The 144179-nt window shown below is 39.9% G+C and overlaps 1 protein-coding gene and 2 long non-coding RNA genes across 4 annotated transcripts; 2 read left to right on the plus strand and 1 right to left on the minus strand.

Annotated features, from left to right (window-relative positions):
• Nucleotides 1-5915: 5915 nt before the first annotated feature.
• Nucleotides 5916-25676, plus strand: LOC121957850 (uncharacterized). Its single transcript, XR_006106795.2, has 5 exons — nucleotides 5916-6038; nucleotides 12138-12256; nucleotides 13280-13472; nucleotides 15389-15466; nucleotides 25320-25676. It is a non-coding gene; the product is annotated as an uncharacterized LOC121957850 (long non-coding RNA).
• Nucleotides 13466-54701, minus strand: fndc5b (fibronectin type III domain containing 5b). Its single transcript, XM_042506637.2, has 6 exons — nucleotides 53342-54701; nucleotides 44203-44321; nucleotides 41412-41610; nucleotides 27956-28045; nucleotides 23360-23552; nucleotides 13466-21464 (listed from the first exon to the last, which is right to left on the minus strand). The coding sequence occupies exons 1-5, from the start codon at nucleotides 53415-53417 to the stop codon at nucleotides 23413-23415; spliced, it is 624 nt and encodes a 207-aa protein (XP_042362571.1). The 5' UTR covers nucleotides 53418-54701; the 3' UTR covers nucleotides 13466-21464; nucleotides 23360-23412.
• Nucleotides 47643-80960, plus strand: LOC148186583 (uncharacterized). Of its 2 annotated transcripts, XR_015779382.1 has the most exons (6): nucleotides 47643-47770; nucleotides 75216-75246; nucleotides 78233-78295; nucleotides 78436-78510; nucleotides 78632-78722; nucleotides 80289-80960. It is a non-coding gene; the product is annotated as an uncharacterized LOC148186583 (long non-coding RNA). The 2 variants fall into 2 exon arrangements; XR_015779381.1 differs by lacking the exons at nucleotides 47643-47770; nucleotides 75216-75246 and adding an exon at nucleotides 76664-76796.
• The last annotated feature ends 63219 nt before the right edge of the window (nucleotides 80961-144179 follow it).

Genomic DNA, 144179 nt, shown 5'->3' on the forward strand with positions numbered 1-144179 from the left:
CATTTAATGCTGTAGGTTTTAATGACTGAAGGCAGCAGCTGTTAATACAGAGGGAGAGACAGTCCACTAAATATGGAAGTGCTTTACCATTCAGAGCCTTGTGAACTAGCAATGAAATGTCCATTCTAAAAGAGAGATGCAAAGGTGCTCAAATATCATAGAAGAGTTTCTTCACTTTTGTTGGAATGGTTACTTTGATTTCTAAGAATTCAGGATATCCAGAGCCAAAAGTTGAGACAGTTATTATAATACATATAGTAAGAGGCAACACCCAATATTCTTAGCAAATAGTCAATTTCACATCTAATACTACCTTTATTATAAAAGGCTAGATTGGGTGTTTAGTGGAATTTTTAAACAAATATTTACCCTTATTAGATTTTTTAATTAAAAAGTACTTAAGTTATAGAAATCTGTACATTAAGTCCTCTGAAACTATAATATGTCGTATAAATATGCCTATGTATGAAAATCCCACCACGCAGAGCCCTCATGATTGATTTTTCCTGTTACTGACTTCCAATAGGAGGCGAAATAAAGAGGCTATATCTATATCTAAAGAGTGTTACATAGGGTTTATCACTCTGTAACTCTTATAATTTTATAAAGGGTTAGTATGTCAGACAAAAATGTCATTAAAAATTTCATTTATAAAATGAATGGGTTGCACTGCTCTTGTCTGGCCCTCAGTCATATGCTGGCTCACAAAAATGGCAAAAAAGGAGGGAGAGGTTAGACTTGTTATGTCTTTTGTCCAGTCAAAACCAAAAAATTCCAAGACACGCTGACAAGCCTTCAATAAATGGGCTTGATGCGTGTTTCAGCTTCCAGTTTTCATCAGGGCTGTAAAAACAAGTGGCAGCTCACAGATACACTGAGGCTGATGTCAGGTGCGATCAGACGAGTGCTGCATAATTGTCACAGGTGTAATCAGTGAAGTGATTGTGCACTCACCCAGGTCGACTCCAACAAAACACCTGTGTGCTCAAGACCAGAAAATTCATCCCAGCATCAACAACATCAGATACAGGTCTGTAATTACAAAAACACTGATATTTAAATAAAAATATGCAAAAATATGCAAAAGCTTTAGTTTGAGAATGGTCCCCTGCAATGTTACACAGGCGATTACAGCCCTGATCAAAGTGACTCAATTTTTTTGTTGTTGCAAGTATCCTCCCAAATGACTCATAGAGACAGAGCACCTGCTGTTTGATGCATGTGTCAGGATCTCTGTGTCAGTTTCTCAGTGTCATCTCCACCCTGCAGTCACACTCACAAGGTTACTGTAGACTCTCAGTTTGTTCATTAGCCACATGACTTTCATGTGTCTGAGAGGGCTTATGTCAATGTCTGTTTAGATAGTTTGTTTGGTCCTTTTAAAATGACACATTGTATTCATACTGACTAACTCTTAGGGACTGTTTGGCACATTTTATGCACTTTTCAGTCTTATTTTCTGATAATTTAGGCTGTGTTCATGCATATGGCATACATTTTGGGAAGATTATGTATTTTTTTGTAATCTTCCAGCTTCCAGCTCAGCTTCTACAATAAGTCTAAAATACACTGTAAACAAAATGTTGCATTCAGACTTTTAAGTGCAAAAAATGCACCATTGGAACCCATTCAAACTGCAATTTTTGATCCCATAGCCATCAAAGCATAAAGACATGCATTGTAATATTTCTAGGAGTCATTCTGGGCTTTTGGTTTGGAATTTGTCATTTTTTCTATTTTCCACCTGGTGACAAATACATGCTATTCTGCTTGGTGCACTGTCATCAGTGTTGCTGCTTATCACTGACATACCCCAAACTGTGATAATCCAAAAAAAAAAGAAAAAAGAAAAAAAAAGGAAAGAAATCTACTGTGCTTGTAGTTTATTATTTTTTTTTAATCTAATAATATAATGGCATCATAACAAAAAGATGGCATGTGTAAATATTTTATAATTATGAGTAGGACGTGTTGTTAGTTAAGAAAATAAAATAAAATAAAAGTAGAAAATCATATTAATGTGTTATTTTTTATAGCCTGATTTTAGAAAACACATTTTGAGTGCAGATAAGTATGAGTTAGTATTTGGCAATCCACAAAAAATAATAATTTAGAAAAAACAGTGTTGCTGCTAATCACTGAAATACCCTACCCTGTGATAATCAAATAAATAAATAAATAATCTACAAAGCATGTAGTAAATCAAAAACAATCCCTTTTTGTGTCTTTTTTCCCTCTTAAAACATAGTGACATCATAACAAAATCCTGGCATTTAAAGGATTAAAATTATTAATTAAAATGAATGGATATTTGATATTTATTACTAGGACTGATGATGGTGTAAAAAATAATGTGAAAGAGGAAAATCATATTAATGTATATTATTTATTAAGGCTTGATTTTGAAACGTGCATTTTGTGCGCAGAGCGATACGAGTGTATGGTACTAAAGCAGGCCCCTAAGGGTTAATTCTACTGTAATCCCTGGGACATCAGGGTGCAGTTTGTTATTACAATCAGCAGGGGGCAGCCCTGCACTGTCCAATCAAGTGAAAGCTACACACTCCAGTTAGGATGACTACTATCAGAGTGTGTAGCAGCAACCTATGTGATGCTGGTCACATCTTCAGCTCTGGACCAAGTCAGTCATTTGTTCTCTCCACTGGCAGACGATGATGTTAGAACGCCATCCTCTTCCTGCTCCTACATCCAGAGTGACAGTGTCGCTTAATAAAGATGTCAAATGGAGGAAAAGCTTTGTGTTGGACTGATCTGTAAACCAGCAGTGAGAGGACATGATTGGAGCGGTCTTAAGCTTCCTCATCACAGCTGCAACACACACACACACATGTGCCCTGCCACATTCTGTGTTCGACCCATGTGTCTGTGAACAGGACTCTGGAGGGCTGAAAGTCACGCAGTTTCTCCCCTTCCTCTCCCTAACAGGCTCCGAGTCAGTGAAGCGGGGGTTTTTTTAAAATTCGTCCCGACAAGCTTACTTAACCACCTGCATTATTTAACAGTCTTTCCTCAAAGGGAGCTCCAACTCTCTGTCTCACTCTTTGTACGTGTGATGAAAGCATGCACGCTGAGATACAGCCAGGCACAAGCCTCGGCTCAGTCACAGAGGGGACAGATACTGTGGGCACACACACACACACACACACACACACACACACACACACACACACACACACACACACACACACACACACACACACACACACACACACACACACACACACACACACACACACAAACACATGTGCACACATACACACACACACACACACACACACAAACACATGTGCGCACACACACACACACACACACACACACACACACACACACACACACACACACACACACACACACACACACACACACACACACACACACAGACACACACACACACACACACTCACTTAGATGGCAAAACAGGCTAAAGACTCAAAGTGAGTTTTTGGCATCAAGGTCAAGTGATTCAGGAGGCAGAAAATATGAGGTATACTTGCAGCAGAGTTTGGCAGCTGGTCTTCCTTTTTTGTTGCTATATTTTTATTGGCACAATAAAGTGTATTATATTTGGGACCAACACCATGGCAGTGTAAACCTGAAGTTTAGGCTCTTTCTGCACAGAAAAAAACCTAAAAAATCTCTGACTGAATATATTTCTATTTGAGTTATTCTGATAGCCAAAAACATCCCACCAGACTTGTTTCTCATGTTGCAGAGTCTAAAGCAGACTGAAAGGAAATGTGAATTTCAAATCTGTGTGATCAATAGCCTGGAAAAAAATTAAAGGTTGTTTGTAGGGTGTGGGGGGATATATTGGCAGAAATGGAACATTATTCGTTTTTATTAGTGTATTATCATGTTTTCTTTTCCTTAGAATAAGCCATTCGTGTTTTCGCATTGGTCACTGTTGTTCTCCTACATCAGTGACACTGAACTTATGGCCTGCGCGCCAAATCTTGCTGCCTATAGGGTGCAGGGTGGCCCCCCAACAATGAAAATAAAATGACTCATACTGGGAATTATTTTTGTACTTTTAGTATACATAAGTGCATAAAACAGCACCAAACTAGAGGTTGTTTGTCAAAGAAAGCGCAAGTGGACGATCCCCTGCATCCCCCAGCAGAGGTCCTGGCTAAACCTCCGATATCCTAAAATCTCAAAATGTCATTAAATCCTAGAAATTTGCTAAAATCTTTAAAATTTCCTAAAAGCCTAGAAATATGCTACAATCCTAAAAACATGGTAGAATTTTTGACAGTTCCGAAAATCATATAAACTTCTAGGTTTCTAGAAACATCTTAAAATCCTAGACAAGTCCTAAAATGACATGTCCTTAAATTGTAGAAACGTCCTAAAACCCCATGCCCCATGTTGTATCCTCGCCACAGCAGCTGTGGTTTCGATTCCGGCCTTGGCCCTTTACTGCATGCCCCCCCCACTCAAACTGTCCTGTCCATTAAAGGCAATAAAAGACCCCAAAAGAATCTTTAAAAAAATTGCTAAAATCTTAGAAACATCCTGAAGTCCTAAAAACATCTGAAAATACTTGAAACATTGTAGAATTCCAGAAACATCCTAAAATTGTTGAAACGTCCTACAATCCTACAAATGTCCTTACATCTTAGAAACATCCTACAATTCAACACATGCTTTAAAATCCTAGAAACACCCAAAAATCTTAGAAATGTCCTAAAATCTTAAATCCTCCAAAATCTTGAAACGATCTAAAATCCTAGAAACATATAGCCTATGGAGCTGCTGGGACTGGTCCCTGGCCTCCTGCCACCACTAGATGTCACTAAACCCCACACACCAGACCTTTAATAGTTTGACAATATGGGAGACACACTAATTTACTTCCCCGCTGAGCGTTATGTGACAAAATTGAAACCACTCTCATTTGTATCCATCAATTTTCATTTTCATTTTCATGAAAATCTGACCAGTCAGACAGTTTGTGCAGCCCATATTTATTTGCCATAAACTGCCAATTGGCTGTAGCAGCTGTAAGGGTGTTAGCCATGAGCTAGTTAGCAGCAGCAGTGTCTGTGGGAGTGTGGCTGCGGAAACATTTTCAGCTTGAGTCAGGGTTGTCCTGACTATCTTGGCAGGGGCCAGTGACTTCCTGGAGTCTCTGCTGGTTGTTTGGCAGCCTCACCAAGGCAGGAAGTTGCTGTACATGGTCAGCAAACAGTCTGGCACATAACTCCCTTTCAAACAACTGTCCACTACAACTTATTATCGTTATCTTTAGAGGGTTAAAGGACATAATGCAAATATTATTTGCAGGGTTTCGGGGGGTTACCTTGAAATGTATTCTGATACAATTATTAAATCGGCCTACCTGTTAAAAAGTGTGGTCAGTGACCTATCACAACAATAAAATAACACTTCTTGATTACTTTCTGATTACCTCAATGTAGACAAGACCAAACTCCATTAATTAAATCCATTTAAACTTGCGTATTTTGTGAGATGATAGAATGGTGTAACTTTGCAAAGAAAATGGGAAAACCAAAAACTTTAGCATTGCACATGTCCTTTAGTGTCTTTTTTTAAAGAAAAACTTTGTCTGCTTTTCATTTAACAAATTCTTGTGCAGACAGGTGATTGTCATAGAACACCTGAGAATGTGTCAGGCGGGATCAGCATGTGTGCAGCTAGGGTCTCTGGCTGAACCTCCACTCTGCTGCTCCACCTTTAATTTGATTACCTAAATATATTTTATTTTTGTTGTGGCCTTTTGTAATGGCTCATAACAAATGGAGGCTTGTCAACCTGAGTTAGTTTGATAAGGTTTGCTTAGTGCCACAGTTGCAGGAGCACAGTGTTGATTGTGTAGCAGCTGATGAGTTAATATGGTCCAGCTGTGTGCTGACTTTTGGGCTCCGTGCTTTGTCACCAGAGCTGTTCTGGTCTTTGTTTTTGCTCTATTTTCTGGATTTAGGAAATGCACCATGACTTGCTCTCTGTGAACATTTCCGTGACCACCTGTTGGATTGTGATGTGCTGTTCATAAGGTAAGTGTTACTGTCTGGATATACTTTTTGTAGAAGTTTTTCCCTGTTAGGCTGTGGGGCAATTCCCCTTTGGGTTGTGTCGTGTTTGATTTTGTCATGCTATGAGGAGAGGTTTTTGTTAGATGTTTTTAGACAACTATCTAGGACAGAGACACTCAACCTTATGGTCCGTGGGTCAAATCTGACCCCTGATAGGGTGCCTGATGGTTCCCCAACCATTTTGTAATTCCCCCTAAAAATAAAGTGATTCACATTGGGAATTTTTTTGGTGTTGCAATTTTAATTTACATAAGGTGCTAGAGTGCATAAAACAGCATCAAAATAGAGCTTGCCGGTTGAGGACACCCCCCACAACAGAGGTCAGAGGTAAGGCCCTAATGTCTTAAAATCCTACAAATGTTAGAAAATCTTTGAAACATGCATGGGGCTGCTGTGGCTGGCCCCTGCCCCCCTGAAATTTTGCAAACATGGCTCCCAAGCACAGCAAGCTGAGTATCCCTGATCTAGGGAGCACTTCCGTGTGATATTGTGGGGTTGCCTGCTTGCAGGTCGCTTCACAAACCTGCCGGTTTCATGCTTAATACACCCACAGCAGAACTACATTAAGACTAGGACTGAGTTTTTTGGTAGCTTTGGTTAAGCATTTGCGGGAATTTTCTCTGGCTGTTATCGTTTACCCTGATTGTTCTCTGGCAGGAAACACATCACTGTCTGGATTGGTGTTTGTGTATCACCTTTTTATTGTAGCCTTTTGAGCTTTTCATAACAGTGGTTTTAACAGTTCTGTTTAAAAAAATAAAAGAGGTACAGCAGTTTTTGAAACTTTGGACAGGGACAGGCTAACTATTTCCCACCAGCAACTTCTACTTCATGCTAAGGTATGCTAACTGTCTTCTGGCTCCTGATTCATATACTGTACAAACATGAAAGTGGTACTCTCTACTAACTAATGCCAGATACCAGGGATACTAAACATGCTTTGCTTGGGGGGCACTTTTGTAAAATGACAGGAGGCCAGGGGCCAGTCACAGCAGCCCCATACATGTTCCTAAGATTTAGGACATTTTTGTAATTTAGAACATTTCTTGGATTTACGACATTTCTAGAATTTTAGAAAGTTTTTAGAATTTCAGGACATTTCTAAGATTATAGAATGTTTCTGGACCCACCCTACTGAGGGCCAGATTTGGCCTGTGGGCCATAAGTTGAGTAACACTGCAGTAACACTGCATTAGATACTCCCACCTTGGCCTTTTACTATAGCTAACATATGTTAAGACAAACATGTAAAGGGCAGATAAGATGTCAGAGCTAACACTCAAATGAACATAAAGGAAACCCTGTTCACCGTGAGCTCACAGCGCACAGGCAGACAGTGACATAGAGGGGAGTTTCTAGCTCTCACTCAACAGCACAGTCTCAAGGGTAAACAGACTTTTCAGCGGTCAAAGAGGGCATAGAGTGGTTATGTCATGCACACAAACAGCTTCACTGCTGTGTGCTCACAGTTATTGTTTAGCTGAGACAAGCACTGCGGTAAAACTGCCTCAGCATCGAGTAAACATTTAAGCAAACTAATCCATAGCTTTAGCCTCCACCAAGATTAATCTACAGTGACTGCGATCGATGCCAATTTTAATTCACATATCTCATAAATTGTGCACATAATGTGGCCTGCCTCTGGTAATGTATTGGAGCAGTTGGATGGTGAAATGGTGATATTAATTTTGAGATATTCAGAGAACAGCAGTGAGCGCAGGGTGAGAGAGAGGCAGAGATCAAGGGGACTTTAAAGACTTGGAGTTTAGAAGTGTGTGTGTGTGTATGTGTGTGTGTGTGCTCAGCGGGTGTGTCTGCGCACCCTTGTCTTTATTTTTGACATCAACATCATATCAGACAGACACCAGCACTCCCTGCCATCCAAGGCTAGACCCAAGAACAGTGTTTGCATCATTAGGCTCCATCAGCCGCCTCTGACAATCTACTGAGTCATCATCTGCCTCTGCTGTTTACCCCATTCATTATGAAGCAAATATCACCATTTTACTTGACAAAACACCATTAGCTGGTGTGTGTACGGGGGACTGAGTGTGAACACCTGCAGTTGAACACTCTCCAGAGCCATGGTCTAATTTATGTATTCGGTTCCACAGGATGGTTGAAAGTGTGTGTGTCCTTGTGTGTGTGTGTGTGTGTGTGTGTGTGTGTGTGTGTGTGTGTGTGTGTGTTGGGGATGTGATATTGATGCTCGGCGGCTGCTGATCCAGCCTCATAAAGCAGTCTTGAGTTTGAAGGCCTGGGCCACATCCATCGCAATCTAACCTTGTCACGCCCCATATGCTGGAGGCCAACTTTGGCCACCTACACACCCTTCATTAGCATTCCCAGAGGAAAACACTCAAGTGATCTGATCTTTCAGGCTGATACTGGTCTTTGATTAGGATCAGATCCAGACCAGCGTCAAGTGTCATCTGCCTCCTGTTTGATGTTGTTGTTCTTGCAGCCTTGAAGCAGTGTGATGGAAAGGGATTGATCTGGATATTCTGATGTTTGATTTAATTATATACAATTATGTATATTTTCGTGGTCAATTACTCATCCATTAAATTTGACACAGTTTTCCCCAGAGGTGTTTGGGTCCTGGGCAAATCAGGCCCCGGCCTTCTTTGACCATACTGATGTCATTAAGGGCTAATTTGTAAATAAGCAGAGCTAAGTGACAAATGCAACCCTGTTAAGTCGAGGGGCCCTGTGTGAAAACAGTTTAAAACCTTTATTATTGCAGTTGATATTTCATTTCTTAACCCTTTGAAATCTGGAGCGACATCACTTTCCTTTTTATGCTTTCAAGCGCCTTTATTGAAACCTTCGAACGCAAATTGGTGCGATTTCTTTCAGAGACATGCAAAATAAAAAGGTATTGCGCAACTTGGTAAGAAATGTTCTACAAATTTCAAGAAATTAGCAGATTTAGAATTTAAAAAATAGGGAAAATGTCTTGAGTAAAAAAATAAACTAGGGGAAAAGATATTTATAATTATCTTAATTACATATTTAGAATTATGTTTCAGAATTATTACCTTTTCCGAGTCTTATTTGCGGCACGGTGGCATTGTGGTTAGCACTGTTGCCTCACAGCAAGAGGGTCCCTGGGTCGAAACCCGGTTGGAACGGGGTTCAGTCAGGGATGGGGGCCCTTCTGTGCGGAGTTTGCATGTTCTCCCCGTGTCTGCGTGGGTTCTCTCCGGGGTCTCCGGCTTCCTCCCACAGTCCAAAGACATGCAGCTCAGGTTGATTGGTGACTCTAAATTGCCCTTAGGTGTGACTGTGAGCGTGAAAGGTTCTAAATGTGTCAGCCATGCGATGGTCTGGCGACCTGTCCAGGATGTACCCCGCCTTCTGCCCGATGACAGCTGGGATAGACTCCAGCACCCCTGCAACCCTTACAAGGACAAGCGGTTACGGATGGATGAATGAATGAATGAAGTCTTATTTGCCTTAGTTTTTTTTGGTCTTTTTTTAACAATGTCAAACAACTAAAAAAAGTGTTTTTTTCAGGTAATTGTTTTGTATTCCCTTTCTAATTTCTTGCAAATTTATGGTGATTCCTTAACGATGTTTTATTTAAAAAAACCCCATTGAAATAAGCATTCAGATCCTAAATTCAGTTGTTGAAGCACATTTGGCAGCGATTCCAGCCTTAAGTTTTCTATAACGTGACACGTTTTGCACACCTGGATTTCCTCGAAAGTTTAGTCCTGTTGGGGTAGAGAGACATGTATAAAGAGACCTGGGTAAGGCGTTGGAGGTGGGTCCTCATTCATTCCTGAAAGTTGCTGAGTTGTGCATGAAGCCAAAAATGTAAAACTGCAGTGTAAAGAATTACCCAGATGATCAGCCCTGCTTCTCAAAGTGGTTAAAAAGAGAAGAGGTCACGGTGTCACATTGCACTGTATCATTCACAACACATGCGCGGTAAAATCTTGTCTGCACTTTGCGAGAGGCTCAATAGCTGGCGCACTATCACAGAGCATGGGGATGATTGATTTGTTTCACTATGTGGGTGTCCTTTAACCTTAAAACTGCAAAAACTGAAATTGAGAATATACATTATGCCTAATGGAAACACGCCAACTTCGAAAAAAAGTCTTTTTTTAATGCTCGCATCAGGTGGTATTTCAGGCAATTTGAAAAAAACATGTTTTGCAAAACTGCAATGGAAACACTTTGTTTTTATAGGTCACATGATGCTGTGGCTATGTGCTTGTCTGTAGGAACTGGCTCCCTCGGGCATGATGCAGTAGGTTTTAAATCCACAATTCTTCTGTGAAATCGTGGCCTATCAACTCCCAGAAATCCCTTAAACTCCCACGTATAAGGGGCTTGCCTTTCCATTACATGGCTACGTTGCCTTCTGTTAGAAATAATGATGCGGTGGCTGCAAAAGAAGTAAACCTGCTAATGTTTTGAACATCCATCGCCATGCTTCTTGGAATGTTATTGCCAGAGGAGAAGTGGCTTAATATCACTCAATGGAAACTCAGTCATCTCGCAATTGTGTTTTATCAACATTTCAAAAATATTGCTTAAGTTTTGCACAAATCTATAATGTAACCTGCTTACGTCACTCCTATACTGTGTTTTGTCCTGTTGGGAGGTGAACCATTGAACCATAGTCTGAGTTCCTGAGCACTCTGGAGCAGGTTTCATTAAGGATCTCTTCAGATTTCCTTCAACCCTGACCAGAGCCCAAGTCCCTGCTGCTAAAGAATAACCCCAAACTCCAAATGAGCTTTCATGTCTTTCACAAAGGAGAGGCTTCTGTCTGATCTGAGCTTTGCAAGCATGGCTTGGTTTTTTCCCTGATGTTCTTTGTCAGACCTTATACTAGCATGCGGGTACCTTTTAATCATGTTCAATTGACTGAATTTACCGCAGGTGGACACTAATCAGGGTGTACAAACATCTCAAACACTATCAAGAGAAACTGAGGGCACCTGTGCTAAAATTCAACTGTCATAGCAGAGTGTCTGAATTCATATGGGATTTTAATATTTTTAATTTGTAAAAGAAATCTAAAAATGTCACTGAAGTTATTCAGTGTAAGTGATGAGATCAACAAAGCACAAGGCTACAACATAACAAAATGTAAAAGAAGTGAAGAGGTTTGAATACTGTCTGAATGGTCTGTATTTACTGAGTACTTGAGTAGAGTTTTGAGGTACTTATACTTGAGTTTTTCCATTTTATACTACGTTACACATCTACTCAGCTTCATTTCATAGGCAACTAGAGTGCTTTTTCTTGTACTATATTTATCTGACAGCTACTTGTTTATTAAGATTACACAAACCAAATATTTGTGATGGCCATCAGTCCAAAATGCAACCCAAAACATTTTGGGAGAACAACAGTTAAGAAAACAGATAAAAAAAGTGTTTTTCAGTTTTTCATCGTATTACATGATCTTCATTAGCAGACGAAGTTTTCCCAATTTTAATTGATTAAAATTTATTCAAATTTTAATATTTCCAAGGTTGTCTTAAAGCTGATGAAGATCATGTGATATGGTCAAAGTTTCAGAAGAGCTAATACGTGAACCTTGAGGTAAGATTATTTATTCAGCTGCTGTTTTGTCTCATTTTTAAGCCTTTATGGTTCATCTTATCATTTTAGCACTAACATAAATACATTTTTTTTATGTACCTTTTCATATTTTTACATGCCATATTTTTACAGGTGTTTTCTATCATGACAAAAACAAATGGCATTTCTTTAACTGGTGGTAAACATTAAGGCACATCAATGATGCATTGAAAATATTTTATTTCTTTCCTGTGTTAATACATAATTAGACATTTATATTTTCATAGAAATAGCATATATACCATGGGTGTGAACGATAGCAGAGTCATGCTAGCCCTCATGAACAGGTTTTATCCCATGAACATCGAAATGGTTCAAACACAGACATCATGATTGTACATAAAACACTGACTCCATTATTCTGCTGTAAATCCATGCTTCTTGGTTATTTGCTTCGACATCAAGTACAAATATATGCCATAGGTAAACTGCCCTATTCTTTACTATGTGCAGGACCTTAGGGGGATTATTCAAGGTCCTCAACAGTCACTCAACCACTCATCTACAGTGCAGGCAAACCAGGGTGGATGGAAGGACATGTTGGTAGTCTTCAGTTGGCACATGACGATAAGGTAAGCAGGAGTTCGTTTTAAGGCTGGGGTTAATGGGAAGCTCATAGTGTTATAGTGGGACAAAATGCATTGCTGGATTAATAAGATAACATTTCTTAAGTCTTACAGTTTTATAAATACTGAATAAGGGCCTAAAACATCCATACAAGTGAAATGAATTCTTAATTTAACACCAGAACCATGTTATGTGAGGTCACAGTGAACTTTAACCACCAAAATCTAATCATTTCATCACTGAGTCCAAGTGGATGTTTGTGCCCAATTTGAAGAAATTCCCTCAAGGTGTCACGTTCACAAGATTGACATGGACACAAGATCGCAGTAACCTTGACCTTTGACCAAAAAACTCTAATAACTTCATCCTTGAATCCAAGTGGATGTTTGTGCAAAATTTAAGAAAATTTCCTCAACGCTTTTTTAAGGGAATCACATTTTAAAGAATGAGAAGGACGAGGTCACAGTGACCTTTGACCACCAAAGTCTATTCACTTCATGTTGTTTCCAAGTGAACATTTCTGCCAAATGTAAAGATTTCTAAATTTGAACAATCTTAAGATATTGCCACCATGGAGGCATAAAAATCCAGGGATGTTAATTCACTAAAACCTATAAATGATGGTAAAATTGCCTGCAGCAAGTATGATTTTTTCTCAGAACCTGCATGGGTAAAACTTAAATCAGTGATTGATATATATTATTTGGCCACTGTGATTAATTTAAGGTCTTGTAGGTGCATTTTTTCCATACGATTTCCAAATATGTCATTTTTACTTTCATATTTGCTTCAATGATAAACCCTAACATTGACATTTGGCCTCACTTTTTGTCCATATTTTTCCACAACTCACTAACACCTCTTTTAAAACTCATATGTCTCATCATACTGGACTGAACTTTGACACTCCAAATCCCACTGGGTGTAATGATCTTCTCTCTGTGTGTGTCTGTCACTTCCACTGTTATTCCCTCTGATTCACTGACTCATCTTCCCTTCTCTCTGTCTCTCTCTCTGTCTGTCTTCAGGTCTCTCTCCCAATCTCAGGCTCCATATTCGCACATGCCTCATTGGATGTTCACCTTGAGCAGCTGTCGAGTTGCCTCCCGCAGCCTTTAGATAGACAGAGACAGAGCTGTCTGGGCCAGGACTGCCTTCTGCTGCTTCATCCAATGTGTCAGTTTGGACTGCAGCCAGCCGGAGAATGGACTTGGTGCATGAGTGAGTGTTTAAGTGTGTGTGTGTATGTGTGCTTGGATTAGACGATACAGCAAAATTACCACTTCAGGTTCAATAGTATTACAGTTATTAAGCACGTTTTTATCACCCGCTTTATCGGATTAGTGTTCAATGATCCAGACAGATTTTTCTATTGTATATTTATGTTTCTTGTCTATGCACCAAAACACCAATGCAATGTAGTGACAAATTTAGGAAATGTAAATGTTATGGTGGTTACATCTATTACTTATTCAGTCTCGCTTTCAAACTCGGTGCAGATGAATTTGGAACAATGTTTGAATGCTGCTTGTGTGGAGATGGGCTGTATGCTGTGGAGGTGCATTGTTCTCTCCCTACTTTGATTTGCAACAACTTGTACATCTGCAACAATCTCATCAAAACTTGCTGGCATTTCTCAGCTAAGTAGCTACCTAGCTATGTAAAATGATGCCCCATTTTTAATTGTACTAAGAAGTTCTAAGTTGTCAGCTCCAAATCCAACCAAAGGGGTTGCAACAACAAAATCAAATCAGAGATGTGTACAGTGATTCAGAGATCAGCAACCATGCTAGCTAGCCCAAACAACAGAGGTCAAGGGAAACTGCAAGACTCATTCACATCTGACTCCATTATCAAACAAGGACACTTCCCACATTTGTGTACAATGAAACCAGTGACTTCTTTATGTATTCTACACAGTTCATGTTGACTTGTTTCACAATCAAAGTTGAAGTTTGCCACTACTGTTGGAGCAGCTGATAACTGTGCAGGTTCTTCCTATGTTGTTAAAAGTAACCTCACATAGAGTATGAAGGTAAAAGTAAAAAATAATACATTTCTCTGGACAGCTGGCATTCAAACATTTGTTTATTGTAGGGAGATGCCACTGCAGTAATGATGACCTGTTTACCTCAAGGACTTTCCCAGATTCATTTATACTCAATCAAACTAGTTCATACTATGTATTGTCTGATGTCATCAAAAATTGTTTAGAGATGTTCCTCATGGCTACAGCTGAAGGCTGAGTCTCTCTTGGAAGACGTTTAAAGTGTTGCACTTGGTTATTGATATGAGAAGTGACAGAAATAGCTGTGTCAAGAATGAAAAAGAGAGAGCTAAAGAGAGAAGGTCAAACCCAGGCTCGTTTATCACCTCCATGCACAGCTGGCCAATCACAGCTGGCCACTCACAGCATGACATGGATGCAGAGATGGTTTCGGAAAGTTACAGAAACAGTTACATGCACCCCCCCCCCCCAAATTCTGATGCAAGAAAGATGTGTGGGGAGCTTCTCAAAACTACTGATTGTCCAACAAGCTGTTCTGACTGAAAAGAGAAACAAAATACTTTAACATAATCAAGGTAAAGAACAAAGAGGAGAATTTATGTCTAGTAGGCCCTAGGCTTTTACTTGAGGAAAGTGCAACATCTGCACAATGAGAATCTGGTCCTCATTCTGTCTTCATGATAGAAAGAGACAAAACACATGACAGCGAGGAGAAAACAGATTTGCTGACTGGAGTCTTTCCAGCTTTCACCTAGTCCATCTGTGCAGATGAAACAACAACCACCACTCTGACTCCAGCTTCCAGTTCGCTCCCTCAGTCACTAAAGCTACACTCCCTTTGAAAATCCCTTGACATTCAAATCCCCCAGTGTCCACTTTATTACACATGCTTGTTCCTTAAATCTACAGCCCCACTTCTGCTATCACTCCAAGTATCAAATGCTGCAAAAAAGTCTCCTTCTCTATGTGTGTGCAGGTACTTTCTGTATTTATGTCAGATGGTCTCTCTATGGCCGGCTTCAGTTAAGAGACCGCCTCTGGAGTCTCTTATTCATCAACACAGTCATTTTTCTTAATCCCCTCTCCCTCTTGGTGAATTTGTTTTACACCTATTCTTATGGTTTGACAGATTGGTGGATAAATGAAGAAGGAAGAAGAAAGAAAACCTTCACACCAAACTGAAAAGCAGTGCTTCACTTCTAACCAGGTATGGTCACTCAATGTGCGTTGATGCGATTAGACAAGACCCAAAGTGAAATGGTTCTCTCGAGGACACCTGCATATCACAGTGTTTCTCACAGAATTATGTGTCCCCTCTTTAAATGTGGAGGTTTTTGTGGGTCCATTAACACAGAGCAGACTGGACTCTTGATTTCTTTTTTTCCTCAGTAGTAGTTTTAACTCTTGGCATGAATAATTGATCTGTCACCTGATCAAATTGATGGATGAAAGAAGCAGTTGCTGCGAGTGAATGCAAACTTTTAGATCCAGCAGAATGAGCGGTTTACTTTGACTGTCACTGCGCTTGATGTTTTACTGCTCCGTCTGTGCCCAGAGTACACTCTGTGCTCTGGTTACAATGAATAACTGAGCAGTATATATTCCAATGGCACTCCTCATAAACAGTCCAGCTACAAAAATAGAAAATATATTTGTGGCGGCAGATGTTTTGATCGTGGTGGGCCACCACAAATGGTCAGAAGTTAAATCACTGAGGGTCAGAAAAAAACTTTTTTTTTTCAAGTTGTGTTTGGTAACTCTTCAATTATTTTTTTCTGTAATGCAATTTCATTCATAAGGTTTAATTTTTTATTTTAAACTATATTTAAATGTTTTTCAAAGCAAATCACAGTTAACAATTAAAAATTATGGCATATAATTATCCACTTAAAACTCTTTGTAATTTTTAAACCAATGTGTACTTGATTTCAGACAGAGGCAGCCAAAAGCAGGCTTCTAATTTTTATCATTTTGAGTCAGCAACTGTTGATTTTGCTGGCTAAAGTTATCACTGGCAGATCCTTTAAGTTGTGGCTAGCTAGCTAACTAAGCTAACATTAGATCCAGCTGACCTGTTTTAAAATATAAATATGCACAATAGCTCCATACATGATATTGTGTGAAAGCCACATGTAGCAGGCGAAAAGTCTGCTTCCTCATTATTTGAGGATTCATGTAGAAGGTAAATCAATAATAACACCCTCCAAACTCTTTGTATGCTGAATCCTTTGGGGTTGTAAATTAAAGCCAACGTGGAGTGCCATAAATTGCAGTTCCTATAATGGCCACTTGAGACTGTCTCCAAGGACAAGTCAATCCCTATAACTTTACAGCAGAAATAAACATGTTTACAGCCTGGCACAAAAGACGTTTTGGTCTTTATAGCTAATTTGAACATTCATGACAATTGTATCGGGGGGGAGGTTCTATAATTCACCTGTTTAAATTTATTAAGGTTTAAAGTTACGCATGAATAAAAGCGTGGCTGATGGAGTGACAAGTTGTCTGCAAGGCATCATCACAGTCAATGAGTCAGATCCTCCCCTTGCACCCCCACAGCTCCACCCTCTCATCCAAATCTGGTCACTTCTGGCTCCAAAAACCAAGATGCCGATGGCCAATATACCATACTAAGAGTCCTCAAACCAGTTGGTGATGTCATAGTTGGTTACATCCATTATGTTTATACAGTCTCTTGTCCAAAGGTAACGAATATGAATGCTTTTCTAACAAAACAGAATGTGGCGATGTACTGGGAGTAAACAAGTCGCCAATACTGCGATGGTGCCTCCCAACAATATGTGCATTTTTGAATGCCAGCTGTCTCAAGAAGTGCACAATTTTCTGCTTTTACTTTTACTTTCTATGTATGTTATACATACCAGTATGAGGAGATATCCACACAAACTGTCACTGTTCAGGGGTGGACTTTCCTATGTCCTTCTTATATCTGTCAGATCCTGCTCCTTTTTAAAAGCTCTTGTAAAACTTAAGACTTTAGGTATGTGCTTATTAATAATGTCAAAAAGAAGTGCTTCTTTTTCCTTACCTATCTCATCTCTACCTTTCCTGTCAGGTCTTTTTCACTTTCATCCTTCCTCTAGTGTATCTCACCTTATGTGTTTACCAGGTTAAGTGTCCATCCAGGCCGGCCTGAGATGAAAGGGTGATAAATGAGCAGAGGAGCGAGGGATAGGCAGTGGGCCGAAGGAGAAGAGCTGTGAGGAGAGAGAGAAAGGGAGGCTAACAGGAGTCTGAGAGTGGATATAATGAGAAACAGGGGAGAAGGAAGCTGGGGGAGGGTGAGGACAAGACTGTTGAAGGGGAGAAACCCAGGAAGGGTAGAGTGATATATGAGAAAGAGAGCATTGCGACAGAGGGATAGAGAGTGAGAGAAAAGTCATAAATAGGAGAATGAAGGCGGATGAGGGTGGCTGGAGATAGAGGAGTAAAGAGGGAGGCTGATAAAGGAGGGAGAGGGTGAAAAATAGACAGCGGGGTGAGGGTTTGATGTGCTGCTAGATCTGATGAATGAGATGAGAAAGTAATGGCTGTCTCTCTCAGCACAGGGCGGTATTTAAAAACGCAAGACAGTATATAAAATCTAGCATATGTATGTGAGTATGTGTGTGTGTACGTGGGGCTGATTAGCAGTCATCTCAACCAGTGAGGCATTCAGACATTCACTCATTATCTCTAATATGGCTGCAAGTCTGCTGAGTTCAGCTTTGCAGAGTTTTTCTGTCTGACTTTTTAGTGAACTCAGTGGGTGAGCGTCAGTATTCAGGGGTTAGGGTCCAACATATTTGCAATTATGTGGATAACACATTATAATTGAACAGGAAGCACCAAAGAAGATAATGAAGCTTTATCTGTAGCTGGATAATTCTGATGAAGTCCTTCGGTTTTCACATAAAACTCTGGATGACATTGTAACTAAACAAATGGGAAGGCTATGATTATGCAGTTTCTCCTCTAAAAATAGAAGTCTGAGTTTGCTTAGGAACAAGGGCTGCAAACACGTACTAATGATTCTTATCATTGATTAATCTGTCCATTTGTTTCTGCTTTTAAGGATTAGGCTGCTGTTATTCTATATATTTCAGTTTGCCCACAAATCTCATGAAAAGACCATAACCAAAAACTCATAAGTCTGTTTCTCAGTAATCTCTGACTTCCCTTGCCTGCCTGTGGCTCTTAGCCCTAATGGCCCTGACACACCAAGCTGCCGGTCAGCGGACTGTCATTGTCCAGCCATCAGTGAGCACCTGTCCCCTTAGTTTTTGCTGTGTTAGCTGCACTGTTGGCACTAGTCGGCCCTTGCTGGCGTTTTTTTTGGACGATTCAGCATGCTGAGTCAGTGTCAGACCCCTCTGTGAAAGAAATCTTACAGTTCAGCTCAATGCACAAGAAGAGAAACGGAAGTAAGAAAAGCATACAAATGGCTAAAGTCAAGAAAGCATAGGACAGAAACACACCTGTGAAAGACGGTATAACCATTTTTTTAAACCATTCATCTCCTCAGAAAAAAATGTTTGTAATTGGGTTATTGTTCACAAGCTCATGGTAAATAGAATTTGTTCTATCAACACCGGGTTGTGCTGTTGATGTGCTAATAGGCTAAGTAGCATCTTACTATCGTCCACAATGATCCAGTTTTTCTTTTTGAATGACGAATATAGTCTACTGCCATCTGCTGATATAGAGATATTTCCTCTCATGCAAACTGTACATGCTAGTTGACTGTTGGCTGCTGTTTTTGCGGTGTATTCGAGTGCAACTTTCTGGCTGGGACACAGGCAATGTAAGATTATTTTGGTGTATCTGGGCCTTAAGCCCATTTGTTCCTACTAAAGGAGTGAATCTTAAAAATGGCTCAGAAACATCTCATTTCATTTTTTAAATACAGCTCCATAATTTCCTCAAACAGCAGGGTACTGTATTTTACCAAATGTTACTTTAATGGGTGTTAAAGGTGGTGGTGCATTTGAGTAAAAGTAATGCACCAAAATTTGCATATATCTCATGTTATCATGAGCCAGTAATTTGTGTATTATTCACATATTTTGAAAACCTGCGACCAATGACATGACCAATGGGTTGTTGGGAGTAGAGAAGGACGTAGTCCACGGGGTAAGGTGGTAGATGGGTCAAAAGAACTGGAATCTCTGTCAGGACTGGAAGACTGGTGGTCGGAACTGTGCAAACTTTGGGTAAACTTTGACTCATTGTGCCGTTGTGTTTCTTTTCCAACTTAAGTTGCCTAAACCTAACCTGCGTAACTGTTTGCAAAGTACTTTGCCGTACTTAAATAATGCAATGTCATTCGTAGGGCCCTGATTTGTTAGCTATCACACGATCCGTTGTACCAGCATACGTTCTTGTTCAAGTTCTTGTAATAAAGGAACGTGTCACCGAGTAGTGTGACTCACATATGTGTTAATAATAGTTTCTACTCTACGATGGAGCTCCATTTCACAGATGAATATAATATATCAGGCTAGGTAGTGGGATCAATTCCTTGTTGATTCTGGTCTTTTCATTAAAGATTTCTTTGACAAGAAGTTGGGTATAGAATATCAAACTTAAATTGATTAAATTGATTTCCCCCAGGAGATGTAAAAACAAAGGTAAAATTCCACCAAAATTATGCAAACTCAATGTCAATGGAAACAAAAGATAAGAGTCACATCTTTTGGGATGTAGATTACATATTTATGCAAGTTCTAATTGTATTGCCAGTCTCTAAAAGTTTCAGTTAGTGCTGGCAGTTTGAGCGATCAAAACTGCAGTGCATCTTTGGTGAATTTACACCTGGACTTTATGCATTTTTTTAATATCCCATCTCAGCCTTGCATGGTAATGACAGTTTCAGAAGGGGTCTGAGAGGAAATGGTTTACATTTCAAAACAGCCACACAGCCGAGTGGATTATCTGTGCGCTTCTGCAGCCTAACATCCCTGTTGGTCTCCAGCCAAACCAGAGCGGAAACACTGCCAAACTTTGCCCAGTGTATACATTTCATTAAGAATGATGTCCTGCATGTCTCCATCTTTATTCCCTGCACATCCTGTTGCAGACTGCAGATAGCATATGGTGCTGAATATGCAGTGATGGGCAATAAACCTCAATTTGAACCGAAATCAGTCATTTTCAAGCCCTGCCAGTCCTTTTAGAAGTTGGACACTGGAGTTAACTTTTAAATTTCAAACCTGGTAGTTGTAATAAAACTTTGATTTGGAGTGAGATACCACTTTGATGCTAAATGCCTGGTCAGTCCTTGAACTATGTGTGAATCATGGCTGCATTAAGACATTTAACTCATATAAGAAAAATATGGTACGCTGAAAGAAGTGTCATATTTCATCCCCGAACTGACAAGGGCGTTAAGGTTGCAGCTCAGGGAGGAGAGAAAAACAGACGCATCATTTAACTGATGACACAGAGAGAGAAAGGCAGGAGACAAGACTCAACGTGCAATATTTCTGACCCAATAACAAAATGATATCGTAATCAAGACCGGGATTGTGAGGGCTCAAACAATCACAATAGGAGGAGCACCAAACGTCAATGTGCTTATTAGAGAGACACCGACACAGAGAGACGGGGAGAGAGATGATCTGCTACACAACTGGCTGTAATAAAGACACAAAGGAGGGAATGTGGATGGAGAGATAGAAAAAGAGACAGTCCTTGGTTTGAAACAAAGCTTAGCTTGTTTAGTTGTGTGCTGACTGATACCTGGACCTGAAGGACCAGCTATTCCTGCAAGTCCTCTCCGACCAGTGATACAGACCTGAATTTGGAGAAAAAAAATACTCAGACATTCATGTTTGATGATCTGCTCCTGGGTCTCAATGCCACTGATGAGGAGTAGCCAGAACGTATGAATCAAGCAGTTCTTGTCAAGAGGAAAAGACGTCCCCTTCCATGCTTTGACTGACGGCCATTTTATGTCTTGTGTCTATGCGTTGGCTATCGGCTCAAAGTCGGCTACAGTCCAGTTTTGGTCACAACAAAGATCAGTGTAACGTTGTCCTCTTCTGTTTCCTGTTTTGCTGTTTGCAGTCTTTGATTCTGCAAGGTCACGTTCGTGTCCATTATTTTTGAGGAGTTCCTCACTGTGAAGAGAAGACTTTCTGTAATGGTCTATCAGCTCTTCAGTACGATGGTGTCTGAGAATGGCTTTCTGTTGGTCTCAGGGTCTGGAAAACAAATTAGCTGAACTTGATTAGACACAAAGGACAGGACAAGCTCAGATATTGTAAGGACATGCAAACATATTGTCAAAATTTTGCACAATAACACAAAATCTCTCTTTCTGTGGTCTCACTTTCTCATTTCATTTCTATTTTTATCTTATTCCTAATCAGCCATTAGCTAACCTTACCCCCCATAGCTACTGTTGCTACACATGTTAAGCTTTCAATTTTAGCACCGCAGAAACTGCAGTGATGACAAAAGAAGTAGATTTACAACAACGGGTTTTTGGTGAAGACAAAAGCAGGCTCCAGTTTCCCAGACAAGAACCTGGAAATTGTTATTAGCAGATTGTACCAGCTGTGGCATGCCAGGTAATTAACTTAAAATCCCTGAGTTACTCTTTCTCTAGCTTAGTTATTGTCTCCAGCAAAAACATTTCAGCTTGATCAGCTTAAATGGGTAAGCTGGTTGACAAGCTTGTTTCACCAGCTCAAGGTATGTTTTTGCATCAGTTTTGATGGTTTAGCTGGTCATATCAGCTTGTGATGGTCACTGTAGCTGGTTTATCCATTGAAGTTACTGTAAAACTGAAACCAAATCAATGTCCCTGAGTATGAAGAAATAGCGGTAACATGAGGGGAAAGTATGAAAAGCAAAGGGCATAAATCAGTTTAATCTGCTGTCAACGAATACGCATAAAGATAAATGTGCTCAGCTTGAATGCTGGTCACGCTAGAATGTCTGCCCCACCCAGATAAACCATCAGAACTGGGTCAGGACCATCTAAGACCAACTTCGACCAGCTAAAACCAACTAAAACCAGCTACCAGCATCAGCTGGTTTTTAGCTGTTTTTTTCAGCAGGGTCTGAAGGGATTTAAATATACACTCCATGGCTGATTTAATGCTAGAATACTGATGCTAAGGCTTAATATTACCCGAAACTCTAACCATCTTGGCTCCAACGTCGTGGATGTATCAGTCCTGAACATAACATGTAACCCCACAAAATAATATAATTATATGGTCATTTGCATTAAGTAACATTAGGTTACTCCTGTGGGTATAAGATAAGGTGCTTTTGGACAAGAGAAACCTTTTCATAGTTTTAGAACCTAGTGCTAGGAACCCTCCTTTTTTATTGTGCCCACAACAACTAGAAATAGTGCTAATAATGAAAATTTGAATAAAACATGGACAAATGGACTGACAGTGAAGTCCAGGCTTTTCCGGGCCATGGTATATATGCCATGGCGGAAAAACAATGCAATTTTAAATGATCAAAGCAAAAGTGATGGTGTTATATCAACTGCCAGCCTGCTTAAAGTAAGTCATATCAGTGTTTCTATTGGCAGCATGAATGCAAACAGAAAAAAAGTATTTTTATCTATGCAGTTTTGGGGGGAGCTCCCCAGTATGTAGCTCCTCTCTTGGGAGTCCGCAGAACTGTTAAGTCTGAGAACGCCCATAGTTAGTCAGGCATGCTAACATTTGCAGGTTATGTTACAGCCGGTAAAAACTGTCTTTAATCCACTACTTCCTCTTGTGTATTGGTTTAGATTATGAATATTGCACAGTCCCATGTGACAATTCAGCTTGTTGAGGAATCCAGAGGTTGACAAAGATGCTGATCCTAGTTATGGTTGCTATGGTTACATTTTATGGGCCGAGTTTAGCAAATGATCAGTTAGGGAAAAAATTTAACAAACAAATGAAACTACTTTAAACCCATTAAAAGCACGGTGAGCTGTCAAAATATATGGGAACAGAAATAAAACCTGATGTAGAAGCATAATAACAACATGCAGCAGAGAAAAAATATCTATATACAGAAAAATAAGAAGTATTTATGAGATTTTACATATGATGGCAGTGAAGACAGAGTTCCTGTTCCTCACCTGTCCTGAGGTTCAAGGAGTTGGTTATTGCACAAGGCTATGCAGGGCTGGTCTCAGACATTACTGCGCAGTAGCCCCCCCTGTGGGTGCTCTGGAGTACTGCACTCAGAGGAGTTCTTGGCTTTGTCCTTGTTGTTGTTGGGCTCGTTGTCTTTGATGATGTCATACTGACGACAAAACAGGGCGATCACCCCTTGGAGACAAATTGACATAACAATTATTTATCAGAATGAGTATGGTCGTGAAAATCCCTTTTTTCTTTTGGTTTATTTGCTCTCCTGCATGCTGAGGTCAGCTAGCTTAGCATACAAACTGGAAACAAGATTTGAAGCCATTATACATTTTCCAAACCATAACTAAGTAGGGTTTTTTTTTTTACATAAACCTAACCACATGTTACCTACAGCGTTGTTGAGACATAAAGTTTCAATGTATCTGTTGCATAATCACAAATGTAACAAATCTGTGGTTTGCAGAAATGCACAACATCATTTATATTGACAATTGGGTTACTATCCTGTCTGCATGAAACACAGATTTTCAAATTCAATCTAAGATTTTAACATGGACAAGAAATACTAAAATTGCTGAGAATGTCAAGTTTGAACATCTACAGTTCAATGAAAATCAAACTCTGTCAGCTGATATGACCAAAAGCCCCAGAACATGCAAGTATGTGGGCATTTAGTTAATAGATTTTAGCTCCATTTTTAAAATTAGAAACACTGTAAGGAAGCAGATAATGCTACTACGCTGTAGGCTTGAGCAGTATCACAGTATTACGGTATACCAGAGTATGTACAAAACCTTGAGGGTCATACCTACAGGCGCCCCTTTTTCTATTAAATCCATTATATGCAGTGCATAGCACGCACCACCAGAGCAACCATCTCTGGTCTCTACTGGTGACGCAGGCAGTTGAGCTGAAAGACACCTAATGGTGGAGGGAGAAGTTAAAGGACCGGCGGCCAGCAGGCGGAGAGAGACCATGGGGAGTAACGGCATGTTTTTTTTCTTTTATACCTAACTTGGTGAATTAGTGATTTATTTTGACCAAACCAGAGCAGGTGATTGTAGGAACAGTGAATTTACAAACTAAATTAATGGCAAGAGTAACCAAGATGGTTTGGATGAGTGAGTTTTGTTTTGTTTCTGTTGAGTTTGAGTGTGTTTTATGATAAGTTAACAATGCAAATAAGCCTTATCAGTCTTCTGTGACTGAGAGAAAGCTGAATTCAAAAGGCGTGCAGTCATATTTTTCAGTTTACTAAGGGGAATAGGTGTGAGAACAATAGTTTTCTTAAAATGTTTTTATTTCTAATGATGACTGCCTAAGCCTAGTATGCTGCTGTTGGTTCTTCATACTCTTCGTTCTTCACCTCCATTTACAGCTGTGCCACAACTGCTGTATTTCCCTGTTTTTTTCCCTGTGTTCCCCTGTTTGTCTCACTCTCTCTGTTTTGTGTATGTGCTGGGGTGGGTGTGGTCTCCCTCCCTCATTCATCTGGCTCCGCTCATCACACTTACCTGTCAGCTATCAGCTCATCCACACACCCTATATTTACTCCCAACCATTGACTGACAGATTGTTATTGAACCTCTGTGGCAGCTCCATGTGAGGCTGACTCAGTTCATTACTAGTGTTTGCTTCCTCGTATTTTTGTGTCACTTGTGTTTTCCTGTGCCTTGGGACAAGCATTCACCTGTCTGCCAGCTATGTCTGCTCTCCACACATCCCCTTGTTGTTTGCCCATGCTATCCCATCCTCTTTCCTCACCATCAGTCCTAAAGCCATATCCTTTGTGGCAATAAAACCTCTTTAATGTCATTATTTAGTCCTCTACACCTTGAGTTATTGATACACGGCAAAACGTGTCTTTCAATAACAGACGGAGAGGCTGATCATATGTGCTAGTAATTAATCTCTATTCATTCATCTGTCTTTGTGTCAATAATGCAGATCAAACTGAAGTGAGAGACATGAAAACGCTGTAACGCACAGGCGGAGATATGAACTTGATGACAAGATAGCCATTTGAGGCCTTCCTTCAGTCAGAAAGATTAAAAACATGGCAGAGGAGGGAGAGATGCCGAGCGAGAGAGAGAACAAGCACAGAAAAAAAAGAAGAGAGAGAATAATTCATGACGGCGGAGGAGCGTGTGGATGCAGGGCCCGAACAGGCTTCAGTCTCTGCTGTTCTGCTTATGTCAGCCACTGCTCATCTGATCACTGCAAAACCAAAGGGCAACATGGGATATCTCACTGTGTTATCCCCCAGCATGCCCCAAAGGCCCAATTAAACGCTGAAGAACACAATTCACCTTCTTCACTTTCAGTTTTTTTCACCGTCCTGCCCTCCTTTATCCTCTTCTCCGGTCTCGATAGCTTTGTTTTTCCACTCTTTTCCTTCCCTCTCTAACCCTCTTGAATATCAGCGTCTTGTCCTCTCAGGGGTAATTGGCAGGGGAGATCCAGGCCGCTTGCTGTTACTGTATATGCCATATGCACTATTTGGGCCGTATTTGTATCTCATTACACTTGGTGAAGTGGGTTAGGAAGGATTATTTATAGCTGTATGCATCTTTAAAACTGTGCTGTGATTCACAAAAGGATCACAACACAGAGCTAATGACGCTAGTGATGCTTAAATAAAAAGCAGCCACAGTCTTAGAGTTTAGAAAAAAACTGCTGTACAGATGGAACAAACAGTTTTGTTGTGATGATGGAAATGTGACTCTGCAAGTGGCCACGCACCTAATTTGAATCTTATTTATTGTCAAATATCAACAAACCACTTAACAGACTTTTTCTTTTTATCTATTTTATTGCCCACTGGCAAAAAAGTAAACTTTTGTATAATTGTAAGTTTGAACAGACAGCTAAGCTATCCCTCTCTGACTGACAGCAATAATGTTCTTGTTATAATGAGTGACTCAGTTTTTGCAGCTGAAAAGAAGTTGAAAGAAGAAGCAAAAGTTTATGCTGTCTGATGTTCTTAAGTTTATGGGAGTAAAGCAGGCATTTTATAAGTTTACTGGCAGACTGAACATTTGCAGTTCATTCTAACTAAGCTAGCTTAGTCTCCGGTCTCTACTGGTGGAGCAGGCAGCTGAGCTGAAGGACACAGTGACACCTCGTGGTGGAGGGAAAAGTTACAGGACTGTAAACAGTAGGCAAAGAAAGACTGTTTGGAATAGTGTCATGTTTTTTTTACATCTAACTTGATGTAAAAAGGATTTATTTGGACCAAACCGTAGCTGGTGATTGTTGAAATAGTGAACTTATGAACTAGATTACTAACAAGAGTAACCAAGATGGTTTGGGTGAATTTTATTTTGTTTCTGTCTAATTTGAATGAAGTGTGTTTTGAGTTAACGAGGCATTTTAACCCTGTCAGTCTTCTGTGACCGAGAGAAAGTTTATTTCAAAGGTGTGCAGTTCTATTTCTCTGTTTAATAAGCAAAATAGGTATTAGTTTTCTTAACATTTTGTGGTTTCTATTGTGTATTTATTAGTCTGAAAAGCTGAAATTAAGTAACACACTGGCAGTTGGGGGTGGGAGGATGGGTGGGGTGTTCGTGCCGCACCCTTATCATATCAGGTACACTGAGGTGAAATTTCAGGAAGGTATGAAGTCTGTGTACAACACTTGGGTTCTACTCTTTGGTTTCTACACCTTGAGATATTGATGGACAGTAACACATATCTTGCAATATCAGATGGAGAGGTTGATAACATGTGCTAGTCCTGTCTTGTCAAACTGAAGTGAGAGTCATGAAAACATAACGCACAGGCAGAGATATGAACCTGATAACAAGGCAATGTAAGTTTGAGCAGACAGCTAAGTTCTCCCTCTCTAAATCACACCAATCATGTTCTTGTTATAATGAGTGACTCAGAGTTTCTGCTGCTAAAATGAGTAAAAGTATATGTTGTTGGATGTTTCTTAAGTTTATGGGAGTAAAGCAGGCATTTTAACTGAGTTTAATGATGGACTGAAAATTTCCAGTTCATTCTAACTAAGCCAGCACATTTAGGCTACTCAATGTAAATGAAAGAAACTTAAAAAGGAATACTCTGTGCCTATAGTTTCCATGTCTGCAGTGGCTTTAGATTGTTTTGAGCTATGTAGGCATGGTTTAAGGTCTACAGCTTTGCTACAGGCTTAAATGAAGCAATATTACAGTTCAGGGTGTGCTTTAATGTCAACTGTTGATGCAGTAAGGGCCGAGGTGCTTGACTTTAATATAACTTTAATATAACACTTTAATATAGTGAAAGTGCAGTCAGATCCTAAATCTCAAATCAAAATTTTCTTTTACTTCGCTATAACACGTATCCCTCTGTTTTGATGAGCATATCTGGACGATTGACCAGAATTTAAACCTGGAGTTGATGTATGTAGACCACCAAAAAAATGTTTTCAACATCCCAAAAGCACTGCAGAGCATGAAATAGTCGTCAGAGCGAGAGAGGATGCCACTACCAGTGTGTCTCTTAATAGAGTCTCAGTCAGAGAGCTTATTTGCCCCAAACACAGTGGACTCCTATAAGGTCTGAAGTGATAAATGCGTGCTGCTGAAGAGGAATATTACCTGCCCACATGATGAGCACCACTACAATGATGATGAGTTCTCCAGCCCTCAGCTGAGCAGCCTGCCCAACCTCCTCCATCGTCACCTCGTCTGGAGAGACAAACACACACAAACACACACACAGAGTCAACAAAGTACCACTGAGGACGCTGCGATTCATTGTCCCAGAGAGAAAATGTGAAATTGCCATCACTCTGAGACTCTGCAGGGAAAGATAAAAGAATAAAGCAGGGCTACAGGAGAGCAGAGAGGCTGCCTGGTGTAAATTTTCCACTCTGGTCAGTGTAATTAAAGCTAAGTGAGAGCAGAGGTCTGGAGAGACAGAGAGAGCTGGATCCCAACCCCATCATTCACTGGGTTTCTCTTGCTGACAGGACTCTGGCAGCCACAGCATTACACCAATAACAGGTTAAAGGTTTGAACGCAGTCTGGACTACAACTTCGCACTCTGTTGCCAGCAGCAGGCCACATTTCCCTAACTCCAACTGCTGTTTTACCAGCATAGCACCGTATCATGCTGCATGAATGGCATCAAGACATCACACTTACATAGTTGTCTTTACTTGCATTTTAAGGGTTATGTTTGTACTTGCATTTTAAGGTTTTTTTTGTCTGTACTTGCATTTTAAGGGGTTTAGTTGAAGGAGGTTGGCCTTGAAACTAGAACTCAGTGAATACAGCATTATTTTACTGTAACAGCTTACTGCTGCAGTTTATTGTATTGCCACAGCCAATAAAATTTCAATGCAATAAAATATCCACTTACCTAAAAAAACAGGAAAAAACACAATGAGCAACTTGGCAAGAAATGTTCTGCAAGTTACTTAAAAAAAATCAGAATCAGAAACAAATTAGAACAGACAGGAAATCTGAAATTTAGCTGGGGGCACTATTAGATATGATCAAAAATCAGGAAAAATGTCCATAAAACTATATTCATACAATATATACAAATATATATATATATACACACACACACACACACACACACACACACACACACACATATACATATATATATATACATATACATATATACACACACACACACACACATATATATATATATATACATATACATATATATACACACACACACACACACACACACACACACACACACACACATATGTATATATATACATATATATATATATATATATATATATATATATATATATATATATATATATATATATATACATATATATATATTAAGCCCTTTCTTGGGGTCATTTTCTTGTCCTTCTTTTTAAAAACCTTTTTTTTTGTATTTTTCTACTAATTTCTTGCTAATTTATGGGCCATTTATTGTTAAATTACTTGTTGCCCTTTCCTCATGTTTTTTTTTTTTTAAAGAAATCAAGCTGATTTGCTTAGGTTTCAAAGGGTTAAAGATCTGACTTTTTTTCACACTCAGGAGATATATTTCTTGCAAATTTTTGTCCCAAGATTGTTTAGCATGATCATTTTCTGATTCTAAACATGTTAAATGTGAAAGGGGTTTTAATGCTGATGGTGGGAGAAATACCTAAAGTAATATAAGATAATCCTTTGTTTTTTTATAATCGTTTATCACATATCTTTCATTTGCGCAAGGAAGACAATTGTACTTCCATGTGCTATTGGTGTAAATATTTATTAAACTGAGCTTGGCACCTTGTTTTTTGTTTTTTTTTTTGCTATTTGGCACCTTGTTTTTACTATTTTTACTATTTATATAGTTCTTTTTGCCTTCTCATCTTGTCCACAATTGAAAGTAATGGTATCACATTCCATGTTGTAATCAGCAGTATAATAACTTTTTCAATGAGTAATGAGTAATTGAAGACATTTGTCAAGTAACTTGTCCAACTTGCCCTTGTTTGGCAAACACACGCTTTCAGTTAAAACGGTGACCTTTTACCCCTCAATGCAGAAAGAAAATAATGTGTGTTCAAAAAAAGAAAGCACCTTGGAAAACAGCCAGGTAAAGCAGCTCAGTAAATCATGTTAAACCTTAATTAAAGTCAGATAATCCGGTTAGAGTGTTTACTGTGGCGGATACAATAATCGAAAGTGCTTTAATCAGCTGATAATCGCATTATTATATCACTGCCGACTCGTGTTAAACCTCAGGCTAACAACAAACTCCAATACAGGAGGTCTGCTACTCTGATTAGAGCATGTTCATAATCGGAACTGACTGTAGAACCCAAGCTTCTGCTCTTTGTAAAAGAAAACATAATTTAGCAGGTTAGTCTGGCCTGTCTCTTCCACACAGACCCACATGCTCCCACCACTCCTGAGTAGCGCTGTGTATCGGTACTTAATAAGCCAGTACAAAGTAGTATCATAACAGCTCTGGTATAATGAATTGATACTTGCATTCGATCCTTATTGTACCCACATCGAAAAAAAAAAAACTTGTTTCATTGTTTGGTTTTAGGTGGGGCTATACCTATTTTGAATGTTTTATAAGCCCTGTTAAAGAGCAGTGGTGGTCAAAATTAATGTAATGTAATTTAATGTAATCCCTCCTGGTTTTTCACATTTTTCACATTTTTGGAGTGCCTGGATTTCCTTCCTGTTTATCCTTTTAATTTCTGTTTTCAATGAGTGCCCAGTTTTTGTACTACATTTCATTATTGCCAACAGAACAACCAGTCATCTCCCTCTTTTTCTAAGTTTTATTGTTTTGTTCACAGCAAATCACTGCAAACATTGTTAGATTTAATGTGACATGTGATTGGCCCTCAGCTGCAGCAGCCATATAGTCTGTGGTGTGGAGGAGTCAAGCAGTGTGTATTTAACAGGGTTGGCAGTTCAGCATGCTGAAATGCAACCAACCTTTGTAAATATAGTAATTAAAGTAGGTGCTGTTTGTAACTCTGGAGAAAGATGGTTAATTGTTGAGTCTAATTACCATGCCGTCAAATACAAATGCTTTGGGTTGGTAGTCGGACTGACCCAATAACCTAAAGCATTAACTACCAATGCTTTAGGTTAGTGCTTCAGTTAATGAGAGTATTCATTTGCATACAGCACTTTTACCTAAATGCTTTCTTTCACCCTATGGGGACTTTCTAGCACAGTATGCTGACAGCTTTGCAAACCACTGCTAAAGATAAGATAAAGAGGAATTTGACGGGTTGAGAGAGAGAACAGGCTGCCTTGATGCAAATCTGTGAATCCCCGGACAGCAAAAGACAATGACCTGTCTTTCTTTCCCTATTAGCTAGTACTTTTGCCTTAATTGGCTGGATAGGTTAGGTTTAGGCAAGAATGGGATTGGTTAGGTTTGACTGGTATGTAATCTTTATGTAATATTTCATACCTTCCTGAAACTTCACTAGCGCATATGGCTTATGATGTTAGTGTGTTATGGAAGGCTGATGCAACTTATTACCTTGTTAACTCATCATAAAACACACTTCAAACTCGACAGAAACAAAATAAAATTCACCCAGACCATCTTGCTTACTCTTACTAGTAATCTAGTTTGTAAATCCACTGTCCCAACAATCACCAGCCTCAGGTTGGTTGATACAAATCCTTAATTCACCAAGTTAGATGTCAAAAACATGCAGTTATTCCCCACAGTCTCTCTCTGCCTACTGGCCACCTGCTGTTTACAACGCTCTAACTTCTCCCTCCACCACTAGGTGTTGCGGAGTCTTTGAGCTGAGCTGCCTGTTCCACCAGTAGAGATTGAGCTATGATAGTACTTGCTGTGCACTACATACAATGAGTTAAATAGAAAGAGGGCCGCTTGCATTTATGATGATATTTTTTAAAAAACAAAAAAATACCATTGGGATTTCTAAATCCTCTGGTACACTGTGATACCATTCAAGTTTAATTAGGGTTAGGTAAGAATGTCAGGGTAAGCCAATCAGATTCAGAGTAACGCAGAGTAACGTGGACCATTCCATTCACCATCATAGGATTTGTAAATTTGCTTCTGGACCCCTGGTTGAGACCCACTGGTTTAGAAGAATAAGGCTGCTGCAGCTGTACTGGGAAGAACAAAACAATGTGGTTGTACCGGGAATTTTCCATACAGTGCAGTATGTGAGTACTGGAGGCAGGCTGCTGCTGCACCGCTGTCAGAGATAAATGAAAGGTTGAAACAGTCTCAACAGCAAGGAGTCTGTAATGTTTTACTGCTGTTGGAGATAGATTTACACAACTGCAGGTTCTGCAGCTCCTTGTATAACATAATAGCCAACATCACCTCAACAGTTCCCATCAAATATTTTACTATATTATGAAAACTTCAGTGATTTAAACATTTTTGCAATGTTTGGCTGTTATTGGATAAGAGCTCCAGACAGATATAAAGGGAGATAAACAGACAGAAACACAGACAGGTTGTGTGTTGTGTTGTGTTGCATTGCGCCTGCAGATACTAAACGGTGTCAGGCTGATTAATACCCGCTTAGAAGGGGAGGAGAGCCGTAATGGCTGGGAGATTTAATCAGGACAGCTAATGAATGCTTCCATAAACACACATACACACACACAGTGTGCACACAGGGATCTTCCATCAACGTCGGAGCAAACAAAACGAGTCAGCCCCTCAACATCAAGACAAATTGTTCTGCTAAACAGCAACGTCACATGACCTCACATACACTGCAAATTATAGCTATGGTAACAAATATTTCTGTCTGGTATCGACTCTTGAAATCATATTGTTCTTGGCACAATCAAAGACAGCAGCCACATGAGAAATGTTTTATTTTTGCCTCTAGTAAATTATTTGTTTCAAGAATTAGTCAGATGGTAGACACTAAAGTTTTATGTTCTGCTTACACATTGTTCCACAGTTGTGTTGGCTATAACAATTAGCAGCTGACCGGTCACTTAACCCAGAAAAACAACTATCCAATCATAGTAAAGCAACCGTTAAAGACACTGCAGGCCTGGAAAGCTTTAGATTTCTCTTCACGCTGAAGCAGCATGCATGAGGCTATAGGAAGAGATTGGAGGGTTAAAGATGATTTCTTAACTTAAACTTAACTTGACTCATGAATGGCTTGATCAGCAGTCTATGTGTAGAAGTCATATGGAAGAATTAAATCCACTTATTATGAAAAACAAAATATTTGTTTAAAGGGAGATATTCACACATCCAAATATCTCAGATGCAGGTGCGTTGAAAAGTATCACTTGAGAGACATCAGAGATTCCAGACTGGTCCTGCTCAGCATAAAAATTCATTGGTTGCACTTAAAGTTACAATCCCTATGGACCTTCATCAAGTGTACCTGAGTCTTAACAATGGTCGACAGTGGGCTCATGGGCAAAGACATGCAGAAGGCCCTACTTTCCTATCATAGGAGCAAAACATGCAGACTTATATATATTATATATATATTATAGTGCTCGTCCCATGCAGTTTTGGGCAAAAATCATACCGTTTTTTGAATGCAATATAAATGTGATTTCACCCGTTGTATTTAAATATTTCTGCATATTGGGGTCCCTAAACAGTCTTGAAATTGCTCTCCCGTAGAACCTGAGCGCACAGATGCAGCTAATCAGACTAATGTCAGTGGGCAACTGCATCATTAAAGATGGCAAAACACTCTTTACAAGCATGAATCTCCACAGACCTGTGGATGAAACTACATCAAGGACATTAACTACAGCGCTGCTAAACTGGTGCGAACTGACTGCAGACCAGCCAACATCAGTCAACATATGCTGTCATTCAATCCCCACTACAATCTAGTAAGACCTGCATTCCCTGGTTAATATGGACTAAAAAACTATTTTGAAATGCTAAAAAAACACGGAATTGTAAACATGCGATAAAAAATGCAATTAATCCTGACTTGACTATTTAAGTCAACAATTAATCGTGATTTTAAAAAGTAATCATTTGACCGCCCTAGTTGTTTTGCATCTCTTTTTTAAACATCCTGCTCTTGTTTTCTGCCTCTTTCTAGTAATTTTGTATCCCTTTGTGATTGTTTTGCTTTTTGGATGCCCTGTTATTGTGTCTCTTAGCAGCTTTTTTGAGTCTGCTCCCTGTTGGTATATGCCTCTTGGTGACATTTTGTAGTTAAGGACCAAAAGGGGACCATGAGGCTTTGGGCCCCTGGTCTGTGTGGGTTAGGTCGCTTCATTAATCTATCATGTTTATAGCCTAACATTAGCTTTTTACTTGTGGCGATTGCATTTACGCTTCAGAAATCCTAAAAGTGGTGGTTACTTGTGAGGATTATCTTCCTGAACAAAATATGTTAGTATCATAAACCTTAACCCATAAACAGAGCTTATTTTCTGCAGTAATATCCTATAAGCTTTTTGACGAGGGAACCAGGGGGACGCTAACTCCTGTGTCCGCCTACAGAAAAACTCCCTGCAACACTCTATACCAGAATGATAATGCGTGTTTCCAGACCATTCTCTAGCACTGACACGTCACTGTGGAGATAGATTATAGATTTGTCTACATGAGACTAAAAGAGACAAAATGACTTGTCCATGTGTTAACAGTCCCCCCACCCCCACCCTCGACAGGCCCCCACACAGGGGTGCCTCTATGGAATACACTGCCCTAATGTCCCCTGTTTTCTTATCACCTTGCTGCTGATGAGCCTTTAGCATTTTTCTGTGTCCCTCTGAAGCTGCTGCTCTCGGCGCTGTAACTGGGTCGGACGCGATAAAATTGGAAGTACTGCAAGCCGCTCCAGATAACAGCAGCCTCTGCATTGAGGAATTAGAACAATATATTGTATGGGAGGTGGGGTGGGGGCTCTCACAAAGACAGCAATTTCTGCTTTTTATTTGTAATAAATTGTCAAATAACCGTATTCTTTGCCGTGATGAAGTATAAAAAACATGAATAAAACAGTTCTGAGCTGTAACTGCCTCTAGCTAAAAGCTGCTATTAAAATCTGTGTATGCCTGTACCTGTATGTGTAGGTGTGAATGTGTGTGTGTAAATTTGTGTGTGTCAATGAGGAAAAACTGGGAAGCAGAATGTTTGTTTACTCTGAGTGCTCCTGTGTTAATGCATGATTGCTGCTGTTTCTGTGTGCTTTTCAATACAAATGTTTTTGTGCTACTGCATGTATTGAATTGTAATCATCTTCCTGCCTGTGCCTGTTTGTAACATGTGCAGTGTAGGAATGAAGGCTCACACTGGCTAGTCAGGTTATTTTTCATTTTTAGGGTTTAACCATTTCCACCAAAAATGCATGCATTTTTTGCAAAGACGTTTATCACTTTAAGGGTTTTTGCACAGATTTCATGTCCCTATGGAACAGAGTCTCTCTTGCAACAATGACGGCTTAGGAAAAGCCTCCAATAAAGTGAAGATAGAATTTGGGGACAACTGAGCAGCTTATTAAGTGCCAGTGTTCCTCACAGAAACAAAACAAAACAAACCAATGACTTTTTGTGCTATAAATTGTGTTTTAAAATCCATTTTACGCCTAGATGTGTGTAGATTTTGAGTAAATCATTTTAATGATCAAAGAGAAACACGGCCACGTGGTTGTTTGCCTCCACACATCAGTGAAGTTGCATTCACAGTTTACATCCATGTCTGTGAAAACATGGATGCTTCATGTACAACCTCCCTCCATAAGCACAGACTATCTACACAATCAGCACAGTTATAAGGTGGACACCCAAAATTAGTGTCACCAATCCAGTATCTGACCAAACGTCCTGCAGAACATTATTATGTTACAGTTGGCCTTTATAATAAATAATAACTTTATTTATAAAGCACCTTTAAAAACAGAGTTTACGATGTGCTTTGACAAACAAGGCAAAGAAGAAGTGAAAGGAGTTTCACGCATAAGTAACATGACAAAAAAGCATATAAAGTAATACCAAACTAAAGCCAGACAAACGAGAGAAACAATTACAAAACAGAAATAACAACAGCAACCCATCCCGGTATGAATTAATGCTGTTTGAAGAGTGTAAACACAGAATTAATAGTACTTATAATAGACTTATACATTGCCAGGGCAGAATAAAAATAAATGAAATAAATGATAAAAATAAATAGATAAATAAATTAAATAAATTAATTAAATAAATAAATAAATAAATAAATAGATGCATTAAATAAACCAATTTAAAAAGAATTAAGTTAAGATAAAACAGAATTAAGATAACATTAAAATAGATGACATCACATAAAAGCAATTCTATAAAAATGTGTTTTAAGAAGTGATTTAAAAGAAGTCCCTGAATCTGCAAATGTTATCTCCTCGGGCAGGTTGTTCCAAAGCCAAGGGGCCCTGATGGCAAAAGCATGGTCACCCTTAGTTTTAAGCCTCGACTTTGTAATGACCAGAAGGGCCCAACCCAAGGATCTAAGGCTGCAAACTGGCTCATAAGGATACATAAATTGGTGCCAGGCCCAAATGAGCTTTAAAAACAATCAGTAAAATCTTAAAATCAATTCTAAAACATACAGGAAGCCATTGGAGGGAAGCAAGGATTGAAGTGATATGATGTCGTCTGTTAAAACCTGTGAGAAGCCTAGCTGCTGCATTCTGAACTAGTTGGAGGCGGAAGAGTGATTTGTGATTAATACCTGAGAAAAGGGAGTTACAATAATCAAGTCTGGAAAAGATGAATGTATGAATAACTTTTTCTAAGTTTGACTGTGAAAGTGGTGGTTTGATTCTGGAGCTCAATCGTAACTGGAGGAAGCAGGACTGAACAATGTTTCTGACATGTGGCTGAAAGGTCAGGTGTGAGTCAAATGTTACTCCGAGGTTTCTGGTGGTGGGCTTCAGATTTGTGGAAAGGGGACCAAGGGCATTTATAATGTGGTTGGAAGGGTTTGGGGGTGAGAACAATATGACTTCTGTCTTTCATTATTGAGTTGCAGGTTTGAGCCATTCAACAGTTGACATTGTTGAGGCAGTCTAAGACAGCAGGTAGGCTTCTTGGGTCATCGGGTCTCAGCAGGAGGTATATCTGTGTGTCGTCTGCGTAGCAATGAAAGGAAACATTGTGATTCTGGATTATTTTGCCAAGTGGGAGCATGTAAAATTTTGGGCCTAAAATCGAACCTTGCGGCACACCACAGGTAATGTGAGGAGAAGAGGAGGAGTGATTACCTATAGTGTCCAAGTAGGTTCTTGCTAAAAGATAAGAGTAAATCCAACCAAGTGCAGTATCTTTAATGCCAACCCAACTTTCTGGACGATTGATTAAAATACTGTGGTCTACCGTGTCGAAAGCTGCACTTAGATCTAAAAGAATTAAAATTGAGCCCTCCCCTATCATTTGTAACCTTGAGGAGGGCAGTTTCAGTGCTATGTAGAGCTCTAAAACCAGATGGAAACCTCTCAAATATGTTGTTGTGACACATAAAAGCTAAAAGCTGGGTAGAAACTACTTTTTCTAAAACTTTTGATGAAAACAGGAGTTCAGAAATTGGCCTAAAATTGCTAAAAACAGAGGGATCAAAGCTGGGTTTATGAGAGGTTGGACCACTGCATGCCTAAAAGAAGAAAGGAAAATGCCCTTCACTAGGGAACTATTAATAATCGATAAAATACTGGGCCTGTCTGTGTTAAAAACCTCTTTAAGAAACTTAGTGGGAATAAAATCAAGGCTGCACGTGATTGATTTCATTTGGGAAATGATTTTGGATAAAATGGATAAAGAAACTAGTCTACAATTGTTAAAAGTATTAAAAACGTCCCTATTGGCATGTAAAATACGGTATGGGGGGTTGATTTGTTGCGTTATATCCAAAGCCCTGCTATTAAAAAACTTTCCGAAGAGGCATTCGGGGGGGTGACTGTTTCAATTACTTTAAATAAAATTCTGAGGTTGGAATGATTTGATAAAATTAAGTCAGAAAAGAATGAGGCTCTTGCATCTTTAACAGCCTTTTGATATTTTTTCATTGGATCTTTCAAGATATCATAAAATACAGTTAGACCTGTCTTTTTCCATTTTATCACCATTTTCCTAGAGTATCTCTTTAATTTTTGTGTGAATTCATTTAACCATGGTTGGGGAGTGGTATTTTTTTTTTCAAATTTATTTATATGGTGCAACAGCAACAGTCTGACGGGTGTGGTTAGAAAAGGAGACCACCTCCTCTGTGTTAAAAGCAGTTAAAGAGTCAGCACTAAAAATATCAAAAAATTTGTTAGCAGACATAGAGTTCAAAATACGACAGTGTATGGGTGAAGTAGGATTAAAATGACACTGGGTTAAAACCAAACTGAATAAAACCGCCTTGTGATCTGACACACAGATATCCTTAGTCATGAAATTGTTGGGGCTGAGACCAGTGTATAGAACTAGGACAAGGGTGTGACCTTTAGAATGAGTTGGTTCATGTATAGCTGAGTAAAATTAAGATTCCAGAATATCTATAAAATCAGTGACAAAGATCTGAGAAGGACAGCAGACATGTATGTTAAAATCACCTAAAATAAGAATTTTATCGTGCTTTGATAAAAAATAGGATAAAAAGTCAGCAAACTCTTGAATAAAAATACCATTTGCCCTGGGTGGTCGGTATATTATTCGAATTAAAATAGGGTCTTTAGAATTTATTATAAAACCAAGGTGTTTAAAAGACGTACAAGAACTCTGAAAAACTGGGGTGCATTTAAAAACGATGATTAAAAAGTCTAATTTATTAAAATTAATGTAATCATGACAAATAAAAGATTTATTGTTTAGGAACCTAATATTAAGAAGGGCAAAACTTACAGGGCTAGACAGAATGAGGAACAGGGGATGAAAGTTGTCGCAGACTTGGATTAGATTATTATGATTGACACCTGAGGGACGAGCTATTGAGCGAGTAAGAGTGGATTTACAGAGGGAGATGATGGTGGTTAAAGACGTTGGTGGACCAGATCTGTGTGGGACAGAAAGATGGGGTGCAGAGAGAATGGGAGGTGGTGGTGCTTCAACATCGCTGGGTTGATGAGAGTGTGGTCTGGTGTAGAATGACTAAGAGAGTCCTGCAGGGGGTGCTCTTGAAGGAACCAGAATAAAGAGATTGTTGTATAGAGGAGGAGGGCTGAACCGGGGTGTGTCCATGGGTGTGTGATTGATGGGTGAACAGTCATTCACATGGGATGAGTTGAACTGCAGATTCGCTGACAGCATCTAACTGCCGCGGTTGTTGGAGAGTATACCATCACTTTGAAAGAATGAGGGGCAATCCCAGAACAGGTCAAAATTATCAATAAAATACATGTTGTGCGATCTGGAGATATAAGAGAGCCATGCATTAAGATATATCAATCTGCTAAAACGTTCTGCACCGCAACCGAAGGTCGGGATGGGGCCAGATTAAAAATGGTTTTCCCACAGTTTTTAAAACATCAAGAGAAGGTTAAAATGTTTGTGTTTGGTGTGCTCAGACTCCTGGCGCGCTGTGTCATTTGTCCCCACATGGACAATGATTCTAAGAACGGAGGCTGGGAGAGTGGGCAGTAAGTGAGTTTATCCAGGATGGTGGGGACAGTGGCACTGGGGAAACAGTGAGTGATAGTGATGATGTTTCCTGGTTTCCTGTTTTCCTCATCGATGATCAGTGTGGTGGTGGTGGTGGGGGGGGTTGCTGGATGGGACAGCAAGTGGTCCGCAGCCCTCGCGTGCGAAGATGGTGGTTGTGGCTGGAGGGTCTGTGCAGATGTGCTCCATCGGCGAGGGGGCTCCTGCAGGATTCAACAACAGTTCCTCCTCAAGGTTGAATTGCGTCTAGCACTGACCTCAGGTGAGGGAGACACGGCAGTGACGGGAGGAGCCACAGAAGCCAGGGCTGCTGGGACATCACTCCAGGGCTTCATCTACCAGAGATGTGAAGCGGTTGGAGAGGTAAAGGCCATGGTGCACCACTTCGGTCCAGGACACAGACAGCTTTGATGTGGAGCTGCGAGCCGGGGCCGAGAGCCGAGCTGTCTTGCTGCTCTCCGGCGCTGGTAGTGAGGCAATCATGCCATACGGCATTGGTGGTGGCGGTGCCCGGTGCCCAGTGCCTGGGCACCAAGATCCTGTGCAGGAGGATAGCCACTCTCCTCGTCGGCTGGGTTCTCCAGTGCAGTGACGGCGTGCAAAGACGCCAGCCAGGGAAGTGTGGACGCAGAAGCGGACACCATCGGTGACACTGGGGACGGAGGCGATAGGGCAACGGGGACAGCCTGACAGAAGGAGCGAGTGTAGGTGCTTTGACTGAGCTACAGTGACAGAGACAAAGCTTTTAATCAGCTGATCCTTTTTTCAGGGCTCTATCTTCAGGCGCTGGATGTCTACTGTTAACTGTGAATATTTCACGGTACAGTCACAGTCCATACACACCAACATTATGGCTGATGTTAGCCGGGAAGTAGCTCATAAAACAGCCTGATCTTAAAACAACAAGTTTAAAGAATCCAGTGAACGATAAAAGAGCAATGTTACAACAAGTTTGCCGGGAAGTGTAGAATGGCACTCAGCGGCCTGTCCTTTCGCTCTTCCGTGAATTCACCAGCAGATGAAAAGTCCTTAGAATCAGTTAAAATCCACGTCTGAATCCATTTCCCAGTAAAAAGAAGTGGCTAAAACAGTCGATATCACTGCGAGTTTTAGAGAGATATTGCCGAAGGCTCGATAAAAACTGGGTATAAAGTCAAATCTTGAGACAGCCTCTGACAGGTAGAAACAAACGCTGACGCATGCGCAATTGTGAACAGTCAAAGGACTGATTGGGAGACCTTTGACCTCTTGTATGTAAAATGTCAGACTTCATCATAATATCCTATTAAACATTTGTGTGAAATTTGAGCGTATGAATTCTCAAATTATGGCCAAAAACATGTTGTATGAAGTCTCCGTGACCTTGACCAATAACCCTAGACCACGAGATTCTAATCAGTTCATTCTTGAGTCCAACTGGATGTTTGTGCCAAATTTGAGGAAATCCTCTCAAGGTTAACTTCAGATATTGCATTCACTAGAATGACCTTGACCTTTAAACACCAAATTCTAATCAGCTCATTATTTAGTCCAAGTGAATGTTTGTGTCAGTTTTGAAGGAATTTTCTCAAGGTGTTCTTGAGATGAATGCAAGGTCACAGTTACCTTGACCATCATAATCTAATCAGTTCATCTTTGAGTCCACTCAGATGTTTCTGCCAAATTTGAAAACATTTCCTCAAGGTATTAGATATCGCATTCACAAGAATGAGACAGACAAGGTCACACTGACCTTGACCTTTGACCTATGACCACCAATATCTAATTTGTTCATCCTTGAGTCCAGGTGGACATTTGTGATAAATTTGAAGAAATTCCCTCAAGGTGTTGTTGATTTATTGCTTTTACAAGAATGAGCTTGACAGGCGGATGTAAGGATTTACAGACGGAAAACAAAATGCCTTTGCCCTCAGCTATTGTCAGCACTGTGACATGAAAACACAGATACATACCCTGATAACCAAGTCAAAATGGAAAATAATGTGTCATCATTCCTCACCTGGGCTCTTGGATGCCATTTTCTCCGACTCTTTGGGCGTTCTGAAGAGGACTGGCTCGCTGGGTGGGCTGCTTCCTCCCATGCTGATGCTCTGAACGTGAACAATGTACTCCGTGTCCTCATCCAGATCCCACAATGCACAGGAGCGCGTGGTGGTGTTGACTTCCTGGATGAACCTCAGCATGCGTACATCCTTTTTCTGCAGAAAGGCGAGGAACAGAAGGGCAGAGGGAGAGAAATCAGGGGCAGAAGACTCGATGTAATGTGATACCTTATTGATCCCTGCAGGAAAAGTCTCTTTGCTTTGGCACCACCTCAGCAGAGGAGTCACAGGTCAGGGTTAAACTGATGCATCAGACCACCTTGTGATACTTAGTAACCACAGATTACCTCAGGTTTGATTATAAATGATTCAGAAGTTTTTCTGACATGCAAGGAACAGAATTCTGGGAGAACCAACTAATACCCTTGATTTCTTTGACATAAAAAATATATTATTGGCACAAAGCAATATCTGCAATCCAAAACCCTGGATCCCTTTAAATAGCAGGTTCAGCTTCACCTTACTCCTTCAAGACAACATAAAAAAAACACTCTTCCTTCAATGCATGTTGTATCGAATGCAAATTTCTAGTGGCAAAGTCAGATTTTCCCACTGACTATCCCTCTTAAGAAAATTCAGTGAGCTGCCCTCTGGTTAGGGCTGATATGTTGCAAATGCAAACACGTCTCTCTTGGTTAACAGTTGGGAAAAAGCAGAAATAAAGCCTCCAGGGGTTTGTCCTGCAATGTAATTAAGCTTAAAGAAACACAGTGCTTCTCTGGCCATGTACGCTCGACTTGAAATGTACATTATTATCCAGCTAGGACTGCTTGCTCAGGTCAATTGGTTCCTGCTAGATCAAGAGTAAATCTCCTTAGGGGATTTTTAATTTACCGGGCAATTAAAGAAGAGAATTTCTTAACCTTTCTTAACTGCATGGAGACAAAGTGTATATTTGAAAAGGATCTGAAAGTGTGTGTACATATATTTGGCTGCAAATATTTTACTTATCAAAACTTGAATTTCATGTGTCCTTTCCTCTTTGTGGAATAAGAGCATAGGGCCAACCCCCTACCCCTAATTTGATGGGGCATTCTTGGTAGGGATGGGCATTTTAAGTGACTTCCTTATTCAAGTACTACCTAATTATTATAGAATACTTACTTACTACAAAAAAGCCCAACAACTACATGAATGTAAATCTGCTGACAACAGAAAAAAAGTGAAATTTGAAATTAATTTATTGTCTTGAACAACCAGGTTTCAATTTACAAATTAAACCATAAATTCAAAGTTAACAGGAAAATCTAGGGAACTTTTGTTGCTGCCGTAACATTGGTTAGATGCAGCGCTGAAGGACTGTCTTCTAAGCCGCTCTCCTACCAGTCAGTTCAACATTTGCCCGGTTACTCAAGCTAACAGAACAGCTGCTGCAAACATCCTACAGAGCCGAACACTCCCAAAAAAGTCACATTGACACAGAAACAGGTCCACTCTGTCGTTAAGCCTGATAGGACATATTAGGTAACATTAGCCGTGTGTTGCTTAGACTTAGCCCTGTCACTGTGTGTGCAGATGGATTCTCACCGGTGTGGATCTTACACACTCTGCAGCAGTATACTCAGAGTAAACAGAGAGAGGGCGGCAGCAGGGCAAAGAAGCACTAGGTGAAGCAAAAAACTGTGCGCAACTCTACAATTAAATACGGTTTGGGAACCCCAGTACCCTTAACGCTTTGGGGAATGTAAGCAGAAATATAATGTTGCCATGGACTCAGTGCGTTATATTCTTCTTATACTTAAGCCCTGATTCTTCAGTCAATATATGTATACATTTTGGAGCATAGGCAGAACTCTAAGCATGTTGAATTAACTATTGCCAGATCCTCTTTGCAGTGCACTCATGAATGTATATCCAACTGTCAGGAAGCTGATTTATGGACATATATTTGCAATGGATGTAAAAAACAATGGTATTGTAGAAGTGAAAGTGTAAGTCCCACTAAATTGATAAGCTATGCCTCCTTTTTGTGTTTTCAGATTTCATGAAATTATGAAAAAGGAAAGGAGTGATATAATTAACCCTGTGAAATCTGGATCAACAACACTTTTTTTAAACTGCGTTCATACAACTTCTATAAGTATTTAAACCTTTGAACCATAAGCCATTGGTTTAATTTCTTAAAAAGATATGGGGAAAAAGGCAATGAGCACCTTGGCAAGAAACGTCCCCCAGATTGCAAGAAAATTATTTTTAAAAGGCAAGGGAGAATGTTCAGAGGACTATATTTATAAAAAATATATTTAAAAATATTTTACAGAATTTTTATAATCTTTAATTAGTTTTTTTCTAGGTCATTGTCTCTTCTCTTTTAATGTTTTTTTTTGTGTTTGTCTGTGCCAATTTTTAGGTGATTTTTGTGTACTCTTTTTTCCCAATTTCCTGCTAATTTTGGGTCATTTCTTCCTATGTTTGTTATTGCCTTTTTCCCATATTTTTTACAGAAACCATATCAATTTGCCCAGGTTTAAAAGGGTTATGATAATTGCTGCAATGATTCGCTAGAGGTCTTAAAGTATCTTACCAAACTGCAACTAACTTACTGTTGCTTTTATATTGTCTGGCAGATTGGCCTCTTGCAGTTTCTGTGCTTCTTGTCTCTCTGAAAACCCTCAGATCCACATATTGTCCAGAGTTGCACTTTTACTCCTCACACACTCACATGAGGGATGACACACACAGAGATACCTGTTGGGTGATGGCGAATCCAATGACAGGGTCCCCCTCCAAGATCTCCCATGTGACCACAGCAGAGTTTACCTCAATGTCTCTGATGGTCACATTGAGTGGAGCTGACAGCAGAGTGTCTGACAAACACACACACACACACACACACACACACACACACACACACACACACACACACACACACACACACAAACAGAGAGACAGGTCATTAATATGCTGCTGCTACATGTTTAAACACATACAATAGATGCAACAATGGGCCTCATACAACAAATGATATACAAACAAATCTTCTCTTATTTTTGCTTGTATCCAGAATTTGTTCTTATTTTGTTGGTACCCATTGATTTTGGGGATTCACCAATGTTTCTTTTTTTTTTTTTTTTTTGCTATATGATATTATTTTGTTTTACTAATATTTCTAAGGAAAATAATGAACTTTTAAACTCACAGCGCAAAACTGATAGCATTAAAAAAGGGATTGTTTACAATATTATTGTTATGCAGACTGACTAAAGCCAAATATAAGTTACATTTTTTGAGTAAACATTAAAAAAACATGAACACAGAATTCCTAAATGCAAGTCAGTCTTTTATGAGCTAACCATAACGTATCAAAACAGTATTTAAAACAAATTGTGTGTGCACTCACCTTGACCTCAGCCCCAGATGGTCTGGGCTTAGACTCAGACTGAGGCTACCTTTAATTTTTAACAGTTGTTTTGACCAGTGTAATTTCAGTGGTCAATTCAACAGAGATTTCTCTGGCTGAATCCAAATGTCCAGACTTCACCGCACTTTCAGACATGTAGACTTTGCAGATGCGTTCTGAGGAAGTCTGGGACCGCCAAATCCACAATTCATTCACTCCACAAGGGGCCTAAAGCAGATTTTCTGCAGACTTCCAGAGAGTCCACTAAGAATGCAGACTTCACATGACTTCACCGATTACCCACAATTCATTGTAATATAGATGCAACAGTTTTTTTATCACCAAATAAAAAACAAGCCACAACAAACTTAATATAAATGTGTAAAGCAATTATTTTATTAAATGTTACTTGAATCATGTAGGCCAGAGATAAAGTATAGTTAGTTGTTAAGGTTGTTAAAATGCATTTTATTATCTTATTAATACAACGCCTTTATTATCCCAGAGCTGTGCAGTGTAATATACTGGCTAAGAAAAACAATAAAAAAGTAAAACCTTCCTGTGTGTAGCCTCTACGTGATATCGAATTGTGTAAATAATATAAATTTCAGTCACAATAAAAGCCTGGATCCTATGTGGGATTTAGATAAACTATTTTTCAATCAACCAATCCTTACGGTCCAGACCAGCCTTATTATTCACAACCTTCGTCATTTAAAAAGTCACATCAGCATTAATCTCTAAACACAGATATCTGTATATCTGCAGAATCTATAGACGAATCCAGCAACCAATTTATGTGTTCTGCCATCTAGCGGTGCCGCCGTTACTGCGGTGACAATTGACTGCCGCCTGCTGACAGTGACAGCAGTAGATACAGTATTAAACAATAGTGTTACAATGTTATGATGATGCAGAAATTAACACTTCTCAGTAAAGCTTGCATTCAAACACGCGCATGAGAGAGGGAGATACCACTGCAGTAATGGCGACTTGTTTACTTCCGGTACTTTCTCAGACAGTCAACAAAACAAGAATTTAGTATCCGAAGTGTTCTGGTTTCCATTCAAAGACTGTTTGTAGTCAAACTAGTATTGACAAGGGCAGTGTCATATGACAAAATATATCATCCGGCTAAGTACATTTACTCAAGTACTGTATTAAAGTACACATCTGAGGTTACTTTTACATTACTTGTGTATTTTAATCTCATGCCAATTTCTTCTTCTTCTCCACTATACTTTAGAGGGAAATAATGTATTTTTTACTCCACCACTATTATTAGAAAACTACTTTACAATTTTTTTTTTTTTCACACAAACCAAAAATATGAAATTATACAAGTGTAACTGAAACCATTTGCTGATTAATTGTCAATGCTTTCTTTTATGGCAGAAGTCATTTCTCATGCAAAAAAACATTTCATGGTTCCAGCTTCTCATATTAACTGCAAATATGAGGACTTGCTGCTTTTCCTTTAATTATTTTAATTATTTTGATTTATTAAATTTATGAAAACGTTTTTACTTTTAATACTTAATTATATTTCCCCATATAACATTGACTTTGTGTATTAAACAGTATGTCAACATCAGTTTCACTCAGCAGAAGTTCTTACGGCCTTTTGTGATTTCATTGCTCCAGTCTTGATCATGTGCCAGAGTCTTTGCACATGGCACAAAACCTGCTCTTATATCTGTTTAGGGGGCGTTACCTGAGCTAACAGGTGACTTATGATCAGTGAGATTAATCACTCAGCACACCTGTTCAGAGAAGATTTGGATGGTTAAGAACATTTGGTGCATCTGGAGTTGACTTCTCTTAGAAATTTAAGAGAAAATATGAGAGAAATTTCAGAGAATGTTGCTGCATGAAGCCTTTTATGTACACCTGAACACCCATCTTCACCCCTCCATCACTCTCTCTTTGAACTCTTGCTCCTCTCACTCTCTTGCCCCGCCCTCCCTAAAACCTCCTCTTCTCCTCCTACAGATTAATCTTTCGGCTTTCATTAATACCAGGCCTAATTAACCACACAAGTCTCTCTGTTTCACTTGAAAGGCTCTCTTCCTCATCTATCTCCGTCACGGTTTTTCTCACACACACACACACACACACACACACACACACACACACACACAGAATTTCCTATCTTTACCTTCTCTCTCCTCGCTCTTCTCTCTCCCACACACATCTCATTAAAGTGTGACTCATGAGGATGTTTTCCCTTGGTCGTACTGCCAATTGATTTTAATATTTAGGCTGAAAAAAACAAAAACAAAACTCACCTCCCAGAATTCAATGTTTGTTGATCAGGAGAATAACTATTATGGATTAAATTAAAGTCTTGCTTAACTGTCTTCCATCTTTAACTGTAAAAGGAGCACAGAGTGAAAAAAACACACTGTTAAGAGGTGTGTGTGTGTGAGAGTTTGTGTTGTTGTGTTTGAGCTTAACTCAAGGTCTTCTGAGATCAGAGCCAGGGCTGTATTTCCCATGAGCCTGACTTGTAAAGCAACGTCCAAGTAAGACCTTGACATTGTATTAGGACACACGTGCCTGCTCATGAGCACACACACATTCTCACAAGCAGGATTAGCACTGAAATGTGCACTTTATTCTGCGCTACTGTCACAGCACACTGTCTTTTTTGGCTGTCCTGCATGGCTGTCAGGTGAGGTGGCTTGGGCTTATCTTGGGGTAGACCCTGTGAGTGTGTAAGGGGGCGGGCAGAAGCAATTAAGAGAGACAATTTAGATCAGGTGTGGAGCCCTAGTTGAGATGAGATGTTTTCTTGGTGCTGTGAAGAGGACAGATGGCGGACTTTTGTTTTTTTCCCCATGAAGTTTTGTTTTCTGTTACTATCTGTGTGTTTTAATGTCTACAAATAAAAAGGCTGAGACAGCACGGCAAAAGGTAGGCCCACATCCCTCACCTTTAGTCACCTTTAGCCTGGCAGCCGAACGCTCACTCTCTGGTAATATATGTTCAGACAACCAAACACTGAAAGCCCTACATGAGTGTTCATAGAGATTAATAGCATAAAGTGACTGGGGTTTTGTTTTACTATGACACGACAAACACTCTGGAATTTACAAATTCCAGTTAAGTCAAAAAATCTGGGGAAAAAAAATGAACAATACGCATTTCATTCCAAAATGGCCTTTCTTTGTTATTGCTGGTTAACCCTTTGAAACCTAATTTCTTTCAAAAATATGAACAAGCGGTGCAAGAAGAAATGACCTAAAAATAAGCAAGAAATTAGTAAAAAGTACAAGAAAATGACCCGAAAATTATAAAAAATAAACCCAACAAAAAACAAAACAAGAAACAAGAAACAGAAAAAGAAATGGGAAAAAACCCAAGTAAATTACTTGGAAAAAGTGCTAAAAGATTTACAAAAATTCGGTAACAAAATCTGTAATTATGATAATTACAAATATAGTTTTTCCCTAGCTTTTTTAGTTTTTCCCAAGACATTTTTTTTTTCTTATTAAATAATCATAATTTCTTGTAATTCGTGGAACATTTCTTGCCAAGTTGCTCTTTGCCTTTTTTTTCCATGTTTTTGAATGAAATCACACCGATTTGTTCAGGGTTCAGCGTTTTAGATACCTGTGAAAGGCACAAGAAAAGTGGTCTGGCTCCAGGTTTCAAAGGGTTAAAGACCACATGCCTCTCCTAGTTTTAACCTTCCTCTCTAGGTGAGTCGCATGTCTGAAAAAAGCTCTTTATGACTTTCAGAGCATTAATTTAACAACTACTAGTTTTGTGAATATAAAGTGTAGTAATTATGTCCTGAGCAGACAATGAAGTTACTCTGTGTGTGTTTCTTTTGGCAGACAGTCTGGCCATGCGTGCATGTTAGTGCATGTGAGTCCCGTGTGTGTAGCTAATTGTTGCTGAGCAATGCAACTATCCTTCAGTTTCCCCACAGTTAAACCTTATGGACTGTTTGGTGTGTTTTGCGTGCCTTTCATTCTTCATTTTTGATAATTATTAATTAATATAATTAATAAATTTTGTGTTCATGCATATGGCATGAATTTTGGCAAGATATCATATTTATATTTCATCTTGGATATTTTCAGCTCAGCTACTACAATAAGTCTAAATTAAATTGTGTCAACAAAATTGTTACATTCATACTGTTAAGTGCAAAAAATGTGCCATGGAAACCCTTTCAAAGTGGTGGGTTTAGTATTGTAGGTATCTGCTCATTGTGGCTCTCTACATTCCTTCTGTGGTAACGGAGAGTACAACGATCTCCTTTTATACAATATATTTATTTTGTTTTTCCCCTTATTCTAGTTATAGTTTCAATTTTAAATCAAAAGGGACATTGATACCTCAGTAAACTTTGCTACGAGCCAGGTCCTTAAAATTAAAAGCACCATGGGTCCTGTTTTGAGTTATTTAATTAAAACAATACTTTTTAAAATTTCATTCTAAAAGTATTTTTTCAACTTCCTTATCGTGGTATTTTGTTAAATGTTATTATAACAGTAGTGTATTCAACTTTATTATTTGACAGTAGCTATTTTGTATATTTTATTGTTACTGCAGTTCATTCAATAATTTTGTATTTTAGTATTTAACATTAGTTGAAAGGACATTTAAAAATATTGAGAAATATAAATCGTGTATTGCAATATAGCCTTAAAATTTTGCAATATTATTTTAAAGCCATATCGCCTAGCCCTATTCAAACCAATGGGTGACGTCACTGTAGTTATATCCATTATTTTTTACAGGCTATTGTCCCAAATGTATTTCAGCCCTAAATTAAAATTAATGAGATTTAGTCAACCAATTAATTAACCAACTGAAAGAGAAGAAGACCATTGTCATTTCCAAATAGGTTGAGATAAGGGAATAGTTTTAGGGTCAGGTTAGATTATTTGTGTAATATTTTATCTGAAACGGGTCAAATTTGACCTGAACACAGTAGGAGGGTTAGTTTCTGGAGACAAAATATTACATTTTGGAACTTAGGACCCTGGGATCGTAGTTCTGCTTCCACTGTAAGAAACCAATACCTGACACAATACCTGAGTATGTTGAGTTGAGCAGAGTGAGTGTGAATGCTACCTTACATTTGCGAGGGGCTACTACATTGTAAGTTACACTCTTGTCTCAGTCCTTTGCTGCTCTGTATGCTCTCATGTCCAGGTGTTACCTTCTTCACTCCGTTTGAAAGTATGTTTGTTTGTGTGATCCTATGATGTAGCACTGCTTTTTCCTTCTCCCTGTTTACCCCTCAGATTCCAGGGAGTCTTGTCACTTTCTGCAAATTAGATTGTCGCGTCGTCACACCTCTGCAAATATTGGACATGTTGCTTTGTTCGCAGAGTCAAAACATGGCATTACAGAGAGGAGAATGTAATGCCATGTGTGTCTGTGTTTCTCTGGACGTTCAATGCTAACACAATCACCACAATGCAGCAGTGAAAACTGGAGCGCTGGTGAAATTAATTTTTCGGTGGGGGCCAAACCCTCTCATTGGCTCCCAGCGGCTCCGTGTGTGTTTGTTGATGCAGACTAGATGGTGTGTGCCCAAGTACGTGTGTGTGATACATTGCTAATACTCCCTGTTTGACTAGCTGTTTATCCACTGTTTATCTCCCAGCACTGACACTCACACACACCCACAGAAACAATACAATAGCAGAGAGGGATTCCCATCCATTCTTAAGCCGTTTGCTGCCAAAGAGCTAAAAGCTGGCTGCAGAATCACAAAACTCCCTCTTAAAACTACATTCATCTCCAGCCTCGGGAAGCCAAATATCAAATCTCTGGAGGCTGAGATAAATCCCACATGATCTTATCGCCAGGATTTCGGCTTTTCAAAGGACTATCTGTCATCTCTCAGCTTATCATCAGTACGCAATGTAACCAAGATCTTACGCTCTAGATGAATGTTCTTCTTGAACATAAGCCGCTGCAGGTTAGAAATATGCAACACCGTAAAAGATAGATGAGGCACTATATCCAACATGCATAATATACCATGATTAGATCTGTGCTTTACGTAGGGCTAAGAATAGAAATGTACCTCATCCTTATTTCATCTAATAATGTTTTATACATTGATGGATGTTGAGGCTGATGATTTTCCGGCAAAGCAACACACTTTAGGGTTGAAATTAACAACTATTTTCACTTTTGATCACAGTAATCTATTGATTATTATCTTTGATTGAGAAGGTAACATCTCTGAATGCCTTGTTCTGTCCAACCAGCAGTCCAAAAGCCAATAATATTCACTTAATTATCACATAGAAAAGAGCAAAACTTCATGTTCATGTGACTGGAACTAGAGCTGGGCAATATATTGATAATATATAGATATCATAATGTGTGACTAAATATATAGTCTTAAATTTTGGGTATTTTAATATTGTATGTGTTGTCTTTTAAAGGCTGCATTACAGTAAAACTCTGTAATTTTCTGGACTCACCAGATATTTCTAGGTGTTCCATTATTTGCATTTACCCACTTAGTCATTATATTTGCGTCATTACGGATGATTATTTCTAAAAAAAAAAAAATTATTTAATTATTTGTGTAATTTGAATAGTTAACCCCACAATATCGTCACATTTTGGCTCAAACGGTTAGTCAATGATCAACACTAGAGATTAATTTTCTAACAATCAGCTAATCCTCAAACGCCTTGCTATTCTTTGATGGTGTTTTAATGTAGTATTTCCTAAATTAAGAGCATATTTGCTATGATTTCAGCAAAAATATCAGAATCTCAGAAAAAATACTAATCAGCAACTCTATAATATCACCACAATGTTGATTTTTTTAAGGTATTTTGTCAAAAAAATTGGGATATTGAATTTTCTCCATACCACCCAGCTCTAGCTGGAACCGACAAATGTTTGGCATTTCTACATTAAAGATGCCATATGATTAATCAATTATCAAAATTAGTGCAAACAAATTTTCTGACAATCAACAATCAAATTGTTTCACCTCTAATACTTTTCTACTTTATGGTAGAGTTTTAACATCTTATTTTGTCAAATTAGGTGCATATTTGCCAGTTTTCGGCAAAAATCTCACATGTAAATATTGTGTAAAAAAAAAAAAAAAAAAAAAAGCACCAATAGGCAACTCTACAATACTACTGCAATATCGATATTGAGGTATTTTGTCGAAAATATCTTGATATGTCATTTTCTCCATGCTGGAATCAACAAATGTTTGGCATTTTTTTTCATAAAAATGGTTAAGACAATTAATCAGTGATCAATAGTATCACAGAATAATCATTTGACAATGACCTATTAAACTAATTGTTTCACTTGTGCAAGTGTACATTTGCCATTTTTCGCAAAAATCTCACTGCATTTTGTAAAAGCACCAATAGTAAAACCTGCAATATCATTGTAACAATATTGAGATATTTGGTTGAAAATATCTCACTATTTAATTTTCTCCATATTGCCCAGCTTTAGCTGGAACCAGCAAATGTTTGGCATTTTTTGCATTAAAAATGGCTCCTACGATTAATGGATTATCACAGTTAGTACAGACTTATTTTCTCACAATCAATGAATCAACTTATTGTCTCATCTTTAACTTATCAACTCATTTGGTAGAGTTTAACATCTCATTTTCTTAAATAAAGTGCATTTTTTACAGTTTTTATGAAAAATCTCATTGTGTAAATATTTTGTAAAAAACAAACAAACAAAAAAACACTAATGGTCAGTTCTACAATATCATTGCAATACTGATGTTGAGGTATTTTGTCAAAAATATTGTGATATTTTATTTTCTTCATATACCCTAAACCTATGAGCATATGTTTGGCATTTTTGCATGAAAAAAAAGGCTTTGATGATTAATTGCTAATCAAAATTAGTTCAGACTCATTTACTGACAATCAACTAATTGTATTCCCGCTAACGTTTATCTATTCTTTGGTGGAGTTAAAACACCTTATATTCTTAAATGAAGTGCATATTTGATTTTCTCCATATTGCCTGGCTTTATGAGACAAGCAGTTTGACATTTTTGCCTGCCAAAATAGGTTAGACGATTGAAGTGCACATTTGCCAGAGTATCTCTCTTAAAAATCTCCAACTTTCTTATACAACAAAGATAATCTAATCTTTTCAAAATGACACTTATTACTAGAAATATTCTCCAAACTGGGGAGGAAAACTTGCATATTCAGCATCATATTAGCCTCAGTCTTGATCCACTGTGAGACTAACTTGTATCAGTCATTTACCATCACAGAGCTTAGTGCTCCTGCCTAGCCGCTGCAAACGTGGATGCTGACACATCCATAACAATGTGTCATGTCAGATGCTTCTCCTGAACCGATGCACTGCACTACCATGTACTACATGCATCCCATCAGCCAGCTCGGGTCCAAACACACCAACACTACACAGCGGCATGTGCTGTTCGATCATTCCTTGTTTACCCATGATGCCCGCCCGTCAACCTGTGGTAAATCTCACCGGCTCGAACGGAGGACACCGAGAGGAAGCCCAGCAGGAGCAGCAGCACCGCCGCAGACAAGCCTGGTTTCGCCATCCTCCTGCTTCTTCTAGCGACGCTTCACATCCTGCGCGGCCCATTTAGAACATCCCATTTAACGGGAAGGTGCCAGCATCCCGCTCGGTTACCGGAGAGAGGACTTGTTGTGCCGGTGACGAGGCTCACCTGAACTTGGACGCTGCAGCAGCAAGAAGCGCAACAACAGCCAGAGGAGGAGGAGGGGAGGGGAGGGGAGGGGGTTGGTTTTCGATACCGTGTTCGTGTGTCTCGGTGCCGGTGTCGAGCCTCGCCGACGGCCCTCAGACTCACGGTCCGGCTGCTAGTGACGGAGTGGAGAGGCTTTACTACGCGGAGAGGTGAGCGGAGCGTAAAAGGCGTGCGCAAGTGCTGCAGAGTGCAACGTGCCGCCACAGCTAATGACTCTCTCTCTTTCAATCTCTCTCTCTCTCGCGCACACACACACACACACACACACACACACACCTGCAGCAGTCCCAGTTGCTTAAAGGTGTATTGGCCAAACCTCCAGAGAGCATCATCAGTCTTACAACAATATACTTGCATACAACCTAAATGATAATAATAGTGCTATTATGGTGATATGTCAATTATTTGAGTTAATTGATTGATTAGGGGAGAACGGGGTCGGTTGTCACACCTAAAAGATTCCCTTTTAATGTGCTATGAAAGCTCTAAGTGTGAATGGCATGACCATACTCTCCTTAACCCTTAAATGGGCAGGCACATATAATTATTTGGGAAAAATATTTATAAAAATATTTTTAAAATTTCTATTCCTAATTTCTAATGTATAGAGACCTTATGGGATTTTTGAGTGGGATTTTCGATTATTGCCAAAAATAAGCTCTGTGACAAACACAAGTTTATGAGACTTACATGTTTTGTTTAACATTATAATCTTCACACATGAACACCACTTTTTTGTGTTTTGAAGCGTAAATGAAATCACCAGAAGCAAAAAGCTATTTTTAGGCTATAAACCAAGTACATCGTAGTTGCACAACTTAAACGTCACAACTACAACCACAGTAAAACACATTAAAACACAATTGAAAAATATTATAAACAAGTTCGAGTGCAACTCTGTACAGCTGTAAGGGCGGACAAGTGGGTTAAACTAGTGTCTGTGTCCGGTGTAATGACATCCAACGTCCCCGAGAAACATTGTAGTCCGATTTAGCCACTTGTTAGCAACTGCTTTTTTTTAAGACGAGTAAAACCCTAAAGTTCAAAAATTGGGTTTTTATGGACGTATTTTATGTTGCAGAACAAAATGTCTAAATATCTTAAGCCTGTTTTAAACACAGACTTTATTTAAGGCATTTTACCGAAAACCCATTCAAAAAACCCATAGACTTTAAGACAAGGGAACTGGAAGAGCAAATATGCTAACGGACTTCCACGTTTTAGGACTCATTACTTCACAACTCTATTTAGGCTAAAATAACAAAATTTGATGATTTTTTTTTTTTTTCAAAATATGACCTTTAGTTTCCCAAATTATAGTTTGTATCTCATGAGATACGTTGCCTATTCAGAGAATACATTTAACACTTCCCCTTAATGAAATAACTGCCAATTTTTAAAATATTTTATAAACAATTATTTAGTTACTTTCTTTCATGTTTCGCAAACAAAAGTGAGAAAAAAACCTGAACAAATGTTACATACATACAGTATGCTATGAGGACAGCAGCGTGTAGATGCAGCAGCCTGTAGCTCCTCAAATTCTTGCTACTTATTTATTTATTTATTTATTTATATATTTATTATTTTTGACTCCATGGTCCCTTCTGTTGAAGTGCGACTTTTAATAGAGAAGCACTTATCAACATCGGAAAATGTTGTGTGGGGTTTGGACTGACATCAGCAGACTGCGAGTTGATCTCCACTAACAGCATACGTCGAGTCAGACCAGAGGGGAGAAACAAAACCAAAAGCACTTGATGAAGAGAGAGAGGAGAGCCGGCATGAGGGCGAGGCTGACCCGACTTGGACCAAAAGCTGCTCTTCTACCAAACCTTCTTCTGGCTAATGTCCGGTCACAGGAGAATAAAGTGGATGAGATGCGATTGAGGCTCACTCAGCAGCGGGAGATCAGAGACTGCTCTACGCACATCTTCACAGAGACATGGTTAACCCCTACATCCTGGTTCAAGCTGTTGCACTGGATGGGTGGACCTTGTTCAGAGCCGACAGGACACAGGACTCTAATGCAAATTCAAAAAATTCACTGTAGGAATTGTATGATGCCATCAGCAGCAACATGCCACAACTGGATGGAATTTTCCCTTTTTTTCATGTATCAGGATCAAGGACAAATTGTAATCTCATTGAATTCTACCTTGTACCTTGTATGTTTTGAATGCTTGAAAAAATTATTGAGTAAACAACGACCCATTAACATGTAGAAATGAAAACATGAAATTCCTGTTTTTATACTGTCGTCTTCACTGCGTGCCCCTACACTACAACTATCCTGTCGTGGATAGTTGCAGTTAGTGGATAGGAGAATTTACATGGTGAAGTGACACAAATTGATGCAGCAGCCACTAAATCTCAAAATCTGATGAACCAGTGAAGCTATATAGCAGAGTTTCAGGAGCAGGACCACACCTCTACCGCACCTCAACTGCGCCTCTTCCGGCTTAAATATCCTCCTAACCCGATCTCCCCCTTTCGTTCTCGTTATTCTGCACGAGCACGTACTGACACACCACGTAGCGTTTCGCTCTCGGCCGACTGCGGTTCGCTCACTCACCCCTATTATAGATTCTGTCTCTCTGTCCCCGTCGGATGACGACCTGTTCGGTCGAAGCCGTGATGATGGCCCTCACCGTCTCCATCTGGCCATGCAGGCATCCTCAGGGTCCGACGCTGACAACTTCTCTGTCGCGTCCGTGCCGGAAACCCCGACCTCGGCAGTGCAACCGGCCGCCGGCCCCTCAGTTCCCTTCTTGGTCCGTGTTCCACCTGGCTCCTCTCTGCTCACCATCCAGATGTACGGCTCGGCCGATGGTTCCTCTGCATCTCCTGGTCCGCCACCCTCAACGGAAAGAAGAGGACGCGGTCGCCCCCGTGCAGCCCTGCGCCGCCGTGGATCTCCTACTCCATCACCACGGAGGATGGTGGCGGCCTCCCGTCGTTGTCTCGACTCTTCCGGCTCGGCGGCTTGCCGTCGAGCGATGTGCGCTGGAGCGCGGCGTCACCATACTCCAGCGAGGTCTCCCGATTGCCGGCCGCCTTTGAAGATGGTGGAATACCGTTTCGCAGAACTGACAACAAAGCTTTTTGACATCCTGACATCTGAGTGCCGCTCTGTCAACATCGGCGCTCTTCCGGGTGACGTCATCGCGGCGGCTCCTGTTGTGCGCCATGACGTCAGCACCTCTGTTAAAGGGCCGGTTCGTCTTCAACCACTTCCGGCGGACCGTGCTGAATAGGAAGCGGGGACATGCTGCCTCTGACGTGTCAAGTCAAGTCTAGTCAAGTTGGTTTTATTTGTAGAGCCCATTATCACAAAACATGGTTTGCCTCAGTGGGCTGTACAGTTTACGACATCCCTCTGCCCTTAGACCCTCACATCACCCAAGGGAAAAAGGGAACTCCCAAAAAAGGAAAAAACCTCAGCAAGTGCGGGGCATTGGGACTGCGGCAGTCGCTTCACCTCAGACCCGCCGGCCGCGGAGGTCGGGTTTGCCTGAGGCGTCAGATGTGTCAGTGGCGCCCTCCCACTCCCACCAGCTCACCTCACCTGGGATTCTCGACAACGCGTTGCCTGCACCCTCGACTGTTCTCCCTCCTCAATTTGAGCAGCTCGCTCATGTTGGACCGCCTGGCACCAGGATGCCAGCGCCACATCGTGCTCTTCCTTGCCGTCCGCAGCAGCTCTGTCCCCCTGGGGCACCTGGCACCGGGCTGCCGGTGCCCTTTACTGCTCAACCTCAGCGACTGCAGCATTCGTTTCATGATGGGAATTCTGGCGCCGGGGTATCGGTGCCCCTGGCCGCGTATGTTCTACAATCGCACCACTTCGCTCTCGCTGGGGCACCCTGCACCGGGATGCCGTTGTCCCCAGTTGTACACCCACAGCTTCCTGGTCAGTTGGGTTGTCGGCGCCCCCGGCCGTGCAATCCCAGCCACTGCACCAGTTTGCTCTCGCTAGGGCATCTGGCACCGGGTTGTCAGTGCCCCTCACCATGCCTCCGCACGACCCGCAGCAGCTGGCCTTGGTTGAGACTCCCACCTACGCCTCCCAACCCGTCTGGGCCGGGGTCGTTGGCACCGGGCTGCCACCGAATTTTCCCGTCCCACGGTTCTGGTCTCCTTTCCAATTGTTTTCCGTCGCGGCGGCCTTTGCCTACTTTCACCCTGGCCACGGCCGATCCCCCCGTCCGCCCTCCTGGCGCTTTCGTCTCTTGTCCATCCCCGGTTCCCTCCAATCTTCGTACCCAGATTCTTGACTGCACCATGTCTCCGGCGGCCATTTCTCCCAGGTCCCGTTGGCCACGGTGGTCAGGTTGGCCCGGGGTGCCAGCGATGTTGGCGGCGCCCTCCCACTCCCACCAGCTTGCCTCACCCTGCAACCTCGGCACCAGGATGCCTGCGCCCTCGACCGTTCTCCCACCTCCATTTGAGTGGCCCGCTTGTGTTTGCTCATCTGGCACCGAGATGCTGGCCCCACTTACTGCCCAACCATTGCATCTGCTGCAGCTCACTCTCCTTGGGGCGTCCGGCACAAGGCCGCCAGTGCCCTCCACTGCTCAACCTCGCCGCCTGCGGCGGTTAGATTGTGGTGGGGCGTCACCCACAGCAACCTTGACGTTTCGCTCTCGTTGGGGCTTCTGGCACCAAGATGCCGGTGCCCCCGGCTGTACAACCTCGGCTACCGCACCGGTTCTCTCTTCTTGAGGCATCTGGCACCAGGCTGCCAGTGCCCTCTACTGCTTAGCATCGACGCCAGCAGCGGATCGCTTTGCTGGGGAGTCCGGCATTGGGATGCCATTGCCCCCGGCTGTACACGCTCGGCAACCGCACCGCTTCGCTCTCGCTGGGGCATCCGGCACCAGGATGCTGCTGCCCCCAGTTGTACATCCACAGTGACCTCGACACTCTCTCTGGGGCATCTGGCACCAAGATGTCGGGGCCCCCGCTGAACGGTATCGGCTACTGCACCGGATCACTCTCCTTGGGGCATCTGACGCCAGGCCACCAGTGCCCTCTATTGCTTGACCTCCACGCCTGCAGTGGATCGCTTTCGCTGGGGAGTCTGGCATTGGGATGCCATTGCCCCCAGTTGTACACCCGCAGCAACCTTGACAGTTCGCTCTAGTTGGGGCTTCTGGCACCGAGAGGCCGTGCCCCCGGCCGTACAACCTCGCCTACTGCGCCATTTCTCTCTTCCTGAGACATCTGGCACCGGGCTGCCAGTGTCTACTACTATTTAACATCAACGCCTGCAGCGGTTCGCTTTTGCTGGGGAGTCTGGCATTGGGATGACGTTGCCCCCAGCTGTGCACGCTCGGCAACCAAACCACTTTGCTCTCGCTGGGGCATCTGGCACCGGGGTGCCGCTGCCGCCAGTTGTACGTCCACAGTGACTTCGACAGTTCGCTCTCGTTGGAGCTTCTGGCACCGAGATGCCGTGCCCCCGGCCGTACGACCTCGGCTACTGCACCGGTTCTCTCTTCTTGGGGCCCTCTACTGCTTACCCTCGAAGCCTGCATCCGCATTGTTCCCCATGGGAGGGCTTTCCTTTCTCACCTGTTGCCCGTCGCTTCTTCCGTCCCGTCGCTCATGACCTCCGTCTCTCCCGTTGCGCCGTGCCGAGCTCTGGTTCTGGCTCTATCTGCTTGGCGATTGGAACGAATCTCCTTCTTTTATGACGATCACCTGTCTCATCCTCATGACATCAACCTTTTCGATGACACGGCTCCGTCTGCCAGTTTTGGGGTTTTTTTACGATGGAAGATGGTTCGTAGGCAAATGGCCCCAAGAGTTGGAAGGAGACTGGTCACTTTATCTGCTCTCTTTGAGATCTACCCCATCATCGTCGCCACCATGTTATGGGGCCATGAATGGAGTCGCCTATCTGTCCTCATCTACTCAGACAATCTTGCAGTAGTTTGACATCATATATAACGAAATTCAGAAGCTTGGCTCCTCATGTAGACGCACAGCAAACCCAGCTTTCATGGCCCTGATCTGGAATCTCAGAACACCATCATCAATAGCTTGTCCCCTGCAACTCTCTCTCCATATTGGTCTGCTTGGAATTGTTTCCACAACTTTCACGACATGCATAACATAACTTTTCCTTCATTTGATCTCATCACCTTAACCTGCTTCATCACCCACGCCCATCCTGTCTTGGGAATTTAAAACCCAGACAATCAAAGTCTACCTCAGCGACATTTCGTTCATCTCTAAACTCCTAACCGGTAGTCATGGCCAGCTCATGGTCATCCCCAGATCACCTCACTGCTCAGAGGCCTCTCACGCTAAGAACCAGCCCAAAATCGTCGTAGACTCCCATTAACCACGGATCTGCTGTCACGCTGTATCCACACCATCCGCTCCAGATATAGCATACCTCACGTCAACCAAACTCTAGAGGCAATGTTCATTCTCGCCTTCTTCGGTTTCCTCAGATGCTCAGAATTCACTGCTTTGACCCTTCGATACGATCCACGTCGGCACGCCTGCCTCTCAGACCTTTTTTCTCTAACAACACCATAGTTTATTATTTAAAAAGAACCAAAACCAACCAATCTAGCCAACCCACTCCCGTCTTCTACTTTAACATTCAATCAGTTCTAAACCCCTTCCTTATTCTCTCCAACTACTTACATTTCCGGACGTCACAAAGCAAATCCCAAGATGACCCTCCGTTTGCATCTGAATCCGGACAGGTGGTTACCCGCTTCTGGTTCCACCAACACTTACGTCAGGTCCTGTCATTGTCAGGCATCTCTCCCATGCATTACTCCGGACATTCTTTCAGAATCGGAGCTGCCACCTCAGCTTCCCGCAGCGGTATACCGGAACACTTCATTCAGATCATGGGCAGATGGTCCTCCCAAGCTTATCACCGTTACGTCCGTTCCGACCTAAGAGATCTCAAATTGGCTTTTTCCTCTCTCATATAATCAATCAATCAATCAAATATTTATTTGTATGGCACTTTTCATACAAAGAGTAACACAAAGTGCCTCACAGAGATTAAAAACAATAACAGAAATGACAAACATCAATGAAAATCAAGAAAAATACAGACAGCCTGACCCTCCCACCCCCACATAAACGTACGCAACAACACACACACAATCATGTACTATATGTACTACATGTAATATAATGCACGCTTTTGGGGGTCTGTCGTGCCCGGGAGCCACGGTGGATTCCCACCGAAGCTTCCCCACACCGCACTCAATCATCCATTCCAATAATTCAACATCAATGTTTATACCAAATCTACATTCACGTCAATAAATTGTTAAAATTAATTCCGATTGAGGTGTGGTCCTTGCTAGTGAATCAGGTATAAAAAAAAATAAATCAGAAGCAATGCTTCGCAACTTTATATTATTTATTATCTGTAGAAAATAGAAACAAACACAAATCTGTGAGTGATTATTGCTAATTTTATATCTTTATCTGGGCCACGTATCCTCCAGGATACAGACACTGAATAACTAATTATCAAAGATGTGATAATGTAAATTAATATTTTTCAACAGGAACATATAAAATCATCCTAAAAAAACATTTTAAAAAAATAATAAAATTGCTCTAGAAATATTATAAACATAAAAAGCAACATGTCCCTCAACGCCTTCGACTTTGTTCATCTACTATTACATTTTGAATTTGATACCAACGACGAGTTTTTTTTTTCCCTTTTATATGGCCGCTCCCATGTATAAGGGGCTTACCTTTCCACTATTGCTCACATAACACGTCTACATCACCTTGGATTGGAAATAATGATGGCTAGTTTGGTGGCTGTAACAGAAATAAACCTGTTAAGTTTTTGAACATCCATCACCGTGCCTTTTTGGAATGTAATCATGAAAGAAGCCACATAGCATCACTAATTGGAAATGCAGCCATCTCACAATTGTTTCATAAACATTTTGAAAAAAATGCTTAAGTTTTGTGCAAATCTGTAATGGAAACCTGCCTTGTGACAACCAACACATGTGATAACCAACCCTATCCTTCCCTGTTACTAAACTAATGTCAATCATCTAATAATAATTTATCGTGCTAATATGGCACACAATCCCGTGTTTCTTTTTAAATTAACTCATGTTGTACAAATACAATGAAAAATAACTGGATTACCCCTTAAGGAAACTGTGGTATTGATCTGACTTTGTTGTGTGGTAAAACCTCACAAGAATATGCATTAAACATCTTATTTGCAAAGTGGAATGATGGCACAGCCCCAAAGGAAAGCCCTGCAGCAGAATATAGTCCGCACATTAAATCATTCTCTAACTTTCATTCAGCACATTCTGCCTGGCCTTGACCAACATCATAAATCACATTTCCGAAGTTCCTAACATACGTGTATGAATTAGTTGCCTTATATCTGTTCCATAAAACATGAACTATCTGCTCTATAAAGAAAAAAAACAAACTTGTACCTAGTTTTAACAGGAAATCTGTCCTGAGTGTGGTCTATAAGGGTGTTAGAGGGTCGTATTTGGAATAGAAGGACCTATGGGTGCCATATCTGGTCGATCAAATGACACAGGTCCAAATAGGCTCCTGTATGGTCAATAAAAAGGAAATAGAGGCAATATACTCTGTCCAGTCAATAAACATGGTCCTACAGTATACGCACCTTATTAAGGGCAAAGCAGACTGCAATGTGAAAGAATGACGTTCAGTGCCCACACATATAGAGGCCCGGGGAGCGTAGATCGGATCGATACACATTAACATTCCTAACAGATGCCTCTTAATGTCTCTTTCATTTCAATGAGAAGCGGCTGAGGTGTCACTCTCTTCCTCTCCTTGTCTAAGCTCTTCACTGTCTTCAGCTGAAGGTTATGAGAACGATTTTAGGCGACTACACTCATATCTCTTTGCTCCTCTGCTGACAGTTTTATCACTTGACTCAGGTTCAGATGAGCTAAATCTCCTTCAGTGACCTCTGGTTTCAGCTCTGGAATGCAAAAATGACTTTCCACCTATTGTTGTTTGCATCTGTTATTCTCATAGGCCATGATGGATGTTGAGTTATATATTTTTGGGGAACTTCCTCCAGAGGTTAATGTGTTTGGTACAATGATAAAAAAAAGAATGTATGCAGATTTAATGTGGGTGTCAAGGAATGAGAAGAATAACTTATACTCTACTGAAGAGGTGAGGATGATTGTTGTTTGACCTTTATACAAGCTCACTCATTTCACATTATTCACTCACATTATTCCTGTACTGCATGTGGTATTCTGTTTGAAGTTTTAAAGGAATAGTTCTTCCTCCAAATAATTATTTGTATATTAGTTAATTGTTTTGTTGAATTAGTGAAAAAAAAGTTTGCCTTTCTTGCATGCCTTCATTGAACAAAGAATCCAAAAAATGGAGAAAAATTCTTGATTAATTGAAGTCATAGAAGTCCACCTTTAACAACAGCAAAAAGTTTCACACAACTTGTACAAAATTATCCAAGTCTCATTTATCCAGTTGTATACTTAGTACTTCCGAAACAGGCAGCCTTTTCTGACAGGGAATTGAGCTAAAAGTGACATGTACCTACACAGCTTCAAAGCCAAACCATATTGATAGAAACAGTAATTTTAGCTTGCTGAACCCTGGAGCTGCTGGTCCTCGATCATTGATACTGCTTTACACCTCGTGTGTGCATGCAACTTTTTCAAACACGGGTAAATCCGCTGCATTACCACTGCCACTGAACACTGCATCAGTCTGCCTTTCTGTCAGCTGTTGTGTGTGTGTTTGTTTGTGTTTGTATGTCTGACATTACCGCGTTCACCCGAGTGTTTTGTTCTCACCAATGCTGATCGGAGCCGGAGACAAAAAAAATTTGTGTCTACTGCAGAGTGTTTTGACCTGGGTGTGAATGCCGATCCTACGCATTCCCATTGAATTAAAAAGCCAGATGTTAGCAGATGTCGGCAGGTTCTTTGTGCAGTGGGAATGAAGCTTTGGTTAGTGTGTTATTGCACTGTAAAATCTTAAAATTTTATTTTACTTAAAAAAAAAAAAAAATTAACCTAAAAACAAGTTTAATTACATCATCTTTCTAAGTGAAAGCAACTTCAGTAAAACAATTATACTGTGCTACATATGTGTATTCTGATGGTTGCAAATTAGTCAATCACATGTCTTGAACATGTTAACAAAACAGAACTTATGGATCTCCTAAGTTGGCAAAATCCTCTTTGATGATCAAGTTAAGTCAAAACAGCTTGGTTTTCTGAAGCTGTTAACACTTTGAAAGAATGAGGTAATTCCACTTTTCCACTCGTTTAAGTTTTGTTAACTTTACAAAAAGTGAATCTTCAGATTTTACAGTGTGTGTGTGTGACTTTGGAGAATCTGAACAAATCCTTTGAAACACCAAAGTTACACAATAGCACAAACAAAATGATTGAAGCAGCTGTAGACCAACACTTCCAGTGTTCAGCGAGGTAAAATTACTGTTTTTGTCAGTGGAATCTGGCTTTGGAGAAAGTGGAACACAAGTACTTAAATTACAACCCATAGGCCAAATTTGACCCACGATAAGGTGCGGACCATATTCTAATTCACGGTGACATTAAAATTATTCAAACTGGCCATTTTTTTGACCGCAAATGTAAATAAGGTGCCAGAGCGCATAAAATAGCAAAACAGAGTTTGCTATTACAGTTTTTTTTTATTTTATTTTTTTATATTATAAGTGTCAAAGACTCACACTTATACAGCTCTGCACACAAAAAGCACTTTTCATAATCAGGCTATAAAAAATATTATACATTATTAAAATTTTCTACTTACATTGGGATTTTTTTTTCAAAAACAGCATCAGTCCTAATCATAAAAAGTGAAATATTCATTAATTCAGAACTTTATAATCCTTTAAATGCCAGGTTTTTGTCACAATGCCACAAGATTTTGGGGGGGGGGGGGTTCAAAGGGTTTGTTCAGATTCTCTAAGGACATTATTTTATTATCCCAGCCTGGAGTATGTCAATGATGAGAAGCAGCATTAACCCCTGTTTTTAACCTCAGACTGAATAAATTGATATATTTAAAAAAACAAAAACAAAAAAAATACATTATTGATATTATATTTTAAAAATGTAGCTTGTTACCTCATACTCAATAAATGAACGTATAAGAAAAAATGAAAAATATGTTACTGTCATTGTATTTAAAAATGGAGCTAGTAACCTCAAACTGGATAAATCAATACATTTGAGGGAAAAAAAATGGTACCAATATAATATTTAAAAAATATGGCTTGTAACCTTAACTGAATAAATTACAGAGCTATTCATTATTGCTAATTAAAGTGATTTTTCATTATTCAGTGTTACTGATAGTAACCACTGATGGGTTGTTTTCTATGAGAGTTTGGAGCGTCAGTGCAAACACTCGGCCCAGAGAGCCGTTCTGTGCTCATGTGGAACTGAAGGGGAGCTGATGGGGTACAAACAGGCCTCAAGTGGCCTTAATCCATCTGAAGCTGCAGGGGAACGAGCAAGTCTGCAGCAGCTTTGAAGTTGCATTATCGCTCACTCATTCCTTGCTTCCTCTCACTGCTCACCCTCAAACTGCCCCTGAAACAGTTTAATTACACTGTATGTTTGTGTGTGTGTGTGTGTGTGTGTGTGTGTGTGTGTGTGTGTGGTGGGCAGAAGAATATTTATGGTTGAGTCATGCAAATGAAGATGAAGGAGGATCAGGGTGAAATGAGTTGAGAAATTCTAGTAGAAATTGCACGGAAAAATATGAATAATAGAGCGGTGGAGACAGACAAAAGTTGAAGCACTCTCAGCTCTCTGCAGAGAATTGAAGTCCAGCAGAGGGAATCATGCTGGGAAAGGTGAAGAGGAGGGAAAGTGAAAGAAAGGTGTCAAGAATGTGATATAGAGATAATAAAATGAGTCTTAGGCCATTACCTCTCTGGAGTCCCCCGATGCCAAACCGACCCTGTTCAACTCAGCATAGTGGCACCTACGCAATGTCATGTACAATCACACGTGAACTCGCTCATAAGTGCTGGCATCAGAAAATAGTCCACCAAAGAGCTGCTGACATCATCAAATATCCTCTCATTCCTGGATATTTGGTCCTTTTGTCCTTGGCGACCCAGTTCGATTGTAAGGCCAATCTCATGGGACTAAAATGATTCATGCAGTCTGCAGTCCTGCCAGAAAACAAACAGATCAAAGGATTCTGGCTGTGTTTCAGTCAAAAAACATGCTCATCTGGATAATTATCCAGATCAGTATAAAATAAATCCAGTTAAACATGGAGTAGATTGGGCTGTGTTTTAGGTTTAAAAAAGTCCATCTTAATTACACAGATGAACATTTAATAATTCAATTCTGCACGAAATAGATTTGTAGGAGATTTTAGCCATGTTTTTGGTTAAAAAAATAACAATGTGTTTTAATTTGAAAATTGACCAGATGCACCACTGTTTGACTTCCTGCCTGGTATGATCTGATCTGTGCAACTTGATGCGGCTGCTGTCCATCACCAGCAATAATAGACTTGCCAGGGCACCAAGTAGCTCAGTTGATAGAGCAGGTGCCCATGTACAGAGGCTACGTCCTTGCTGCAGTGGCTGTGGGTTCGATTCCAGCCTTGGCCCTTAGCTGCATGTCGTCCTCTCTCTCCCCCTTTCACACTTAAGCTTTCCTATCTCAATTCTAGCAACTCCCAGAACTCCAGGAGCTATGAAAGCTCCAGGCTTAACATAAGTAAAAACTAGTTTGTGCCAGTTTCCTAAATTCATGAAAAAATGGACCTTCTCTCATGAGACCAAAGCTCTTGTCCTGTGTGAAACCAAAAATCTGTCACATTGTAAGAAGATGTGCAACAAAAACTTTGTCCATACCTGGGATACTTTATCTGAGACAAAGTCAATGAACAGGACCCTGTGCTAAAGGCTGGATCATCAACTGGCCAAAGGCAACATTTAGAGTCCAGAACAGTGACTATGAAAGCTCCAGGGTCACTGAGGGTAAAGTAGTTTGCTAAAACTAATGAAAACATGTTTGGGAATGACAAACTCTTAAGCTTTTATTAACTGACCTTGAAGACAAGTCCTTCGAATTATATGACAGAATACGCTGTTTGTCTATGCCACCTGAAATGACACATTTTCTGGTTAAGGTTTTAGGTTTCGGTAGAAAACAATTTTATTGGGGTTAGGGAGTCAGTAAAATCACATTTTGTTAGACTTTTGTCATGGTCACAATTATGTCCACTTTTGGTGAGGGAACAATCATGATTAAAAGAAACCAACATTGACTGTAAGTAGGCAACAGGAAATAAAGAGCAGTTTGCGGGTTAAAATTCGAAGTTTCTTTGACCCCATCCATCCAAATTATTACAAGTTGTCTTCCTAACTCTTGAGATCATGTAAGGTATCTACTATAACTCAACACATGATGTGCTTGGGTTTTTAATATGGATTACCATAATTTTGGTGCGTTCTTGTAACACAATGGAGATATGAAAGGATACTGTCATCTTTTATGGTGGATGTCCTCACACAGCAGCTCTGGACCTGTGTCAAGTCGGGCTCAGCATGTGATGGTGGCAGCAAAAAGAAGCAGAAAGATGGCAGCAGCTTATTTCCTTAAGTGGTCCCGATTGAAGTGTTGGCATCAGGTAGAAGGACTGTCCTAGGAGGGACATAAGGAGAGGAAAGACGGAGAGAGATACAGAAAGTGTGTGTGTGTGTGTGCACGTGTGCGTGTGTGTGTGCGTGCGTGTGTGTGTGTGTGTGCGTGCGTGTGTGTTTAAGAGAGAGCAGGAGAGAGGGAAAGGTAACGGGCCACTGTTCTGACGTCAGCGTCTTTTCTTAGCATCCCTCTCTTCTTACAAGGACATGTTGGTGCCCAGTGCTGAGGGTGCAAACCCCTCTCTTACCTAACAGGAAGGGGATGCTGTTGGCTTCGGTGCAGTGACATTTCAGGCATGTGTGTGTGACTACGTGAGCACGTGTCTCTATGTATGGCAGAGTCACTTTCATCCCGGCACAGTGTCAAATGATACTATTACTGAATGTGTGTCGCAGTTAAAATTAGATATGTTGCTCAGATTAGCCCCAATGGACTCATTTAATCAGATTAGTCCCTGAACCCCCTGCATTATATTGTTTTGGATGATCATTTAGTATTAAATTGTTGAGCTGTTTGGTATGTATGAGGGGAGATAATAGGGGTGATGGTGGTGCCTATTATTAAATCATCCTTCCTGATTCGTGCCCTATTGGGACAGATTCTCTTGAATCAAATTATTGTGAAATTAAACTCTCTCATTTTGCCAGGGAACCCCTTGAGCCTCCCCCCTCTTCCCCTCGGTGCTGGAATCCCTCTTTAGCATACACTGTTACACTCATCTCTGTGACTCTTCAATCCTGCAATCCTTCATTAAGCCTTTATTAGAGTCAACTGGGCACGGCAGGCCTGTCAAGCTTTGGATTTCTTTGGATTTTCTTAACGTTGAAGTGATGTGCATGAGCCTATAGTAATGAGTAATGCTTTGTATATTAAGAGTTTGGATGGCAGTTTTTAACCCTCCCCAAAACTAAAAATGGAGTGCCCCAGGAATGTCTCAAAAAAACAGAAATGAGACAGCAGATCTTGAATTCAATAGGTTTCTTTAAATGGGTTTTTAGTTAGAAGCCTTAATAAGGTATGTGGTTAACACACGCTGAAAAGACTTTCATGTTTTGAACTATGACATAAAATATGTCAATTAATTCCCCACTCGTGAATTTTGAAGCTTTTATGTGTCTTTAAAAAGCTGGTTGCTAACAAATGGCGAAAGGCGACTGGAGACATCCACATGGGGAGGAAACTCTGGACTCCTGCATGTAAGTCAATTGTTTGTGGGACCCATCCAGCTGCCTGCACGCCCACACTCGCGCTCTTTATATTACATGGTTACCTGCAGCATTATTACCTGACGCTGCTCTTCAGTGTGGCTGCATGATAACAACGCCACTGGTTCTGTCCAAAAATTGGAGTTTTGATTCTGCTTTGTAGCAGTACCTCTAAAAATCATTGGATCCCACAGAAGCAACTGGCTTGTGGTCATTTCATTTTTTCTGAACCATCTCATATTATGTAATTGAATACATCATGAGGCCAGTTTCTGCAGCGTCATGTATGTGGGGGTGTGTGAGAAAGAGCTGAAGACATAGAACCATCTACTCTGTCTACTTATCATCTGCTTATTATGATTAGATTTTTACAGTTTATTTATTTATTATATTGATTTTATTTCACTGATTGGTCCTGTTAATGCACTTTCCCTGTTGCTGTTTCCCCATGGTGGGCCTAATAAAGGATTATCTTATCTTATCCTAAGAGGAGCAGAGAAGATGAGGGGAGAGACGAAAGGGAGCAGAGGCTTTGATGAATAGCTGCAGTACTGATGCTGACAGCACATTTCAGTAACAGACCCGATGTGCGTGTGTGTGTGTGTGTTTGTGTGTGCCACTATCTCTGTCTGTCATACATGGATCAAGCATCTGTCAATGCCAATTTCTGCTCTGTTTTTGTGCATGCGGTGCAAAAAACAGGTTGTAAACATTTTCAAATACAGTTCTAAAATCCTCCCTAAAAAAATATTTACACAGTACAAATATGTGTGTTTGTGTGCATGTGTATTAAAGATCTTCTGTATAAGTAATTTAATTTTTTTAGGGTATATTTGAAAAAAACAAAGCAATTAAGATCATTACTATGAAATTATAGGTATCAATTGAAAACAAACAAACAAAAAAAGCAAAAAAAAACCAAAAACATGGAGTCGAGGAGCAAATAAAAAGGCAGAGTGTGAGCTGTGAGGAGATGAACGCCAGTTGTTATGTGTGTGCGTCTATAGACTGCAGCCTGTAGAGCCTTTGCACATAACATCACATCACCGTGAAAACCTACAAATGTGGGGCAGGAACTGATTTCTGCATGAGAACCACTATGAAAATTCTAGAGTTATGTGCTGTTTACGGCTGCGCAAGAATGGCTGACCTCACAGAATATGGCAGAGGAGTCCAGTGTTTGCTTTCTGTCTGAATGTGTTGTTTGTTTTTTTTTCCTACACCTAACCATGTGCCTCCTTTCCCCTGATCCTAACCATCTATGCCTTTGTTGCCCAGTCCCACGGTGCCAGCATCTGCGTTTGTTGACGTCCAGGCATTGATTGCCATGTTTTTTTTGTTGCCTAACCATTACCACGTGTAGTGTGATCCCACCATGTGCTTGTGCTGACATCCTCCATAGTGGCATCCCAGAACGTAAAGAGCATAAGGATACATAGAGCGTAATATGTAGACGTGGAAGTCCACTGCAAAGTGGCGATATGTGACAACTTGGGATGGGAATGTCTTGTGGACAGCAGGCGGGTTTCTATTAAAGATTTGCCCAAAATTTAAGCAATATTTTCGAAATGTCGATAAAATTCTATTGCAGGATGACTCCCTCTTTTTAAGAAGGGGGACCGGAGGGTGTGTTCCAACTACAGGGGGATCACACTCCTCAGCCTCCCTGGTAAGGTCTATTCGGGGGTACTAGAGAGGAGGGTCCGCTGGATAGTCGAACCCCCGATTCAGGAGGAGCAATGCGGTTTTCGCCCCGGTCGTGGAACTGTGGACCAGCTCTGGACCCTTGGCAGGGTCCTTAAAGGTGCATGGGAGTTTGCCCAACCAGTCCACATGTGCTTTGTGGACTTGGAGAAGGCATTCAACCATGTTGTAACGGGTGTATGGAGGACCCAAATGCAGTACAGTACACTTCACTGGCAGTTGGTAATAACTTTTATTAAAACCAACACGAATGGAAAACAGGATACAGACTGTGAGTTCGTTCTTCGAGCTGTGAGCCCTAGCAATGTCTCTGGGAGTCACACGAAGCGAAGACACGAAGCTTGTACCCACTGTGGCTGGTGACGAGGAAACCCCGTAGCTCCGTGAGCCGACAACACGTGTGTGAGCGTTGTCGGGGATCGAGCAGAGAGGTGGTCGAGGGCAGGCAGGGGTTCGGTTACCGGGAAGTCCGTCCACGGAAACAACAGTACCAGCAGGGATCAGGCAGGAGAATCGTTGAAGCAGAGCAGAAAGGTCTTTACCAGGGAATCTGTCAGATTTCCGGAATGCCGAAACTGAGCACGTGGTCGGGGACAGAAGGCAGGTAGGTTCATGAGGAGTCAGGCGAGGAGAGCAGGTTGGGGACAGGCAGAGTCGGCAACGGATGATCTGTTTGGAGAGTGCTGGAAAGACATGCATGCTGCAGAGGACGATCTGGCAATGAGTGTGTGGGCTGGAGTGTCTTAAATACCGGGTAGATTGCTGATGAGCTGCAGCTGTGGGGAGAGCAGGCTGCAGCAGTGGGCGGGGCTAGCAGGTAGAGCAGGTCAGAGGAAGGTGAGTGGAAAGTTACTGGCAGGGAGGGGGAGAAGGAGAATGCAGGAACCATGACACATGTCCCTCGGGGAGTCCTGTGGGGGGTTCTCCGGGAATATGGGGTTTCGGACTCCCTGATACAGGCTGTCCGTTCCCTGTATGACCAGTACCAGAGCTTGGTCCGCATTGCCAGCAGTAAGTCGAACTCGTTTCCGGTGAGGGTTGGACTCCGCCAGGGCTGCCCTTTGTCACTGATTCTGTTCATAACTTTTATGGACAGAATTTCTAGGCGCAGCTAGGGTGTTGAGGAGGTCCGGTTTGGTGACCTCAGGATTGGGTCTCTGCTCTTTGCAGATGATGTGGTCCTGTTGGCTTCATCAGGATCGGTTCGCAGCCGAGTGTGAAGCGGCTGGGATGAGAATCAGCACCTCCAAATCCGAGGCCATGGTTCTCAGCCGGAAAAGGGTGGCGTGCCCCCTCCGGATCGGGGACGAAGTCCTGCCCCAAGTGGAGGAGTTTAAGTACCTCGGTGTCTTGTTCACGAGAGAGGGAAGGATGGAGCGGGAGATCGACAGGCGGATCGGTGCAGCGTCTGCAGTAATGCGGACTCTGCACCGGTCTGTCGTGGTGAAGAGGGAGCTGAGCCGAAAGGCAAAGCTCTCGATTTACTGGTCGATCTTTGTTCCTACCCTCACCTATGGTCACGAGCTTTGGGTAGTGACCGAAAGAACAAGATCGTGGGTACAAGCGGCCGAAATGAGTTTCCTCCGTGGGGTGGCTGGGCTCTCCCTTAGAGATAGGGTGAGAAGCTCGGTCATCCGGGAGGAGCTCGGAGTAGAGCCGCTGCTCCTCCGTGTTGAGAAGAGCCAGATGAGATGGCTTGGGCATCTAATTAGGATGCCTCCAGGATGCCTCCCTGGTGAGGTGTTCAGGGCACGTCCCACTGGTAGGAGGCCCCGGGGAAGACCCAGGACACGCTGGAGAGACTATGTCTCACTGCTGGCCTGGGAACGCCTCGGGGTCCCCCGGGAAGAGCTGGACAAAGTGGCCGGGGAGAGGGAAGTCTGGGCTTCCCTGCTTAGGCTGCTGCCCCCGCGACCCGACCCCGGATAAGCGGAAGAAAATGGATGGATGGATGGAAGGATGACTGTTTCCATTGAGTGATGAACGTGACTTCTCTGGTGATAACATTCCAAGAAGCATGGTGATGGATGTTCAAAACATTAGCAGGTTAAATTTCTATTGCAGCCACCACACTAGCCGTCATTATTTCCAATCCAAGGCCACGCAGGTATTTATCGAGTGATAATGGAAAGGCGAGCCCCTTAAACTTGGGATTTCTGGGAGGTGATAGTTCACGTTTTCACAGCTGAATCATGGATTTGAAACTTCTGGATGATCCGCTCAACTTTTGAAGAGTTATGTGATGCAATAACACCTCTTGTAGCGCCTTCTGCATCATGCCTAATCAAATTATGTGACCTATAAAAGCCATGTTTATATTGCAGTTTTGCGAAATGTGGCTTTTTTCGTATTGCTGACATATTACCTCATGCAAGCGTAAAATTTTTTTTTTTTTCGATAGATTTCAGTTTTTTCCAAAATGGACCTTTCTATTATTTTATTTTGATTTGCACAATTTTAGGGTTAATGAAAAACTGCCTAGTGTGTGTGCACGTCTCTCTCTTTCTTTGTCTCTACCTTTTCTCTCGTAAGTCTTGAGCTGGCTGACAATGGGAAACATCTTGAGCGAAACAGAAGCAGATTTTCTAATATCTTCCCCACACAGGCCTGTATTCCAATCTGTAAGGCGCCTCTGATTCCTCCAAGCAACACACTTCTAATCCACACACACACACACACACACACACACACAAACATATGCACACACATTCTCCCTCTCTCTCTTTTGGCTCCAGGCTCTAACATTATTGCCAGTGTGCTCTCATTAGAGGGGAATGGGGACACATTTACCAACCCTGCTGGACTGGAGCTAATATCTCGCTCTGCTTTTATACCTTTTTGCATAAAGCCTTCATCTCAATGAAACATCCATGCAACCTCCTCTTCCTGCTCCTCCTCCTCCTCCTCCTCCTCCTCCTCCTCCTCCTCATCATCATCATCATCATCATCATCATCACCACCACACTCCTTTATGAGTCTCACTCTATTCCTCCGTCTACACACAGTTTAATGATCCTGCTGTTCACTTAGCATTGCCTTCATTAGCATTGCAGTGACGGTACAGCCAGTAGGAACAGAGTGTATTGATGTGAAAGTCTTATATATCATATTAAGGTGCAGTTAGTATGATCTTTCTGCTCTGGAGTACAAATCATTACCATTATATCTGCAGGGGTTGTGTTTTATTGGCAGTAACTCAGCAGTTACTGACAAAAGTCACATTTCCAAACAATGTTGATACCAAAAAAGAATCTTTGTGTCGCCTCCCCTCTTTCTGGTAAAAGTCGCACTTGAAGATGCCATATAAACTGCAGCCAAAGGCCGACTGAGCATGCACGCACATTGTGCGCCTGTGTGGAAGGAAATCTACATTTGATAGTTTATATGTACATAAAAAGGAGCGTTGCCGCAAGATAGACAACACAAGCACACTAGCCAACGCGGGTTTTTACATTGCTGTCTGCTCTGCATACAAATTATGTCTGGTGACAAGTTGCATTTTGCACTCTGTGTTAAACTTTATTTTGCATTAGTGTTTTTGGAAAAAGAACAGGAAATCATGGCTTAAAAATAAGTGAAAAAAAAGGCCCTAAATGAGTGAAATCAACGATTCCCACGACCAAACATCTAATCACACAGCTCTCTGTCATGACCGCTTCCACTGCAGATTTACCCAATAACTGAGTTGAATCAAACGGGTGTGCTACACTCAGATCAGGTAAATGAACACAAGAACGATAGCCTAAAGTTGTTTAGTTTAGTTGTTATCAAGCTGCTGCACTTTGTAAATGCTGCTATTGCCTCCTATGCTGCTCATTTATTGCTTTTATTCTAATGCATTTTACTGGTTATATTGCTCATAATTTATTTTTATAGGTATCTATTTATTTATTTATTGGAGTGGATTAGAGTACTTGATGCCATTTATTCACCAAGACCTGAGTACTGCTTTTTGTTCTTTTCATGTTTTCCATGGTCAGAATGACAGTATACAGTATCCTTGAAGTTGCCGTATGGCTGGCTTGGTAATATAGTTTTCCATAAAAATGTAAGTTGTGTGGTAAATATTACCAGTTGTGAAATAGAAATGAGAACATGCAGTCAAATGGAGAACTTTCCTAGCATATCAATATCTATGATAACTGCCTCCTTTTTTAAGATTATTTTTTGGGAGTTTTTGCCTTTAATTGACAGGACAGCACAAGTGTGAAGGGGGGATAGAGAGAGGGGGTGACATACAACAAAGGGCTGAGGCCGGGATTGAACCATTGGCCGCTGCGTCTGAGTAGGAATCCACTATTACATTGTTTTGTTGTATTTGGAGCATAAGTGGGTTCTGAACAGGGTTAGGGTTAGAAACGAACAATTTGAAATTTGACTATTTCGAATCAAAAGATTCGAAATAGTCAAATTTCAATTCTATAACATAATATTCAATATGAGTGTAAGTTCTACGCTATGATCGTAGAACTTTTTGTAAATCTCTTCCTCACTGAGAGTCAATATTATCAACTGCAATTAAAAGCTACTGTCAGAAAACACACGTATAGATTCAAGTAGTTAAACAAATTGGGATTTAATAAAAATATCTAACTAAAACAAGATAGTTTTGTTCCGCACAGCCGACCACAAATGACTTAACCCCCGCCCCCCCACATCACTTATCAGAACCAATGTCACAAAGTAATTTACACATAAAATCACAATAAAACACAAGCAGACAAAATTTAAAAAGCAAAAACTGCAACACAAAAAAAATTATAAATTACTTCAAAAATTATTTAAAAACCATGGTTTAATTTAAAATCAAACACAGCAGTGCAAGACTTAAGTGAAATGTCAGGAGTAAGGTACAATAATAATGATAAATGATAAATAAATAAACAATAATAATAATAGATCAGCACGGATGACCAGCAGTGTAACCCTAGCTCTCACTGTGCTGTACATACAGCTCTCTGGTGGAGGATGTCCAGAGGTAGAGGTCAGTTATGCAATAATGCTTCTTTCTGCTCTTCTGCACACAGTCTCTATATTTGGCAGCAAGGCATCAAAAAGGTAAGAGCTCAAGGACTCCAGCTGGAGCCATTACTTATTCACTACAATGGCTTTGTGAGCAGTCGGAGGACTGGGTGTGTGTGCATGTCATGTTTGAACCACTGCTGTCACAAGTCACCTGGGACACACACTGCACAGTCTCCTTCATTTCGCGCCTATATTTTCTGTCATGTTCTGTTGCTCTGTAGCTCTAAGCACACTTCAGTTTCCTTGAAAGCAGCATTTTAATGTGTGGAAGTGAAGAAAAGGACTGACTGTTCCTCATCCTAAAATATCTGTAGTTGGGTCTTTAAGCCAGCAGGGGGCGAGGTAGGAAGCTTATTGATCTCTGGCAGGAAGAAAGGCATATGGGTTGTTTTTTTGCTTTCCTGATGGATGTGTAATAACTGTTAACTGCTTCTGATAGACGCCAAAACATAAAGAGTGTCAACAGGGTGTCTGCAGATATCAGAAATTACGTTTAATGTTTTTTAAGAGCTTTTCAAGATAATTTTTTAACCAAATAAGGAAAAAATCTAAATTTTTCTATTCAAGCATTGCAGCTAAGTAGTATATATATATATATATATATATATATATATTTATTTATTTATATATGGTCCCATACAGATGTAGGTTTTATGTAGAAATGTGGTTATTAAAGTTGGTCAGGTTAACCCTTTGAAAAATTAGCACATTGGCTTGATTTATTTCAAAATAATGGGAAGAAGTTACAAATTAGTAGAAAATTACCTGAAATTCAGAAAAAAAGAAAGACTAACAGACAAGAAAAATAGATGAAAAGAGTAACATCTGTACATTCTGTAACATCAACATAATTACAAATATGTAATTCAGTCAGTAAAACAAATCAGTAAAATAAATGAATAAATTATATAAATAAAAAAATAATAAATAGATATATAGATAAAACAGTTAATAGTTATCATAATAACAACCATTATAGATATATTTTTTTTCTGCCCCTATCATTATTGTTATTATTTTTTATAATTACCATTATTATATTGTGGTTGATTCCCCAAAGAACGACAAATGTTGCTTTGAATGTTTCCAACACAAGGAACTGACTTATCGCTAGTCCCCACTCTCTTGTGGAGTGAGCTAAAGGGGCAGCGGTTAGTGATAGGTCAATTGTGGGACAAATTCTTTCCTTTGGTAAAAGATGGTCCAGTGTCTCCTTTGCTGGATTAGATTATAAAGGAAGCACTGAAGCACCTTTCCTTAATATTAGGAGAGTTTAAACAGCTCTTATTATTGCAGGTGCTTAGATACTTCTGGGTTATTTCACTCAGTTAGGAACTTCCTAAGCAAAAAGGACTATTTAGCTACAGCTTTGATTGTCTGCCCTGCCATGATTAGTTTCACCTGTTCCTCATTAGTCTGCAGTTACCTGAACTCCTGCTCACCAGTCACTCTCTGTACACATCAGCCCAGCTCTTTTCACCTTTGTCAGTCTGTTGTCAGAAGTCCTGCATGTTTTCAGACTTTGTTTAAGCGTACTGTTTTTTTTGGATACTCCTTTGTTACCTGCTCCTGGACTGCTCTGTGTAAGTTTATTATTTTAACATTTAACCACCCAATCATCCTGCTGTCTTATCTGTTCATTCTGTGTTTATTCCGAACCTGCTACTCTGAGACTGTGACACAGTGACCACATTTACTTTTTTTTTGCTCTTTAAAAAAAAAAAAAAAAAACTGGATGAAGCATCTAATAATGTTGAGTTCTTTAGGAATATGCATTTAATACAAACTCTTCGCTGTAGTCCACTTCGTCTTAGAAATCGCCATTTTCAGGAAGTGGAGAAACGAAACCCCCAGCTGAGAGGCAGATTCTGAATGCATGGTACAAAGTCCAATGTCCAAAGCATGCTCATATAACACAAATAATAGTGACGTAGCCCATGTTTTACTTGGAAAATGCTACATTTTGCATAAAGGCCTAATTCACAATATCCAAACATAATATGCTGTTTACATGACTCGCATCAAATTCAGAATATTGTCCTGTTTGGAACAATCGTGTAATATTAGTGTGCATGTCAATATATTCAGTGTGTGTTTCGTAGTACTCAGATCGTTTACTTGAGTAACATGTATCAGGCTCTTCATTCAAACCCTGAATAGTAAAACTACTTAATTATTATCAGCTAAATGTACCTTAAATATCCCTCTGCTGAAACATGACCCTGAGACTGACATTTTAGTACATGTGACATTGTTATCTTGTCTCTGATGCATCAAGAAGCATTTTACTGTTGTGATTTCCAGTACTTTAAATACAGTTAGGTATTTTATCCCAGGTAAAAGTCAAAACATAAATCTTAGTGATCGTGAGATGATTACGAGTGTAGGGAGAATAAGGCAAACACGAACTGGTTTTCAAAATTAATCTTTGTTTCTCTTTGGGATAAATTGATAATGTAACCTTGTGTGGTTCAAACTGTTACTTAGGGGCAGTATACATGGTAACTGTTCTTACATGAAATATTAAACTTTTGTTGCGGTTTAGAATTTCATTCACACAACAACGGCATTTTGGGGGCCTGAAAATGCAAACTTTAAAAACTGGGTACCAGAGTGTAATCATTTGAAAATGCAGCCCCTTCTGTTGCCATGTAAACTGGCAATGTGTGGATCCTGTAAGCATGTGCGTAGCGGATGCAGGGTACGCGCTGAACTGTTGGTTTTAACTAAAGTATCACAAATAATGTACTGCAGCAAACCAACCAGCAAGAGGCAAAAAACCTTGCACTCCTTCTTCAAAACAAACCGTGTAAGTTGAGTAAAGCTTTTGCCCATTGATAATGTCAAATTAATTAGATGCCGATATAGCTCGGTGAACAAGAATACCAACGTTATTGTTACCTATGGCTGACTAGCTAACTTCATGCTAGGAATAGACCCACTCCTTCTTAATTTCTGTGCAGAGTTTGTGCTCACTATTACTTTGCACTTATTGTTTTAATCTTTATTGCTACAATAGAAAGAGCAGGGTGGAGAAGGTGGACCAGAGGGCAACACTGATGCTCATGCAGGGGCTTTACAGGTGAGGAGAGATTATAACTGAGGGATGAGTTATACTGGCTGAAGAAATATATCTATAGCATAAAAGTGACTTTGAGATTAATTTCCACAGCTATTTCACAACTACTATTCTTAATTTTTTTATCTGTATTATTGCAATAGAGCAGGGAGAAGACAGCATGCAGCAGTCAGGACACAGCAGGCTGCAGCACCGACAGTCATAGAGAGGCTTCACAGGTAAGGAGAGATTATAACTGGCTGAGAAAATATGTCTATAGCATAAAAGTGACTTTGAGATTAATTTCCACAGCTATTTCACAACTACTATTCTCAATTCTATTTGACTTTTGTTTTGCAGTTTGCAATAGACAGAGCAGGGAGAAGGCAGCATGCAGTGGTCAGGACAGAGAGCAGGCTGCACCACTGGCAGTCAGGGAAAGGCTTCACAGGTGAGGAGAGACTATAACTAATGGCTATAGGGAAATTATAATTAATTACAGGGAAACTTTAGATGCTTGAGGGTCATCATGTGTCAACTCAGCCAGAGATTGGATGCTCAAACGTTTGATTTTGATAATATATGATTTTGATAACTTGAGTCAGTCCCCGGGTGCCAAACTATGGTTGTTTGTGGTTATTTAGTTCTTTAGCCGCTAAGGAGAGGCGCAGTTGAATGTGAGAGGATGATAAATCACAAAAGTAGGCTTATTCCTGAACAATCTGTCCCCCTCACTTCTGAAATGATGGCCACCGCCCCTGCCTGTAAGAACGGTGACATCATGGCCGCACTTTGCACATGCATGTGGTGGTCTTCTATGGCATGTAATTACAAAGTCACACCTCCAACTGCTGGCTTGGCATGCATACCACAAGTTTTCGGGATTTTTTTGCAGATCCATGTACGTGAGAATTGTTCTCATAATGCTATCAAATGAGTGCAGATTTTTCTAAAAAGCAAAGGGAAGACTTTTCTGGTTTTAGTAACATGAAACCATCTAAGAAGAGTGAAGTGTGTCTTTATGGTGGAACTGATAACAACACATCTGAAACATGACAGGGAGCCACACCTGAATGCTGCTTTTTGTAAGACATCACAAGACAATAGGGTTCGGAACCACTGGTTTAGTCTTTAACAATGCATTCATTTTATAACAGGGGTGTCGCACACATAGCCTAAGAGCCAGAACTGACTGACTAACTAACTGAACCTGCTTCCTCAATAGCTTCCACTTTAGTTTGGTGCTGTGATGTCAGTATGTATGGAGATATGCACATGTACTGATTGAATGTGGAAAAACTGAGACATATTGTTTTGTGGTTTTATTGGTCCAGGCCACCTGAGATCAAAGGATATGTGGCTCATGAGCAAAATGCTTTTTAAACATGAGTAAACCTGCTAAGGATAGGATATAGACTGCTTTCCTATTGCCAGTATAGCAGAGCTGTGTACATGACTCTGGAGCAGTATGCCTTTCTGTGTGTGTATGTGGGTTGCTGGTGTATCCGTTCTGTGTCACCAACAGAAGAAAGCCGCATGGACAGAGGTCTGTGAAAAATTTAAGGTGGTTATTTCTCTTTATTTATCTCTTACTTCTTTATTCAGTCTCTCTTTCAAACTCAGTGCAGACTAATTTTGGTTGATGTTTTAGTTGCTTAGGAGGAGACGGATGGTAATTAGGGATTCCATTTTGCTTGTTAAGGACCGTAAATTGGTGCATTCTCTAGGGTGTTGTCTTTCCATCAATGCTGATTGTAGGCAGGAAATACCCATGACTACTGCAAAGTAATTTGACCTGGGTGTCAATGTCGGTTGTACACTTTCCCATTGCATTAAAATGTTAGATGTTAGTGGGTGTTAATGGGGGTTTTTGAGCAGTGGGAATGAGGCTTAACTTTATCATTAGTTTCATGTAAAATATAAAACCAAAAAGGAATATTTATCGCCGTCAAAAAATGTCACATAGTCAAAATACAATGGGCCTCATTCACTAATATCATGTTATCTGTTAAATTAGAGTCTCTGGGTCATGTGCGAAAAGAAACTGCAGACAAAAAGTTCAGAAAATTGACGACAAAAAAGTGAAGAGGATGGAGTGCCAGTCTCCAAACATAAAAAAAGAACTGAATTGGAGGACTTATGTGTATGTGTGTTTTGTGTGATGTTGAAGCTGTTAAGGATGAATTTCATTTTTTGTTTTTCTGCCCTCTGTATAGTGATCTGAGAAAGCAATTGTTTGTGAAAGTTCAGGCAAAGAACCCTGACTTACTTTTGGTTGGCTGAGTGTGATATATTGAGCTGACTCTTTAAGGACAGGATTTATGCCTTAGCCAGATTCATAGAAAATGCATGGACATTACGCCAGAAAACACTGTATCCGGTATAATTGTCTATTATTGGTTTGTTTATTATGAAATGCTCATTGTAGAATATATATTTTGTTCTGTGGACTTATTAGAAAGGGCTACGCAACCATCTTTGTCTTCTTTTTGTATTGTTGTCATCAGTGTCTTATAAGCCCATGTGGGCTGGGCACAATTAAGTGCATGACACTTAAATAGACTAATCAATCAATGAGTCTGCAGGAAGTGTACGCCAAATGAGCCATCGTATTTAGTGCTGCAAATTGTATGTATCATAGTGGCAAAATTATTAGGAATAAGGTTATGAGCACTTCTGCGCTTTCCAAGTTGTGTGTGTGTGTGTGTGTGTGTGTGTTTGTTTGAGAGAGGCACGCTGTAAAAATAAACTTTTGTTTTTACTAAACTAAAAATTTGTTTTAACTTGAAAAAGTTAGTTACCTCAACTTGTATTCTCAAATTCAGTCAATGTAAAATTTTAAGGCAGTTCAGACACCAAATTTAGGTTAAAACATATAGTTTAATCTCTACAGTGCAGAGAGAGGGGAAGAGAGGGTGGAAGGGGGACTATACCACATAATGCTTCTGTAACTTATTTCGAACACTTGTTCCCCCACCCTAACTTGTGATATTTTCTAGCATGTTTAATCACTTATTGGATGGCATGGTTCACATTAATTATGTGATTTGAAGTGTTAGTGTAGTGCTTATTTTAAAAGACCATCATGTTTTTTGAATAAATCCCAAATAAGAAACATTGGTGAATGTTAGAATCTTAGAAATTTCTTCTTTGGAGCAACTGGTGAATGAGGCAGTAAAGTACAAGTTCCTCAAAACTGTACAGCAACTCAGTACTGTAAATACTCTTACTACATGTGCACCTGCCAGGATCAGTGTCTAGAAATAGTTGTATGATATGGAAATAATTTATCAAAAGCATTAAATAATTCCTCTGTAATTCACAGCCTATTTAGTCATGCTTTGACACTAAGATTTTAACAAGAGCAAACACAGGTGTTGTAACTGATATGCAAATGTATACCCTTAATGTAGGCTACAAAATATTGATAAGAACATAAAACTCATAATACAAGTGTTCATTTTTGTGCCTGTAATAAGCATATGATATTCCATCCTTAAATATCCTCTCAGCAACTTAAAAGTGAGTCAGAGCTGTGATGCTCAAACACCTACCTCCTTTGTAAAAGAGAAAGACACAGAAATTAACAAGCACTCTTTCACCCCGCTCTCATGCATACATTCATATGGTCTTTTCTCCGTCAAACAACCAGTGAGTGAAAGGTGACAAGGAGACAGATTGCACACCACATACGCTGCCATCAAAAGGAGGTCACAGTTTGACTTTTACAAAATGATGACAGAGTAGCTTTTGAAGTGCAGCGGCTGAGCGAAGTGACAGCTCCAAACAGCACTCATCAGATATGATTGTGTGAAACGCAGTGAAATGAGGCTTAATTGCAGTGCAGCTGATGTTTGGTAATGAACCCAGCAGCACCTGAATAAGTTTTACAGGAATTGCAGAAAGGAGCTGAAATCTGTCTTTGTGCACATGGGAAAAAAACAGCAGTGGTTTATTAGGCTTAATCAGTGTTCATTTAAGACTCAAGAAATGTGACTCAATAGATCCTTTTGACAGGTGGCAAGCAATTTATTCTTATTATTTCACTAATTTCATACTTTGAAACCAATTTATTCAATGCATATTACTTTGCAGACTGGCCTTTTAAATTTTGTCAGCCTTGAAAACATGAAGAAAATCAAAATATAAGTTTAGATCAGGGATCTAGCTGAAATAACAATGAAGCAGGGACCCCCTTCTACATATATTGTATAAAACTGAGTTAGACTACAGTAGGGCTGGGCTATAAAACGATTACAATATAAATCACAAAATAACTTTCCTTGATTGAAATATGAGACATTGTCGATAGAACTCATTCCAGCCATGTTTTGACAGACAACACGAACAGCCAATGATAATAAGAAAAGCACCGCAGTGAAACAAATGCAGTGAATGACTTTGACTCTAGAAAACAGCGAGTTTGTCAACCGAGTCATATGTGCTTCCTCAGTGTTACATTATCGCGGCTCAAACAGCTGATGATCCAAAGGCAGCGCAGTGAAACAGACAAACAGAGCACAGCTTCTCCTCACAGCACCAGAGTGTCTGAAACAGCCAAATTTGCAGAGGTGGAAAGTGCTTTCTTTAGACTTCTTTAGACTTAAGAGTACAGACTACTTTGTGTTAGTTTCAGATTTAATCAGACTTTGGATGGAATTATTTAGAAACACCAGGATGCATCACTCTGTGTCTCATCCAGCTGCTTGCGCTAAGCTCTCATTATTATTACCAGGGGCAGATGTAATGTTTTGGGGCCTGGGGCCACAGGCATCCATAAATAATCCATTCAGCAGCCCCCCCGGAGTAACTCTGAGGACCCCCTGGGGTTCCTGTACCCCTGTCTAAGACCCAGGATTTAGATGCTACTAACACAGAATCAGCAAAAAAGACACAGAATCTGTAGGTGACAGGTGTTACAACCCTGGCTCAGGGGAAGCAACATAGAGGAGTCAGATGCATCAAATCAGTCACAATAATCCTTATTTTACAAGTTAACTACAATCTAGGTCTGAAACAGGGAATGGTGGCTGTCTCTGATTCTGGCTGTTGGTTGAGACAGAGAGGGAGGGACTTGGCTCAAGCTCTTGTAGACAACCCTCAGGTGCAGGTGATCAGAGGCTGATGACGTATGGAGGTCAGGCAGTGCCACCCAGAAACATACTTGAAGCTATGGAGGTCAGGGAATGCCTCAAAGAAAACAAAACACTGGTAGGTCTGTACATAACACAGGACAACATTTTCGTATTGGAAGTGTTTTAGTTTCCATTTGTAGTCCGTCTGTAGTCCAATTATTATTGACCAATCACATTTGAGCAATAGTCCTTTAGCTTTTTAAATTTCTCTGCATTAATATGCAAATACCTGTTTATAGAGATTAGCAAAAATGACCAGTGCACAGAGGAGGGAGTCTTGGTCTGGATATCTACTGGCTACATGGGATCATCCCAAAATATTGACCCATCAGCATAGGTCATTAAACCTAAATCCGTGTTTCCACCAAAAACTTTTGGTATAGTATCTTAGAACCAAAAGTGACCCTCACAGACATACATAATCTTCAAAACGAGCCACAACTCACCCCTAATCAGGAGTGATGGTTCTCTACTGACCAATCAACAGGCTTCAGTGTTTCTAGCTCCACCTATTTAGTACCAGATCAGTGTGCTAGGTATGCTAACACAGGGGTGATGAAAAATGGGGACAGCAAGAAACGGTTCTATTGGTACCATCCGCAAGTTTTTGAAAGAGGGTAGTTATACACATATCACATAGGTGCAAGGATATCAAAGAACAGTGTATATTAAGAAAAAAGGTAACGCCTGCACACTTACTCCATGCCATACAAGTTCATTGAAGACAACGTGTCACTCCTACTTGGATCTTTGTCAGGTCACAATGTTTGAAAAGATTGAAACCACACCTATATTTATACATAATGCACATCAATGGGCTGACAAGCTTGATCTTGGCAGATTTGGCTAACCCACGAAACCACTCAAGGTGGTAAAATGATTGACAATCAGCAATTAAATAATAATTAATTATTTAACTGAGTAGTTCAGCTGGTTAACCACATTGGCCACCATAGAGCTCGTCAGCCTATGGGTCTGCATTGTGCATTAATACAGGTGTTTTTTCATTTTTTCATACATTTTGACAGGACAAAGATTCAAGTAGAATTCAAACATTCTCTTAAATGAACTTGTATGGTCTGGGGTAAGTGTGCAGATGTTAACATTTTTCATTATCTGCATTTTTTCACAATCAAACAGAAAAATAACTGCTCTAATGCGGGCTGTAGTAGAGTGAATCGGACTGCTTGGTGGAAATGAGGCTTGGGCTGATGGTTTCTGAGATTGAGATGCTACCTAATGGTAATCAAACCCCTAGTCATGGCATATATTATGTGTGCTTTTCTTTGGTTCATCATCATCACAGGTTATTATTGAGGTTTGCATTCAAACGCACTAGTGCTGATTTGAGTTGGAAGTCCAGCGCTCCCACTTTTTCTCTGGCTGACGCTAATGGCTGCCAACTGACTTTTGGCAAAGTTACTTTCCGATTTGCACCTTATTAACTCAACTCACTAATGAGCATGTGTGCTGAGCCAATATTCAATTAAAGTCATAATAGGCCTCAACAGTAATGACTGAAAATGACAATAGCAAGTGTGAATGACAATTAAACACTGTCATTAAACATACATTATGGAACACAAATGAAACAGAGAGAGGGGGTTAGAGCACAGCTTATATCTAATGGTGATTGAGCTGGTGTCAACGGGAAGCCATTACTAGTCCCATTAAAGGCCTGCTATTGAATTGCTTATTGGAAGAGGGAGAAAACAGATCAGTTGCCTCAACAGCTTTAGAAAAGAGGGAGGGAACTGAGTTATGGCATAAAGCAAATTAAAGAGGAGACTTTTTTCCCTTCACAGTAAGGCATTATGGGAGTAGTCTCATTGTGGAAATAGTGCTGGGGTTTTATATCTACTTTCAAACACTCATAAAAAAGCTCTGCTTCAAGGAGCAGTAAATAGAGTAGGCTTAGTCAATCACACAATCATTGCAAAAGGAACACACTTACAAAAACTTGTTTTTGTCCCTTATGGGGACATTGCATTAACTTGAAAGCTTACACTATCCTTAACCAAAACTTTTTTTTATTCCCAAATGGAAGTCAAATCCTTCTAATGTATCTCTGTGAACATATTTTTGTCCCTGCATTGTGACTAATACAACTATGCACACATGCATACACTTTTTGACTTTTTCATCTGTATTTATGAGGACCACTGATCGTACCTATATTTATGAGGACCATGTCTTAATACATTCCCCAGTGAGTGACTAAAATTAAAAAGTAGCTGAACACTAAAAACAACTTTTTTAGTTAGTGAATTATACTGTATGTGGCTCAGTGGCAAAATAGGTTCTGAAGTTGCCCATCAATTAAAATAGTTATTAAAACTGCATGTGAAAAGGGGGTTTGCCTGTATTAGGATGTCAGTTACTGACTTCAAATATTGTATTTTCAAATTATTTATTTCTAAGTACTTTAATTAAGAATTATATTACAACACCAGAAAAAAGTTCATACTGGATAACATCAATTAATCCTCAAAATATTATCAGAAAATAAAAACTTGCATAGTCAGTTTATCCCATTTTAATGTGTTTGTTTAAAACTTGACCCTAACTGTTAAAGTTCCTTACCCATATTTTAACGTTTAATCTGTGTTATTGATCTGATCTTGTTACTCGATATGACATTCATGTTTCCACGCTAATTGTGAATTTAGCACATGGTAAACACAGTCAGTGTTCATAAATAATCCATGTGCAAGTTAATCACCAATGGTTTAAAAAAAATTAAATTATAAATTACCCTTTAATATAATATAATATCAAAGGTTCTCTAAACAATATTCAGAGCATTAATATAACAGGAAACCACTATTTGCTGTGTGAAGATGTGGTGAAGTAATGTCACCCTAAGCAGAGAAAGAAAGCTCTCTGTAATCTGAGCTTCTCTGTGGTTTGTTGTGGTAAAACGGGCCAGTCACACTTGCATGTAAGTGCATGTGATCAAATGACGTGACATGCAATTTCGATGTCCAAGGCCTTTATGAGGTAAAACTAGATCCCTAGTAAGGACTGCAAAGAGCCAAGTTTAAAGCAGTAGTTTAAAAATTTGAAACAAAAAGTGCTTTTAATATTTGATGATATTATTAATATATTAAATGTTAGCATTTCATACAATATTTGTGATAATGTGTTGTTTGGATTACCAACATATATCTGCCATATTGAACTTTAACTACCAAGTATGTAAATTCATATTCACTAAATACATTTGCATAAAATCAACATTATATATGATTTTTAAACTTTATCACAGATAACACAGGACTTTATTGTAATTGTAATAAGTATGCTGTTCGTATGGCCCTTGGCGTCTTTTCGAGCCACATTTGCTGTCCCTCTTTTACAGCACTGTCTGGGTTTGCTTTTAAAGGAAACATTGATATGCTTTCAGAAAAGTCCACTCCCTCTTGTCTCTCTTGTGTATTTGTTTGTTTTGTTTTGTGTACCTCTTGCTCATGTCTTTTAGTTGCGTATACCTCCAGCAAGCACGGCAAGACATGTGAGAGATGCGTCAAGAATAGGGCGGGTCTTGTCAAGAAAAGCCAATAGCAAAGCAGCAAGGAAAATAAAGTATATGATGTCATAGGAAAGTGCTTCCCTCATCTACAAGCCTTGGTGTCAGTCACATTACTTATCCTCAGTTTTTTTTTCCTTAGTTTTATCTAGACCTTGGCAGACAACTTCAATTTATAGCTATTCCTGGGGAAAATAGCTGCTAGCTTTTGTGGTATTTACTTCATCAATAAATCAGCTTCGCTAGTCAAGAGCTATTTGACTCAACTTACCTATGTTAGCACCACGCTACTGAGAAATGTAGTGAAGTGAAATTTTTCAGACGTTTTTTAGTTGCTTGCTGCTGTTGAATACATGGTTGACGGAAAGGGGTGTGAAAGCAATACAAAAAAACCTTGTCATATTTAGAGAAACTCTAAAGATGAACAACAATCTCTGTGGATTTGTCGCCACAAGTGACACCTTTTACATTATACATAGTCAGTTGATCCACTGTAAATATTAAAATATTCATTTATTTCACTACTGCTTAAACTAGCCTTAAGCTTCATGTCCATAACCCTAATTTTTACCATTTTCATTCACATTGCCTGACTATAACTGCATCCTTAATGCTCAAATGGGAAACTGGACACATCACAGGTCTCACACACACACACACAAACAAACTCTTTCTCTTTGTATCTAGTCTGGGTCATTGTGTGCAACTCACCAATCACACACATACACACACACACACACACACACACACACACACACACACACACACACACACACACACTTTCACAGTTAGCAAAGGCTTCACCAATGTTATTGCCTTCACTGTTTCCAGTTTATCCTCCTTTTGAACGTATAGCCAACAGGGGTGCAGGAGGCAAACTGTGATTTAGTAGCAGTGTAAACTAGAAAGCCGAGGCTCGCGGCTCCACTTTATCAGCGGTGCTCCATCTTGCTGTGGGGGACACTAGAACTCATTTAGGGTGTTGCCGGAGATGGTCTTGCACCGGCTGATAGTGTGGTTGAATTACGATTGCACCGCTGCTTTTTTATTTCTCTCTGTTAGTCTGCCTGTGCGTATGTGTCTGTGCCTGAAGGTGCGGCAGCAGGTGAAGATGAGTGTTGTGAGTGACTGCCATTTTGAATGCTTCCTGACTTCGATGGCACCTGCAAACACACGCATGTGTGCATCATCATAAAACACACACACACATACAGTGCTGGCAATGAGAAACATAAGCTGGAGCCTGACCCCACAAGTTTTTCTGAGTTTAACACAAAAAATTATAATTACAGAGGGATCCAATTTTGACACAATGAGATTATTATTGGTGCATGTATATGTTTCAGCATGTGAGCGTGTCTGTTGGAAGACTCATGTTGTGCTGCAGATGGCTCTGAGGTCACCATGGAGACTGGTGACATATATTCAGGATTTGGTGGGTGTTGTAGGCATTCTGGGCTTATAAGTGTGTGTGTGTGTGTGTGTGTGTGTGTGTGTGTGTGTGTGTGGATGGGGCAAGACAATGAAAGCTAAATTGCTCCCAATTGATGTGCTATCAGTGCATGAGTGCGTTTCATTGTTAAACATATGAGCAGATGGCACCTTGCATTGTAGCCTTAACTATCAGCGTGACTGTGAATGTGTAAAAAGTGCATGAAGTGTACAATGCTTTGTACGATCGCTAAGACTAGAAAAGCGCTATAAATACAGTCCATAATGTTCCAAACTTTAATTTAAAAGTTGATGCAACTGGTAAATCTCAAGCCAGCTCTGCAAAATATAATGTTTGGTGTTATAATCACTTGGTGGCAAATTTGCGATGCCTTCCTGTGAACTGGGGTTAGTACTCATCATCTTTGTTGGTAGAGGTGGCTAGGATAAGGGTACGATTCTCAGCATAAGCCAGTCAAAAGCAAAATAAGGCAGACAGAGGAAGACTATTCTTTCACCATCCAAGGATTTGCAAACTGGTGTATGGTTGCTCTGGGAAGTGTTATCTTCCCAGAGCAACCATACAAGAGATTCAAGTCCTTACTCAAGAAATCGGGGCTCATTACACCATAATGACCCACTCACTGTATTGTCCCCTATTTAATTTAGAAATTACACTCTTTCTTTGTCAAAGATAAAATCAAATCTTTTTTTTTCCTAGACACCTTATGCAGTCATCTCAATAAAACATATGGGAACTAAATTTCTTACACCAGTAGTAATAATTACAGTGGATCCACATTTAGCCAAAAGCACCCTTTCAGTCATTCCTCTCTCTCCTTCTGTGTGTGTGTGTGTTGTTGTTTTAATACAAGATAAAAGTCTTCCTCAGTGTTTCACATTTAATAAAGTATGACACACAAAAATAGCCATTTGCTTCAAAAGAAAACACAAAACACATTGTAAGAAATTAATTTATAAGACTCACAACTGATTAACTCTGATGCTTGTTAACAGAATCACATATTTCAAAGCCAGAAAAGACTCCAAAACACCAAGCATTAAAAGTTTCAAATTTCAAAGGACTCAGCAAGCACTCATAAAACATTTAAAAATGACATAAACAAAAACATGTTTACATTTTTCAAACTCATTTCAAATCTTATTTCATGCTGTGAAGTCACAAGCAGAACTCTGTATTTTCATATTTTTTTAAACTGCAAACATGTAAAGATCCTATTAAAATGTTGTAATGACCTGCAAGTGATGCAACAGCACAGGCAATGTATGATATAGTAGGACATATGATATGTCATGTACTGTAGCTAAACATCATGCAACCAAACAAATTAACACAGTCATTTGTTACCAGTGATGGTGTAGACAGTATATAATGAAACTCAATAGGACTGAAATGTGTTACAGTAGCAGTCAAATGTCCTCTGCACAATGAACAGCCACATGACCCTAAAAAAGGTATAAAATGGAAATTGTTGTTAGCAGAAATAGTTTGACATTCTGGAAAAAACCCCCCATAAAAAAACAGCGACTGCAGTGTATCCTCACACAACGCTTCATATGATAGCTATCATATAAGTGACCCACAAAAGACATTTTGTACTAAACATGAAAATACTTATTTAATGTAAGGATATGTATGTTACATTTAGCCCATTGGCCATATACAGACTGATAACATAACAGCTCCCCAGAAGTGAAGCCAAAACAGCTTGTTTGCCCCCAGATGGCTGGCTGCAGTAATGATAATAAACCCCACCTTCTCCATGTTAGTGAATGGAGCATGGACCAAACAAAAAACTCAAACTACATGCCAATAAATTTTTCCCAAAAATAGTCTCTGTCCTTGTAGGAAGTCCATAAGTTCAAGTGTCCATTTTCCTGATACATTATTATTATATGTTATTACTAATTATTTGATACTATAAACAGGAATTTGATGATATGATTGAGAGCTGTGTGTGCAATCCATCTGCCTGCATTTAATGCCACTGCTCGCGTTGGTTGGACGGGTGTATGGGTAGGAACTTAATGTGAAACATGTACTATTTAGAAAAACGCAAAAGACAATACCTTCCTCTTTCTTCGTCTTTTGTTCCTTGCGGAACGTCTTCCCATCTGTCTGAATCCAGCGTAGTTTAAAGTCTGGTAATCCATGTTTCTCCAGTTTAGCATGCAGCTGTAACATTATGAAGGAGATATAAAACATGACAAATCACATTATTCTAACAAAAATCTATAAAAGACTCCAGCAATTCCTAGATATAGCACTTAGAATTAAATTACAATATTTTTCTCTTTCTTTCCCTTATGGTTGGAGTAATAATTGCTAAATTTGTCATTAATCACATTTTAGAAATAAAGTCACTGAGAGGGCTAAAAACTTACTATATCTAGTCAGAAAGTTACCAAGTTAACACTGCCACCACTGGCAAAGATTGAGGCTAATGATGAAAATGTGGACATAACCCAGAGATTTCCTACTTTTCTGTGATTTTTTTGATGTTTTTTCTTTTGTGGAAACTGGAAATCTGTTGAAAAACACCATAGAAACTGTGTGGGAGCCAGCATCTCATTCTTTATTTATTTCTATTTTTTATTATCTTTCCAGAACCAGAAACAAAAAAGTAAAAATAAGAAAAACGGTGCATTTATTTTTTGCTGTAATGGAACCTGCAAATTTTAACATGGTCAACTAACTGGGTTAACATCAAAAATTTAGTTTTATTAACACATGATTTTGTAGGGTAACAGGTTGCATTAGAAAAGGCCCATCCATATGGGCGCTAGTCCGAGATGCTTTTATATGAGAGTTTCGCTCACACATTCTGGGGTTTGATTCTAGCCAGGGATATGGCTACATTTAGCAGCTTTTAATAGTACCTGCTCAAAAATCTGCTATTGAAAGGCAGGATCATTCAGGTCCATCTCAGACTGGAACTTTAACCTGAAAGTTGTTTTGTACTGAGGAGGTGGATAATACACATGTTGACACATAAAATGGTGCTTTTCCTCACAGTCAACATCCCACCATTTTCCAGTGGTTGTGTTCATCGTGGTACATGATGTCATTTTCTTCCCACTGTTGTCGGGCTGGCTCTTGTTCCAGTTAGTGAAGGTCCTTGGGGTCTTGTCAGACCAGTAAGCCCACACCCTTCTATAAAGACCAATCCAAGTGTCTCCTGACAGCAGTGAGGAGATGTTATTATTCTCAGACATGTTCCACACTCTGACCAGGCCGGTGTAGTTGGACAGTATGTCCTAGCGTCGGTCCAATTCATCAAAGTTTGCACTAAAATGTAAAAGGAACAACCTTGGTCTGAAAGAAAACAGAAAGAACTTATAGACAATAGGTTGGGCTGTGCACTGACATTGTGCCGGGAAGCCAGCCCCAAAGTTCTGCAGGAGGCTTCCTAGCTTTAAGGCCTTTTGCAGCACTTCCACCTCCTGCCTGAAACAGGCATTTTCAACCCAGTGTGCTCTTAGGTACCGAATTTTGGCACAGATTGATTTAACTTCACTGGTACTCTAATAGTATAGACATAATTGACCTATCGCTAAGCCCTGCCCTCGAACGCCACAAGCCAAACACATTTCATGCAGCTACACAATGCAATTGGACACCTGCTTGTAGACCTCCATAGAAAAGCATCAGAAATTTTGATTTTCCTTTGGTTTTATTTAAATCTTTGCACTTATAACTTTTTAAAGAATGGTCAAACGATGTGCATGGGGTAAATGTATCACTGATTCAAGGTATTCTGAGAGGCTAGGGAATGGGGTGTATTTTATTCTGTTCCATAAACCTCGCGTAAACAGAATAAAGTATTTCCTTTGGATAAAGCTGTGTGGCACGTAAAGAAGATGAACAGATAAGGATGTCTACATTTTTCCTAAGGTAAGGCAACATAGTGTTAGAAAAATTTGCTAAAAAGTGACAATAACATCGTTCATTATGTCGGCAACATGGTGCATGACATCACCTTGCAGCAAACTTAGCTGTAACGATACAAAGAAAACAAAGGCTGGCAAATGTTTACACCATAGTGAGGACCCTTTTAATGGCTTCTGTGTATAAATAAGGAGCTTCTGTCCCCAAAAATTCTGTGCAACATCTTTGGATATGTCTTTGACACTGACATCTGCCATTGTTAGTTTAGGCAGCGTGCCAACTGTTTATCAGAGTCAGCTAAGGGGGCGGGGCTAGCCTTAGGTCAATTCTGTCTGTACCCGTATCCTTATCACAATTGTGAAAAAACATTATACAATAAGAACTTTAGAGGTACCCGGTCAGTACCAACTACTTATAAAATGGTATGGGTAATTTCTCATTAGTGTGAAAGCTTTAGCAATAATAATTTGACTTCTCTCCTTGCTCTCTTTAAAAGTGAGGAACATTGTCATTCTGTGTTGAAATTTTAATAAAGCAACCTAGAACTTTACCAAATTGTAAAAACCATTCTTACCCCAATAGCAGACTGCAGGAGATTTTTTCCAACATATATTGTCAACCCACAACCCCTCTGGTGTCATCATTGTGCAGCTCTCCCTGGACTTCACATTGTTAGGCTCATTTTCTCTCCAGTTGCTGAAGTCATTGTTCAAGTCTGCATTTCCCAGCACCCACTTCCATCCTTTTATATCATCATAAAGACCTATCCATGCGAATTTTCCATGGCCCTTCAATACACTCATCAGGCTGCGGTTGTCCTCTTGGTTTTCTACAGTGGCAAGATCAGTGAACTTGTCTCTGCAGTAACTCTGAGTTTCAGCCCAAGTCTTCAACTCCTTTACAAAATGGTACTCTTTAATTTTCTTTGTAGAGAGAGTAGACAGCCCTGATGGATAAAAGACTGTTTTCATTTACACTTAAATGTTCTACTTTATTATGGTAGAACATATAAGTGTGTGCAACAAATACAGCCTTTGTTTGATATATAGTTATCACTTAGAATTGAATCACATTCTCTATTAAGGTCTCCATTATAATAACTTTTGAAGCAATGGTTTGAGGCACAGCCCTTTAAGACAGAGTCGTGTCATCTCGTTTGCTCCAGTGGACCGTTTTTTCACAGCAATGGCGAAACATGGAGCATCTCAATAGTTCCCGGAAGTAGCATTAAGTGCTAGTGGTGCAGCAGAGTTACAGCAGAGAAGACCATTTGTGAAGGGCTTTAAAAGGGTAAGACGTCAAAAGAATCTTAGCTAAATATACACGAGCATTAAAGCATGATAGTGGATTATCTGCCGCTAAATTAGTAGATTTACGAAGCAATAACAGACTTGCTAACAGGGTAAGCTAATGTTAGGACATTGTACTGTATATACTGTACACATATCGTTAGCCGCTAACAGCCTGTTAATTTAAAATATCCTGCTCTTTGATCATTTCATCTAAGATTGGGGAGTTAAAGGGGAGAAAAGGCTTGTGTGATTTATTTAACAGCTCAGTGTGAGTTACATGTCAGCTTTGTTAGAGATAACATGGTGCTTGATAGCAGAGTGCTATTTTATGGTACATAAGTACTGAAATGGATTAAGAGTGCATATTTGAGACTAATAAACAATGTAAAAAAAACATTACTGTAAACAGAAACGTAATTTAAGGGTGAATGTTTTTAGTTTTGTGATTCTGTTGAATCCATTTGTCTTTATTATGTCACAGCTCAGCTGATTTTCCATTGATTTTCCCTGTCTCTTTCAGCAAAAGAGCTACACACAATGAAGCCTGGAGACTCCCTGCACTAAGACAGCACCCTCATTCTGAGTGTCAGCTCCCTGTCTTCTGCAAGCCTTTCCCTGTTCCTTATTTTCATTAAACCATACACAAGGCTTCCCAATGGTGCGCTCTTTGTTTGGGTAAAATGTTCTAATGCCGTTTTTGAAAATGATAACTTCACATGTTTTTTTTGTAGTTGTAATCTGTTGTAATAGTGTAAGACTACTTCTGCTGGCATTACTCAACAAAATTTTCCTCAATTGCATGTCAGCGTGCCTTTCTCTACACGCCTGGATCGTCCCCATGCAGCACAGCAAAGCATGGTGGAGACTATCTAAGAGGACACCACGAAAGAAGGACATATACCAACTGCTTGATGTGCTATTTATGTTTCTGAGTTTATTAGATATTAATGAAATTAATTAATTGCAGTAAGTCAGTAGAAAGACAAAGATAAATAAAAAACACATGTTTATATATATTAGCAATAAACAGCAACCTGCTCCTTTACCATGGTAAGGTATATGTAGATATATGTCATATCCACATCACACATATTTATACTATGTAATTATAAATTTTACATATAAAAGTACTATACATATACAGTATGTATATATATCTATATGTATGTGTGTGTATATGTATATATTATATTTTGTATTTTAACATATATTTTATTTTTTTGTGTTTTGATCATATTTAATCCTTATTTAGCACTCAGTTGCTTTTTTTCTATTGCCTCTGACTCTTGAGCTGCTGAAATATGTGAATCTCCCAAGTGTGAGATTAATCAATCTAATCTAACCCTAGCTGTTAACATTAATCTTTAAATACAAACATTAACATTAATGTTTGATAGAAACCTTTGTTGTAAATGTCAGTATTCATATATTTTAAGTTAAGTAAAAGTAGTAATGCTGCAATGTTAAAATTCCAATAAAATTGACAGCAGTGCATTCAAAACTGTGTAAAGTAAAAGTATGTAACTATTTTTAACTATAATTTATAACTTCTTTTATTTATTCATATTATTAAGTAGCTCAAAATTGTACTCGACTACAGTGCTTGAGTAATTATCCTTAGTTTCATGTCACCACCAAAGAACATATTGTATAGTCTCAATAGCCAGGCTCTTCTCATGCTGCGATTACATGAGCAATGCAATGACAGGAGTATAGAAAGAAGTTGTATAAAGAGTGAGGCTCTATGTAAGGAGGCAGGCTGGAGTGGTGGATGTGTCAAACAGACACAGGACTTTCCCCTAGAAGACTGCTGTTCAGAACCGTGAAACCAAGTTAACTATACTTGAACTAGGTACAAGGTAGATTTATTAGTCTTTTGTCATTAGTATACATTTGGTGTCACAGGACGACTTGAGTCTCACAGCCTGTGGAAAGAAGCTGCTCTTTAGTCTGGTGGTTTGGCAGCAGATACTTCTGTATCTTTTTTACAGATGGCAGCAGGGTTAAAAGGCTCTGGCTGTGGTGGCTGCTATCTTTCAGTATCCTTTGGGCTCTGTGCAGACACCTCACTTCACCAAGGTCACTGATGCTCTGTAGATGGGAACCAGTGATGTTCTGGGCTGTCCTGTCCTGGGTTTTGCACGAACCATGCCAGTTTGTGATGTTTCCAGTCAGTATGCGTTCAATTGCTCCTCTGTAGAATATAATCAGGATCTTTCTCTGGAATTTAGCCTTCCTAAGTGTCTGTAGGTAGTAGAGCCTTTTCTGTGGTTTTTTAACCAGTCGTAATGTGTGATGACCAAGACAGGCTCTCAATGATAGTGATTCCAAGAAACCTATAGCTGTTCACCTGCTCCACCTCCACTGATGTAGAGAGGGGTGTGTGTCTTTGCCTCCTTGTTTCTGAAATCAACATTCAGCTCCTTTGTTCTCTGTGCATCACTCTGCAAGACTATTGATTTCCTCCCAGTATAAACTCTTGTCATTGTTTGTACTATGGCCAATGATGGTGGTGTCATCTGCATACTTCACAATAGTGTTCTCCTGATGTCTGGTAATGCAGTCATGGGTGTACAGTGTGAACAGGAGGGGACTGAGCACGCAGCCCTGGGGGGCTCCGGTGTTGAGCACTAATGAAGAGGAGGTGTGACTGCCAATCCGAACTCTCTGGGGTCTGCATGTGAGGATGTCCACCATCCAGTTGCAGAGTTATTACTAAACTACTAAAGTATTACTAATTACTGTGAGTTATTTTAAGGTATGTTTTCACCATGTTTATTTTCCTAAACCTATTCTACGTATCTTTACTCAATTAAACTCCACTATGTAACTTCACTTACCCAAACCCAATTTAGTTGAATTTAACTTTACTTCCCTAAATCTAACCTGTGCAACATTACTCCCTCAAGCCTAACTTATGTTACTTTACCCCCCCAAGCCTTACCCATATAATGTTACTCACCCTTGTAACTTTACAATGCCCGCCCACATTTCTTTCCCAAAGCTATGTAATTTAACGTTAAGGACATGACGTGATGAAACCATCTGTGGGACAATACATTTTTTAGATATTCTTTGAACAGTTAAACACTAGTATGGAGTCGTATGTGTAGCGAAATATAACAAAGTCAAATTGATTCAGGTAAAACTTAAGATGTACATCAAGTTGTTCTGTTGTTTGTTACATTATGTTAGTTGCTCTTGTTTGTTTAGAAGGACACCTTTTTTTGATCTTACCAGTAAACCAGTAAGATAAATTTACAATTTGTGTAAATGGTTTGGGATAAAAGTACTTTAGAAATGTGGTCCATAATGCTACATGAATATTCTTTTCTGACAAACAGTCTTAAAAAACAACAACAAAAAGAACACTATTATGGATTCGTATGTGTTATTTCTTCACAGCAACAGTATTTTTCTCACACACTATGTCTGTTTGGGCTCAGCACCTGTATGACATACATGACAGGAAACAAACATATTACCCAAAGTGGATCTATTTTGACTCCTCATCTACCTTTTTTGTTTAGACTGGGGCGTATATTTGGTTGCCATTAGTGATTTAGGAAATCTCTGAGTAATCATGTAAAACCAGCCTTTTCATCTCATTGATGGTATGAGCAAAGCTTGAATTTTCATGCACTATCAGGTGGTGAAATGAAGCGTGCGGCCTTCTGCTGCAGGGTCATACACACTATCAGTGTAAGCAAACTAAAGGTGACAGGCAGTTTACAAGCATATCAACCTCCTCCGCCTTGCCAGAGGACTTGCACTGTATTGCACAAAATGTCACGTTCAACAGTTTTGTTCAACATCAACTGCATTTTTCTGCATTGGCACCCCTATGCATTAACAATGAGGTCTCATTCAGATGAAGTTTGATGATTTTTTTTTTTTTCACACACTGCTGTTGTCTTTCCAAATGCAGCCTTGTCAGGCATTATGGAAGTGTAAGGGGCTTAATTTTGTGGTTTTGTTTATACGAGTTGCGGTAAGAAGATGCATTATGATGCAGGATATCTTGTTCGAATAACAGATTCATAACTTGAGAATATTTTAATGAATTGGTTTTCTGTGATGGTTTGTGGAACCATGGGCAAGGGAGGACCCAGGAGCAAACACACGGACAGGTAGGAACAATTAATAAAGTGTTTAATGAGGTCATGATGAGGAATGGAATGGGGGTGGGGGAAAAGGAGCCAGGGATCGTAGGGGCTGAGATGGCAGGTGAAGCTGGGAATCGTGAAGGCAGCTGAGGCAGGTGAGGCTGGGGAGGTGGAGGGTGGTGGTGATCCAGAGGAGGTGGATGAGGCGAAGGACAGTGTACAACGACGAGGGGCTGGGCGGTGAGGCGCTGGAGCTTACTGCTGCTTCGTCAGTGGACTGGTGTGTCTACATATAATGATGTAGGTATCCTCCTGCATCTGCTCTTGACATTATGGGATGCCACAACCAACAGTTGCCAAAGAACATGGTCAGGATTAGGCAACAAAGGCATGTGCAGTTAAGTTTGTGCAAGAAAATCATGTTGTTCAGGGTTTGGCTCTACATTCATATGGGGAGGAAACACTGGGCTCCCAGGTGGAAGTCCAGGGTTTGTTGGACCCATACATCGCCCCTGCCACCTGCCTTACAGAGAGTCTTGCACTCCCTATATTGAATCGTTACCACCAACGTTTCAACCTGACGCCGTCCAGTGACGTGTCATACAGCAACGACAGGTTTCATCCAGCCACATATCACATGGCCACGCAAGGCGCTGTTTGACTGACTGGCAGCACATCTGTCTGGCCGTATTACAACCTGACGTCCAGAGGTCAGCATAACATAGCATGGCATAACATACTGACGGCAAAGCAATAGTATTTCACAATTTTAGAATAAGAATGAGTTGTGCTGACTGCGTCCTCTACAGGAACCCTGAAGTCAACTGCGTTGTCATGGATCATTGTACACAAACTAATTCAACAACATTGTGCAAGGCTGTGAGAGAGATGCATGCCCCACAGAAAAAGCTCACATTTCTGGTTGCATGAAGAAACACACCCCCTTTTAAACATTCTGAAACACAAGATTTTTGGATATGTGCAAATATTGACATGCCAACCTTTACAGGAAGGTAGTTGAAAGAATGGAAGAGGGAAGGCTGTGTTCGGACTGACCAACAATTCCACCACCTTTGGAAAACTCCTAATATGACTCAAATAAGCAAAATAACTAGCGGCTCCAGCTGTTTTATTTTTTGTATACTTTTATGTAATTAAAGGCATGTAAAGCCCAGTTCAGCCAAAAGCTTCTTGATGAGAAAAAAACGTTTAAGAACATTGCAGTCCAATGGTGTGAACTGGCCGGTCTGAGCTCGTCTCAGTCCGGCTGATGGTGTCATCTGCATCATTATTTTAATTAGCTTTAAACAGCTCAGTTTGTTTTTCAGAATAAGGTAAAAAAACAAAACAAAAAAAAAAAACCTCAATATATTGTGCATGGAAATGTAATGACTGACTCTCTTGTCATTTTAGATCCTGTCTATCTATCAGTCTATCACCTGTCCTTCAGTACTACACCGGTAGGTTTCATTCACTATCTGAGACGTTGTCCACTGTGCTTTGTATTACACTTTCTTTATACTTTTTTTTATCCCTGTTTGGCCTGATCTGGCAGTTTGACATTCTTTGCCTGACTCAGATGGAATTGGGGCCAGAAAAACAAAATTGGGACATCTCTAGCCAAGCAGGCTGCTAAAACATTCATTCTCATTGATTCAACTTTAAACGGTCATACTAGCCTATTCATCAGTAGTTCAGTAATTCTGCCAAAAGTGTGGTTTCAATCATTTCTATCTAGCTTCCTGTGTGTGCGTGTGTGTGTGTTTTGATACAACTTCAGAATCTTGTTTTAATGTCAATCTTTAATGAAGATGCTACAAAGAAAAATAAAAGATAAAACACGCTGAAAGAAATTCATTGATAAGAATCACAGCTGATTAACTCTGATGCTGATCATTGACAGAATCACATATTTCAAAGCCAAAAAAGACTGAGAAACATCAAACATTAAAAGATTTCAAATTTCAAAGGACTCACTAGGAGACATATATGACATAAAGAAATGTTTTTCTATTTTTTAAACTTGTTTCAAACATCAATACATGCTCTCACTACAGAACTGTATATTTCCAACACTTTTTTCAAACTGCTAACATATAAAAGAAATCCTCTGACATAAACATTTAACGTTATAAATAATCCTTTTTGTAATGACCTTTTAGTGACACAACAGACAAGTTATACATATATATATATATATATATATATGACTCACTGTATATGTGTGTATTAATACACAAAAGCCATCTTGTAATGTAGATAATATGTAGTAAAACTCATGATAGCATTTAAATGTGTAGCATTTAAAATTTTTCAGGGGTGGTAATTTGTTAGAAGGCACGATGTCCTCTGCACAGTGACTGCTCAGCCACATGACCCTGTAAAAGGCAGAAAATGACATATATATATCAGACATTAAAGTAATTTAGGTAGGTAGTTGAGAGTTGGGATAAACAATTATTGACTTTCTTGCAGAGAGTCAGAAAAGAAGATCAATATCACTGTCATATCTCTCCAGTCAGGAAATCAGTCCCTCCAGATTGTTTCAAAATTGCGATCTCAACAAATAAAGCAAATTCAACCACTCCTCGGAAATTCTGCACAACCTTGCAATCATGTCCAATCACCACAACTTTACCGCAAATTTGACTATTTAAAACAAGTAAAATATCGATTCAGTTTCCTAACATTTACTAACAAGATTAATGACTGAGTTGAGCCATTTTGGTGTCAATGTGAACACAAATAGATTCTGATTCTGTGAGAAAAACTCAGTATGTTTACATGCACAGTTAAGTGATTGAAGCTTGATTAGGCCATTTAATTGGACTTTTGTCCTTTTTCCTTTAAAATATTTCATGAACGGAACACACCCACAAAGACATATCTTTTCTATTTTAAAACCCCCAAATACCTTTCTCTTTCTTGGTCTTTCGTTCCTTGTGAAACGTCTTCTCATCAGTCTGAACCCAGCCGAGTTTAAAGTCTGATAATCCACATTTCTCCAGTTTAGCGTGCAGCTGTAACATTGAAAGACAAATAAAAGTTAAAAAATATAAATATAACATCGTTACACCCTTTAACACTTTGCTTTTTATCTACTAGCAGAGAATGTAACAATTGAAATGAAGACATGACCAGGAGATGTTTACTCCCTTGTGATCTGTGACTTTTTTTTTTTTTAATATATATGTATATATTAGTGCTGGGCCGTTAACGGCGTTAACGTGCTGCGTTAACGCGGGATTCTTATCGCGCGATAAGGAAATTATCGCGCGATAAACTATTCACTAAGTTGGGTCTATACAGTGAGCAAGGCACCAATTTCACTTTGTTGTTTAAGCGCGGATGTATACCTGGTCGAATTACGCGGAGGGGGCGTGAACAAGGCGGAAGCTGGTCTGCCTGAGTGACTGGAGTGATTGGCTCAAGCCGTGTCACAAAGCTACTGACTGTTAATGGTCTTCTTCATGACCTCTAATGTAGGCCCACAGTTCAGTTAGGGTCATGTTATCAGAGGCTGCGCCCTCTGCTGTTCATTCCAGTTAGCAGGAAAAAGCTTTTTCCACATGGAGACAGAACCTGTGTTCCTAAATGTCTGTGTTTAACAAAATAAAAAAAAGTTAAACACCAAAGTAAATCTTATGGAACATTATTTTTCTTTACCAAATATTATAGTAGAACAGCTTTCTCAAGCATTTTGTGATGCATTTTCATCATTTAGATAGATAGATATTATTTTGAATGTCTTTGGCAAAATTCAAATCTATAATTTTAATCTAGATTAATCTAGATTAACTACAGGATTGCAGTGAGATTAATCTAGATTAAAAAAATTAATCTATGCCCAGCACTAGTATATATATTTGAAAAACAGCACATATCCTGTCTGGGTGCTGGAATGTTGCTGTAATGGAAGCTGCACATTAGTATGGCCAGCTACCAGTTTTACAACAGACTAGTGTTACTTTGATGAGAATATCATTAGCTTACTACATGATTTTGTGGGGTTCCAGGTTACATTAGAAAACCTTCTTTTCAGGAGTAGCACACTGACTGTGAGTCTGGGAAGGTTGACACTCAAAGCCAAACTTGCTGCCAGGGATAGCACTAGGTTTAGCAACTTTAAAGTGTACCTGCTCTAAAATCTGCTGCTGAGCGACAGGGTCATTCAGGTCCGCCTCAGACTGGAACTTCAACTTGAAGGTTGTTTTGTGTTGAGGAGGTACATAATACACTCGTTGACAGATAAAATGGTGTTTTGTCTCACAGTCACCATTCGACCATGTTCCTTTGGTTATGTTGACTGTAGTACATGATCTCAAAGTTTTTCCAGTGTGTCGGGGCTGACTTTGGTTCCAGTTCATGAAGGTCCTGGGGGTCTTGTCAGACCAGTTAACCCAGCTTTTTCTGTAAAGACCAATCCAGCTACTGTGTGACAGCAGTGAGGAGATTTTCTTATTCTCAGACATGTTCCTCACACTGACGAGGTTCTTGTAGTTGGACGCACAGTATGTCCTCGCCTGTTGCCATTTCATCTGAGTCTTCACTAAAATGTATGTAGAAGGACCTTGCTCTGAAAGAAATGGACAAATGTGGACAATAGGTTGGGCTGTGCATTGGCATTTTGACCTTTAGAATGACACTGGTTGCCATGGTAATCAGTGGGGTCAGGCAAAAGTAGGCTGCTTTGTGTCCATTGTCCATTGTGTTATAAATCTGTAGCCTATGTTTCATACAGCGGATATGTTGATACCTTGTGTTTCTTTACATTTCAGTTTCATGTAGTGTCATTACCGTGGTAAACTCGGCTTAGGTGGAAGCCCAAAATCTACTGGGTCAAGGTTAAGAAAAGCTCATTGCTGGCCAAAATGTTCTCATCTCAGGTTGTGACATAATGCTGCTTTGTCAATGGACTTCAATATAAAAACATATTACACCCTAGGTATCCTTCTGTGTCTGCTGTTGGCATTTTAGGATGCCACTACTGTAATATCAACGAAAGCACATGGTGGGATTATGCTGCACATGGTGATGTTTAGACAGCACATGCACATGGCAACAAATGCCTAGGTATCAGCAAATGCACATGCTGGCATGGATGGTAAGGATTAGGGGAAGGAGGTACATGGTAAGGTGTAGAAAAAAACCATCACATTCAGACAGGAAGCAAGCACTGGACTACCGTCTGGGGTTTGTTGGACCCATTCACCGCTCCTTCCTTTTGCGCTATAGAGACCTTCTTGCTCCATACATTACATTGTTACCAGCCATGTTTCAACCTGATGCCGTCTAGCAGCGTATCATGGCGATGTGACAGATTCTGTCCTGCCGCATTCTTAACTGTCACCGTGTATCATAACACAAAAACGGTTCTCTGTGGCTGCTCTTGCAATAGACAGATTCACACTAGTATGTAAATGCCAAAATGTACATATGTATATGTGGACTAAAGTGAGCATATGTGGAAATGAGAGTATTATGTATTTGCTTTTTCTTTTAACAAAAACAATAAGGAAAAAAGAGGATTTTTTTTTTTTAAAAAAAATGCAATTATCCTGTAAATTTTCCTATATCTGCATTACACACACATCATAATTTTAAGTATTGGTTAAAAAAAATCTGTGTTCTTTAAGCTGTGGTTTTAGGAGTCACAACTAAAAGAAATTTAAAAAAACAGTAAGCATATATAACATTAGTCTTGATAAAGTCATAACAGAAACAGCACTGCACAAATAAAAAGATAAAATTCAAACAAAGTAAAACAACAGCATGGTAAGGCATTTCTTCATGATGATAATTCAGAGGCTAAAAAAGAGACGGGTCTTTAGAGAGTTTTTTTTCTTACCATGATAGCAGACTGCATGACGTTTACTCCCACATCCCAAGTCAAACCATCCTCCTGATTTTGTCATCGCAACACAGACAATCACAGAGTTCCTATTGTTAGGCTCATTTGCATTCCAGTTGCTGTAATTTCTGTTCAAATCCACATTTTCTAGGGCCCACTTCCATCCTTTCATGTCATCATAAAGCCCTATCCACGCATATTCTCCAGCACCATTCTGCACACTCATCAGGCTGCGGTTGTCCTCTTGATTTTCTACAGTGGCCAGGTCACTGAACTTTTTTCTGCAGTAACTCTGAGCTTCAGCCCAGGTCTTCAACTCCTTTACGTAGTGGTACTCTTTGATCTTTTTTGTGGATAGAGCAGACAGCCCTGTTTGATAGAAGACCATCTTTCATTTACACTTATGTCATCTACTATAATACAAAAAATACAACCATTTTACAACCCATTACAAACTGCAGCAACATCACTTTTATTGGCAGACTAAGCACCATTTTCCAGCTCATTGTATTAAACTTTAATTTTTTATATTGTTTATTTATTTACTTATCTATTTTATTTTATTTTATTTTATTTTATTTTATTTTCTAAGGTTTTAAACGGTTTAACGATAAACTTATGTATTCTACTGTAATATAATAATTATGCAACAAATACAACCCTTGTTAACCCTTTGAAACCTGGAGAGACATCACTTTTCTTGTACTGCTTTCAGATACCTTTCACAAGTATTTAAACCAGCAACCAGCAACTTGGTTCTAAATATTCCATAAATTAAAAGAAATTATTAGATTTAAAGAAATGGTTTTTATAAGCTGGAGAAAATTTCTCAAGGGAAATAGGAAAAAGCCAGGGGAAACTATATATGTAATTATTGTAATTGTATATTTAAGATAATGTCTTTTTAAGCTGTTTTCCAGGTCTTTTTTTTTCCTATTCCTATTTCCTAACTTCCTATTATGCTGTTTTTTTAAAGTAATTTTCAGGTCATTCTCTTGTACTTTTCAGTATTTTCAGCTCATTTCTTCTTTTGTTGCTTATTGCCTTCCTTCCATTTTTTTAAAAAAGAAATTAAGCCAATTGTCTCAGGTTTCAAAGGGTTAAATATAGACAATGATCGCTTTTTATGGAGACCTTCACAGAAAATGTGATTCACCTCTGTAAAAATGTATCAAGCCATCATTTGAATTCTTATGCATAATCATATCATTTTAAATATTACCATATTCACCCACTGTAAACATGTGTGTACCTCACCCCCTTACACATGCTTTACACAAACAATCATTTTTATGACCTGAGAGAGTGAGCACGAACAGCAGCATCTTCTTCATCCTGGAAATAGAAATATGCACAACACAAATCAATTTTTTACATTTCTATACATATCATGGGTCTAACTCCTGTTTTCCTAGTTATGAGATTTTAAGAACTCTCTGTAACACTCCCATTTTATGATATAAAAAGATAGAAAAAATAAAATCATTAGGCATTTGTTTTTTACAAAAAATCAAAAAAATAAATTCAGCACCAGTAACAGAAAATTGCTTGTACCAAAAAGTAAAAATGCCCCAAATATCTCAGGAACTTAAAGTTTTGAATGTTGGTCTGATAGTTTAAGGGTTACTGGCATTCACGGTGAAATTCAATGACATTCAACTTTTGTTCTATGTTTTCATTTTATACATCTTCATAAAATGACAGGTCTAACTTTTTTATTGCTAGCAACAATTGTGCTTTTATGCTTTTAACCTCTGAGGCAAAGGTCATATTTAAAAGAAGATCAAGATATAAAACATAAACAAAGACACAAGGTCATTTGTCCTACCTTACAAAGTTGCAGCTTTTGTTCCCACTGTTTGTTCTGACACATCTCAAACCTTTAGGAAATATTCACCTACTTTTATTCAGTTTCTCCTTCCTTCTCTGAAGTCAATATGCAAACTTATATCGTTCATTTGCTCCTGACTTAAGAAACACACAAAACAAATGAAATTGAGCGTGTGACCTTTAATTCTGTCATAAAGAACATTACAACCCAAAGGCATGAAAGCAACAGGTATTAGTATGAAGAGTAATTACATGAAAAAGCTGACAAACTAACAAACTTAACTTTTCTCCTCTAAACCTAACTTACATCATTTTTTGGCAGAAACCTAAACTATGTAATTTTACTTGCCCAAACCCAACTTGAAAAGAAAAAAAACTACACTCACCTAAGCCTAACCTATGTAACTTCACTCCCCTTAGCTCTACCTATGTAACTTTACTCCCTTAAACCTAACCTAAGTAACTTTACTGCTATAAGCCTAACCTAAATAACTTTACTCCTATAAGACTAACCTATGTAACTTTACTCCTTTAAGCCTAATTTATGCAACTTTACTCCATTAAGATTTATCTATGTAACTTTACACCCTTAAACCTGACCAATGTAACTTTAATTCCCTTAAAATAACCTGTGTATCTTTACTCACCCTGGCCTAACATATGTAATCTTGCCCAACCAGGTTTCTTTCCCAAATGTCTGTAATTTAATGTTAAGTACATGGTGTGATGACACCATCTGTGGGGCAATACATTTGTTAGATATCCTTTGAACTAGTAAAACATTAGTGTGGAGTCTTATGTGTAGCCAACTATCATTTAAGTCCAAGTGATTCAGATTAAAGTTAAGATACACATCAAGTTTTTTTTTTATTGCTCATTGCTTGATATTTCTTTCCTCTTATGCGTTCAGAAGGGAACGTATAGCAGAATTTATCTGACTGGAAAACCAGGCACTGGTAATGTTCACTTCTGACATATAGTGTCAAAAAATGTAAGAAAGAGAACATTATTACGGATTCTTATGTGTTATTTCTTTAAACAATCGTATTTTTCTTACACACTATGTCTATTTGGGCTATTTAGGCATCTGTACTACATGCATGGCAGGAAACAAACATCTTAACCAAAGTGGATCTATTTTGACTCATCATCTACCTTTTTTTGTCAGACTGGTACATATATTTGGTTGCTTTTAGTGATTTAGGAAATCCCTGAGTAATTATGTAAAACCAGTCTTTTCATCTCATTGGTGGTGTGAGCAAAGCTTGAACTCTAATTTTCATGCACTATCAGGTGGTGAAATGAAGCGTGCAGCCTTCTGCTTTTTTTTATGTCAGCACTGTTGTCTTTCTAAATGCAGCCTTGTCAGGCACTTTGGAAGTGTAAGGGGCTTAATTTTTTTAAGAAATGATGATATGATGAATTAATGATATGAACTGGCCGGTTTTTACAACATTGCAGCACAGTGTATTGTATGCAGTTGCCTGTTTTTTACTAGACTCTGCATAAATGTCTTGTCTGAACTGGGCTTTAGGGCACATTAACATTATTTTGTACAGGGTTGTATGTAAACATGAGTATTAACGGATTATTCATTTCATTACCTGTAAACAGCTTAGTGGGATTTTTGTCTTTTTCTGAATAAGGTAAAAAATATGAATATATTGTGAATGGTAATGTAATGACGACTCTCCTGTTATTTCAGATCCTGCCTCTCCCTCCTGCATTGCAGTCCGCTCAATCCATCATCAGTCCTTCAGTACTACAGCGGTAGGTTTCATTAACTCTTCAAGAGATTATCTAGTGTGCATTGTGTTACAGTTATAGTGTCTTTGCATCGAGTTTGATTCCTAACCTGACAATTTGATTTTTTTTGCCCCTATTCTTGGAGTTTGGATTCCCTTGTTAGATTTGTTTCCAAATCCAATTTGATCCAGACAACACAAAATCAGGATGACAGAATCTAGATTTGCAGGATTTGGATAGGCGTAAATCTGTTGGTCAAAGAAATATATTTCATTAACACTGACTTGAAAATGTTGAAAATTTTCATTAATCGAAGGGCCCTAAGATAAAGGTTCATTAGAGCATCTCTCAAAATACGTGTGTTTGGGAAGTATGAGCATATGACCTGAATTATACTTGGTGGTGAGAGTTTGTCATAAGATGATATAGTCTAGCTGTTATTAAAGGCATCTGCAGTAAATTACGCACCTTAAAAGTACCAATACATGAGCTGAGCAGGAAGAGCAGGGCAAAATAAGCTAAGGTGAAGTGAGAGAAAAAGATAAAAGATAAAACACACATTTACTTGCAGCAGACTTATGTTGGGAGGGCAGGCAGGGACAGTCCCAAAACCTCGTACAAATAACTTAGAAGAGAGTTAAGCATGTGACAGCTTGCATGTCGCAGCCACAGTGATAATTGTGTGTGTGTGTGTGTGTGTGTGTGTGTGTGTGTGTGTGTACATTCAATATATATTGAATGTACACATACATATTAGAGGGCAGTGGCCAGGTCACTGAACTTTTTTCTGCAGTAACTCTGAGCTTCAGCCCAGGTCTTCAACTCCTTTACGTAGTGGTACTCTCTAATCATCCTTATAGACATAGCAGACAGCCCTAATGGATAAAACACTGTCTTTCATTTACACTCATATTTTACTGTAATACAATATTCATGCAGCAAATATAACCATTGTCACCCCTTTGAAACCTAGAGCGGCATCACATTTCCTGTGCTGCTTTCAGATGCCTGTCACAAGTATTTTAACCTTTGGATGCTGAGTAAATTTCTTTTAAAGACATAAGAAAAAGGCAACAAACAACTTGGTAATGAATATTTCACAAATTCTAAGGAATCAGTAGATTTTGAAAATTATTTTTTACAACCTATGGAAAAATTCTCAAGGAAAAAGAGAAATAGTTAAGGAAAACTATACCTATAATTATTGTGATTATATATAATCATTGTTTTAAACTTTCTTTTATGTTTTCTTTTTTTGTTTGTTTTTTGGTTTTGTTTTGTTTTTAACAAATTTTCAGGTAACTTTCTTGTACTATTTTTAGGTCATTTCTTCTTTTGTTGCTCATTGCCTCCCTTTCATGTTTTTGATGGAAATCAATCCTATTCTCTCAGGTTTCAAAGGGTTTAATGTATACACTTATGTATTCTACTGTAATACAATAATGCAGCAAATACAGCCATTGTTAACCCTTTAGGTGCTTTCAGATGCCTAAAGTATTTAAACCTTTGGACACTAAGTAGATTTTTTTCAATAACATGAAAAGGCAATGTGCAACTTGGTAATAAATGTTTCACAAAATGCAAAAACATAGTAGATTTAGAAAAATAAATTTAAAGCAGGGGAAAACTTCTCAAGGGGAGAAAAGAAAAAGCCAGGGAAAACTATATTCATACTTATCGTAACTACATATTTAAATTACATATACAGTATGTTACAATATTGTAACATAAATAATTTTTAGTTAAGTTAGTTAATTCAGCCAGTAAATTCATTCATTGAATAACATAAATCATGACAGGTCACCTAATCTATGTCTTAAATAAAATCACTTGATTTTAATGGAATAGTTAAAAATTGCTTTATCATGTTGAATACCATATTTAATTTAATCAATATTATGCAGTGCCACATATTTATTTAACACATTTATTGCAATTTTTAGATATTTATGCTCCTTTTACATAATATTTATGCTCTTTTTGAATAATATTTGTAATGTTTGTAGTTTTGCTCTTTTTAAAAAATAATATTTGTTATTTTTGTATTTATGCTCTTTTTCTAAAATAATACTTGCAATATTTGTTAATTATTTTTAATCCAACTTTTAATCCCAAGCAAAATGTATCAGTGTATCAATGAGTAACTTAATCAAATCTTTGTCTCAATGAATATATTTGGTTGCTATTGGTGGTTTAGGAAACCCAAAAGTAATTGTGTAAAAACAACCTCTTCATCAGAGCTTGAACTCTTAATTTTCATAGACGACCAGGTGGTGAAATGAATCATGCGACCTTCTGCTGCAGGGTCACACTATTAATGTCAGCAAACTAAAGGTGACCGGCAGTTCACAACAGTTTCAAGCATACTGGTACCATTTTTTCATTAAACCTCTTGTAAAATATGAAACATTTCATTATATTAACCTGCTTAGTACTATCTTTTACTGTATGCTTCACACAGACAGGACCGACCTGTAATATCTGGACATGAGCGTGGGCAGATGGCACATTTCAGTGACCTTTAACTCCTGGTTGATCTCAACCATTCATCCAATGAGTTAAAGCTGACAGCTTGCAGTTATGTATGGTCTCAATCTCAAGGCTGAAGGGTAAAAAACAGATGCACAAAGCTGTCTCAGAGCAGAAGTAGGCACCTGACTTGGGGTGTCATTTTTACTAATGAACTTACTTAGAGCACCCCCTAGTGGTCACTTTGTAGCTCTCCTTCAATCTGACTGTCACAGCAGTGGTTTTGGTTTGAAACCTTCAAAATAAAGTCTCTGTAGCATCAAGCAGAAATATTAAACTGTCACCAATCAAGGAATTTTCCTTTTTTGAGTTTAACTGTAATGCAGTGGTATCAAAAGCAAGAATGTGTTGTTACTTTTAAACAGAACATTACAACATTAATAATATGAAATACTGAATATCATATGAGTTAGTCTGAGTCTTCCTTGTGGTTAATTAGACTAACAGACCATACAAGAAGTCAACCTGTTTTTTTTGGTGATTTAGCTCACAATCAGTGTTGCTGCAAATCACTGACATATCCAAGGCTGTGATCATCTGAAAAGAAAAAAAAACTAATGTGGTATAGTAAAAATAAAATAATTCCTTTTTTGTGTGTAGTATTAAAGTGGGCCCTAAGGGTTTAACCGGCATGTGGCAAAGAATTTAGGTTGATAATACAGCACTGTTGTTGTTGTGACGTTAGAAAATAAAGGTACACCATGTTAGCTAGCTGTGCTATTGCAATTGTAACATTAAACTGGCTGTACTTTCTGGAAATTAACCCCTGGTATAGAGAAAGGAATACATTTTCAGTTCTTATTTTGTAATGCTAAGAAGAACAACTGAGAATTCACAAAAACCTACTGAGAGAAACTTGATCATTCCCTCATTGAACTTTAATTCCCGGTCTACACAGTCAAGGCACATCTCAGTCATACATAAAGTTGTGACCAGAGGTAATAATTACAGTGGATCTTAAAGCATAATTGTAATAATTTCTTTTCTCTCACTTTGTAATAGCAATAATAATAGTAACTCTATTTACATAGTGCCTGTAAAAACTGTATTATTTTTCAAACTCATGTCAAACCGCACTACATGCTCTGAAGTCACTAGACTTAACTCTGTATTTTCAACATTGTTAAAATTGCAAAATGACAAAAAAACAAAACAAAACAAAAAAAACTGTGAAAAGAAATACTTAATTATAAAAGGTGTTCTTATTATCTCGCTTTTTTTTCCACACAGCAAATTGAAAGTGACGCAATAACAAGTTCAAGTTATGAATGAATTACTGTAGCTATGGAGCATGCAATAAACACATTAACACATAAAAGCCATTTAAAGAAATAGGAAGTCACAATAGTGGTTTAAAGATAGTTAAAATATTTTGACATCTTTGGTAAAATGATTATTTGTTGTTTTTTTTGAAGATCAGTAATACTCATAGCTTCTATCTTACAAAAGTTCATTTGGACTAAGCCACTAGTTATTTTAGCATAAAGACTGAAAATGGGAGAACAGCTAGCCTGACTCATTCGGACAGCAACAAAATCTGCGTATCATCACCTCCTCAGCTAACAAATGAACATGATAGCCTACATCTCATTTGCTACAGCTCCTGGCCCTGAAATAAGTACAACAATTACGACTACACTCAGAAAAAAAGCGAGCGATAACAAACAGTCCCTAACTACCAAGGGATGCTGGCACGTAACTAGGAGCACATGCAGAATGCCTAGACCAGTTTAGGTCTAAGGTGTATACATGATGGGGGAGCTTGACTTTCAGTCATATTATCTGGGTGTTTTTGTCTGACTTCGAGAAATTCAACTTAGTACGACTTCAGTTGGTCTAAGCAAATACATGTAAGTCTAAGACTTTACGTGTATTTTAAAAGCCCGGTTTTTATTCGGACTAACACAATAATTCAAAGTTTTCATGCAACGTACTGAGCGTAGAATGTGAAAGCCAGTGGTTGATGTATAATAAGTGAAGGGAAGCCTTACGGCGTTGTAAAATTACATCACAATTATGATCAAAAAATTACAATATAATAAAGTTAGAAGTATTCAGAATCATCTTTTCTGATGTTGGCTTGGAAATCTGCCAAATGAACAATGCTGGTCCATCCAGCATGCCAGAGTGAGTGTTCAGTTGTGTCTGCCTGATTTTGGATGAGGGTGTGTACATGTGTGTGTACTGCAGTTGGATACAGAAATAAGAATGTATTTTAAGGTATTGTATAACTGTATAACTTGTGTAACCTGAGCAAATTGGTTTGATTTCTTTCAAAAACATGGCAACATGGGGAAAAGGCAATGAGCAACTTCACAAGATATAGCTCAAAAAAGAAATTAGAAAAACATTACAGGAAAATTAGCTGAAAATAAGCAAAAAAAAAAAAAAAAAAAGAAATGTGAAAAATAAAAATAAAGACCCAAAAACTGATGAAAAATAAAAACTTCATATGTATACAATTTTTATCTGTAATATAATTTTAAATTTATTGTTATAATAATTAAATGTCAATTTCTGGATTTTTTTTTATTATGTATGTATTTATTTATGTCATAATTTCTCCCTTCAATGTGAGAAGAAATTTTCAGGTCACTTTCTTGTCACCTTTTACTAATTTCTCATAATTTGAGGGACATTTTTCACTTAGTTGGTCATTGCCTTTTTTGAGGTTTCAAAGAGTTAAATATCTAGTGAGAGGCATCTGATCGCGGCACAAGTAAACTGGTGTCAATCAGGTTTCACAGGGTTAATATATGCATGCATTTTAGCACTAAATGTAGTTTTGTTTCAGATTATTTTTATTTATTTTTTATTTACATTTGATACACTAACATTATGTGCATTTCTTTATCCAACACCAGATGGCAATGTTGCCTTCAAAATTCCAGACCATTCCCATGCCACATTCCCCTCCTCCTCCTCCTCCTCCTCCGGCTCGGTGGATCCGGCGCGACAGTCGGATCCTCTCGCCATGCTGGTCACGCCCCACACAGATATCAGCCTGGTTCTCCAACACACACACACACACACACACACACACACACACACACTATACCATCTCTGATGTACACTGGCACACATGCACACACAAACACATACTGTACATGCACACATACACACTGTCTATCACACATAGACATCTCAAAGCTTGCACACCGTCATGCATCCTAACCCCCAAATTCAATTCACATCCACCAAGCTGCAGCTTTTTCATATGTCTATTTTCAATAAAGTTAAAAGCCTCCCATCATATCATAGCATTTCCAAGCCAAATGGTAAGACATCAGCCCACTCAGTCCTATTTTTAAGCATTATTACAGTCATCAGTGAGTGAAAGGCTCCATGGCAGCAACACAGAGCTCAGGTGGAAAATAGACTAATTCATTGCAATTGATCTCCCTATTGAAACTGAAAATGACTGCATGCACAAAATGCATTTGGAGGCATATGTGATGTGATTACTAAGTGTAAATGCAACATTCCTATTAAATGGATTCCAAAGTGTGGAAACAGTAAATAAAAATGTATTTAGGGGGTGATAAGACCTTGTGACGGGCACAAGCGTTGCTCCTTGTGGCAAGACTGAAAGTAAGAGCCGTCCTTTTTTGGAATGAGCTGTACGTTGGTTTGTGTTGCCTCTGTATACTAAAAAGCATCTCTCTCTACACCAAAGGAAACAAGAATGTGCAGTATGCTACAGTGTTAATCCTAGAAGCATTTGGGAAGCAAAGTGGGATCATTCATAGTTTTACTGTCAATAAAATGCCTACTATGCCAACAACAAGAGCTGGATTACTTATTGACCAAAAAAATGCCATTACACACATACAAATGCAGAGAAAAAAACACACACACACACACACACACACACACACACACACACACACATTAAAGAACCATCTCCCTATGTGTGGGAGACAGAGAGACCATCACCATGGAAACAAACGTCATGTAGCCTAGTCTCCCACCATCCACCACCGCCACCCCCCTCCCCAATATGAACTCACCCCCACTTTTCTCGCTCTCTGTTGCCGCCTGTCTACATGCGTCTCCATTTCTCCGCCTCTGTTTCCTATTCCCAACATCATCCATCTTCCCAAAATGCCCCCACTCTCTGTCTGTCTCCGCTGCTTTTACATCACATCACCAAATCCATCCATCTATATTTTCAATAACTCTTACTGTGCCATATTTTATATTTCTCCATGAGAGGATCCCCCCTTTCGTGTGTTTGTGTGTGTGTTTGTTTGTTTGTGTGTATGAGAGAGAGAGTGAGAGTCAAAATCCAAGACAGAGGCAGAGGGTGGGGGATGGGTTACAAAGACAGACTAACGTGATATGAATTTCCCAAATATCACCCATCCACAGAGAAGAATTCGCCTCCCTCTCTTTTTCCTCCCTCCTTTCCCTCTCTCTCTCTCTCTCTTGTTCTATTGACTTTATTGATGTTTACTCATCAATACACTGTTTTCTTCATAATTAGTTGACCAGTTGTCAGGTTGGAGAATGTGTTGTGGAACAGAGTGTGTTTAATGGTTTCTTCAGCTTCTCTTAGTGATCTTCATGTTCCTACAGCATGCTGGGAGATGTAGGTCCCTTCACACTACTGTAGATTGTTCCCTCATTGAGAGATTTTCATGTGTATCATAGCTGTTGTTGGGTATCTGTATTTATTTATTTATTGTTGATGCTTCTCCTCTTATTGTATTGAGCACAGATAGATAGATAGATAGATAGATAGATAGATAGATAGATAGATAGATAGATAATAAACGTAATCCAACATTGGCTATACTGATTTGTGTTTGTGCAAAGTTTGTCAGTAGAGAAGTGTTTTTAAATTTCTTAAAAAAGTACACCTAAAATCTGAGATTCAAGTGTACCCCAGGCAAGCGATGTATGTATAAACTGTGCTGGATACAGCATCATTCATATGAAAGTTGCTCAGTAGGCATGTCTCCATTACAGATTTGCAATATTTCTGAAATGTCGATAAAACACGATTTGCAACTTTTCCTCTGGCAATAGCATTCCAAGAAGCATGGTGATGGATTTTAAAAACATTAGCAGGTTCATTTCTATTGCAGCCACCGCACTAGCTGTCATTACTTCCAATTCAAGGTAACGTAGGCATGTTATGCAAGTGATCTATAAAAGCCAAAAAAAGTTTCCATTCCAGTTTTGCAAAATATGGCTTTTTGAATCACCTGAGATACTTCCTCATGGGAACGTAAAAACCTTTTTTATGATAAATGTCATTCTAAATTGATCTGTTTTTATATAAATATTATCATATTTTATATTTGCAATTTCAATTTGGGCAATTTGAAGGTTTGAGAGACTTTGAGAGAATGCAGTTTTTGGGTGTAAACATTGTAAACACACTGCAATATTGTAGCAGATACTGTGTTTTAAAAACACTTAAGCAGTGTAAGCTACTGCCAGTAAGCCTACAAGCTACCAAATAACATACAGATGCTAACAAAACTCACCAGCGTGATATCTCCACTAATTACTGATTTTGGTGTGCAGCGCTGGAGAAGCAGGAATTTGAAAGCAAAACATACAAATAAAGGTGTGGTGGATGGGGCAGAAATTTGTTGATGATGGTGAAAGATTGCTTGACCTCTTGTGTAGTGTTTTTTATTTTGATATGTTTTATTTGTTTTTTTCAAAATGATTACCAGAGTATTTTGAAATAGGCTACTGAAAAATGCGTCTGGACAGGGACTTTAAATTTATATTGTCAGTTACCTGCCAAACATGCAACAGTAGACCAAAGATGTACCAGTAAATTAAAAGCTTTACTTTATTTTCAGGTTAGTTATAATAACTGTAGCTGGAGACTTAATCAATAGTCAGCGTCATGTTCCCTTTGAGTAGTGAATGAGACCCTAATATTATTATCCACTTTGGACAGCTTTTCATCTCTTTGCTGACAGAAAAAAAACGTTCTTTTCCTGAGACCATTATAGGATCAGAGATGCTGATCCTCACCCTATCAGATCAGAGATCAAAGTCTCCGTCTGCAAAAGGAAACACTTTCATTTTCAAGCAGCACAAATGCTTACAGCACTAAACTCTTTCCTCTGAATTTTGTGGCAGAATTTTGTCCTGCCCAGTAAAGGCCATCCAGCTTGTTTTCAGACATTCAGACATTTTGACATGTCACAGTTAGAAAAGCAAAATTAATGATGGCTTAATTTCACTCAGCTTCCTCAGTTTTATGTTTCTGCAGTTGTGCATGCCGGCTTAACTGGCTTACTTAAAGTCTAAACAGGGAAATGTCAATAGCTCACACACCCGTACCTGAGAAGAGGTTAGATGTATAAGGACATACTGTGGGTAAACATGCATAAAGTAGGTGTTGGCAGCTAATAGTGGTGCAGTTTGACTGGGTCTGTTAAGGTTGTGCACAGAGGGGGAATTTCCATTGTTGTGTCGAGTTGTAAATCAATTATTGTAAATATAATATTGACATTCCCACACTCATTTACCCTGACTCTGTATTAAATGAAGTCCTTTTATTTAGTCCTGTTATTTTATGATGCACAGCCTGATATTTAATATGTTTTTTTTTTGTTTGTTTTTTTTTCGTTTTTTTGCATGGCAGCGCATCCTTCATTGAAGCTCCCTGGGCTTTGGTGTGGATGTTAGTCTTTGACGATGGTACAAGTCTTACTGTACATCATACTCTGTAGCATTAAGTCCTGTGCATTGAACTTCTGAGTAGAAAACCACCGCATCATCCACCTTAAATGAAATCGTGTTTATCAAACCAAGGCTAAATTGGTTAGTTTTTTGCAACATAAAGGAAAGCCAGCCTTAAAATACCAATATCATTTCAAGTGTGCGCTACATTTGGAATATTTTCATCACTTTACCTTGCTGTCACACAGCCTGTTGCGATGAGGAACTGAAGCAGTTATCTCAAAACCACCAGACTCTGCTGAAGTAATTGTACTTCTCTGAACATGGGAGTTGTCAGTCTTTCATTGCCTAGATCACCTAGTGTGTAAGGTAAAGCGGTGAAAATATTGCAAATATAGCATACACTTAAACCAATATCTAAAAGCTTCCTTAGTGGTAGATATGGTTTATCAAAGAAACCAGCAAAGCAACACAGTGCATGAAATAAGCACAGCAGAAGACCACTTTGCTTAACTATATATTTTAAAATGTTACAGTTACTGCAGACAGTGACAACAGAAATAAGTTTCACATTTTCACAATTCACACATTTTCACATATTTTCTTAATTGAAATCCATTGCTAGTTGTCGAAGTAACTGTGACATCACAGTGATTCTGATTATTGATGTGTGTCAAATATTTTTTGCTGTCATGACAGAAAACTAATGTTTGAATGGTGAATCATACATGTTAAACATAAACATAAAAAAAGTGATATATCAATTTCAGTCAGTACATTTCCTTGCATGATTAAGACATTTAACTGGACTACTGTCCTTGACCCAGTATACAAGCACTGGGGAAGAATCTATTTATTGACACAAGTATGTCCAACTTCGCCGTGGTAGGTGGCAGTATGCCCCCTTTCAGCTAGTTGCTATTGGATTTTTTTCCAGTTCACCTGTTACGTCACATACCAAAAAAGTTAGCAAGTGGCAAACTGGTTGCATGTCAGACTTTGAAAACATGGATTTATTTTGGTGCTGCACATTTCATACCTTTGTTACCTTTATATTGTTTTGTTTTCTCCCTTCTTCTTTGTCTTTGTTATACCTGGCTTTTCTCTAAAACATTTTTGCTGTTTGACTTTTTGGTTCAAGTGCAATAGAGTGGTGAAGGGATGATGTATTTTTGTAGGCCAACCAGGAAGTAAGTATAGCACTGGTTCCCTCATCAAAAACCTTTATGGGAATTTCTGAATGGGATTTTTGATTATCGCCAAAAATAAATTCTCTGACGAACACAAGTTTATGAGACTTACACGTTTTGTTCAGCATGATAAACACCACTTTTGTGCACTTTTTAAATAAAATTGCCAGAAGCAAAGAGCTATTGTTAGGCTATACACGAACTACATCGCAGTCGCACGACTTAAACGTCACATCTACAAACACTGTAAAGCTGTAAAGGTGGGCAAGTTGGTTGAATGAGTTTCTGTGTCCGGTGTGATGATGTCTAATGTCCCCGACAAACGCTGTAGTCCCATTTAGCCACTTGTTAGCAATGGCCTTTTTTTAAGTCGAATTAAACCTGAAAAGTTCAAAAATCTGTTTTAAGCAGATGTATTTTATGTTGCAGAACAAAACGTCTAAATATCTTTAGCCTGTGTTAACCACAGACCTTATTTAAGGCATTTTACCGAAAACCCATTCAAAGAACCTGTAAAATTTAAGACGAGGGAATGGGATGGGCTAAAAGGCTAACGGACTTCCGCGTTTTAGGACTCATTACTTCACCACTCTATGCGGGGACTATGGAGCATGCACAGAACACCTGGCCAGTTCAGGCGCAGTTGAGGCTTATACGTGAAAGAGCAAATCCACCCCCAACCGTAGCATCTAGGTGTGTAAATCCAATTTAGAGAAATTTGACTTAATATCATTTCAATCAAACTGACATGTTTACATGTATTTCAAGAGTCCAGTTTTAGTTGGACTTACACAATAATTTGACTTTTTCTAACATCGTATGAACATACTGAGTAATTCAGAAATGTAGAAGAGCCTAGTTATATAATGAGCTGTGTTGGTAAATGTGATCAAATATCTTCTTGCTCTAACTAGAATTTCTTACTGGTTATTTTTGCCTGCCAAAATTCTGACGATGGCCATCTGTTGCACCAATATTTTTCATACTGAAATGAAATGTTGCTTGTGGCAACATGTGAGAGCCTCTGAAAATATTCTGAAAGCCTCATTAATCTGGAAGCAGATTAATGAAACTCTTTCTTGTGTGTAAGCAGCTCAGACAGGTTTCAGCATAAATCATCCTCACCTTCCCCAAAGGTGATGAATGTTGACAAGGTGATAATTGATTGTTAGTGACAGAGCATCAGTACAGTCACAAACTAGACTGTCATCAAATTGGCTGAATGTATACATTTACACTTATTATTAGAAACATGTTATTACACCAAACTGCAGTTTAAGATCAGCTGCTCCAGTCCTCTAGAGTGAAGATATTTTGATATAGCTGCCGCCAAGGACAACTCAGGCACTACAAGATACCGACCTGCTTCCTCCTCTCTTTGACCTGCTCATCTTAATGCTCAGGTCTAAGCTTCCAGATCCATCACAGTTCATGGTAAAGGCCATCGCTACCCTCTGGCACTCCACTTTCATCTGCATTTTCACCTTCTCTCTCTCCATCACACTCCACCTTGCTTTCATCTCTCCTCCTCCCCTCCCTGAAGGTTAGAGGGAATCAGGCAGAGGAAGGCCGACATGGAGGGGTGAGGAGACGAATTTTGGAGGGATGAGTTGGTTCAGATAGCATCATGACACTCCAAACCTTTTCAATCATACAGCCAAATTATACTTATATATTTTTATTGAACCATTGCCATGCCTAAAATGCCAAGGGAAAATTATTAAAAGTTATTATGAGAGTAATGTTTTTGTCAAAGGATGCTTCCTTGGCAGGATGTGTCCTTTCAAGTTGGGTCCTACAGAGGCTAGACAAGATTCCTCCCTTGCATTCGGTGAACACACATTGGAACAGGATAGTGAATGCCCAGGTGTCACTGAAGAGGCCCCGTCTTCAGTTTTGGTATATTGTGTGCAAAGAATTGTGGGTACTTCATGCCCATTGCGGATACACAAATGCATCCTTGTTAATTTTCTGATTAGGCCCTCTGTAGAATTGAAAGTATACTTGACTTTGCAACAGTCCCTTTGGTGGCCCTCGATGACATAGCTTCCTTGAAATTCAGCCATTTAAGGATCGTTCCATGACTTTGAGAAGCACCTAGGCTCCACCTGCAAGTAGTAATCCACCTGGATCTCATCCACCAGTCAACCATGCAGTATATAAACCCTGGTTCTGCACTCCAGTCTTCACCAGACTGTTCAGTTTGCCACATGCTACTAACTAATGGCCTCTTGTCAGTTTATGTTTGCTGCTTTGCTTCGTAGCTGTGTGATCTTGGCCTTACCCTTGTGTCTTCACGCTCTTCTCAAGATCCAGTCCATTAAACCCTGCTACCAACCACATTCTGTGCCGCTCTCCTGCCAGCCTTTTCTGTGTTGCCCTGTCAACTGACTGGTTCATCTGACTGCCACTATCCATTGCTCCAGTCCAGACATCTTTACCAATTTATTTCATTTACTTGCCAGTGGTTTTAAGTTTGTTCTTGGGTCCGCTTAAGCATTAAAACAGATTCTCGGTTTCGTGTGCACAGTCCTGTCTGTGGTTAAGTTTAGGCAAAAAAAGCCCTTTGGTTAAGGTTAGGCAAAGATCATAATTTTGGGTAAATGTTAATAATAATAAAAGGAATTTAAAAAATGTGTCCTTTTGCACCTCCCTATAAATAGTGACATTGCAACTATTTAGCTATTTACACCCATCCCTATGATGCATTATTATGGATCCCACAGTGTGTTGTGACTAGCATATACTGATCATGTCAAAGTGTTGAGGTTGCAGGTGGTTAAGGTCACATCAGAGAGTTTATGGTAAAGGCTCGTACTAGCCAATCTGCAATATTCTCTGAGATTAAAGTGGTATATTTACAAGAAAAAAACTTACATTTGTACTTCAAGAAAGTCAGTTGGCATAGTATAAAGAGCAGCACAGTCCACGGAGGGAGTAAAACATGGTGACTGAATTGGCTAAGCACTCACACAGGAGCCTGGGGTTTGGGTTTGGTTGAGTCAGTGTTGGCTTATTATTTTTGACTTAGTTGACTTATTATTTTCTGTTCTTATATTGTATGAACCTGCTGAATGCACACTGTGAACATAAACTTTAGCAGAATAGCAGATATACCAGTGCACAACCGCGTGATAATGGCACCTGTCAAAAAAATAAATAAATGAATACAGCTGTAGTCACTACATGTGGATAGTTTTTAACAAGAGTTCCCAAATGAAATGGGTTGTCAGTAAAAAAAAATTGCTGATAGATTCAATATCAACATATTTTATTTCTTGCCAGGTACGTTAATTTTTCTTCTTGTTATTGTTGTTGTTGTTGTTCTTCTTCTTCTTCTTTTCCTTCTACTTTTTAACAGCTGTTTGCAAACAGCTTGTAGGTGCATTACTGACACCTTCTTAAATATAGTGTGTGTCTTTTACAAGAAAACAACAATTACCTTATATCCCACAAAAGTACAATCATTTTTTAAATTTTCTCTTTATGTTCATGGAAAATGTAATTTGTTAAACATTACTTTTCCTTCAAACATATTTGCTGTTTGAAATTAATTGATAGTAGACAGGGCTGTCACAAGACACCAAAACCCACTTAAGGTGTGTCCAATATCTGGCTAAAGGTCTTTGGTTGAGATTGCAATCTCTCATATGAGATACACGACGCCTCTTAGTCATGAGCTGCTGTTTTTGGTGGTTGTATATGGGATCCTTTGCTGGGCTTGCTGAATGGATTAGCTCATTAGGAATGTGTGACAGACCACCAGAGGACGCACAAATGATCCTCAGATTGATTAGTTCTGTCCAGCCACAAGACTAATAGTTTGTCATCCATTAGCAAGGTCTTTTTACCTTGCTAACTTGACGTGACACATATTTTTCTCTCTCTTTTCCAACTTTTAACTTATTTAACTCTTCATTCCAAAATAATCTGGGCCTTATTTTATAAAAAAGCAATTCAATCAGCAATCGTTTCTTTTGATGTATTGATTTGGTTCTTTACCTTAAAGCTGCACTAAACAATATTTTTATAGTAATGGGTCAAATGACTTTGTGTAATGTATACATGACACTCATGATAACAAAATGAAATTGTCAGTGTTGTAGTGCTCGCATCAATCTAGGTTTAAATTTTGGGGGGTCTCAGACTCTACCACATTTTTACTTGATCTTGTCTCAGACTCAAACATAGAGAAATCTGAATTTTATTTCTAAAGCGGTCAAGACGACAAATAGTAGAGATATCACAAATGCATGTGCAAAAAAGGACTGTTGAAAAATGAAGGTTAAATTGATTTCAGGTTGTTGGGGTTTGTTTGTATTTGTTGTTTCCTCTGAAATGTCTTTTGATTAATTTATCAAGAAATTTCTTATGGTACTCTTATACATACAAATATATACAGTCTGCATTCAAAGAGCTGCATGAAGTTTTTTGTGCTTGTGTTATGTAAATGTGGATCTTTCAGATCAATTTGAGGAGCATCTATGATTTGCATGCTTCAGATTTTATCACAAGAAAATGACTTTGGTGGAAGTTAAAGTCACCTATTACACTATTAGGTAAAAGTCTTTGTATCCTAAATCTGCTGTACTAAAGAATAAAAAGTAAGTTTATTACAATATATGTACTTAAGTATTGAAAGTGAAACAAGAAACAATCAATATTTTGAGGATTAAGAAGTTTATTTCTACATAACATGTACACCACCTTAGAAAGGAGTATACAGTACACTTTGAAGAAATACAGGTTTGTTTGTTTTTGTTTTAGCAATTTAAAAGACTTAAAAAACAAAATCCAATTTTTCCTTCTCTCCCATTGTTTAATTCCTCTGTCCATCCTCTCTCCTTTCTTTCCTATTTTGTATTAAGTAACTAAGATTCTTAGAGGAAATGTATTTGAGTAAAAGTTCACATTTTATTTAGGAAATGTACAGGAAAAATATAAAAACCCAAATAAAGTGCAGATACTCCCAAATTACTTAAGTGCTTTAAAAAATATATTATTTGTTACATTCCATCACTGTAAGTGTGTTGTGCAATGTGGGACCTGCACTTGTGGGACTACTTACTTATCCTGGTTATGACTTCGTCTCGCCCTGCCATGGTCTTGATGTTGACTTCATCTCATTGCCCAAAAGTTTTGTCTCGGTCCCGATACACCCTGGTCCTGGTTGATGACTTGATCTTTGTTTAGGTGGTCTTGACAACAACTCTGGAAATTGGAGAAGCTGTGGTACTTTTGGAAACTTTCTTGACTCTGTCTCATCCTGCCTTGTTCTTGGTCTCGACTTTGTCTCATTCCCTATTAGACTTTGTCATGCCTCAGTCTCAATACACTCTGGTCTTGGCCTTGACTCTGTCTGATCCCGGAAAAGTCTTGGTCTAGTGTCTTGATACACGCTGGTCTTGGTCGTGACGGGTCTCTGCTTAAGGGGGGCTTGACTACAACACTGGAAACTGGAGAGGCTGTGGTAATTTTTGAAAAACTAAAAATCTGACAGCCAGGACCACTTCAAGCAATGATTGGCAAAGTCTGAGGAGGTAGGAGGCTTGTCATTCAAGGTCTATTTTTATTTCTTCAAGGAGAGACTCTCTTGCCCATATCTATGACAGCAGGATTTTTGCCCTGCCTGACCATACGGAGCTCATTTCCTTTAAATGTGGTCCAAAGACACTTCACACGAGCTAGTTTGTTCCAAGCATACCCCATCCTTGCTTGATATATAGGTTTGCCAATAATGGTCTTATATTAAAAAATGTTTTATTGTCCAGCAGTGACATCCCCCTCTGACCTTTTCACCTCAGGCAGTCGATTTTGTTTCATATTATTTTCATAATATATCACATGCCTGAATGCACAGAATCATTCCAGCGTGATGTGGGAGGATTTCAGTCGGCTGCTGCTAAAACTGGCAGTGAAACCTGCTTCCATCTCATTTTTTGTTGTCGTCATGTATTAGAATGGAACGGATTATTTTTACAAGCTGAAATTCAGTTTTGCATTTAAAGACCAATGTGATCAAAAATCGGCCTCTAAAGAAACCACATCAATCAACTGAAAACAATAAAGACTTTCAACTCATTCCAATGCTGCTCATCATTTCTGACATCAAACACACATATAGAAAGTATAATCCAATAAATATCTGAAAAAAAGGGGAATTATTTTCCACACTGACTGCCGCTCTGCCGACTTGATCGCCAGCAGCCCATCCCTAAACAGGTCACATGACAGGGCCGGGCAGTGGGACGGCAGCTGTGTGTGTGTTTGGGAATACGAGATCCAAGTATCTGATGGTGTGAAACGTGACGCAACGTGAGTTTCAGGCCAATCTGGGTCACAGAAAGAGTGAATGTGCATATGTGTGTGTGCGTGTGTGTGTGTTTGTGTGTGTGTGTGTGTGTGTGTGTGTGGGCCATCTGTCCTGACAAGATTACTGGAGTTAGAAAAGAAGTCCGACTGGACCAGATTAGAGTATGAATATAGGGCAGGAGAAAGAGAGAGAAACCAAAAGGGAGGAGTAGGAGTAGGAGGTGGAGAGGGAGAGAGAGGGAAAAAAGAAAACACGTGATAGAGCAAGTGAAAAAAGAAATAATAGCTTAATTTCAGATACATATGTGAAATGTATGAAAACCTTTGTTTTGTTTCTGACTGACAAAGTTTCAATAAGAGCACATGAGATTTTAAACACAAAATTTAAAAAAAAAATCACAGAATTTTTAAGGTGGAAAGCATTTTCAGTCAGATCTATTTCTGCTGTCTGCTATGTGAAAACTAAAAACATTAAATTTTCCTTTAGAGAGACCTGCCTGCAGCTTGCACACTTACGTTCCCTGCAGCGCGGTGTGTCTGTGCATACAAGTGTGTGTGTGTTCACATATGTGTTTGTTATGCAGGTGAGATCGAACGCCGTCAGCACCCAGGAGACCGATGCTTCGACTGAAAGCTGATTGCATCGCCATGGAAACTGGGTCCTACTTTCTCTTTCTCTCGTCCCCTGTCTACGTCAGTTTGAGTGGCGGTTGGTTTGAGGTGAGTTGCTGCAACAGAGAGCCTCCCATAAACACACGCATGTATCTGACATATGACTCTCATCATACACACACATATTTCCATACACATGAAGACAAAATTGTGACCTTAAAACTAATGTTTTAGTGTGTGTGTGTGTGTGTGTGTGTGTGTGTGTGTCTGCGTATGTGAGTTTGTGTGCACTTCACTCAACAAATAAAAGCTCTTAAATATGTAATTCTAGCTGTTTTCAGAAACATCCATTCATCCACTCACTCCCTCAATTTAAATCACTACAGCTCTCCCACTTGCTTTATTACTGTCATTTAGACCCTTTACTACATACACGCACACACACACACACACACACACACACATTCATGTAGCCATAAAAAAAAAAAACATAGGCTATATAATCATCAGCATTCATCCACTCTCTTCTCCCAAGACGAGTGACAGGCTGGCAAAGAGTTCCCCAAGCTGTTGCCTTGGCAACCCTGAAGAATATTCCTCGGTGGCCATGACAACCTGTGATGCACATCCGGTGTGGTCGGTGTTTTTATTTAGACGCCTTGCAGGGGGCCGTGGCGTGTGTGTTGGCATTTGTGTCTTAATGGATTTGTGTGTGCATATGTAAATGTGTGTGTATGTTTGAGGTTGATTGCAACAGTCATAGTGACAGTGAATATTTGCACATGTTTGTGTTTGGTGGGGTTGTGTGCATCTGTTTTGCACATTGAAGGTTCATATAAGTGAAGAAGGGTTTTCGTTTGATGTCCTCATGTTTGATAAGCACAGCAGAAATGCAGATGCTACCTCAGGTTAGGGTTATATTGTTTTTCGTCAAACATGAAAAGTATCGACCTACTTGGTTGCAATAAACACTGAAAGTTATGTGGTATCAACAAAAACATTTGAAAAGTGAAGGACATGTTACACCATTTAGCATTAAGGACTCAGGCACATGCAGTCATCTTCTTACAGATGAAATGTTTAATTCATAAGCAATAAAAAATCAATGTTGCCCAGCTCAGCAAGATACACACTGCTGTTTATGTGAGTCAGTTTGCTGACTGTAGTGACCCTTCTTTAGTCATGCCACTGTGACAAGGTGTGTGTAGTGTATGTCTTATTTTTTATTATTAAAAGGCGTTTAATAAGGATTGTAAAACATAGTACAGCACTAACATAGTTCAACAATACAATGTAAATAGTACAATGGGCAAAGAAGCTAACTAGCCATTGTGCTTCATTCCCCAGGCCATGTCTAGCCTTGTGTTGAGTTTTCAGCTTGTGTCCCTTGGTATAAACCATAAGACCTGGGTTTCCAACAGGGGGTCCTTAAAGTTACTGCAGGGGGGCTGCCAATCTATAGTTTGAGAATGTCATCAAATTTCAAATACCAACTTTTGCAGTGATTTCGGCGTGAGATCCTGACAAAAATCCAAATTCCACCCTCTGCATCCACATGATACACCACTGGACGTTGTCAACTTAGTCAATTTAGAACGCAGCTGCATGGAAACTGTCGCATCCACATAATACACCACTGGACAGCGTCAGGTGGAAACTCTGTCGGTAACGATGTAATACAAGGAACACAAATCTCCCTAAAAGGCTGGCAGGAGCGGTGGTGAATGGATCAAATAAACCCTGGACTTTCATGCGGAAGTTTGGTGTTTGCTTCCTGTCTGAATATGATGTTTTTTTACTACACCTTACCATTCGCCTCTTTTGCCTAATCCTAACCACATGTGTGTTTGTTGACATCCCAGCGTTGGTTGCCATGTACTGCTGTTGCCTAAACACGATCACATGCGGCGTAATCCCACTATGTGTTTATGTTGACATCATGATGTCATCCCGGAATGTAAAGAGCAGACGCAGAAGGACACCTAGAGCGTAACATGTAGAAGTGAAAATCCCCTGCAAAGCATAGGTGATGACTTGTGATGAAAGCATGTTGGAAAATACACCATAACATAAATTCTCAACAAATAATCAGCAAAGATAAATCGGCCTACTCATGAAAAAACATTCAATTTACCATACACAGCGTTAGCAATGGGTTACCCATGAATCCTTGTGTAATCATGTGAGCTAGCTAATGCTAAATCACAATGCAAAACTTAATGGCTTACAGTAGCTACCATTTACATACTATTGAAACATATTGGCCAGTTAGCTGTATTACAAGTGTACGACATTCTTCACAATTGTTTATTTTGCAACTTTTCGGGTAAGAGACTCGGACACACTCTACCTAAGAAAGTCTTGCCAAAAATGCAGAGTGTGGCTAACGCATCTGGCTAAGCTACAACTGCTGCTGACTTAGCAGCTACAGGCAGGCATAAACAAGAAAAAGCCTGTAAATATTAAGAGAATTATCTCAAGTGTAACTCTGTTTTATACAGTTTAGGGGTTCCCTGCGCTTTCTCTTTTTGAGGGGTCCTTGGCCTGAGAGACCCCTGTTGTAAGAGATTGTTTATGGCTGGTCAAAAAAGGAAGTGAGATGGATATTTCAAATGCAGTCTAAATGGTAAAAATCCATTCAGCCACTGATGAGATATCATGTCTTAAGACAGCTGTCTTGTCTGCCAATTGTATAGGTTACATAGAGGATAACATCAGTTGGCTTTTTGCTGTAGGCGTATGATTTGAACATATTGACCGAAAGAAGCATAAATTGAACATTTAACCAAGAGAACATAAAACCCTTTGAAAGGTCTCTTTAATGAGCTATACTAAGAGGATATTGAGCTGGGCAACATAGGACCCTGGCAACATAGATATGCTCCCATATGACTGACCAGAACATACTTTATAATCTGCTCCTATTCAGACAATAATTGGCAGCAAAAAAAATAGGCGCAAAGGTTCTCATCCATTATTCCTAAACAGCAATGAGTCAAGGAGTTACCTGAGTTTAACATCAGATAACACATCCTTTGGACCAAATCTTAGCATGTCACAGGTAGATTTCAATTGTTTTATAACTAAAGTAAAACAAGCCATAAACACACCTTAATTTACCAGGACATGGTTGTTATTTCTTGATGCTCACAGGGCACATATTCCAAAAAAGTTCTCATGTATTGGGGCCCTTAGTGCAAGTTTTTCCGCAAAACATATGCATCATAGTCCTTATCCAGCTGACTTGATACTAACATCCTGCAAACATTGATAGCATAAAATGCATTTGAAATTCAGACTGGTCTGTATGACCCCTGATCTTCCAAGTAAAGATTTGGTTCTGATAAACTGGTCTTCGTATTAGATGCTTTTGTCTACAAATGAGACCCAGTATATATATAGTATTTTTGATCAATATTGATCATATTTTTGATCAATAGACCAAGTATAGGAGTATCACTTTAGCCCTGAAATTTAATAATCCAGTCATTATAATTCCTCTAAAACCCCATTTTAATATGATATTGTGATATATGTGTAATATGTGATATTCATGCTTTTTAAAATGTTCCTCAATATTAAACATTTTTTCCTTGTGTCGGACAAGAATTGGTGCAGTGTGAAAATGAGATGTTTTTCTCTTTTCTTGGTATGAGTGTTCTGGACCACTCGTAAAATGTTCTCCTACTTAAGAGAAAAGCAAAAATAAGAAAACACCGGTGAATCCCAAAAGTAATGGGTACTAACAAAATAAAAACAGATCCTGGATATGAAAAAATAAGAGAAAATTTGTTCATATATAGTTTCTTGCATGAGGCCCAATGTTCCTTTAAGCTCCTAAGTTAAATGTCCACTTTAGTGAGTATATGATATGGACACACACACATGTCCTATGGCTTTCACTGAGCCCTCGAGCATGTCTATAAATGTGTCACTGTGTTCCTGTTAATGGCTTCAATAGAACCCGTCAATAAAAGCTCGATATATGTAAAAATCCATGCAGTCCATTAGAGATGTATGTAGATGTGAGTTACAGGAAACTTTGCTTAGCTTTGTGGGGATGTAAACTCACCACAGGGACGTCTATACTGTATCATCTATAGGAGGAGTGAGTGTTCGAGTAAACAGAATGCTTCAGGGTTGATTGATAGGAATGGACACGGAGAAAGTTGACCTTTTCAGTGACACCTGAGTGTGTTTGTGTGACTGTCGTGTCTTCAGGGCTTGTCAGTACACATATCACTTAATGATAAGCTGTGGACAGTGTTTGCTGCCAGCGAAGGTAAACTTATGGGTTCAGAGGATGAGCTCAAACTCTTTCAGTCGATTGCCATTTCTTTCTCTTATCCTCTCCTCTCCCTCACATTTTACCCCGACACCCACAACCAACACCCGCTGTGTGTGATGCTGAGAGTCCCTGACAGCCATATAAATAATCTATAAGTTCAGACTCCCGCTGTCGTCGCATTTTCACAAAAATCTCCTTTAAGCGACCTTCCATCGAGTGTCACGCTCAAACGTTGACATGGCAACATGCATTAGCGTGCACACCTTGCACCTCTGTCCTGTCTGTTGCTCCCCTAATGACTTGTGATGGATGAAAAGTAAAAAAAAGTTGTGGAAGATGGAAGGGTGTTCATATAGCGTGCATGTAATAAAGGCACAACAAATTCTAAAGGGCAAGATGGAGGAGCGAGCTGGCGACTGCTGGGTTTGATGAAGTGATGTCAGCGAGTCTTCTGGGTTCTGTATCACTTATAGCTTTGTGTCACAGGTGGATCTTAAAACAATAATCTGTGACATTTTCATAAAAGCTTGCTCTCTTCAGTTATTAGTCATTGTTAGAGCACAACAATGATTCAATCTTAAGTCATTTTATTAGAGCTTTTAGCTTTGTTGCCAGTGTCTTTCCTCTGAAGGTTGTGGGAGCAGGTTATGGCATGACTAAAATCAGTGAGACAGCCACACATCATTGACACCTTCCACCATCGACCACTGCAAGGTATGTCACTGGACAGCATCAGGGTGAAATGCTGCCAGTTACAACGAAATGTATGAGTACAAGGGTGCCTATAGGGTGGTCGGGAGTCGATGTGATGAGTCTAACAAACCCCAGACTTTTATGCAGGAAACCTAATCATCCATGCCAGCATGTGCATTTGTTGACGTCCCAGCGTTTGTTGCCATGTACTTTTGATGCTTAAACATGACAATGTGCAGCATAATCCAATCATGTGCTTGTGGCATCCCAAAATGTAAATAGCAGACGCAGAAGGATACCTAGAGCATAATACATAAACATGGAAGTTCACTGCAAAGTGCCAACATGTGACATCTTGGGAAGAGAGTATGTTGAAGAGTTAGATGTTTTTACATAGTTTGGCTGTTGTTAAATGTGGACCCTCTTTACTGCAATATATGGCGAAAGTTTTTTTTTTTTGCATTCTCTTTTTTTTTTCATTTCTTTTTTTCCCTTTATTAATAGGACAGATGATGGACGTGGAGTGCCTGCCTCACCAGATGAGGCACTGGTTGCCCTGACTTTTTTAAATTCTCTGTTCATTGTGGAGGCATGTGAGAAAAACACTCACAAATTTAATGTAAAACACAGTGAGGAACTGATATACAAATGATCATCTTGCAAGTGAAGTATTCATTTAATACACACCACATTTCTCTGCCAGAATTAATCATGTTTATATTACTGCATTCACACCTGAAACTAGTTTTTCTCACTTTAGTAGTTAAGAAGATTACCATGAGGTCATTTCATATGTATTACAGTCATTCCATTATTAATTTCTTAACTTTTTAAAACCTGGATCGAAGTAAGTTTCCTTGTGCTACATCCAGATGCCTCTCACAAGCATTTAAACTTCTGAAACGTGAACAAATTGGTTAGATTTCTTTAAAAAAAAAAATGGTAGAAAAGGCATTTAGCAATTTGGCAAGAAATATCCAGCAAAATGCAAGAAAAGGTTATAATTAGTTAGAATTTTACAAGTTTGATTATATATTTTTCAATTTTGATTATATACTTTAAAAATATGTTATGTAAGAATATATATATAGAAAGAGAGTTATTTATTTAGAGTTATTTATTTAGAGAGAGTTATTTTTTATTTATTTATTATTACATTGTTTTTATTGTACTTTTGCTTTATCCAGTAATTTTCTTTTTCTTTTTTTTGTTTTTTTTTTTTAGTAATTTCTTGCTAATTGTTAGGTAATTTCTTCTTCCTTCAGTTGCTCATTGCCTTATTTCTATGTTTTTGAAAGAAGTCAAGCAGATTTGCTCAGGTTTCAAAGGGTCAAATGTCAAACCAAGTGAGATGTCTGCATCCAGTCTGACAGCCTGACTTTGCTCACATCTTTGACCATGATCAATGAGGTGGAACACAGAAGCATCCCTCTTTTTTATCTTACCAAGGATGGAAAGAAATAAATCTAATTGTGATCATTCAAAGTTATCTGTAACTGTAAGTAGGGATGCAAAGCTCTAACTTTTTGTCTCCTGGTAACCACTCCAACACTGAAACACCTTTTTTCTATGCAATACTTAAAAATAAAATCTGATTGTCTGAATTCTGACACATTATCTTTAGACGTCAGTGAGTGTCAAAGTTCAGTCTTTTAAATGTATTTTGAAAGTTTTCAAGTGTATGGCGCGGCATATATTCTTATAAATGCATGAAAGTGATTACACTTAATACCTACGATGAAACATTATGATAAAGCATAAATTATTATAAAAGCATCAACATGCACCTCACTTTACCTAACACATACAATGATAACTGCATGGACTGTTATAGCACACTATGAATACTTATTACAGTTGGTAATTGATGTGTGAATGATCGTTATAAGTTATAGCTATAATGGTTCATGACCGTTGATATAGATCATTAGTAAGCTTTATGTGTGTTTATGAGTGTAGTAATAAAGCATTATTAATGTATTATAAGTCACTTTGAATGCCTTCATAATGCATTATAAATGTGGTATATATAAAAAGTGTTGCCAAACTTTCTCATAAGTTTGCTTATCACAAACCTTAGGCTACTCTCAGCACCTAAAGTTTTTTTCTGCTGATGTCTTCATAGTAACTCCACTGTTAGAAAAATCTGTTAGAAACTTCTGAAAAAAACAAGTATTGTAAGATTTGCTAAGACTTCAGCTGAATTGAAAGGCCTCACAAATAGCATTTTCAATAGACTCCAGCCTTTGCTGGTAACTTTACTTTGAAATACTGAATTAACTGAGAGTGTAATTCAGTTTGGCGATTCGATCCAAATGTTTTCCTCTTTAGAGTCTCTCAGTGAAGGCATGAGGTGAGCTGTTTGAAGTGAGTGTCTGGCCTCCTATCTGTTGAGAAGGGCTGTTGTCTGAGCTGTTTAGTCACGGCACTTTGACAGGCGGTGGCCCTCTAATTATGCTTTTGGTGTGGAGCATGAACAGATAGGAGAAGGATGAGCGGAGAGATACAGGTGAAGAGGAAGAAAGAAGGATAAGATAGAAAGATTGATCAAAAGATGAAGGTTCCCAGATTTCCAGAAGAAGAAAGAGTGAGAGGTGGAGTGCCAGTGAAGAAAGAATGAGAGGCAGAGAGATGAAGTAGCTGCTCTCCACTCGAGCAAGCGATGCCTCGTTGCCATGGCAGCACCGTCTCTCCCGTCTCCGTGGGAACGGCTGAATCCTGTTGCAGCTCGACTTTGCCCCTGGGCGTTAGGGAGAGAGAGAGAGAGAGAGAGAATGAGAGGAAGGAATAAGAGGAGAGCAAAAAAAGAGAAAAAAAAACAGTAACAGAGCGGCGAGTTTAGCCTGGGGCGATTGGTTTGACCTGGAAAATGTTGGGCGTGTGCTTATTCTCTCTCTTTCTTTCACTGTCTCACTCTTTTATTCCCTCCTGTTATCTCAGTCTCTCACCTTTCCTTGTCAATAGACTTCTAAGTGTTTTTCTAGAGACTGTCGGACAGTTAAAGGTGAATGTGCAGTGGTATTCAAAGCCTTTAATCCTCATTCTCTTTCTACTGATGAGTGTGTCCGTGCACACACACTTTCTCTGCATTTTAAACCTCATTTTGTCAGTGGAGCACACACACCCACTGCTGTGACACACGTTCTCGCCAGCCTGCTTGTTTGTCTGTTTGTGTGTTTGTTCGCCCGTTTGTTTCTGACCTGGCTCCAGCCCATTCACACAGCATAAGTAGCCCTATTAACGGGCCAACTTGCCAAGAAAACAGATGATCCTTTCTGACAGAGGTCCTATTGTTACCATCAGCAGTGAACAATGCAGCCCTGTCTGTACGCCACAGTGGTCGATTCACCCCTGCTTTCAGCCGCTGGTCACTACTCTATCAGCCACAGCCAGGGGGAATGGGAAGGGCACTCTGAAGCTATATTGTACATGTAGGATTTGTGGAACATGTTTGATTTATGAGGATGTTTTTGCGTGGGGTTATGACATGTTCAAAGGCTTGGTTTCATGGGATTTTATAACTTATTTATGATTATTACAGCCGTTCAATTACTTTATGATCAGGGATTGTTCTGTGTCTTTATGCACTGCAGTTGATCAACTTGTCTGAAATTTCTTATCTGCTTATATGTGACAGGATGATGTATCATGGGAAAAGCCAGTGAAATGTGCTTGAAAAGATATAAAACTACTAGAATGACCGCCTTCTCAAACCAGTTGAGTTTCAGTCACAGTATACATCCATGTCTGTTAAAACACGGGTGCTTCACACAGAAAATTCAGTGTCGGTATCTGCCTCCTCTTGTGTTCCAGAGGTATGGTGTTGAGTAGTGGCCTGAAAAGTGCTTCTGCAGAACATAATGATGTCACAGTGAGGTTAACATTTGACCTTTTGGATAAATAATGTCATCACTTTATAATATTACCCTTTGAGGTATTTGTATTAAACTTTGTCATAACTAGCTCATAAATTCTTGACTTATGGCCAAAAACATGTATTGTATGGTCACAGTGACCTTTTGACCTTTGGTCATTAAATTCTAGTTTGTGGATGTTTGTTCAATGTTTGAGGAAACTCCCTCAAGGCCTTCTTGAAATATTGCATTAGAATAAGAATAAGACAGACACAAGTTCACTGTGAACTTTGACCGCCAAATTTTATATATAACGTTTATGCAAAATTTGAAAAAAAAATCTGTCAAGGTGTTCTTGTGTTCACAGGTCACATTGACCTTGACCTTGACCTTTGACGAGAATGAGAAGGATGCAAGGTCACAGTGATCTTTGACCACCAAAATCTAATGTATTCATCTAAGTCCAACTGGACATTTGTGCCACAGTTGAAGATATTCTGTCAAAGCCTTCTTGAGAAACTGTGTTCACGAGTACGAGATGGATGCAAGGTCAAAGCGACCTCGACCTTTGAACACCAAATTCTAATCAGCTCATTATTTAGTTGAATTGAATGTTTGCGCCAAATTTGAGGAAATTCCCTCAAGGCGTACATGATATATCACATTCACAAGAATTAAATGGATGAGGTCACATTGACCTTGGCCTTTAACCACAAAAATCTAATCACTGTATTAGTTAGTCCACCACATTTTTTGCCAAAGTTGAGGAAATTCCATTGAGGCTTTCTTGAGATATCACATTCACAAGAATGAGACAGATGCAAAGTCACAGTGACTTTTGAGCATCAAAATTTTAAACAAACAAAAGGTATTGAGATATCGCGGTCACAAGTATGGGACAGACAGAGAGACGGACGTCATTGTTTGGACAACCCGAAAATATGATGCATCCAACATCGGTGTTGGGAGGTATAAAAATGAAGTTAAAAAGTTTATTTTTTGCAACTAGAATCCTACCACAATCTGGAGTCATCATGATTAGTCTGCAGGCAGGCTTATTACACAATTGCTTGCACTGTAAAGTATTACAGAGATTTAGAACTAGATGTACAGAACAAGGAACTGGTGTTACTTTAATGACTATACTCCTAGAGATTTGCTCTATCCTATATCCTATAGAGGTTCCATATATTCCTGCAATGTCCGCTCAAATGTAAATTGATTTCTCCATCATGTCTTCTGTTTACAGTTATTGTTGAGTCATTATCAGCTCAGGGTGTGACAATGGTTGATGATTGAACATAATTAGATAGAGAGAAAATAGAAAGAATTGATCCGTGTTAATGACTCGCTGTTGTCTTATTGAGAGGTCAAACTGAAACTATATATCGCCAAAAAAAAGGAATCAGTGTATATTTTCAGTATTTGTTTTCAATTATTGCACTTGAATTAGTGACTGTTTGTACTGGTTCTTTCATCAGTGTAATATTTGTGTAGGCAAGCACTTTCTCTATGACTTGATACATTGGTCACTCAATATTGTAAAAGTTATCAATCACCTGACGTCTAATATGCAAAATTCAGATTGAGGCAGGAAGTGATAACTTCACATAGTGCATGAATTAGATATAGAGGAAAGTGACCAGAAGGGTTGGATTGACCTGTATGCAGTAGGTAGCATTAGAAAATTGAACAATGTTGAATTATATCCATACAAAGCAAAGAAAAGTAATTTTTCATACAACTTGACCAATTTGCCTGATGCGGACATATTCGTCATTAGAAGTTACCTCATCCTCTAGACCTCCTAATGTCACTTACATTACACTGTGAGTCGATGAAAGCCTACAAAAATGACTGTAACTGTTTTGTGTGTGGTTGGGTCTGAGACTAAAACGACTGCTGTCTTGCTTTTGGCTGGTTGAGCAGATGTGCTTGAGGATGACTGTCTTTAATATTTTATTTTTGTAGCCTACATGGATGCACGGCTCTCAAGCTAACATTGCTAGTTAACCATAGCTAACTTTAGCTACTATTTTCTATGTACTAGGTCAATTGTTCACAGATGACTGGTAAGGCGCTGTTTAAAATTAGTGTCATAACCAATCAGCAACCTCCGAAGGCTGAAAAATTAAGCAAACTGACCAAAAACTGGTCTTTAGAGGCTGACTCGAAGAGCAAGTCAATCCCCACAGACACATATGTTAAAATGCCTAACTTAACAACAGAAATAAACATGTTTATTAAACAGTGCAAAACAGAGGCATTTGGTTAGTGTTGCAGGTCTTTGCCACCAGTTGCCTGCCCTCCCTCTGGAAAGCGCACTGACGTATGACATCATATGCAAAGCAGCTATTCAAATCACAGAGTGACGTACAGTGTGCTGAGGTTAAAGGACTACCATACAAAAGAGTTTTGTCAATCTGTTCATTTGTCCTCGTCACATCTGGACTCATGAAACAGAATCACACACACTGTGGTGTGTGTATGTGTGGGTTTTCATTAACCCTCAGACTGTGGAAACTGAAATTGCGAATATAATTACGCCTAATAGAAATATGTGAATTTTGGGAAACTCCTATTTAATGCAAAAAAAATAAATAAATAATGTTCACATGAGGTTGTATTTCGGGTGATTGAAAAAAAGCCATATTTTGTAAAACTGCAATGGAAACGCTTTTGGCTTTTAAAGGTCAAATGATGCCATGGCTATGTGCTTGTAAGTAGGAACTGGCTCCCTCATGATGCAGCAGGCACTACAAGAGGTGATATTGCATCGCATACGTCTTCAAAATTTGAGCGGATCATCCAGAAGTCTTAAATCCACAATTCCTCTGTGAAATCGTGGACTATTACCTCCCAGCAATGCCACAAATGGCTGCTCCCACGTATAAGGGGCTTGCCTTTCCATTATTGCTTGCACAACATGCCTACGTCGGCTTCATTTGGAAATAATGACGGTTAGTGCGGTGGCTGCAATAGAAATAAAGCTGCTAATGTTTTGAACATCCAGCACCATGCTTCTTTGAACATTATTGTAAGGGGAGTAGACATGCAGCATCCCAAGAGAAGTCCCATAACATCAGTCAATGGAAACACAGTCATCTTGCAATTGTGTTTTATCAACATTTTGAAAATATCACCTTATGTGTGCCCAAAATGGCAGCATTTTGTTTATTTTGCATGTTAACATTTATTATCAACTGTCGTGTGTGTGTTTGTTTGTATCTGGATGGAAGCACATAGGCCCACTTTATAAAATTGTTTAGGTCACATAATTTTAGTGCAGTGTGTGCATGTGTGTGTGTGTATATGTGTGTTTGGCCATGTACTCATGTTGTGGGGACAGAAATTTGTTTATACAGTAACACTGTGGGGACTCCCCTGACTTTTGGGGCAAAAACATTAAGCCCTGTGATGAAATCATTCAACTTTAAGGTGACGAAGGGAGTTGGGCTGAGGGGTCAGGCAAGTATTAGTAAGGGTTAGTCAATGTAATGTCCTCTGAAGTGATGGAAACACAGTGTGTGTGTGTGTGTGTGTGTGTGCGTGTGTGCGTGCATGCGTGCGTGCGTGCGTGCATGTGTGCGTGCATGTGTGTGTGTGTGTGTGTGTGACAGATCATCCTGTCAGGATGTCACTCAGTGCAGCTACATATCACAGCAAATGTTTATCCACTGTCTTACACCTGTATGAGATTAAACCCTGAAGGCTAATCTTAATTCCCTTTAATCTGAGACTATTCTGCGGCTCATGTGACGTCAGGATTTAATACTACGCCGATAAATAGCACCAGCCCTGTTAATAGATTACCCAATTCTCTCATGTCAAATCAAATCCCACAACCTAAACATACATAAGCTGTGCCTGCTTTTGCTTTCCTCTGCCATTAGTCAGCCTGTTCTCTTTTCATTGAGTCAGGCAGCTCTGACTTGACTTTTTATTACTGTAACAATTAAATATCCAGCAGTCTAGGTCCCTCATCACAGCTTGTTGGTTTTTATCACTTGAATGGCAGATGAATAATTTTTGTGTGGAAATATGTTATACTACTTCTGTTGCTACAAAGTATTCCAAATGTTTAGACTGACTGATTGCTTCTCAGACAGACCATTCATTCAAGTTAATATTAGCTTGCAGTGACTTTAAAACTGGTACATTGTCATAATGTGAGACTGCTGAGACTGTTCTGCTGTCAGAAGCAAACTACATCTACTGCAGACTATATCTTGAAAATATTCTTCTGTTATGCTCTATTGACAAGCTTTTAATTGTAATTTAACAGTTGGGTACTGTAATTGTTCTACTTAGTTTAAAGTATATGGCACTCCTAGGAGACATTTTCAGATGGTGCTCAAATTAGTTCTTACACCAACAGGATTGTATATGCAGGATCATATTAAAGGGGACCTGTTATGCTTTCCTGTCATATACCGTAAAACTTCAATTAGTCACCAGTGGAACTCAATAAGCTTATATTTGGGGCAGGTGTCTATACGGGACAGGCTTTAAATTCTTCTCACACCAAACTGTTGCTTAGCAAAGATTGAAAATCTTAGCACTTATATTTGAAGTTTTACAGTTTATCCCAGCCAACATTTGTATTTGTGGTCCATGTGGGGAGTAAATGGGCTGAAAAATGGGCCCTATATGAAATTGTCTACTGGTTCTATAATGTTTATAGACATGCCAAGTGCTCACATGGATGGGTTTACCCAAGTAGGCCCCATATGGGCCCCAAATGGGCATCCTAAATGCGTTATTCTACCCCAGTTGGCTTGGGGTCATTATGAGACCTGTGGACAATCCAATATAGGCACCATATATCTTCCTATGTACTACTCACTTGGGCCCCATATATTGTCCAATTTTTACATAAAATATGGTCAAAGTTTCAAATAATGAGGTTGTCGTATGTAAAAATAATCCATGTGAGCAAAAACCTCAGGCTCCATGTTTTGTGAGGTTACAGTAACCTTGACCTTTTACCCCTGACCACCAAATTCCAATCAGGTTTTTTTTTTGAGTTGAAGTGGACATTTGTCTCAAATTTGAGGAAATTCCCTCAAGGCCTTTTTGAGACATTGCGTTCATGAGAATAAGAAGGACACAACTTCACAATGACCACCAATTTCTAATTAGTTTTTTGTTAAGTCTAAGTGGATGTTTGTGTCAAATTTGAAGAAATTCCCTCAGAGTGCTCTTGAGATATCACATTCACAAGAATAAGACACAAAAGGTCATTGTGACCTTTACCTTTGACCTGTGTCCACAAAAATTAAATAAGTTTACTGTTTTGTCAAAGTGGACATTTGTGCCAGATTTAAAGAAATTTTTTCGAGGCAGTCTTGAGATATCGTGTTCATGAGAATGGGACGGACGGACGGTTGGATAACCCGAAAGCACAATGCTTCTGGCCAAGTTTATTACTGTAAAGCCTCGGATTCTTTACATTTTATATGAAGTGAAGCTATATAGCAGAGTTTCAGGAGCAGGGCCACACCTCTACCGCCCCTCAATCGCGCGTCTTCCGGCTTAAATATCCTCTTAACCCGATCTCCCCCTTTCGTTCTCGTTATTCTGTACGAGCGCGTACCAACACACCACGTAGCGTTTCGCTCTCGGTCGACTGCGGTTCGCTCACTCACCCCCTATTATGGGTTCTGTCTCTCTGTCCCCGTCGGATGACGACCTGTTCAGTCGAAGCCGTGACGATGGCCCTCACCGTCTCCATCTGGCCGTGCAGGCGTCCTCAGGGTCCGACGCTGACAACTTCTCTGTCGCGTCCATGCCGGAGACGCCGACCTCGGCAGTGCAACCGGCCGCCGGCCCCTCGGTTCCCTTCTTGGTCCGTGTTCCACCTGGCTCCTCTCTGCTCACCATCCAGATGTACGGCTCGGCCGATGGTTCCTCTGCGTCTCCTGGTCTGCCACCCCCAGCGGAAAGAAGAGGACGCGGTCGCCCCCATGCAGCCCTGCGCCGCCGCAGTTGTCCTACTCCATCGCCGCGGAGGATGGTGGCGGCCTCCCGCCGTTGTCTCGACTCGGCCGGCTCGGCGGCTCGCCGTCGAGCGATGTGCGCTGGAGCGCGGCGTCACCACGCTCCAGCGAGGTCTCCCGATTGCCGGCTGCCTTCGAAGACCGGGGAATACCGTTTCGCAGAACTGACAACAAAGCTTTTTGACATCCTGACATCTGAGTGCCGCTCTGTCAACATCGGCGCTCTTCCGGGTGACGTCATCGCGGCGGCTCCCGTCGTGCGCCATGACGTCAGTACCTCTGTTAAAGGGCCGGTTCGTCTTCAACCACTTCCGGCGGACCGTGCTGAATAGGAAGCGGGGACATGCTGCCTCTGGCATGTCAAGTCAAGTCTAGTCAAGTCGGTTTTATTTGTAGAGCCCATTATCACAAACATGGTTTGCCTCAGTGGGCTGTACAGTTTACGACATCCCTCTGCCCTTAGACCCTCACATCACCCAAGGGAAAACTCCCAAAAAAAGGAAGAAGGAAGAAAGGAAGAAACCTCAGCAAGAGCGGGGCGCTGGGGCTGCAGCAGTCGCTTCACCTCGGTCCCACCAGCCGCGGAGGTCAGGTTTGCCTGAGGCGTCTGATGTGTCATGGCGCCCTCCCACTCCCGCCAGCTCACCTGACCTGGGATTCTCGACGCTGTGTTGCCTGCACCCTTGACTGTTCTCCCTCGTCAATTTGAGCAGCCCGCTCATGTTGGACCGCCTGGCACCGGGATGCCAGCGCCACTTCCTGCTCTTCCTGGCCATCCACAGCAGCTCTGTCCCCATGGGGCACCTGGCACCGGGCTGCCGGTGCCCTCTACTGCTCAACCTCAGCAACTGCAGCATTCGTTTCTTGATGGAATTTCTGGCACCAGGGTATCGGTGCCCTCGGCTCGACAATCGCACCACTTCGCTCTAGCTGGGGCACCCTGCACCAGGATGCCGTTGTCCCCAGTTGTACGTTTACAGTGACTTCGACAGTTTGCTCTCGTTGGGGCTTCTGGTACCGAGAGGCCGTGCCCCCAGCCGTATGACCTCTCCTACTGCGCCGTTTCACTCTTCTTGAGGTATCTGGCACCGGGCTGCCGGTGCCCTCCACTGCTTAACATCGACGCCTGCAGCGGTTCGCTTTTGCTGGGAAGTCTGGCATTGGCATGCCATTGCCCCCGGCTGTCCGCTCTCTGCAACTGCACCATTTCGCCCCTCTCGCTGGGGCATCTGGCACCGGGGTGCCGCTGCCCCCAGTTGTACGTTCACAGTGACTTCGACAGTTTGCTCTCGTTGGAGCTTCTGGCACCGAGATGCCATGCCCCCGGCCGTACGACCTCGGCTACTGCACCGGTTCTCTCTTCTTGGGGCGTCTGGCACTGGGCTGCCAGTGCCCTCTACTGCTTAACATCGACGCCTGCAGAGGTTTGCTTTTGTTGGGGAGTCTGGCTTTGGGATGCCATGCCCCCAACTGTGCACGCTCTGCAACCAAACCACTTCGCTCTTGCTGGGGCATCTGGCACCGGGGTGCCGCTGCCCCCAGTTGTACGTTCACAGTGACTTTGACAGTTCGCTCTCGTTGGAGCTTCTGGCACCGAGATGCCGCGCCCCCGGCCGTACGACCTCGCCCACTGCGCCGTTTCCCTCTTCTTGAGGCATCTGGCACCGGGCTGCCAGTGCCCTCTAACTGCTTAACATCGACGCCTGCAGCGGTTCGCTTTTGCTGGGGAGTCTGGCATTGGGATGCCATTGCCCCCGGCCGTGCTAGCCCGGCAACCAAACCACTTAGCTCTCGCTGGGGCATCTGGCACCGGGGTGCCGCTGCCCCCAGTTGTACGTCCAGTGACTTCGACAGTTCGCTCTCGTTGGGGCATCTGGCACCGAGATGTCGGGGGCCCCCAGATGTACAACATCGGCTACTGCACCGGTTCACTCTCCTTGGGGCTTTTGGCACCGGGCTGCCAGTGCCTTCTACTGCCTACCCTCGAAGCCTGCATCCGCGTTGTTCCCCAGGGGAGGGCTTCCTTTCTCATCTGTTGCCTGTCGCTTCTTCCGTCCCGTCGCTCATGACCTCCGTCTCTCTCGTTGCACCGAGCCGCGCCAAGCTCTGGTTCTGGCTCCATCTGCTTGGCGATTGGAACGAATCTCCTTCTTTTATGACGATCACCTGTCTCATCCTCAGGACATCAACCTTTTCGATGACACGGCTCCGTCTGCCGGTTTTGGGGTTTTTTTATGATGGAAAATGGTTCGTAGGCAAATGGCCCCAAGAGTTGGAAGGAGACTGCCAGGTCACTTTATCTGCTCTCTTTGAGATCTACCCCATCATCGTCGCCACCATGTTATGGGGCCGTGAATGGAGTCGCCTATCTGTCCTCATCTACTCAGAAAATCTCGCAGTAGTTTGACATCATAAATAAAGAAGTTCAGAAGCTTGGCTCCTCATGTAGACGCACACCCGACTCCGGTTCCTCCATATTCGACCTTGCCTTTCAACATCTAAACCCAGCTTTCATGCCCCTGATCTGGAATCTCAGAACACCATCATCAATAGCCTGTCCCCATGCAACTCTCTCTCCATATCGGTCGGCTTGGAATTGTTTCCACAACTTTCACGACATGCATAACATAACTTTTCCTTCATTTGATCTCATCACCTTCACCTGCGTCATCACCCACGCCCATTCTGTCTTGGGAATTTAAAACCCAGACAATCAAAGTCTACCTCAGCGGCATTTCGTTCATCTCTAAACTCCTAACCGGTAGTCATGGCCAGCTCATGGTCATCCCCAGATCACCTCACTGCTCAGAGGCCTCTCACGCTAAGAACCAGCCCAAAATCCTCGTAGACTCCCATTAACCACGGATCTGCTGTCACGCTGTATCCACACCATCCGCTCCAGATATAGCATACCTCACGTCAACCAAACTCTAGAGGCAATGTTCATTCTCGCCTTCTTCGGTTTCCTCAGATGCTCAGAATTCACTGCTTCGACCCTTCGATACGATCCACGTCGGCACGCCTGCCTCTCGGACCTTTTTTCTCTAACGACACCACAGTTTATTTTTAAAAAGAACCAAAACCAACGAATTTAGCCAACCCACTCCCGTCTTCTACTTTAACATTCAATCAGTTCTAAACCCCTTCTTTATTCTCGCCAACTACTTAACTACTTTCCGGACATCACAAAGCAAATCCCAAAATGACCCTCTGTTTGCTTCTGAATCCGGCCAGGTGGTTACTCGCTTCTGGTTCCACCAACACTTCCGTCAGGTCCCGTCATTGTCAGGCATCTCTCCCATGCATTACTCCGGACATTCTTTCAGAATCGGAGCTGCCACCTCGGCTTCCTGCAGCGGTATACCGGAACACTTTATTCAGATCATGGGCAGATGGTCCTTCCAAGTTTATCACCGTTACGTCCGTTCCGACCTAAGAAATCTCAAATCGGCTTTCCTCTCTCATATGCACGCTTTTGGGGGTCTGTCGTGCCCGGGAGCCACAGCGGATTCCCACTGAAGCTTCCCCACAGCGCACTCAACCATCCATTCCAATAATTCAACATCAATGTTTATAACAAATCTACATTCACGTCAATAAATTGTTAAAATTAATTTCCGATTGAGGTGTGGTCCTTGCTAGTGAAATGAAGCTATATAGCAGAGTTTCAGGAGCAGGACCACACCTCTACCGCACCTCAATCGCACCTCTTCCAGCTTAAATATCCTCCTAACCCGATCTCCCCCTTTCGTTCTTGTTATTCTGCACCCCTCCCCCCCTCCCTCGATCTCTTTCCTTTTCCTCCTTCTGTCCGTAGGGTCCTAAGGGGTCTGTCGTGCCCGGGAGCCACGGCAAATTCCCACCGAAGCTTCCCCACACCGCACTTAACCATCCATTCCAAAAATTCAACATCAATGTTTATACCAAATCTACATTCACGTCAATAAATTGTTATAATTAATTCCGATTGAGGTGTGGTCCTTGCTAGTGAACTGCTTCTTCACTTAACTAAAATTCAGAACCAATGCCAGTGTAACTGTAATGCATGGACAGGCGTCATGGTTTATGAAGTCAACCATGTTTCTCCCACTGTCCCTAACAAGGAGGTAAAAGTGTGTGATGTGTGAGTTAAACCTCTCTTTGCGTCTACCCATCCACTTCACTCCAAATCACCAGAGCTAGGAAAGTTCAAGTCAGGCCCGCTCGTCCTTAACTCGCTCACCGCCTTTCTGTGTCCCTGTCTCACTCTTTTTCTGTCAACCTATTTTCCACTCTGTCTCACTGTTTCTTTATTCTGCACACAAATACACACTAATTTACACGGAGCTTTGTTTAAGAAAAACATGATTCTCAATGACAAGAGAGAACGAGACAAGAGCAGTGAATCCCACCTATTTGGACTGTTTACACACACACATGCACACACACACATACAGACTGCAAGAGAGAGAGGGGGAGAGAGACCACTTCAGCCTCCATTTTCAGAGTTGGAATCTGAATGTTTAATCATTCCCAGCTCTTTGCCGGGAAGATGCATGAATTTTTCACGGTGTGGATGAGGGAGGGTGATGGGAAGCGTGGGTAAAAACAGGCCAACTCGTGCAGCCTTGACAGGGGGACGGACAAAGAGATGGCATACAATCAGCAAGTCCCCACAATCTGCACTTTGTGTCATGTATTTGTTTGCTTAGCATTATGTCTTTTGCTCGACAGATGTTATCAGTGCATTTTGATTTCCTGTAAAGAAAGATACAGATTTGATGTTGGCAGTGACATTGCCATGAGCCATGTACTACATATCATTCGACTACTGCTGTCAGTGTCAAGACAGCTGTCACAGTATTTCTCCAACACAAACATACAGCTGGTTTGCGTTAAGTTCACCTCCATCCCTGCACTGAGAGCTGATATTTCACAAGAAACACAGAGAATACTTAAATAGTTTGG

The sequence above is a fragment of the Plectropomus leopardus genome, chromosome 17 (assembly GCF_026936395.1).
Source record: "Plectropomus leopardus strain MGB_pleo_1.0 chromosome 17, ASM2693639v1, whole genome shotgun sequence".
Classification (NCBI taxonomy): domain Eukaryota; kingdom Metazoa; phylum Chordata; class Actinopteri; order Perciformes; family Serranidae; genus Plectropomus; species Plectropomus leopardus.

Excerpts from the sequence above, each read along its gene's own strand:
- fndc5b (XM_042506637.2), bottom strand. The coding sequence starts at position 53,417 with ATGGCGAAACCAGGCTTGTCTGCGGCGGTGCTGCTGCTCCTGCTGGGC. Across the intron at positions 41,611-44,202 it reads GATTCGCCATCACCCAACAG|AAAAAGGATGTACGCATGCT; the intron begins GTATCTCTGTGT and ends GCCTTTCTGCAG. Across the intron at positions 23,553-27,955 it reads GGTGCTCATCATGTGGGCAG|GGGTGATCGCCCTGTTTTGT; the intron begins GTAATATTCCTC and ends TTTGTCTCCAAG.